At 44.2% G+C, this 104925-nt stretch overlaps 1 protein-coding gene across 1 annotated transcript; it reads right to left on the bottom strand.

Moving 5' to 3' along the window:
• Positions 1–3735: 3735 nt before the first annotated feature.
• On the bottom strand, positions 3736–88826 carry cubn (cubilin (intrinsic factor-cobalamin receptor)). The gene is made up of 67 exons (XM_078162848.1): positions 88666–88826; positions 87950–88079; positions 83573–83668; positions 83294–83332; positions 82077–82178; positions 81585–81688; positions 78783–78909; positions 78390–78558; positions 76044–76175; positions 75450–75545; positions 73477–73601; positions 72234–72426; positions 71919–72037; positions 69847–70081; positions 68736–68917; positions 68024–68186; positions 63701–63891; positions 62094–62250; positions 61493–61668; positions 60458–60623; positions 58994–59219; positions 57475–57605; positions 55893–56082; positions 54563–54723; positions 53846–54027; positions 51731–51887; positions 49561–49751; positions 47295–47454; positions 46407–46588; positions 45282–45450; positions 44457–44638; positions 43218–43374; positions 41745–41861; positions 41525–41638; positions 40404–40532; positions 40170–40302; positions 38882–39087; positions 38597–38778; positions 37393–37585; positions 35634–35831; positions 34698–34844; positions 32122–32312; positions 31701–31869; positions 30209–30383; positions 29596–29774; positions 27461–27670; positions 26900–27040; positions 25666–25850; positions 24199–24370; positions 22264–22467; positions 21051–21200; positions 20825–20946; positions 19289–19514; positions 18763–18950; positions 17990–18146; positions 17514–17663; positions 17190–17375; positions 15707–15836; positions 15249–15466; positions 12958–13157; positions 11266–11428; positions 9932–10140; positions 8881–9025; positions 7373–7554; positions 6097–6262; positions 5356–5591; positions 3736–4023 (listed from the first exon to the last, which is right to left on the bottom strand). Exons 1-67 carry the CDS (start codon positions 88776–88778, stop codon positions 3916–3918), a joined length of 10884 nt encoding a protein of 3627 aa, XP_078018974.1. The 5' UTR covers positions 88779–88826; the 3' UTR covers positions 3736–3915.
• Between the last annotated feature and the right edge of the window lie 16099 nt (positions 88827–104925).

Here is a 104925-nt window from a genome sequence, read left to right as displayed (position 1 = left end):
ACAATCACAACACAGCCATCAAAGGATGAAACATGCTTTACAGTCCCAAGTTTACTCAGCTGAGCTCTACAACTCCTGCTGACGAACAAGCGGACAACAGAGGCAAACCGTCCGGGTGACGTCACCAGCTAGCTCGCTGTAAGATGGCCGCGCCCATGCTGACATTAAGGGCACCTTTTTCCGTTGGTTGCTGACGCCACAAGTCACTGCCCAAGCATCGGATTTCAAGGACTTTGAAGTGAGACCGTGCTCTTTATCTTAGTGACTAATACACAGGTGGAAGTAATAAATTACATTTACTCTCCTTACTGTAACTGTTTGTGTGTGTGTGTGTGTGTAATTGTCATGTAGCGTAGTGTTCACATCAACATGCTGAACACTTGGGCGACAGAGTGCCCTTGTTTCAAGGAATAATCTGTTGTTTTCATGTCAAACGACCGCCAGCCCCTCTCTGTGTGTATCTCTCGTGTTAGCTCCTCTCTGCTTGGTTGTATAATTCCTCTTCAAGACAGAATGTGAGTGGGTGGGAGGCTGTGGATGTGTCATGAAGGCTTCTTCAGAGAGACAGGCAACCTTACAGGCCCTTCTCATTCCCAGGTCCTCATGTACCAATGCGTGGTCACACCCCTTCACTGTGTGGTACAGACACCAAAGACACGCTTTGGCGTCTTCATTAGACCTTTTCCACCAGGTTCTGTTCCGGTTTGTGCTCCTCATTTTGAAACCCGAACAGATTCCTACAAATAGCAGGTTCTTGGTGGAGTGTGAGTCGTGATGACATAAGTGGGCGTGTCACATCCCACGGGATGGAAAGAGACAGCAATTTGGTCATCACATGAGTTTCAGGAAAAGTTGTGAAGCAGCTGTGGACGTATCCAGGTGGGGTAGAAGAGACACTAATGCCCTGTTTCCTCTGAGCAGTTCGGTTCGGTTCGTTTTGGTTCAGTTCAGTTCAGTATGCTTTCTTTCTTTTTAAACAGATTTATTTATTCATCAGTACATTGAAATTTAGTGAACATAGATAGCATTTTTTTTTGTCCTTTATCTTTTTTTTATACAAAGTTGTGGATGGTACCAACAGAAGCGTTCCTTAGGGTCCCCATGTTTGGTCCCCCCTCTGTTGGGGTACCTAGCACACAGATCTGGTACTAAAAGGTGGACTCAATGCATGAGTTGATGACGTGAATCCATCAGCACACCTTAAATTTCACTGTGACAACTTTGAGCATCACTTTAGTTTTTATATGACACACACTTTTAGTAATGACTTTAAAAATATAGATTAATTTGGAGCGGATTATGTGAAGGTCATATATTCTAATCCTCACTTCCTGTGGGCTACAGCAACACTAAACCCCTGAGCTTGCCTGAGAAGGACTAAATGCACAAAGCTGCTATTTTTAAATATCCCATGGAGAGAGACTCTCACTGCAGCCTGTTCTATTTTGTTGTGAAAATGTGGGCGTGCAGCCTCGTTCTGTGGACGATAAACCAGGTGCAGACTTCCATCTGTGTCACCGCTGATGAGGAAATACAGCGAGTGCTGGACGGAGCAGTGAGTGACAACAACCCCGCCCACATTTAAGAGGACTGTCTGAACACACCGAGGGTCTAGGTACCATGTCTGAAGGCTTACTGCTGGTTCCAAAGGTGCTGGACTGAAAGGGTTTGGTGGAGACGGGGCTTTAAACTACGAGTATTTGCAGCTCTGGTACTTTGGTCTCTCCTGATCAGGGTTTAGGGGGTCGGGTGGAGGAGATCAGAGGAAGAGGAACAAGGGACACGAGGGGGGCAGAGAAATGTCTCGAAGTGCAAAAAAAAGGTGATTATTATTTTTGCAATAATCAAGCAGCGCTATGACGACCCACACACGTGCAGCTGTGGTGACGCTGTGAGAAATGAAACCTTAAATCAACGTCGCCTGATCTGTATCAAGCATGTGCACGTTCAGCCCCACAGCTGAAGATGAATGACTGAAGTGTATTCCCAGTGTAACGTGTTAGAGAACACACTGCACACAGAGTATGTGTGATGGATGCTGAAGCTGGTCTCAGGCCTGTCACAGTTATTAGCCATAGCATATCTCGCCTCACTGTCATTCTCGGCCTCTTACTTCCAGAGCCACGTGCCGCTGACATCAGTATCAGCTGACAGAAATAGCTCTGGCGTCATGTGTTCAGTCCTGTGAACACACATCCTGCTGGGGAGACAGCACAGTGGAGCTCGCTGCTTCAAAATGAGGCAGAAAATTTTGGTTTCAACGATGGTTACGCGCTCAGAGAAGAGAGTTGTGAGGTGCAGATGTTCACCTGGATCATACCTCACCTTGAGCACACACTGTTCCAGCAGAGTGACTCTTTGGAGGCAGGGATGGTCGGCCCAACACTTTGGTTCAGACTGAAATATCTCAACTACTGCATCACTGCATGAACAGTGCAGATCTAACGGTTCTCTATCATCGGTTTCTCTGACAAGCTTCCACACAAACATCGACTCCAGGCAGGGTCAAAATTTAGGCTGCTGTTGTCTGTCTCACAGATATCACAGATCAGAGATGAGCCCGCTCCTGGACTCTGTGGGTGCTTCTCTTTTTCATAGACCCTTTATGTGTTTGTAAACTGTGGTGACATATTTTGTGAGCAGAGCCGACCTGGTGGCAGAAAGGGACAGAAGTGGTGTCTCAAGACGTGTTGAGGATGCAACAGTTACATTCACACCTGTACTCGGAGCTTTACTTGTAATCCCATCACCCAATATACATTTTAATCCCAAGTGTAAACGGGCCGATGGCAATTCAAGATTTTTCTATATCAGCAACTCTCCGACTGTTCACACATCCTCTTCGTGTCTGGTGACCGACATAGAAGGTTGCACCAACAAGCCCAAACATCAAGTTTTATTATTGCTGCTGCTCTCTGCACCGTAGCCCATCCTGTTGGGTTTTTTTTATTATTTTTTAAAGATATTTTTTGGGGCATTTTTTTACCTTTAATGATCAGAACAGTTAAGTGTGAAAGGGGGAGAGAGACATGCAGCAAAGGGCCACAGGCTGGACTCGCACCCGGGCCGCTGCAGCAACAACCTTGTACATGGGGCGCCTGCTCTACCACTAAGCCACCGACGCCCCTAGCCCATCCTGTTTTTCCGTCCTGCTGCCTGAAAGCAGCGGAGTTAAGGAGCTGGCCTCTGGTTTGTTTTTCCTCATCCTGGTGATCGGCACATCTGGGTGATGTCAGTATTAGGGATGACGTCTAAATGATTAAACGTCCGCCCCCTCCACCGATCGGCGCTCCTTGGCACACAGCCCCGCCCCTCAAGAATTCAGGGTGATCTGAAAAGTCCTCTCTACTAAGTACTTTCAGGGAAAGTTTGGGGGTGAGGGAAAGTTCTTTACCCGGGTAATTTCGGAGGAAACCGCCAAGGTTTTTCAAAACCCCGGGTAAATGAGAAAAGTTCCTGCGGTGGAAAAGGGGCTATGGTTGTTGAAGAATGTGATGAAAGGCTTCAAATGGCTCTTAATGCACACAATGTTTTCTGGGACAACGTTTCAAATACGCTGTAAAGTGAGTGCTGTAACTCTGTGTGTTTGATGTAATTAATTGTCTACAAGAAGTGTAGTCTGTCCAGTTTGTTTAGTCTGTTTCACCAGCAGGTCAGAGGGGTTGTGGCACTCTGGATTAAAATGAACACAGTACGACTAAACTGAACATTTGAAACAACAAATGACATCATATGTTTGTTATGTTAGTATAGATTTATTTTTATCATTATCATTATCATTATCATCATTATTATTATTATTACATTGGTTTGATTGAAGATAAATGCACAGCAGGCGTGTAAAACATGATTAGGAAATTAGTCAGCAACTGTCTGTGTGTGTGTGTGTGTGTGTGTCTATTGAAGGCCGTTATTTCAGCTGCTCCAGGTGAGTCTGAAGCCTGACGGCAGGGTGGCGTACTGGGCACTGAAGACGATGTAGACTTGATGGGAGGAGGCTGTGAATGGAGCGATGTTGGTTTCCTGAACGAACACAAGAGAGGAAACACAAACGATCAACCATAATCCATATTTACTGAATTTTCTCAGATGTGTATGCTTCAAAAAATCACAGGGAAACATGATCTCACTTATATCTCTGATATCGCTCACATGTCCACTCTGTCATTTTATCAAACAAGAACTGATCCACCTCATTTCTGAGCCCCCATGATACCTTGTGTCAATGACCAGTGCGACTTGAACTGGAACCTCCGCTTTCCGGTGGTAACAGTACACTAATGGCGCGCTTATCCTCTTTTGTAGAGTGACTGAGAAATGAAAGGTGGAACACACCACCTGTTACACCTCAGACAGGATAACGTGATCAAACTCTGTCATCTCTGACAGCCATCTCAAAGCATTGGTTTCCTTTTTAACAAGCATGTTAGCGATTAGCTCGCATTAACGGAGCCCGAGCTAGCTTATGGGGAATTTATACATCTGCGTTGAATCGACGCTCTACGGCGTAGGCTCCACATCGACGTAGAGTCTACGCCGTCACCTAAGCCACAGCCTGACGTGCACTCTCCCCAGAACCTCGTGTCTGTCTCTGTCAACTGAAACCATTTCCCTCAGCGGAAACAAAGCTTTGATTTACTTTAATTTCACAGATAAGAAACAATAAATTGTGAAGACAATAAAGCCTCCACACACTGTATGTGATTTATCCTGGCTGAAATATGAGCAGAGGAAATCTCTGCTAGCTGCTAGGCTAATTTATACAATGTAAAATGCCATAGGCTTGTGCTAATAACGTTAGCATGTTGTATTTGTTTGGAAAACGTGTTTAGTATCAGACAGTTGTTTTGTCAGTGAACCTTGTGAGCTGTGATAGAGTTGAATTTCATAATGTTACCTTTGTTACGTGTTGCTGTTGTCCCTGGTTTTATATGAGATCGCTAGCTGACAGTGAAGACAGATATGATGTACTGACGTTGAGTAACACACCTGTCATTGCAGGTGTCATTCCCTCCGCAAATGTCATTCCAAATATGTGAAGACGTAGTTTCTGCAGTGCATTTTATTTTTCAATAGGGAAGATCTGGCATAAACGTTGGGTAGATGATGGAGACTGAACTGCTAACGCTCTCTGTAGATCCTCAGAGATAGTCAGGAGTGTTTGTTTTTAAAGAACTTTAATTCCAACTTTAAACAGTTGAAATTAAAACATGGTGCAATGATTTGTGTTTGAGCCTCTAAACCACTGCACACGGATTTGGACATGAAAGGCTTTACTGAGGATTTACAGGAGTCTTTTTCAGGGGCTGATCAGTCAGTTGTATTTTCTCTTCTTTACAAAAGGACGGCACATACCACTCCACAGTAAGGTCCAACAGGCGGTGAGGAGGTGTCAGGGCCATTGTACAACTTCAAGAAGTTGTTCTGGCAGTCTCCAGGGTCATCAATACTGATCTGGGCAAAGGTGACGGTCACCACACGACCTCTGGGTGCCCTGATAACCCATTCACAGTGGGTGCTGTTGGGATAGGTGCCTGGGTAGTTGGGGCTTGCAAAAGAGCCATGGTCACCGAACAGAGTGCCACCACAACCTGGTACACAAACATGTCAAACAAAGATGTTTCAGCCAAAAGAAGAACAGCAAACAGGAAGACATGAAGCAAAAGATGAAGACATGAAGCAAAAGATGAAGACATGAATGACATGGGGTTGTACACTGACAATAATAGGGGCGTATTGACGCACAGTGTTTGACACCAGTGTGTTTTGGCCTCAATTCATTTTCCTGCATTTAGATGAATCTCTGCTGCATCCCAAACTGCTCTCCTGCCTGTTTTTCTCTGTCAGCAGCTTGTCTAGTGACCTGGTTCCGAAAGGGCAACACAAAGAGAACACCCCCCACCCCCTGATTCACATGGCAACAGGTGAATCAGGGGAGTACTGGCACTTGTGTTTTCCCCACTGTTAAAGATGTACTAATGGTTCGCAGCAGCTTTGTTAGTCTTTTTGTTTTGGAGTGTAAATCTGTGCACTCTGGCTGTGTCATGGAACCTGCTTTAACATCACACATATATGTGTAAACAGTTCAGCTCTGACCGTGAGGGGAGGACGTCCATGTGGCCTCGAAGCCATCGCGGGCGTTGGAGAAGTCACTCTTGAAGCGCAGGTAGAGCAGGTTGGACTGTGGAAAGATGGGGCTGGGCAAGGTGCTGCCGCAGAAGCGATCAAACAGTGGTGAGTCCGCTGTACTGCCATTACGAATCTGAGAGACAACAGAGAGTGTTGTGGTTAACTGAGTCGCTGACACTTGTAGCACATTTCCTCCAAACACTTTTGGTAAGGTACCTTTGGAACCAACAGTAACCCTTCAGACATGGTGCCTAGACCCTCGGTCTGTTTAACCGTTCCACTGCAATCAGAACTCTTAAGCCCCGTTTCCACCATAGAGTTCAGTACACATTTTTCTGTTCCCACAGTAAAAGTTGTGGATGGTCCCAACAGAAGCGTTCCTTAGCGTCCCCATGTTTGGTCCCCCCTCTGTTGGGGTACCTAGCACACAGATCTGGTACTAAAAGGTGGAGCTAGAAACCCTGCAGTCTGATTGGTCAGTAGAGGACGCTCACTCTGGTTTTATGTAACCTCTGTTCATACATCAGTAAACTACAACTATAAAATGAAAGAGAAAAAAATAACTTCATTCACTGGGCCGACTGCCGGCAACTTTTAAGGTGGAACGTTAACTTGTAATGTTACTCAATGCATGAGTTGATGACGTGAATCCATCAGCACACCTTAAATTTCACTGTGACAACTTTGACCATCACTTTAGTTTTTATATGACACACACTTTTAGTAATGACTTTAAAAATATAGATTAATTTGGAGCGGATTATGTGAAGGTCATATATTCTAATCCTCACTTCCTGTGGGCTACAGCAACACTAAACCCCTGAGCTTGCCTGAGAAGGACTAAATGCACAAAGCTGCTATTTTTAAATATCCCATGGAGAGAGACTCTCACTGCAGCCTGTTCTATTTTGTTGTGAAAATGTGGGCGTGCAGCCTCGTTCTGTGGACGATAAACCAGGTGCAGACTTCCATCTGTGTCACCGCTGATGAGGAAATACAGCGAGTGCTGGACGGAGCAGTGAGTGACAACAACCCCGCCCACATTTAAGAGGACTGTCTGAACACACCGAGGGTCTAGGTACCATGTCTGAAGGCTTACTGCTGGTTCCAAAGGTGCTGTACGATGTATGATAATAATGTGTTGGAGTTAAATGATGGATGTAGCCAGTAAAAGTGTGTGTGTGTGTGTGTGTGTGTGTGTGTGTGTGTGTGTGTGTGTCTGCATACATGCTGCTTGCTTTACCTCCAGGTAGTCAAATCTACAGTCGGTGTGGCTCTCCAGATCGAAGTTGTTGAAGAAGAAGGAGATGTAGCTGTTCTGTGGTGCCTTCAGAATGATGGTGCAGTCTATGTTGTGGGGGTAGATATCCGGCCAGCCTGGACTCTTCAGGTACCCGTATTCCTGTTCATAGGTTCGGCTACAGCCTGGAAATCATCACCAGCACCACAGTCAGGGCACTTAAAGGGTAACTTCAGTGTTTTTCAACTTGGACCTTGTTTTCAAATGGTCTCAGTGACTAATGGGAGCCACATGATTTTTATTGGTCCAGACCTGAAAGAGAGCGTTGCGGCCAGTGGTCGTGAAACAGGCTGCAATGTAAACCATTTGGGGCAATTGTGCGCCATCAATATACGTCCACTAAAAGTGTTTTTGTTACTGACGGGCTCAGACTGTCATTCTAAGAGTGTGTCTGCATTACAGCGAGGATCCCTGCAGACATAGACCTTTTTAATAAAGAGTAAGATTTTTTTTTGTTTAAACAGAAACAGCCACAAAATCAACTCCATTTGAATAAACAGTAATTTTAGCGTGTATAGAGTCAGAATATTTTCACGTCTAACTGTGTGAGCTAAGAGTTAATTTCAACCAAGTCAGAGTCGGTGATTGTAACTAACCCTAACCCCGAGGGACGGGACAAAGAGCTCAAGGTGTCAACCTGACCTCTGAATATCCCAGATCCCAACCTGATCGAACATTTGAGGGACGTGCTGGTACCCCTGATCCATGGTGGGTGCTCCTTGGACCGGACTTGACTGTGACCTGTTAAGGCACGAACACAGAACCTCTAGACGGCATCCCTTGGTGTCTGACACCAGGGCGTTACTTTCAGATCTTTTGAGTCCTGTGGGCTGTGAAGTGGGGTACCAGCACGTCCCACAGATGTTTGATCAGATTGGGATCTGAAGAATTTGGAGGCCAGGTCGATGCCTTGAGCTCTTTGTCAAATTCCTTGGGCCATTCCTGAGCAGTTTTTGTGGTGTGGCACGGTGCATTGTCCTGCTGGGGGGCCACAGCTACTGGGGAGGGCCGTTGCCATAATGGGGGGTACCTGATCTGCACTGGTGTTTAAGTTGGTGGAGCGTGTCAGGGGGCATCTACACCAGTGTCAGAGCCCCAGATTTCCCAACAGAACATTGCATCAACAAGATGATCAGTGTTGTTCACGTCACCTGTCAGTGGTTTTAATGTCTTGGCTGATCTGTGTTCTCTTTCCAATCTGTAGAATACCACACACCCACTGATCACAGTTCCCTCTTCAGGTTAAAGACAACCTGCTGTTTTTTGGTTCCAGCTGAGAACCAACTTTTCGGGTTCTGAACCAGTTTCTTTCTCATCAAAATGCTTAACGGTTCAAAGTAACGTGCAGGAACTAGAACAGAACCGGTTCGACCTTGGCAGGGAAAGGGCACACTTGGGCCAAATGTTTTGGTTGCTCCTCATCTCGCCCCAGGTTAACCACGGGTACTTACTGGCGATCTGATAGGTGAAACTCAGGCCATTTCCTGTCATGAAGGTGTCAGATCTGAAGTGTACGTGGATTGTTCTGCTGTAGCTGTAGAAGTCTGGTGGATGATCATCTGATGCACAGAACTTATGTGACTGCCCATAGTCTCCCTGCAAACACAAGAATCACCTTATTCAGAATGGATATTACAATACTGCCACAGTGAAGTATCATAAAAATTAATTTGGTCATTTTCACCTCTGCAGTTATTAAGAGCGCTTTCACACCACATATGCAGCACGTTCTTAAACCCAACTTTCAAATACCGCAGCTTTGTCAGTGATCTCAGCATCACAGCCTGGTGTAGAGGCACCTTTTGCAATTTGTAAAGCAACCAGCAACTACCGTAATATAAAGAGTGACAAAGTCAATATAGGGAGGGCGGGGGGGGAAGTTGAATGAGTCTAACAAACTCCAGACTTTCATCTTTAAACCAAACCACGATGTTTTTTCTTAATCTAACTGCTTTTGTTGCCTTCCTTGCTTAAATCAAAGTGTTCTACCAACGTTGTAAGCTCATTTTGAAAATGATGGTATGCATCTAGCGACTGAGGTCAGAAGTGTACTTTGAAAAGACACAACAAGACATTCCCTGAACGTCCAAAACAGACACAGAAGGGTACCTGAAGCGTCATATTTAGACGTGTATAGCCCCGTTTCCACCAAACACTTCTGGTGTGGTTTCGGTGTGAGACAGTCCTCTTGGCAGCCATGTGAGTCAGTCCTACCTCATGTAGGAAACCTGAAGTAGCACTTGGGCCAGTCCCTTGAGCATGGAGGCTAGCCATCTACTGTTGGCTGCTGCAACATTTGGAACATATGGAATCTGACCTGGATTACTCACCTGTGTCCCCTCCCTTCACCCCTCCCCCACTGATGGTTTACTCCACCTTAATTAGTTGGTGGGAGGGTTTTTAAGGTTTCAGGCTGCTGTTCTTTTTCACTCTGTTGCACATTGTGCTTCACTTAATGTCCACACCAGGACTGAAGCGCTCTGAGGCCAACGTGACACTCACCATCGGCCAGTCCCTCATCTCTAGGTAGTTTTCGGAGCAGCTCTGGCTGGGCTGGAGGGAAAAGGTCTGGACTGCCACTTTGATGGTTTCCTGGGCTGGAGCATCCAGGATCCAGCGGCAGGAGGTGTGAGGAGGATAGGCATTGGGGAAGAAAGGTGAGGTCAGGGTCTGGATGGCAGTTGTGGCATTCAGAATCCCACCGCAAACCACTGAGGGACACATCGACAGGTTTGGAAAAGGCACAAAATTAGAAGAATAGCAGCAACATGTAAATCACAAGGTTATAACAACAACGACTTACAGTTCCTTTGTGGGGGGTTTGTGCTTCTTCAGCGCTAAGCTAGTTTCCCAAACTGAAGTTAGAACAATTAAACAAAATCCTCAGAAACACTGACCAAAAACCTTGTCAGTTACTGCAGGGTTAGCGAGTTAGCTTGCTAAGTAGGTTAGATATGCTAACAAGTTAGCTTGTCAATAGGCTAGGATATTGTTCATTAACAGTGAGGGTAAAGATGATGTCATTTTGCCTTTGCAAAGATCTGCAGACACATTTTCCCTCCTTTTTAAATCACCTATTCAAAACCATCTAATCCAAATCAAATCTATCCAGGATCAAGATGGAACAAGGGACGGAAAATGTGTTAATGAAAAATGATATTATCCTTACTGTTTTAGTGAACAGCTAACTTGTTAGCATAGCCAACCTGCTTAGCAAGCTAACCTGCTAACCCTGCAGTAGCTTACAAGGTTTTTGTTTAATCATCCTTACTTCAGTTTGGAAAATTATCTTAGCTCTGAAGAAGCACAAAAGAATTTTGAAAGAGGTCTAGGAGCAGCACACTGATGATGTCAGAGGGCTGTGATTGGTTGATGGCAATGTTGGTCCTGGAATGAGATGTGGGATGTTGATCAAGGAGCATGTCCTACTTGGCCAAATCATATCGTGCGTTGTGTGATAAGGACCACAGAGAGGACACGAAGAAATGATGATGACCTTTGCAGAAGTCACAATCATCTGCACTGCATTTACTGTTTACTGAAAGCGTAACCTGCATGTGTGACAGCATGAGCGTCTCTTGTGTCAAATAATGTCCAACAAGCAAAAGCAAATACCATCGACCTCAGTCATGCGGTCATTAACACATTTTTGGTTGACTGACAGGATCCCTAGCCAATGAGGCAGCAGCAGACGGGTATTTGAAAACAGTCATTTTGGGGTTAATTATTGGCGTCGAAATGTGTAGTGCACTTTGAATTGGTCTGATGAAAATGAAGCCTTGCTGCTGCAGTGAGCGAAGCGCAGTGTAGTGAAGAGGGAGTACAAAGTGTCTTACATGGCACAGCTCTGTAGGTGGCGTTGAAGCCTCGTTTCTGCACTGAGCCATCAGTGACAAAGTGAACGGTCAGGAAGTTTCCGCTGGATACAAAATAAGCAGGAATGAAGCTTCCACAAAATGTGCCAACCAGAGGGAAGTTCATGTTGTCACCATCATACACCTGGTGGAGATACACAGACATTAAAGACATTAAGAAAAAATAGCAAATCTATTGTGTCGCAATTTTATTGCCAATGTAGTTTTGTCCTACTGTATTTCAGTTTGACAAGTAGGTACCTGATTATTACACTTCGCATCATGAATCACAAAAGTGCATTAACATGGAAGCAAAACCACAAGTGTAGTTAATACAAGGTAATCAATATTTTCTCTGTTGATGTAATCAAACGGATGGAGTCCTGTCTCACTATCTATGAGAACACAATGTAGGGGAGTTGGGAATAGGACCTCAATGTTTGTCGATCCTCTGTTGGTGTTCCACAAGGCTCAATCTTAGGGCCTCTTTGGTTTAGTCTTTATGTTAATGATCTGCCACTCACATGTCAGACAGGTGTGAAGTGGCAGCTAAATTAACAGCAGCTGAGGCCAAAATTTACAGCTGGCTCTCCGAGTCTTGCCTGACACTCAATGTAAGTAAAACTGCTTGCATTTATTTTTATATTAGGAAAAATGGAAGTCAGCCTGATATTGTGTTGAAAGGAGGAAGGATCCAGACTGTGTCACATCTTAAATATCTAGGAATTATTATCGAGTCACAGCTGACCTTTTAAGAAACATGAATCAGGTGTGTAAAACTTTAAAATCCATTTTAAAGGAACTTCAGGTATAATCGAAACCAGCTCCCCTTAGATGCAGCAAAAATATTCATACACTCACTGATTTTTTGACATATTTCATACTGCATTACAAGCTTCAAGAACAACACTGACCTCGCTGCAAATATTTTACAAACAGTCAAGGACAAAAAAACCATCATGTTATCACCACTGTAACATCATTCAGAGACATAATCTCCTGACCTCTGACGGCTCTGTGTGTCTTGCTGATGCTTCTCTGGTGTACAAAGTGGCGACTGTGCAGCAGAGCACAGATCTGCTGTGTTTGGTGGCTCAGTCTCTGTTTGAGCTTGTAACTACTGGGACTCAGAACCAGGTGAGATCAGACAGTGCAGCAGCTTTGTTGGTTTTAAATTTCAGATGAAATTGTGGCTAAAATCAACCCGGTTGTGTTCCCATCACACATGAGCTCAAACACTTGATCTGACATGATGAAACTTTGTTATATCTTAATGTTGTTGATTTATTGTTGTTGTTGTTGCTGCGGTGACTTAATGTTGTGTTGTTATTGCTAAAACTGTTGTATCATGTTCTGTTTGCCATTTGATTTTTTTATATAACAGAGAAATGATTCTGTTTCCTGCCCAGGGACTACAGATGGAAGTTAGCTTGTAGCTAACTGGTGCAGCTAAGTAGCTGTGCACTGTCTCTGTTGAATAAAATAAATAAATAAAAATAGTTCACACCTGCAAATGAAAGCATTAACTAGTTAACTGATGTTTGATGTCACGTCAAATCATCTTGTAAACTGTTGCAACAAGATGCCAGTGTGGCTGTGTGCTGTGTGATGTTCAGTTATTGTGTCCTGATGAAAGAAAAACAGACAGTATTTCATTGGCGGGAGGTTCTTTACTTTGACATAGTCGTAGCGGCAGGTGGAGGAGCTCTCAAGGTCAAAGGACTCGAAGGTCAGGTTGATGGCCTTGTTGACCGGCATCTCAATGGTCCACATGCAGTCCATCCTGGGCTCATAGCGCCCGTCTAGGTTTGGATCTGGAGAACCAAACATGCCCATGGGCATGGACAGGTAGCCACCGCATCCCTGCGCCGGACCTGCAGGCAGTTCAGAACAAACACAAGTCACGTTCAGACGATCAATCAGACGTGTGTCTCGTCTCCAATCTTTAAGACAGACTGTCCACTCTGTTATTTGCAAGCGATCATGTTGGATTTTTGTGTCCAGACATCACCAACCCATCAGCACGGGTTTCTGGTGACAGCGTAGGACTCAGCGTCCAGACAGTGATGCTGTGTCCCTTGTTTTTGCCAAAAATTCAGACGCCATAAACTGCAACATGGTTATGAGGCAGATGGTGGCCTTGTTTTTGTCCAATAATGGTCAAGTTAGACCCTCTTTTACAGTTAGTTAGTTTTCCCTTTTATTTATTTATATATATTAATTTTTAAATTAATCTATATATTTTTATTATTTATTTCTATTAATCTTAAACATATTTCTACAAGACGATGTTCATTTTTAAGTTTGTAAATTTATGAAATTATTTATTAGTGTATTATTTCCCTTTGTATCCCCACCCCTGTTTATCTTCCTAAACATATTCCTTTCTGCATTGAACGTTATGCATTTCTTTACATTTCTTCATGCATTTGTTGCAATGAAGGAGGGACAAGTCAGGCCCTACATTACGTTCTGAGGGCAGGGACATGACATCACTGGAAAAAAGATCAAGTCCATAGCTCCACATCCAGGGGTCTGTGGACACTGGAGGAGAGCCACCAGAGGGCCCTCTGACCTCTGACCCTCCCTCTGGCTCTCTGACAGCACAGCCTGGGACAGTGGAGCTTATGTGGAGGCTGCTTCAGGGCTGTGGATGGAGCCAGCTGGGGGCTGAGGGTCAAGCCAGGGCCAGTGGAGCATGTAGGAGAACCAGAGGGAGAGCAGGAGGAGTGCAGGTCTGTCCCCGCAGCGGGGCGCCTGCTGTCAGCTGTCCTCCAGTCAGGGCTGTGAGTAGATCGAAGCTCTCGCCAATACTAGTACCCAATCATCTCGTCTGAAACCAGTGTTGATGAAAACTATGATGAAAATATTTCATCAACCACCTTTTTGCCATGACAAAAACAAGACGAGCTAAAAATAGATTTTGATAATAAAAACGAAGTCAGAGTTTACAGTGAACCTGGGGACAAATCCTAGTTGGCTCACATTAGTTATTTGTTGAGAGCATAAATAGAGAGATGTTGAACTTTTCAGATGATGATCAGTAAGTGTGTGCTCGTAAATCAGCCCTTAAACCTGTCACACACTGCTGGAGACATGACACACACATTATTTTATACAACCTGTCACCTTGATTCTGATTTATGATCCATGAATTAACCTCACTGGATTAGTTTGAAGAGAGAAACACAGATAGAAAACATCAGGACTAAAATATTTTGAATTTTTTCGACTAAAAATGATTAAAATGTGATTTAAACTAATAAACATTTTCATCTCAAGACTAAATCTAAAACAGCTGTCAAATTAACACCGTTTATTACTGTCCGTGTTCATACATTAAGTATAAATGAGCCTTAGGAAGTAAAATACATCAAACATTTGCTTTGATAAATGGTTCAGTCTTTAATGTTATTTAACGGCAAGCGGTTCTGGGCGGTCCAGTTAGGGGGCAGGTTGGTCGTTGGGAGACAGCTGTAGGGAGCCATGTGAACCTGACAACAAAGTGTTGTCATAATTAGTGTATGAATTCTTGCGTTGCGGCCGAAAACGTGTTTTGACGGTCACACTGACCCTTGGCCTTTGACCAAAAAATTCTAATCAGTTTATGTGTCAGTCCAAGCGGATGTTTGTGTCAAAGTTAAAGAAATTTCCTTAAGGTGTTCTGGAGAGATCACGTTCACGAGAATTAGACAGATGCAAGGTCACAATGACCTTGACCTATGGTTACTGAAATCCAATCAGTTCATTGTTGAGTCCATGTGGATGTTTGTGCCAAATATGAAGGAATTCCCTTGAGGCGTGTCCAGAAGGATGGGACGTATGACCCGTAAACATAATGCCTCCGGCCTCGGCTGTCAGTAGTCAGTAGTCAGTCAGTGTTTATTTCATGCATGAGCTGTTAACATGTGGAAATAAATACTCCATCTTTCACCACCATCACAACTTCAGCAACATTGACCTACCAAGTGTCTCACTGTAGGTCAGCCTCCAGCCAATCCCATTCACCGTGGCATCAGTTCTGAAGACAATGAACAGCTGGTTGGTGGAGGAGCGCAGGTTAGGCGGGAGCACTGCGCCACAGAACTTCCCCAGCAAGGGTGCCATTGTGTCCTGTCCATCATACACCGCCACGTAGTCATAGCGACAGGAAGAGGACGCCTCCAGGTGGAAGGTGTTAAACCTACGGACAGAGAGAAGGAGAACATGAAGTAGTTTTCAAAGCTCTTTGGCACCAACATCCTGATTCAGTCACACAGTAATAGATTACTGAAAGACCCAGGTACAGCCACCAGTTGGTTCTGTGGCCACATGAAGCCTGTGCTGACATCTATCTAAATAAATCCCTCTCTCTGTAACTTAAAAAGAAACGTCTCAAACACACTTTCACTTCTCAGGTCCAGTCCTGTAATTCAAGTCTTACTTGATGTCAATCACTCTGTCTGCTCGGACCATGATATGGTAGGTACAGTTGATGTTGTGATGGTAGTTGGTCATGGAGAGTGCCGGGCTGCTCACTGAGGCCATACTGCTGTTGTAGAAACCACCACATGCTGTGGAAACACGCACACACACACACACACACACAGTATCATCATAATGAATAACATTGATTATCTTGTTTCAATGCAGTGTTTTTCTGGGAAACCTCAGGTCCTCGCGTTCATCTGATGCCACTTGACTCACACCACACAACCAAACATGCTGCAGACCATGTACCCGGACATTAAAACATGATGATGTCACAGTCAAGCTGACCTTTGACCTTTTGACCTTCATTATTTTATCCTGTTAGACATTTGTGTCAAGTTTGGTCATAATTAGTATATGAATTCTTGAGTTATGGCCGAAAACATATTTTGTGAGGACACTGTGACCTTTGACCACAAAATTCTAATCAGTTTATGTGTCAGTCCAAGAGGACGTTTGTGTCAGATTTAAAGAAATTTCCTGAAGGTGTTCTGAAGAGATTGCGTCCATGAGAATGAAACAGATGCAATGTCACAATGACCTTGACTTTTGATCAACAAAATCCAATCAGTTCATCGTTGAGTCCAAGTGAACATTTGTGCCAAATATAAAAACATTCCCTTGAGGCGTTCTTGAGATATTGTGTTCACAAGGATGGAACTAGATATGATGTTAAAACATGATGATGTCACAGTCAAGATGACCTTTGACCTTTGGATATACAATGTTATCACTCCATTATTTTATCTTGTTAGACACTGATGTGAAGTTTTGTTATAGTTTGCTTAAGAATTCCTGAGAAAACATGTTTTGTGAGGTCACAGTGACCTTGACCTTTGACCACCAATATCAGTTCAAGGAGACGTTCGTGCCAAAGTTGAAGAAATTCCTTCGAAGCATTAGTAAGATATTGCGTTTGCAAGAATGAGACAGATGCAAGGCCACAGTGACCTTGAACTTTGACCACCAAAATCTAGTCAGTTCATCGTTAAGTTCAAGGGGCCGTTTGTGCCAGATTTGAAGAAATTCCTTCAAGACGTTCTTGAAACATTGCAGTTACAAGAATGGAAGGGATGTTCACCCCAAAAACATAACGCCTCTGGCTATCTCCGGCATGGAGGCATAAAAAAGTGAGCACACATTAGCAGGTGCTGGGCCCGCGGCCCATCTGTGAGGTGCCAAACAGTGAAAGAGAAACCGTCTGCAGTGTTTTTAACTGGTTTTAATCAGCTGTTCTGTTTGTTTTGGGGAGGAAGAGACTGCTGGGATAATTCAGCTCGAGGTGAAAACCACCTGAACAATCAATACTGATGGAATTCTACTCGACAGAAGTTCCAGCTGGTTGCAATCTGCAGTCCTCACTCTCAGATTTTACACACTGCTCCTTTAATTTGCTTCTCAGAACAAAGCATTTATTTATCCTCTTCCTGACTTACGATAGGTTCTGTACTGTGCCATGAAGCCAGCATCAGTGATCACAGAGTCAGAGTAGAAGTGGAGTTTCATGGGGCCAAAGGTGGAGAAGGGCCCCGGAATGCTGCTCCCACACAGAGTGGCAATGGCAGGGCCACCAGTGGTCAGGCTGTAGATCTTGAGCCCATCATACAGACAGGTGGAGTGTGCTAGACAATAGACGGGCAACATAAGAAACAAATGACTGACTGTTGTCATCAAACAACAAAGAGTACAAAACATTTATCTCCAAAAGGGAGACAAGACATCTGCTGGTGACCGCTGGTCCGTATGTTGCTGATATTTACCTTCTATTTGGAAGACCTGAAAGGTGACGACGACTATAGTCTGTTCTCCGGCGTTTATGATGTAGTTGCAGTTGGAATAGTCGGGATAGTCGACTGGATAATTTGGAGAAACCACCCGACCGCTGGAAGCCGTGAAGTTTGCGCCGCACCCTGATAAGAAGAAGACAGAAAACTTTCTTTGCACTTTGTTGGGACAGACCGCCACATACCCCACTCTGACACTGCACTGCCACTCAGGGCCCCTCTGTTTCACATTCACAACGGGCAGTATGGTCTTATTAACACTGTGTTCTGCACCCCCCCCGCCCCCATGTCCTGTTTGATTTTGTATTTTTGTATAGTACTGTTGTTGTGTTATTGTCTAACAGTATGTATGTTATATGTGGTATGTCTGTATGTCGTCTTTTGTTATATGTCAAATTAAAATTATTAATTAATTAAACACTGTGAAGGAATCGTGGCTGCCTGGTTCTTACTGGTGCTGAAGGAGGCTGAGAAGCCTTTGCCGGGGGGCCCAGTGCTCTGGAATCTGCTTGTTATGATGTTATATGGAGCAATGATGGGGCCCGGGGCCACAGAGCCACAGCCTGTTGAGAGCAGGGCCTCAGCGTTTTGGGTCTGGCCTGACCACACCTGCAGGAAAATGCACACTGATTCAGGAAGTGTTGTCAAATGGAACCATGAGCTACATGTACATGCACAAAATACTCCAGTTAGTCCAATATTCAAAGGAAAAATAATATCCCGTGCTTTTGCGTCAAATGGGACTTTTTCAGTTTCCTACTGGTGGCAGATTTGTTGGACCGTGTGAACACAGCCTCCCTGTTTCATTCCTTCAACCACCTTCTTGAAAAGATCGGTGTTATGATAACTGTTTAATTAATCAGTTATGATAACGGTGTGCTGCTCTTACCAAAGCAAATGCTGTACTGAGAACTCTGAACACGGAAACAACATTGAAACAAGGTCCAACCTGGCAAGTTAGCACAGTATAGCACAGTACACACTGTAAGCCAACGTTAGCTGAAGCCAAGTTCAGACCAAAGATTCACGATGAGACAAAACCTTTTAAAACGTCACAGAGAAAAGTGTCAGCGGTGTGAACTGGCCGGTCTGAGCTCGACTCAAGCCGGCTGATGGTGTCACCTGACACTCAGCTGGTCAAATAGCGGGCGGCTGGTTTTAAAGCACGTCACCTGTTTCAACAGCCGATCAGCATCATTTGAACATGTTAGCTCAGAGCTGGTACCTTAACATAGCTGTTCTGGCAGGTCCCAGTGCTGTCTGGAATCTGGAAATCTCCTATGAAGCTCATCTCCAGGTGGTTCCCCTCATGGGCGATGATCTGCCAGGAACACTCCACATTGGCTGGAAAGTTCTGGGGATAGTTTGGAGACTTGATCGTTCCTGTATCAGCATGGATCACCCCTCCACAACCTGTCCAGACAAACACAATGTGACTGCACTGTGTGAATGATCATACAGATAATATGATACCTTGATACAAGTGGACTGAATCAACCTTCTTTCACAGGATCGTTGGTCTCATTCCTTGGGATTAATTTCATTTTTTAAAATTTTTTAGATAGAGATACTTTATTATCCCCGAGGGGAAATTCAATTTTTTCACTCTGATGTCACACACACACACACACACACACACACACACCCACCGCCGTCTTCAAACATGCACACACACACTGCAGCATATAATGAACATCATTTATTTGTTGATAAAATCACAGCTCATCAGTTCAGTACAGTACCACACCCACCTGAGGAATCAGCAGACCAGGAGGCCACAAAGCCTCCTCTGGAAACACTATGGTCAGCCAGGAAGACGACGGCAAGCTTGTTGGATCCAGACTGGATGGTTCCTGGGGAGGTGGTCCCACAGTACTGGCCTATAACAGGGGAGCCAGGCGACCCTCCGTTGAAGATGGTGACAGAGTCCCAGCCGCACTGAGAGTGGGGCTCCAGGTTGAAGTAGCTAAAGGTTAGCTGCAGTGAGACAGGGACATGGAGACAAGGATTTTTCACAGCAGGTCCTGGAGTTTAACAACCTCAGCGACACATTCTCACTCCCAGCTCGTCAAATACAGATGCTTGGTCAGCGGCCCTACACGTCAAACTGTGACGCTCTAGGTACCTCTCCAGCATCAGTTTCGGACGCTTAGCGATGGCGTGTGAACTTAAGCTTGTTGTTTGCATTGTCTTTTCAAAATAATCTTCCATTTTTACAGTTAATGTACAGTTTCCATTTGTTAAATGCACACAGTCTCTTTTCAAAATAAACTTCCTTTGTTTTAGGCACCAAAAGCATGTGGTTTGGTTTTATAAAGTATCTTTATTACCAATGTGATGTAACATCATGTGACATATATCACTGGTGTAGTATGCTACACATATAAGCACACAACATTGTAATTGACTCGACTGACTTTTGGCGCGACACGTGACATGAACAGCTGAAGTATGAAGTTTGTTTGACCTGCTCTTTAAACTACAGCAGCTACTCAGAGCATCGGAAATTGCTGCCGCCCCGTTAGCCAAAATAAGAAAACTGTCACTGTACAGGACAACTCTTACTCAGTGACCAATCACAGTGAAGTGGAGCTACAGTCCCAGCTGGACGAGGACATCTAACTGGCCTACTGTCCTTGTCCCAGTACACAAGCACGGGAGGGGAATCCATTTATTGAGCCAAGTATGTGCGACTCCTCTACGATAGGTGGAGATATGCCCCCTTTCAGCTTGTTAGTATTGGACCTTTTTCCTGTTGACCTATTACGTCACAGACCAAACAATGGAAAAAACAAGTTAGCTACGGTTAGCTAGCAGCTAACTGCTACCATGGTGGACAACTTTACAGCTCTGTACATTTGGTCCGTCCAAAAAGTCACGGCTCTGGATGTAGATTTCTCCATGTTGTTACCGGCTTCTTCTTCTCTTACACATTTAATGCTATTGGACTTCCGGGTCAAAGCCCGGGGCGGAAACTGTGGAGCATGCTCAGAGCGCCTCGGCCAGTTTGGGTCTGATTGACTGTATACATGCAGGAGTCACATGATCTGGGTGTGTTAGTCCCACTGTGACAACAAATCCATTTTCTCTAATATAAAGGTACTGAGTGTGCATAGCTGAGCCCTTCTGCTGTTGTGTAGTGGTGATAGGTCCCTCAGGGTAAAAGCAACTATAGAAGCGGATGAATTCAGAAGAAACAGTGAAAGCAAACATGAGAAATGATGGTTAACGCACAGCGTACAGTATATCGCTGTAAAACCATGCACCAGGTTGTGGTGCAGACTCACCGTGATAGTGTGGCCCACAGGGGCCTCCAGCAGCCAAGCACAGCGACTGGGGCTGGGGTAAATGTTGGGGTAGTTAGGACTGGAGAGCGCCCCTCCTTCACCTGACTGCCAGCCTCCACACTCTGCAAAACAGGCAATGATCTATATAAGGCCTGTGATGGTAACATAATGGCTGCTAGATTAGACAAATGGCAGAGCCATACTGTGTACCTCATGTCTCGCTTACCAGAGAACAAGTACTTAGCCTTGAAGCCCAGGTCTCCCTGGGAGGCGTCAGTCTTGAAGTGGACCCAGAGCTCTGGGGTAAAGACCACAATGGGAATGTTGGGGGCGGTCTGTCCACAAAACTTGGCCAACAGCTCTCCATCTGAGTCACCTGAGTGAGGGGGTAGAGAGTTTAACAAAAGCGAAACACAAAGGCAGATATAATCCATCCATCTCTTTCCTAGACCTGCTTTCCTGTTCAGAGGTGAGATGGGCTGGAGCCTGTCCCAGCCCATTCCCACAGTAATATGAGCAGAAGAGAGAGGGCATGTGTGGAGGGCACTCCCTGGACACATTGTCAGTCTATGACAGAACGGAAAACCACATTCACAGTCATAATTATACCCATGGGCAAATTAGAAAGAAGTCGGAGTGTCCAGAGGATACCCACACAGACAGAGGGAGAGCATCATGGCCATGGCGACGGTGGATTCAAAGTCAGCCCGTGTGTCCTGTGAGGTGACTGTGCTTTCCACTGAGCCAGAGTGCTGCCCACAACATATGTTTATTATCCCACATTCAGTTGAATACGGTACAAAGACGAGATATTTAATGTTCAAGCTGATAAACTTTGTTTGTTTTAGTGAAATAAACACTCACTCTGAATTTGATGCCCGGAACATGTTACAAAAAAAGTTGGGACAGAGACAACAAAAGACGGAAAAGTTGTGGAATTCCTGTTTGGAACATTTCACAGGTAAACTGGTTTATTGGTCACAGATTAAAGTTTCATGACTGGGTATAAAGGAGCATTCTCCAAAGGCTTCGGTGTTCACAGGTAAGGATCGTCACTTTGTAAAAAGCTGTGAGGACGAACAGTCCAACAGTTCAGGAATGTTTCTCAATGCACAATTTTAAGAACACGCTGGAAGGAATATCTATCACATCTGGCCTGGGAACGCCTTGGGATCACCCAGGAGGTGCTGGAAAGCGCCACTGGGGAGGGGGACGCCTGGAATACTTTGCTCAGAGGATTCGGATAAGCAGTTAAAAATGTATGGATGATGGTGACGAATAAACTTCCAGACGCTGTGAACACTATGGTTCACACTACAAACACTACAGTACAATATACTACTTTACTACTCAATGACTCTGACACCCCAGATCTGAAATGTATGTGCACTGTAACTTCCCTCAGTGCGTAGAGCCAGGGCTCTCCGTGTGGCACTCACCTAAGCGGAACTGGAGGTAGTCCGACTCACAGGTCTGGTGGTTCTCCAGGTGCAGGTCTTCTATCAGCACCACAATAGAGGAATTGATGTGCTGTGGGTTCTGAATCAACCATTCGCAGTTGAGGTTGTTGCTGTAGTTGGACACCAGGTACCCAGGGGAAGTGAAGTTTCCGCCTGCTGGGTTGTTCAGGATTCCACCGCACTCTAACAAAAGGCATCAAGAAAACGTGGGAGCACAGTGAGAGGCACGGACACACTCGCAAGATCTAAACACCACAAATGGAGGTAGAGCAAACATTAGAAACACCTCTCTGTTCAACACAATTTCATAAACATAGTTTGATGGTGGTCGTAACAAAGGATAGCCAAGAGGACACTGTCATCATGCAGTTCTGCCATGGATGACATGGATGACATGGATGAACATGGATGAACATGGATGGACATGGATGGACATGGATGGACATGGATGGGCATGGATGACATGGATGAACATGGATGGACATGGATGGACATGGATGGACATGGATGAACATGGATGGACATGGATGGACATGGATGGACATGGATGGGCATGGATGACATGGATGACATGGATGAACATGGATGGACATGGATGGACATGGATGACATGGATGAACATGGATGAACATGGATGGACATGGATGGACATGGATGAACATGGATGAACATGGATGGGCATGGATGAACATGGATGGACATGGATGACATGGATGACATGGATGACATGGATGACATGGATGAACATGGATGGGCATGGATGAACATGGATGGACATGGATGGACATGGATGACATGGATGACATGGATGGACATGGATGAACATGGATGGACATGGATGACATGGATGACATGGATGACATGGATGGACATGGATGGACATGGATGACATGGATGGACATGGATGGACATGGATGACATGGATGAACATGGATGACATGGATGAACATGGATGACATGGATGACATGGATGAACATGGATGAACATGGATGGACATGGATGAACATGGATGGACATGGATGACATGGATGACATGGATGACATGGATGAACATGGATGAACATGGATGACATGGATGAACATGGATGGACATGGATGGACATGGATGACATGGATGACATGGATGGACATGGATGAACATGGATGGACATGGATGACATGGATGACATGGATGACATGGATGGACATGGATGACATGGATGACATGGATGAACATGGATGGACATGGATGGACATGGATGACATGGATGGACATGGATGGGCATGGATGACATGGATGGACATGGATGGACATGGATGGACATGGATGACATGGATGACATGGATGACATGGATGGACATGGATGACATGGATGAACATGGATGGACATGGATGGACATGGATGAACATGGATGACATGGATGGACATGGATGGACATGGATGAACATGGATGACATGGATGGACATGGATGGACATGGATGGACATGGATGAACATGGATGACATGGATGGACATGGATGGACATGGATGACATGGATGACATGGATGACATGGATGGACATGGATGGACATGGATGAACATGGATGGACATGGATGGACATGGATGGACATGGATGAACATGGATGACATGGATGACATAGATGGACATGGATGGACATGGATGGACATGGATGACATGGATGGACATGGATGACATGGATGGACATGGATGGACATGGATGGACATGGATGAACATGGATGACATGGATGGACATGGATGGACATGGATGGACATGGATGAACATGGATGACATGGATGACATGGATGGACATAGATGGACATGGATGGACATGAATGGACATGGATGGACATGAATGGACATGGATGAACATGGATGGACATGTTTAATGATTATAAATATGTAGTTCTGTAGTTCGGAGTAACAGACCTGCAGGCTCCTCGGATGAGTAAGAAGCCGTGAAGCCTCCATTGGACACAGAAGCATCGGTGCGGAACACAACCGTCATGGTGTTGCCGGAGGAGCGCACCTGTGTGCCTGCTGGTACTGTACCACAGAATTTCTGCAAGCGAGGGGCATCAACTGCCAACCCGTTCAGTATCTGTAAGACACAGAGGTTACCATGGAGACACAGGGGACACTGAGCCTGTAGCAACATTCTCAGGAGTAGGTCCTCCTGGGGAGTTAAGGCCTTGGCACACTGAATCCAAAACAAATCATTGTGCACAGAAACCCTGCACAGCGATACCTTCTATTGATGTAGACGTTGTGAAAAATCACAAAATAAAAAGACACATTTCCTCCTCTGCCACCACCACATTGTCTTCACTGATTTTTGTCCTGTGAAGGATCTGACGGATGCGAAAAACACCAAAAATCGAAGCTGTGCCGAAAATTTTTTTTAAAGTTTCAGACTCAGTGTGCAAATGTGACACAACGTGAAGTCGTATTTATTTTTAGACGTGCGATAATTTGAGACAGAAAAAGTGTGCAAAGGCCAAAGTGTTCTGAGTGTGGGCATCCATGAGGGGAAACGTACAGAACCATAAGATGCATTATGAGTGAGGACAAACAGTCATGATAATGTACGACACTATGGGATATCAAACGACGGCTTTAACTGATAACTCCTCATAAAGCATCAGCAGGTCACTGATGATGGAGATCAGACATCGTATCATTCAGTTACCTCAAATAAAAGCTTGAAATATGAACTCTTTAAAACATCATGTTTCTGTGGTCAATGATATGATATATATAGAATATATATTCCTGCCTCAAGGCACTCTTAGTTACTTACAGCACAGCTACACTCACAGATAACTGAGCCTCCTACCTGCCTGTCAAACACCATCAACCCACAAACCTTCTCCAGTCCGGACTGAGTGGAGTCCTGCGGGGTGAAGCTGTGAAGGCTGCGAGCGGAGCTAGCTGCTAACAGCCACCGCTGCAACTATCAAACTCCACAAATCCATTCAGCAGCTCCACCATCCACAGTCAGACACACACGGCTGATTATTTACTGCTGAATTACAGCTCACAACTCGCACCAACCCAAACATCCTGGTGCAGACTATTTACTGGAGTTTACAGCCTGTCGCTCATCAGGCATCTGAAGATCATTACAAGCACAGGCATTCATGGCTTTCAGCGTTCAATAATCCACCACTAACATTTCAACAGAAATGAAATAGATTTTGTCTTAGTTTTTACTATCAAGATCTATTTTTAGCTCGTAATCTTCTCGGCATAGTAAAAAGGTCACTGACGAAAACTTTTCTTCACAGTATGATAAGCTTGAAAAAATATATAAATACAAACTGAATAATGGTTTCACCAACTACATTGTGGTTGACATGCTAAACTGTAAATAGTGGAGCGATGAAAAGGACTCACCTCAACGTAGTCATATGCACAGGAACTCCCAGAATCTTCCAGCCGCAGGTCATTGATGGTGAGTGTGACCCTGCGGCCTGGTGACACCACCAGCTCCCAGCGACACACCCGGCTGTGTGGGTACAGGTTGGGGTAATTGGGGGAGGAGATAGTTCCTGAGGGAGCATCCAGCTCTCCTCCACAGACTGCCGTGGGAGGAAAAGTTAAAAGAGATGAGGTATAACATTCTGTGACTGAATACATGTTCAACATTTATGTATATGAAAGTGAATATGAGGCACTTAAATCTGACTCCCTGAAGACTGTTGACTTCTATCAATCGATCGACCTGTCCCAAGTTTCACTTTAGTTATTAAACAGAACAAAATTGTGAAAATACCATGTTTTAGTGGTACTGTAGCGCCCCCTGTGGGTAGGATTCTATTACATTTCATGTACTTGTGCAAGGTGGCTCTGTGTACAACAGTTCCAAATTTGATTCCAATCCATTTTAGTGAGTTATGGTCATGAATGTGCATCAGGCCACACCTTCAAAGGTTTGGTAACCAACTGCGGACAAACGGTATGTGATTCACATAAAGAAACTCATGATTTTATTCAAGGTCATCTGAAGACAATCTTTAAAAGTTTGATTAAGAGTATGACAAATATGTGCCAAGAAATGCAAAAATCTAACTTTAATTAATTGTATGAAATGTTTTGGACTTGTTCAGCTTTCCCTTCTGTACAACTTTGCTGAGTTCTGTCACCATGGACTGTCACATTATGTGGCAGTTAAGAAGTAGTAAGGTGGGTTTTCACTAATGGCCACAGGGTGCGCTATTGAGGTGATCCTCCAATTAGTGTACAACCTGCTCTAACTTCTGAGCCACAACCACACGTGTCACATATGTCATTGTAACCCAAATTAAACTGACCAGGTAAGTAAATTCTGGTGATCCCACACTGGTCACTAGAGGGGGCTTTAACAGCGTAAAGCTGGTGGTTCCAACTACTTAGCAGTAGTGATGGCCAAATGAAGCCTCATAAAGCATGCTCTTTATTTTCTGAGCCCACTAGATGGCGCTCATGGTTTAAAGAAGGAGGCTCAAAGAATGGCAATTCAGTGTGCTTTCAACCTTTTGTCAAACAAAAAGCGCCATCTAGTGGGCTCAGAAAATAAAGTAAGTGCTTCACATCAATGTTATGCAGTTTGTGCAACAATTCTTGTCCAGTATCTTGAAAATGACCGTACCTTCAACGCTGGCTTCAAACGAGAGACTGAAGCCAGCTGCATTACTGCTGGCGTCACTGACAAACCTGACGTAGGCAAAACTGTCAGACGTGTCCACAGAAGCTGGAAGGTTACTGCCGCAGTGCCGGCCCAGGAGGCGCCCTACAACCACAGCACAACACAGGAAATGTATCTGATAATGTTGGCTAACTCTGCAGTCCTTTCCTCCCTCCAGACATATAAACTTTTGCTGGAAAAATAAATGTACAGTATCACTGGTGATGATGTGATGCCACTTAAGACACACGGGTAGATGTGTTCATTCTGAGTGGGGAGTGATCTTCAGTGACTTTGGAGTATTTTTTACATCACGTTTACTCACCACAAACAGCCAATGCACCAGTAACACTGACATAAGCGAGCTAGCAGCACACAGATGGGATGAGTGACTGATGAGTGCAACTTTTGCAAGATGCATCACTGTGAAGTGACTTAAAACACCCAGGCCTGCTTTTATTGTAGAATCTGGTGGTGGCTCTGAAGACACAAAACGATGCTGAAAAGAGCCTCTGGTTGTCTTACCCGAGGCGTTGTACTCTCTGATCTCTACATAGTCAGCGGAGCATCCTGAAGTGGTCTGCAGGCTGAAGTTGGTGTAGCTGAGGGTGAGGTAGTGCCCCGTGGGCCCCTCCAGGTACCACTCACAACTGGATCTGTCAGGATAGTTGGATCCTGGGAAGCCAGGGCTGTGGACTGAGCCCCTCTGACCTATGTAGGTACCTCCACATGTTGCTGTGAGGAAATGAAATATAAAGTAAGAGCAGGGCCATTAGTGTTGGGCTCTTTTTCCTTTTCAAATGCTGATATGAATTCTAAACTTCATTTTCACTGCATCTTTATAACATTTTAAGGTCTGTCATGAAGGATTTAGAGGCAAAACTAAAACTTCTCCTGCCTGCTAAGTGTGTTGGAGACGTATGGTGGCAGACACAAGAACACATATAGCTCTATCTAGGTCCAGTGTTTCGTTTGTCCATCCTGGGCTTCTATAGTTAGAACATGCCGAACACCGAGGATAAGGACTCGCTCCATACGTAGATATAAACGGCTCATTCTAAGGTAATGAAAACACAGTGATTCTTCTTTTCTGGTGACTGTAAACTAATGAAGACATCGTCAAACATCATAAACCATTTCTGCAAATATCATCACCTGCGGAGCCAGAAAACTTCACAGGAGTGGGAGTAGTCAACATTTCAATTAGCTAGCTATGCTAGCAGTAGCTAGCATCTGCATATCAACTCCCCGATTGTAACGGAACATAGTGACTTCAGCCACTGCTCGTGTCAGGGTTAGAGTTTCAAGTTACATGTTTGCAAACACATCAAAGCAGAACTTCACATCGAGTGGCTTAAAGTGTTTGTGTTAGTGTACGTCTACAGGTCACCGTTATGGCCGGTATACACTGTGTGATTTTGGGCTGTCCCAGACGAAAGATGACCATCGTGGGAGACACGTGGCGATATCTTTGGTCGTGGCTCTAAAACGGTGGTCTTATGTCGCACTGTGAGACAGGTTCAAGGATGGCCGCTGTCAACGTCTTGCGACCAAAGATAACCTGAGATAAAATTCTGACGGTGTCAGAAATTTAGGATGACTATCTCACAGTGTGACAGCTGCTACGACCTACATCTACTAATCAACCAATAGAAATGCAGCAGGAAATGACGCAATGGTCACCGATCGCTTGCCATGGAGGTAAAACGAACAAAAAGAAGTGTGTGGAACTCCCAGAAAGAGGAAAGTTTGGTGGAGCTGTGGCAGCAGAAGCCTTGTTGATTTGATGTTTCCTCCAGCTGCTATCATGACCGCCAGAAAAAAGACGCTGCATGGAAGGAAATTGAGGAGGAACTGCAACTTCCAGGTGAGCAAGCTACCTATGGTGGCGCAGATGGATGACGTATGTTGATGCGGTGCACGCTGATGACGCTGCATATTGATGTACGTCATAACCTGCGATTCAGTAGTAAACGGCCATCGTACAATCTGCACACATCAAACTTGACGTCGTACCAAAGTTTATTAGATCCACATCTCAGTGTGTCATGCAGTGGTCTTATAAGATTGTTAAAATCGCACAGTGTATAGAAGGCATTAGTCAACTATGTCATAACTAGGACTGAATCCATATCCAAAAGTAGAATTATGCCCTGTGGTTGTATGACTCCGCCCACCAGTCCACCCTGTGGTTGTATGACTCCGCCCACCAGTCCACCCTGTGGTTGTATGACTCCACCCACCAGTCCAGTGTCTCTGACAGTCTCCATCCATGTCAGTGAAAACATGGATGCTTCACACACAGAAGATCTATACAATCAGCACAGGTTCAAGATTAGAGTCACCAATTCAGTATCTGACCAAATGTCTCCCCTTCTGTTCCTGAGATATGACGTTAAAACATGATGATGTCACAGTCAAGCTGACCTTTGACCTTTTGACCTTCATTATTTCATCCTGTTAGACATTTGTGTGAAATTTTGTCATAATTAGTGAATGAATTCTTGAGTTTTGCTCAAAAACATGTTTTGTTTTGACCTTTGAAAAACAAAAGTCTGTGTCAAATTTGAAGATATTCCCATAAGGTGTTATAAAATATTGCATTCATGAGAACGAGACGGTTTTAAGGCCACAGTGGTCTTGACCTTTGGTTTGCCTACCTATGGAGTACTTAGCCTTGAAGCCTTTGTGCGTGACACTGGTGTCAGTGCGAAATCTGAGCAGCATGGAGGAGCCAGTTGAATGTTGGGTAGAGGGTCGGGTGTTTCCACAGAGGCGGGAGATTAAATCACTGTTGGAAGTCGAGCCATCACGCAGCTCCAAGTAGTCATACACACAGCTGAGACATAAAGGAAAACATTTCTTGAAGCATTGCTAGAAGATGACAGAATATGAAAGTTCAGGTTTAGTAAGAAGGTTCCTCCAACAATGTCGGGTCTATTTTACGTCTCCAAACTCTCACAACCCCACGAGCCAATGAACTGTCAAGACATCAAAAGAATTTAATTGCAGTTTATTTGTAGGAACACAGGTTGTGCTTAAATCAAACTGATGATCAGTTTCTTTCAGGGGATGAGGAGTACAAATGAATCTCACTGCATCTATCAATAAATCAGGGAAAATCATGAAACTTTAGAAAAGAAAAGCAAAGTGAATGAAAAGGACAGTTTGGTTCCAAATACTGTGCAGTAAAAACAAGGCGCACTAACCATACACTAAATCTGAGCGGTGTAAAATAACCAAACAAGCCTGAGGAGAGAGCAGCAGCTGTACCTGGCTGTGGGCTCGATGTAGAATTCATCCTCAAAGTCAATTTGGACAGCTTCTCCATTGGGCACAGTTATGACCCAGATACAGTCAGTGTTCTGGGGGTAGTTCTGAGGGTAGTTAGGCGAAGTGACATATCCTGGAGGATCATTATCATTCAACTCAATGAAGCCTCCACACGCTGCACAAACAGAGAGACAATAACATTATGTCGGATCACTTTGGAACAGACCTGCATTACTCATTTCAGTCCTTCTCCTCACATGCGTGATAGCAAGTATTGAATTAAATGTTGTTTGCACACAAGATGTGATAACAACAAGTATATAAAAATATACATGGCAGGGATTGTGCAATAGAGAAACCCGAAGGGGCTCATGGTGAAAACCTCCCCTCTGGAATTTCAAATCTAATCTACAAATTCAGCACAGCGTTAGTTCAGTCAGGACGCGATGTCAAGCTCAGCTCACATCCCAGCTACATCAGCTGATCTCCAGCTGATCGATCAGATGATTCCTATCTCTGCAACCATGGCGCCCTATTTAAACTGCTCTGACCTGCCTACTGTTGCTGCTTCCTCTGCAAGCTGCTTTGCAACCTGCCTCCACCCCAGCTCCTCCTTTTCATGCTGTGTCTGACTTATCAATGTCATTTCTGTTTGTCATTGATGCTGCTCTGTTCTGTTCCCGCGGGGTCTTTGCTGCTGCTCTCCCTGCCTCAGGCTTTCCATAGATGCATGTGGAGGGGCAGGGAGGTGTGCTCTCTCCGCCCTAGGCCTTCCACATAGGCGTGTGGAAAGGCAGAGAGGCCCCAGAACAGAGCCATGCTGCCCAATCTAATACTGCAAATGGAAATAAAGTTTTATTTGACTAAAGTGGTCCTGACTGAACTGTGTTTGTCATGGAAGACGCTCCGTACAAATAAAGTTCCACATGACTACCCAGAGGAATATAAACCGTTCAGCATTTAATATTGTCATAGAGACGTTAACATCTTAAATGCCACATTATCTCTAGATCTAATCTACACCTCTTTCGTCTCTATAAAACCGTAGTTGGGTTTATTTTACAGTAAAGTGTGACTGCTGCAAAAAGGAGCAGCTTCTAAACATCAGAGCGAAAAATAAGAAGATGTTAACAAAAGTAAAAGATAAGAAATGTCACCAGTGAATCTCAAGGATAAGTTTTATCCCCTTTTATGTATTATTTATGTATTTATCTTTTTTACTTATTTATCGATTCATTTAGGCTATTTACTTTAATAACATCAGGATAATATTCACAACCGAAGTTGTAATCAGACTTTTCTCCATGGTTTCCAAACATAATGACAACTGCAGAGGGAAGTGTGTCGCTGACACCCTACACCTTGATGCAGGGAGCGTCATTCAGCTGTTAAGGTGAAACAAATGGAGTGACACTCTGAGACGGAGCGGGAGTGGGTAGGATCCGGTTTTGGAACGACCCAGAGAAAACAGAAATAAGAGTGGTGGTCATACCCTGACTGTGGGCCTCAAAGGTCAGCTTGAAGCCAGTCGCCTCATTGCTGGCATCAGATACAAAGTGTATAAAGAGGTTGTTGTCAGTGGTCTGGAGGAGGGAGGGCGGACTTGAACCACAGAGACGTCCCCCCAGTAGTGGAGATGAACCATCAGGACCGTTCCTGAGCTGTGGAGAAAGCAGTGAGGAAATAATTACTGTGAGTAAGAGAAGAACGGATCCAAAACCTCAGACAAGAAAAATACATAAAAAACGAAGGAATAAAGTTGTTGAACCTGAGTGTTTTACAACAGAAACAATAGAAATGGAAGGGTTATTTTTGGTTGGACAAATGTTTTATTACTATAATCAATACTTGCAAATATCTTGTGTAACAGAAGAATCAATCAGACATGACTTTGCCATCCCTGCGTTGTTTACCTCCAGGTAGTCTCCTGTGCTGCATCCAGATCCATAGCCCTGAATCTGGAAGGGGCTCTGGAAGCTGACAGAAACCTTAAAGCCAGGTGTCACCATGACATGCCAGCTACAGTCCAGACCAGGCAGGTAGTTCTGGGGGTAGCGGGGACTGTTCAGCACGCCCCTGTCCACATGCAGCAGGCCACCACAACCTTAAAAGACAAGTACTAGGATTATTATCATGTTAACATGATTAGCACCGTTGCGTGGTGTTAGCAGCAGGAGAGCGTGACAGGGATAAGACATGGGCACAAAGGTCCAGCGCTGAATGTCTAATGGACTGATTTAAAGACTGGATGACCAACAACTCTCTCCAGTTAAATGAGAGTTATGTTTTTATCACTCTCCATTTACAATACACTCAGCAGCCACTTTGTTAGGTACACCTTGCTGGTAAAAGCTTGGCCCTCCTTTTTAATTCTTGGTGTCACAGGTTCAACAAGGTGCTGGAAACATTCCTCAGAGATGTTGGTCCATACTGACAGGTGGGTGAGAAAGTGTTTGGAGCAGGGAGGAGGACTTTTAAGAGGCTTAAGCAGAATATGGCAGAAAGACAAAGAGGCCGGAGAATATTCTCCAAACACTGGATGACAGCGAGCCAATGAAACTGTACCAATAAGATGTTGCAGGGATAATGTTTGTCGTCAGTCTCATTCAGGACTGATCCAATCTCCCACCCAACACATAATAACATAACTCCAGAAATGAAAGCCATCACAACATTAAGATATCTGGCAACTGTGCAGCAGTGATGACTGGGGTCTGTCAGCAAACAATGACAGCACTTTCACAGTCTCACATTGTGACGCACATCACTTCATTTCCACACCGGGTGTCCTCAGCTCGTAGGCTCTCAAAAGGACAACCAGTCACATCTGTTAAAAGACTGAGTCATACCAACCACACCTCCTCACTAAGGTCACTCTCTGTCCCTTATTGTTCACAGTTGCTCTGAGGGTTTTCTTAAATCACTGACTTAGTATTCCCGGAGTGTTTGTGAATATGGCTCCAGGAGTCCCAGCTTACACCGTTCCTTTTGCACTGTTCAACCACTGGGGGGCACAGCCTTCACACATCTGAGCACTGCTGATATCTTCAATATCTCCAAATCACGAGGGGAGAAGAAACAAGGAAATATGTCTCAAGACAAATGAGACGTCTCTTCCTCTGAAGAGTCACGTGAAGCGACATCCGTTTGTGATGACGGCGGCAGCAGCTGATCACAGCTGGATCAGCTGTCAGGAGGCTTTATCAACAGCTGTCTGTGTCTGCACACACAGAATGTTACGTACACATAATGATCCAGTTCTCACTAACAGAGCAGCAGTGTTTCGTCTCTCTCTAACAATCAGCTGCACGTGATCAACAACCTGCGTTCTGTATTTATAATCTGTCCTGCTCAGAGTCACACAGTGTCTTTATAGGATTCATTCATTATTTACATCTGTATTTATTGATATTCTGATTGTGAGTTCATCATTTAATAACCCAGGAATATGATCATTTGTCTTTGAACACTGGAAATAATTTAATATGTCAAATGTTTCAGGGAAAATTAAAATGTTGCTCAGGAATGATCAGCCTGATTGTGACTGAATGGAAATGACAGACAGACAGATTTTGAACTCGATGAATCAGAAAACAAATCAAATATCAAACTTGTCAGTGACACACTGAGTTTAATCTCTTATCCGTCTTCACTCTGTACGAAACTGATGTATCAGATCAGTCCAATCAGCTGTCCAATCAATAACTGATATCCAATCAGGGGGTAAAACACCTCTGCTAAGGCTGCACTCATGTATCCTCTCTTCCCTCTCCTCTGAACGCCTCCTCTCTCCTCGACTCCTCCCAGCACATTTAACAAATCAAGACGTCCTCAATCGATTTCCTGGTCAAGTGATGGAGGACAGAGGAGTCAAGGAGTCGAGGAGTCGAGGAAGGATGAAGCCCTGGAGTCTCACTTATGCTACACATAGCTTGAAAGATAATTGGGACCCTGGTGTACAAACATGTTGGACACTGGTGATGTAGAAGGCAAGATACTCAACTAAAGCTTGATTTAATAATAATCCTCATCACACATTTCATTTGTTAAGCCACATATTATCTGTTTAAATGCTAAATACCCCTATTTGCTCTCTTGCTTAGAGGTAGATGAGAAGACGACTGCCACTGTCATGCCTGTATGGTAAATACAAAGACACCACCTGGAAGTAGAAACACTGGTCTGGCTTTTTTTTTTCCAAAGGTACTTAAATCGACCTCCAGGCACCTCTACAGCTGACTGATGAATGTGTTTTATCTTGGACAAAATATTCAGTGTAAAGGTAGCTCTTAAGAGGGGGTTATGTGTCGCACTGTTTTGGCCAGGACCAGTAAATTCCTCCTGATTTGTAGATTAGTTTGTCAGTCCACACAGTTGGACAGACCTCCAACCAAAACAATGCTGCTCCTGATCTGACTGACGCTTCCTGGCAGCTCTGGAGTTTTATGGTTAGAGTACTGAGACGTTTCATTTGCCGCTGCTGTAATACCTCTGGAGTAGGAGGCGTTGAAGCCTCGGCCACTAATGCTGCTGTCTGAGGAGAAGTGGATGAACATGGAGTCGCCTGTTGAGTGGAGAGAAGCTGGAGGATCTCGACCACACACAGTGGCCAACATGGGGGAGAGGCTGCTCGCACCTGAGAACACACACACACACACACACACACACACACACACAGAAGGTAATCACAGGACATACAGAGGAGCAAACAGACCTCACTCAGCAGTGTGCCGCTGTCACTGAAAACATACTAGTGACTCCATTCAGGTTTGTTCTTGTCTGTCATGGTAATGGGAGCAATCATCAAAGGCTCTGGGATTTCAGGTGTTTCTCCTCTTCTGGGATGCTATTGTTTACCTTCGTCTGTACCTCTGGTGCATCTGAGTGTCACAAACTTTCTTTTAACCGGGGGCAGGATAACAACTGTTGTGTACTTGTACTTTTTTATTTTCAGATGAAGTAATTTTACTTTTACTAAAGTCATTTTCAGCAGTATTAAATTCACATTTCAAACATCTCTTACAAGCAAAAGTCACATGATAACCTGTAGGAGTGAAACAAAAGAAAGATATTAAATTTCACTGTGACAACTTTGACCATCACTTAAGTTTTTAAAAGACACACACTTTTAGTAATGACTTTAAAAATATAGATTAATTTGGAGCGGATTATGTGAAGGTCATATATTCTAATCCTCACTTCCTGTGGGCTACAGCAACACTAAACCCCTGAGCTTGCCTGAGAAGGACTAAATGCACAAAGCTGCTATTTTTAAATATCCCATGGAGAGAGACTCTCACTGCAGCCTGTTCTATTTTGTTGTGAAAATGTGGGCGTGCAGCCTCGTTCTGTGGACGAAAAATGCAAAATTCAAAGGCATTTCATCACTGTCTCATCCTGTGGGGTGCCGTAACACATGGCTTACCGTCTCTGATGACAAGGCTGTCAAAGTAGCAGTTGGAGAACTCCTCTATGTCCAGAGACAAGAGGTTCAACTCCACAGTTGAGTCTGGGGAACGAATCAACCAGGTACACTCCTGGTTAGGAGGGTAGCTTTCAGGCCAGCCAGGAGAGAAGAGGAAACCAGGAGTGTCCCCTGTCATCAGCATTCCACCGCATGCACCTGAGATACACACACACAGGTTCAATCAGATGGTGCACACACTAAACTGAACTAGAATGACCATCCCCTGGTTGTATGACTCCGCCCACCAGTCCACCCTGTGGTTGTATGACTCCGCCCACCAGTCCACCCTGTGGTTGTATGACTCCGTCCACCAGTCCACCCTGTGGTTGTATGACTCCGCCCACCAGTCCACCCTGTGGTTGTATGACTCCGCCCACCAGTCCACCCTGTGGTTGTATGACTCCGCCCACCAGTCCACCCTGTGGTTGTATGACTCCGCCCACCAGTCCAGTGTCTCTGACAGTCTCCATCCATGTCAGTGAAAACATGGATGCTTCACACACAGAAGATCTATACAATCAGCACAGTTTCAAGATTAGAGTCACCAATTCAGTATCTGACCAAATGTCTCCCCTTCTGTTCCTGAGATATGACGTTAAAACATGATGATGTCACAGTCAAGCTGACCTTTGACCTTTTGACCTTCATTATTTTATCCTGTTAGACATTTGTGTCAAGTTTGGTCAGAATTAGTGGATGAATTCTTCAGTTATGGCCAAAAACATGTATTGTGAGGTCACACTGACCTTTGACCTTTGAAAACAAAATTCTAATCAGTTTATTTTTCAGTCTAAATGGACGTTTGTGTCAAATTTGAAGACATTTCCTTAAGGCATTCTTGAGAGATCACGTTCATTGGAATTTAACAAGTAAAAGTTCACAGTGACCAAGTTCCCTCAAAGCGTTCTTAGGATATCGTGTTCATGAGAATGGGATGGACAACCAGAAAGTACAATGTCTCTGGCTACAACTATCGGCAGTGTGGAGGCATTACAGGTACGACCATGGTATCCTGGAGAGTGACGGACAATGACCACAAAATAAACCCGGACACAAACATGAATTAATAATGAATGGAATAATGAACACAACAGAAATACTGCAGTGAAAACTCAAGACAGATAATCTGATGAGCAACTGCAAATTATGCAAAACAGTCATAAACAAAAAGTTCCTGGATGCAGAGACAGACCATGACAGAACATCCAACTGTTTATTGTTCCCAGTGCACTGACAGGTGAAGTGAATGACGTCGACCTTTTCATTACAATGCAATGTTGTGCTGGAAAACCTTTGGTCCTGGCGTTCATGTGGGTGCTCCCTCGTTCCTCTTAGAGTGCAGTCTCAGTGTGCTGGACCTGGGATGACACTGTCCCTATATATACGTGTGTGTGTGTGTGTGTGTGTGTGTGTGTGTCAGATCTTTATTTCGCAAGCAGGATGAAAGCCAATCTTGAAAACATATTCAAGTCCTGAGCTTCACATTAGGAGTACCTAGGAATTAGCACCAACTATCAAAACACTGACTGACTTCAAGTACGAGGCTGACATTAATAAGGTACAAGTTAAGCCTGTGCCACCCTGCTTGTTCAGATCTACCTCCATCATAACCAATCTATTTTTCCTCTACATCTTTGTTGGAGAGTAGCATTCATTGTGCATGTCTTACAGGTTTTGTGGTTTATGCACGAAGGCTCAACGAGACAGACGTTCTGACCTGGTGTGATGGTGGGTGGTGGTCCAGAGTCCTGGACAGCTGTCCATTCCACGAGGAAACCTCTTCCTCCCACTGAAGAATCTGTCTGGAACTGCAGGGTGACCGTGCTCCCAGAGCTTCTGAGGGGAGGGGGCAGGGCCAGACCACAGAATGTTCCAATGGGGTAGTAATGAACACTGGGGCCATCAAAGATCTGCAGACAAACAAGGATTGTGGACATAAGTGATGGGAGCTGTCTTACCAAATTGAATCTACTGCACCAAGGTGCAGCTGGTGGTAGGAAGCGGTCCGGCTTGGAGACCTCAGAATTGCATCTCTGCTCTTTGCAGATGATGTGGTTCTGTTGGCTTCATCGCACTGTGACCTCCAGCATGACCTGGGGCGGTTTGCAGCCGAGATAAGAGTCAGCACCTCAAAGTCTGAGGCCATGGTTCTCTGCCAGAAACCGGAGGATTGTCCCCTCCAGGTTGGGAGAGAGTTTAAGTATCTCAAGTGAGGGAAGAATATCAGCTTCTTAGTTAAAATGGCTGGAGTTGACCATGGACTGACATTCACTGTTTGTAATGTTGTGTATCTCATCAACTGAAAAAACCCTTTGATTTGCACTTTGATGTGCAATCGATGATGTCGTGTATGTGGATCCATTTTAACTAACGGATAAACATGACTCAACATTGTGAGTGTTTAAGTACTCATGTACTCATGCATCTAAACAGACTTTGACGTGGTGCTGCACACATTCCAAACCATTCTCATTCCCAGGTCATCATCTACCGACCGCTGGACATTTGATATCGACCCCTTTAGCGTGTTTATGAGATGCGTGATAATGTTTATGAGATAGTATAAAGAAAGTGTGTGTAGGGAGGTGAGGTGGATGGGTCAAAAAACAACACGACTTTCACCCACGAGACCACAGTTTGTGTCCCGTGTGAAACCAGAAGTCAGTGCTGTTTTAACACACCGTTACCTAACTTACGTACCTACGTCCTGTTGCTTTATTGTAACGTTACAACATTAACACACAGCTGTCGCACACTGGTGTCCATCAGGTGACACATTATGATATGAAACAAACTTATTTGAGGGGCGTGACAAAGCCTTGCTATTGGACGACCTGGGAATCACAACAGGTTAAACATTCTGTAACTGTTACAGCTAACATCAAGGATACTGTGTGATTTCACAGCACACAGAGTCATACTTTAAGGTGGTCGTAGTTGCAGTCATGCAGGTCCTCTATGTCCATGTCCAAAAAGCGGATCTGGATGTAGCTGTCTCCCTCCACAGTTATGGTCCAGCGGTAGTGGGCATTATTGGGGTACATTCTGGGATACAGTGGGGAAGCTATCTGACCAAACTCCCCCTCCACATCATTGCCATACACTGAGAAACAGCAAGAAGTTCAAAGTTAACTCACACATTATTAAATGCTGGTGACACATTTCCTGTTGGAGGAACTACAGCTGATAAGACTGGTGACACTCACAGTGTGAGAAGGTGGCTCGAAATCCTGCTCCGCTTACAGATGCGTCTGAGACAAACTTAACCCACAGGATGTGACCAATCACAGAGGTATAGTTGGAGGGGAGCGAGTTTCCACAGAAGCGACCAACCAGATGGCCAGTGGAGTTGCCCTCTCTGATTTCCAGGTAGTCATTTTGACATCCGTAGTCTCCCTGCAGGTGAAACATACTGAACAAAACACAAGAAGACAGTGAATGATATTTAATAATAACATTTTCTCTGGATACAAAAACATCAGCCAGAGATTCATTATAAATACAAAGAACATGTATGAAACATTTAACGGAACTGAGCCCAAACTGGGAACATGCATGTTATCTTGCTGGCAACCTTCTCTATCTATTCTTACTGTGAATCAGGATCCGTTACATAGAGCCCGATCTGATCTGATCCTCTGTTTTATGTCACATGTCAAACACGTGTTTTTACTTGCAGAATTTTTATGCTCGGCAGCCCAACGAGTGTAGCTGTCTTAAACTCTCCGTCTTTCCATCACTCTGCATCCTGACCGCTGCGAAACACCACGTGCCATAAACAACAGCAAAATGCAGCACAAAACTATGTGTTAATGAGCACTTGTTTCATTTCAGCTCAGTGCGAGTCTCCTGCATTGTGCTGTCACCTGTGGTGCACAGTGTGTCACCGCAGGCTGAGGAGGGACAGAGACAACCAAACTCACCTCGCCACTGCAAGTGCAACAAAAGCCCCGTGAGCAAAAAGCCAATGAGATTAATTTATTAATGCAATCCCTGCAAAACCTGTACAGACGATGAAATTAAATACTCAGTGAATCACAGTTCATTCATGTTACTCAGGCAAAGACTGCACCAGAACGCTAGAGAAATTCAGCAACAAGTCCAAAAAGATTCAAGAGAGGGATTTTTATTGCACTGCAGAGCTATTCAATTGTGAAGCAGAGGCTATAATCTACACTGGATTGATTTAAATAATTTCAAGTACTTGAAGTGTTCGCCGTGCAGCTGCATTATCTAGGGAAATAGAAGTATCAGGTAGGGACTCTGTATCGGCAGCAGTACTCAATATCAAATGACTCAGATCAGATGTGTAACTGACCCTTTGCTAAGTACCGCCCTCAAACGCATCGACCAACTCTGATGCAGGGACGCCAACTTTCCAGCTGCGCTTCTTCATTTTCAGACTGGTTTTGTGGGTTTCAGCTCCAGAAAAAAACTACACAGTGAACCATGAGGTCAGAACACGTTACACCATAGACGCTCAAATTGACTTACATAAATGAGAGCTGGATACGGTTCCCTGGTGAGCTTATGATGGTCCACACACACTCCACATTGGGCGGGTAAGCATCTGGATAGTTAGGACTGTTAAATGCACCACTCTCCATCACCAGATCTCCTCCACAACCTGAGCACAAGAGGCAAGAGCAATGAGTTGTGGAGCTGCTGTCTGCACCAGGAATTTGTAATGATCCAGCTGGAACTGTGAGCAGCCAGGCGGTGTCTTACTGGAGGTGGATGCTGAGTAGGTGGCTCTGAACCCTTTCCTGGACACGGAGTAGTCGGAGATGAAGTTGACCACCAAAGAGGTACTGAAGGATGTCACTGGATGAGGTATTTCGTTTCCACAGTAGCGCCCTGAAAAATTAGAATTTAAAGCTACACATGTTTCTCTGAAGCAGCTGACGTGATACATTCAAGCTAAGACTCTGTCCTCTGCCTGGGGTTTATTATTTGCTTCTGACATTGCTGTGTTCAGGATGTCTTGGGCACAGGTGAGGTCAGGTAGCGACCAGTAGCGATGGCCAAATGAAGCCTCATGAAGCATTTTCTTTATTTTATGAGCCCACCAGATGGCGCTTTTTGTTGAACAAAAGGTTGCCATTCTTTAAACCTCTCTCTTTAAAACATGAGTGCCATCTAGTGGCCTCAGAAAATAAAGAAAATGCTTCATGAGGCTTCATTTGGCCATCACTAGGGACCAGGTGCCAACACGCATCCAAGAGGAAGGGACCAAAATCACACACACAGTGCATAAAAACACACATTTAGCGAGGTGAATCACCGAGTGGACAGAGGTGACGCTCAGCTGGAGTTCAGTCAGAAGACTCTTTACACTCTCAGCTGACTACGGGCGTCACTCGAAATTAATCCAACCAGATTTTGCAACAATGTCCTTTAGCCAATCATATCATTGCAGTCAAATTTAAAAGCATTTTCCCTCTCTGATGCGTCCCTCCTCACACCCAGTCCTGCTCCTCATCCTATCATCCTTCAGCCATCCATCTCTTCACCTCCACCACCAGCGAAATAATTTGCAGTTGGAAAAAAAAGTCATATATTACAATATCTTAATATCGCACTAACATCCTATCATGGGTCCTCTGGCGACCTCTAGCATCTTTTCCCGTAAACATGCACGTCACAATGGGGTCTGATGAAGACATTCTTACGATTCATCTTGTGTCTCAAGTCTCTCCTGACTGAGCTGGGGTTGACTTTCACTCTCACTGGTGATACTGTTTACAGTTATCAATAATTCCTGCATAGTATATCTTCAATGTGAGGCACACAAACCCTGTTCTCACTGACTGACACACACACACACACACACGCAGAGTGTAGCTCACCTATGACAGGTGCCTGGTAGTTGTCTCCATCCAGGATCCTGACAGCGTCATGGGAGCAGTTGGAGTTGATCATCTCCAGCTCAAAGTCAGTGAACGACAGGGTCACATGGTTGACTGGCCACAGAGAGACAAGTCGCATGTTGAAAGAACATTTTGTGTGTAACACCGTGTAAAGAGCAACACCTCCGCTAGTCTGAGGGCCTTTTCTAACACCACTCACATGGCTCCTGTGCTCTGATGATCCAGCTACAGTTCTGATTGGGTGGGTACTGTGCTGGGTACCGTGGTGAGGCGATGGACCCACCGTTATCGTCGGTTACGATGGTTGCACCACAAGCTGTTGAAAACAAACAAACAAACAAAGTGACATGGTCCTCCACCCCTCAGCCAGCAGAGCATGAGAGCTGAACTGGTCACCCACATGGATGATTTGAAGACGTACAGAGAGAGGATTCATACAGAAGGTGTGAGTGAGACAGACATGCTTCTTTGTTGTTGAAATAACCACTTTAAGCCTGTTTTGAATCGGTCGGGATGAGAGTCAGCACCTCCAAATCTGAGTGGATTGCCCCCTCTAGGCAGTAGGTGAGTGTGAGATGGATCGACGGTTTGTTGCAGAGTCTGTGCCGGACCGTCGTGGTGAAGAGGGAACTGAGCCAGAGGGCAAGGCTTTCAATTTACTGGTCCATCTCCGTCCCAACCCTCACCTATGGTCATGAGCTCTGCATAGTGACTGAAAGTATGAGATCGCAGATACAACCAACTGAAATAGGGGGTGTCTGGGCTCAGCCTTAGAGATAGGGGGAGGAGTCAGACATCCTGAAGGGAGCTCGGAGTAGAGCCGCTGCTCCTTCCTGTTGAAAGGGGTCAGTTGAGGTGGTTAGGGCAACTGATCAGGATCCTCCTGGGCGCCTCCTGTTAGAGGTGTTCCAGGTGCATCCCTCTGGTAGGAGGCCCCGGGGCAGACCCAGAACACGATGGAGGGATTATATATCTCGTCAGGCCTGGGAACGCCAGAATGCGCCTTAATGATTGCATGGCCAGACCGATCTGCGGAGCGAAATCGAATATGAGCTCACGAGATTAGGACGGTTTCACCAGGCTAGAATCCATCAGCAATTCTTCTTTTGTTTAATATATAGGCTGAAAGTGTGTGAGGCAGAATGCATCACGCCTGCACCTGTAAAACTGACACGATCCGCCTCACGGTCACGTCTGGTGTGTTTTCACTCAAGATCGCAATCATTTGCTTTACTCATGGAAAGCTGAATAATCTTTTCCACCGCGTCTGAGATCAGTTGTGCATGTTGTGCGTCTGTATGTCAATGCGACGGTAGTCTGAGAAAAAAACTGTGTTGTGATGTGATGTGAGCAGCACAGCACTTCTGAGATTCTGAAAGTCTTGTAGTCGGCGTTTGGCAAAGCGTGAGCACTGAACACCGATATCCTCACCTTGAACAGGCAGTGTAAAAGGGGCTTAAGTGTCAACCCTTGAGGCCCCTCACAACTCTGAATAGAATTAGCAGTCACATAACGAATGAATGAATGAATGAATGAAATCACAAGCTTGTTTAGATCGATGTCCTAATTTTAGAATGGTGACACCTCTCGTACTGAAAGAGAGTTGATAGGTGGATTGACTGATTTGATATTTAATCCATGTTGTAGTGACAGAGACAGAAAGGAGGCCTACCCTCAGAGAAGCGAGCGCTGAAGCCCCGGTGGCTGCGGCTGGAGTCGGACCTAAAGCGAACGTAGATGGTGTTCTGGGTGGAGGTGATGGAGGGCGGGAGACTGGTGCCACACACACGGGCGAGCAGAGGAGAAGTTATGGTTGGACCATCGTGGATCTACAGAGGGACACACATAATGTTTCAGTGAAGCTGTGAAGCCTTATACACCAAGCACAACACACACACACACACACTGAGGGCAGTGGGCAGTGGAAATACCATGCAAAGCCCTGGCCCGCCCACTGGGAGCAATCAGGATTCAGGTCATGCAGAGAGTCAAGTCCCTCACCACGTGAAGGTGTTTCCCAAACACTGGACGGGCTCAGTCAAATCTACTGGTGAGTTTAGGGCAGTTTGAGAAAAACATTTCCTGCCTGGGAGCTCGTACCTGCAGCCTCACACTTTAATTCATTTCTTGAACCTGTCCTTCTCCACAGAGCTCATGGGCATCATGTCTTTGGCTAGAAAGTATGACACTGCGTCTGTTATATCTCTGCTCCTTTTCCGTCACCTCTCATATAGGATTGCCGTGGCAGGAAGAAGACACTAATGATTGCTGTTTTAGTGCAGCCTGCTTGCGCTGCCAACAGCAGCAGAAGTGCTCGGCTGTTGAACGCTTGTTGGTGGACCTACTGCTGTCTGGGCTCTCAGTGTAGTCACTGGGACGCCACTTTTTCAGGTGACGGAAAAGATTAGTCAAGTTTCTCGTCCTGGTTGGCACCGACAGATGACATATTTTGCAGAACGTCTTTGTCTGTGCGTCGTCACCTTTCAAGTAGCCAAACCACTTCCAAATTATTGATTTTAATCCACAATACGTCCGTGTATGCGGATAACATGAGCTCTTCTTCAGCTTCACCGCTGTTTTGCTCCTCACTCCACGCTACTTCAAAGTGAAACACTGCAGATTGACTGACAGGATCTAACTAGGTCTAGTTTATCATCCGACTTTATAATATGACTTCAGTTTATCATCGACATACGTTTTATTGTGATCCCATTTCGAGATCATTTCACCGCTCAGCCCTGGGTGAATTCCCCAGTATTTAACCTTTATCAGTGAATCAAGCTGTAACTAATCCACATGCAACCACTGGCATTTATAAACCACTGAGAAAGAAAGAAATGAAACGAATAAAAGGGGCTGGGAGCTCCAACGAAAACAGCACAAATCAAACGTTCCTAAATCAGTCACTCACAGCCACGTAGTCCCAGGAGCAGTAGCTGTGATGTTCAATGTCCAGGTCAGAGAAGTTGAAGAAGACACGATGGTTGGGATCCACACTGATGACCCAGGAACAGTCCACATTGTTGGGATAGCTGCTGGGATAGGATGGAGAATGGATCTCCCCAGATGGAGCAGTGACTGGGCCTCCACAGCCTGCAGGAGCAAGGACAGTCGATTAAAGCGGAGGTTCTCATTCTTTTTTCTGCCACAGAACAAGATCGAGAACATACCGGGGAGCCCGTCATCTCTGTGTCTTAACAATAATTTCGCCCAGACTATTTCTACAGTCTTACTTATGTAAGAAATGTATTAGAAATATATTACAAATGTTTTAAAAATATTTTAAAATATTTTCCTTCAGTGTTCAGAGAAACATTGTGTTTCTGTATTCAAAAACCTGTTTGCCAGTTCTCTGTTAGATACAGACTTTATTTCACTTGTGAATTCAGTAGTGATGGCCAAATGAAGCCTCGTGAAGCACTTCCTTTATTTTCATGAGCCCACTAGATGGGGCTTTTGTTCAACAAAAGGTTGAAAGCACACTGAATTGCCATTCTTTGAGCCTCTCTCTTTAAACCATGAGCGCCATCTAGTGGGCTCAGAAAATAAAGACAGTGCTTCATGAGGCTTCATTTGGCCATCACTAGAATTCATAACTGTTGTTACCTCATGTACTGTAAAAAAAAATAAGATGTCCAGCTAAACTCAACCCACTCTGTCCCTTTAACGAAACACACACACAGTCTCTAATACTGTCCCCAGAGGGACGGCATGCACACCCAGTCATTCCACTCACCTCCCTGAACTTCAGCCCAGCTTGCATTGAAACCTCGCCCACTGACGTAGGCGTCAGACTTGAAGCGCACTGTGAGCAGGTTGCCGGTGCTGGAGACCTGCATTGGGTTGGATGTGGTGGTGCAGAGCTGGGCCAGCCGAGGAGCCAACAGGTCCGGACCACCGTACACCTGAGGAGAAGTCAGGTGGTGTTCAACAGGCCGACTACAATACCATTCACTCTTTCAGAAAGATCAACAGCAACACTGCCGAGTCATTTGTTCATAGAGTAGATTAGCTGAGCAATTTTCTGTCAGGCATTTTACCTGTAAAGTGAGTTTTGAGTGAACTTGCTAAACCCCGTTTTTCCTGTGTGTATGCGCTGGCGTCATACATGAAATACATGTTTAAACTTGTCTTTTTCTCGTGATAGGCGTGTTGTTGTGAGGATAGAATACACCTGACAGCGTTTTGCTCTCTGTGGATTTATAACAGAAATAAACCTGAGTTCGATGAGATATTCTAGTGTCCAGTGTCTGATTGTGCACCAGAACATCACGCAGTGTGGTCGGGGTCTGCAGGCCGTTCAGCTACATGTTCAGAAAATTCGATGAATTGTTTGAGATGACTGTTTTACTGTTGGGTGGTAGAGTCACTAAAGTTACCTCCACCTGAACCAACTACCACAGTAAAATGCTTCTAGCACAGTCTGACACCACGTGTCATGGACTCCCAAGATTAGAGTCACCAACTCAGTGTCTGACCAAATGTCTCCCCTTCTGTTCCTGAGATATGACGCTGAATATTAAATTAAAGAAAAAGTGTTTTATGATATGATGTCAAAGTGAGGTTGACCCTTGACCTTCGGGACTTCATTATTTTACCCTCTTACACATTTGTGTAAAGTTTCGTCATAATGAGCGTATAAATTTTAGAGTTATGGACTAACTAACCTTGACCTTTAACCTTTGACTACTGAAATCTAATCAGTTCATTATTGTGCAAGTAAACGTTTGTGCCAAATTTGAGGAAATTCCCAAGGATGGGACGGTCCCAAAAACCAGTTTAAACCACCTGGATCAATGCTGCAGCGAGCCCAGTTTTTATGAACACACGCTGCACGCTAACAGATAAGTTCGCATCTTACTTCCAGCACATCGTAGTTGCAGTCTTGGTGGTACTCCACATCAAACTCATGGATAGTGAGGGTGATGCTGCTGCCCGCTGATGTGGTGATATACCAGATACACTCCCTGTTTTCTGGATACCTGTTGGGGTAGTCTGGGCTGTTGAAGGAGCCACTAGGACCAGAGAGCTCCCCACCACAACCTGCAGGGACACACAGAAAGTCACACTGGTTCACACTAAAGCCCTTCAAACATGGTGTCGCATCAGCAAGTTCGATATGGCTCTAGACTCCCACGAGAGCTTCTCTGGAAATACAGCGTATATTTTCAAGAGGTGCTCACAGCAACTTGATCTTCTTGAGCCCAGTCCACACCAAAGATTCTCAACAAGATATGTTGAGTGTCAGGTGACACCATCAGCCGGCTTGAGTCGAGCTCAGACTGGCCACTTCACACCGCTGATAATTTCCTCTGCAGAGTTTTAAATCATTTTCATCTCGTCACAGATCTTTGGTCTGAACTGGACTTTAGTAAAGTCTGTGGTCTCGTGTTCGTCAGCAGATTTTAGAATTAGTGCACTAAACTATGGCTGAGAGTGTTTTAACTTTTCACCTCCCTCCCTGGTACAGTCATCTCAACTGTACAGTCAAGAATAAACTCTCTAGGATTGTGACAATGGCAGGTACAATAGTTGGTCATCGTGTAGTTGGTACATCAGTAATGTCTCATAACAGACGTTTTCTGGTCTCATCCTTTGAATCACACATTAATACATATGACACAATGAATTTCACTGACATTAATCTACTGGAGTATCACAGTCTTACTGATCATATTTTTTGTGCTCATTGTATATTTTTCATAAAAAAATCTTAGCAAGTCCAGATGTCTGTGTGTCTCCCTCTTACCGTTCTGGTACCACATCATCTGGAAGCCAGACATGGAGACAGAGGAGTCTGATCTGAACGCCACGGTGAGAGTTGAGCCTGTGGTGGTGTTGGCTGGGGGGGGGTTGTATCCACAGAAGGTACCAATCAAAGGAGCTTGCTCATTAGGTCCATCGAAGAGCTAGAACAGTGATATTTGACAGTGGTATGAGTGGGGAGCGTATTTGACTAAAATAACAGAAAAACCAACAGTATAACACTCCGACACCATCACCTTCAAACTGAGCGTTTAAACAAGTGTTGCTGTCAGTGTTGGTGACCCCCGGACACTCTGCTGACCGAAAAAAGACTCAAAGTGACCAGAGAAATACAAAATAAGGAGCAAAACATCGACATTAAAAATAGGTCTAAATGAGCATTTACCACAAATGGCTCCTCTGCAGTGGGCTATTTATGATTATTTGGTACTGTAACGCTGCAGTGTTGGCAGCGAAAGCAAACAAATTTGTCTTTGCACTATTGAATTTACATTAAAATCAGAATTTACATTGCATTAAACGTGCACTAGGATGCGTTTCACATCATGACTATGATGTTCAAACAGCTGTTTATCACCAGTTTTCAAACGCGACCTCCCTGTCATACATTCTCGTGTCAGCACGGTGGACGCGGAGCCTCCAAGCATTCCTATGAGACAGCGCTGAGCAGGTTTTTTTCATGCAGCAAAGCGAGACGCTCATTTAACAAATGCGTCAAAATCGTCACTTCCAGGGAGGCTCACCTTCCCTGGGACCTAATGCAGCGGTAGGCGAGAGAGGACGCTCGGTGTCTGCATGATGATTGGAGGAATTGTCTAAAAGGCTGAACCCCTTTGTGACTGACAGCGCTTTGGAAATACACACCGGCATCGTCACGTTTCGAGCTCAGTCCCATGCGGATATTTGCGAGTGGAATCTTCTGACAGAGTACCGTCCGGAGTTCCTTATTTCCATAAGCCATATAGCTCATTTTCACCTTTAAACTCTTTGTGTTGCTGCGGTTCTATGGCGTGAGTGTGGTTGAAAAACGGCTTCAATTAAATGTTCCTTTCCTAAGTTACTGCCTCGCTACAATATGACACATTTTATGATGTAAACTTAAAGTGAGCTTCCCCTGTTTGAGAGACCAGCAGCCGCCACCGGTGTAGCTGCTGCCATGTTGAGGCAGAGGGTACTGTGTGTAGCTCTGGTTGAGGGTGAGAGGCTGTCAGCAGATAAACAGAGATCTGTGTGGGTACATGAGACCCTAAAAAAGAGGCTGCGTCATGGGGAGTACCACCAGTTGGTAGTGATGGCCAAATGAAGCCTCGTGCAGCATTTTCTTTATTTTCTGAGCCCACTAGATGGCGCTTTTTGTTCAACAAAAGGTTGAAAGCACACTGAATTGCATTTCTTTGAGCCTCTGTCTTTAAACCTTGAGCGCCATCTAGTGGGCTCAGGAAAAAAAAAAAAAAGGTTCATGAGGCTTCATTTGGCCATCACTACCAGTTGGTCCAGGAGCTGCCACACCTGCTGTTTTCTATTGAGATGGTGCTAACTGTGCTTTGTGAAGTCGTATAGCTCTGGGTATCCAGCAACCACTACCACCAGTTTCTCCTCCATTGTTTACCAACTGTAAACTTGTTGTAGTGACCACCACAGAAGCCCCGCCCCTGAAATTATCCTATTGGACAATGGGAACAAAGCGGAGATGACATGGGACGCTTTACCGCTCTGAGTTAAAGTTTTTAAACCTGAGGAGTTCAGAGCGCTCCAGTAAAAACACCAGGCGCCTAAAGCGCAGAAACATGAGGTGTGTAGCAACGCGAAAACAGCGATCAAAAAGCTTCATTCTCATTAAAAACAAATACAAAAATGCGCCTCCAGCTGCTGAAACACACGATGGGGGTCTAAATCACGTAGCTCTCCTGACACTACTCATCAGGATCTAACGGTAAATAATATCCTGCATTAGTTTTCTGTTCGGCCACTTGCATTCATGTCCTGAAATATCTGCAGCGGTGCCTTCTGCACATGGGAGCATAACTATAGAATCGCCACTGACCAAGTATCAGTGTTTGACAAGTAGGGGGTGAGACCAGTTTGGTTTTTGTCAGCAACACACTGCTGGCACCAAAGCCCCCATCAATTCATCAAATCATCAAGCTCACTAACTGTCAAGCTAATGTGGGGACAGGGGATCTGTGAGTGCTGATATCTGTCAGGGTCTTCCTTCAGTAGATGTGGCTGAACAGTGTGTGTCTGTGTACCTTGACGTAGTCGAATTGACAGCTGCTGGAGGTGGCCTCCAGCTGAAAGGATAAAAAGGTGTAGTTGACGGTGTTTCCGCTGCTGGCCTGGATGGTCCAGCTGCACCTGGTGTTGTGTGGGTAGCTGTTGGGATAGTTCAGTGACTCCACCACTCCTATGTGTCGGCCTGAGATGAGCACGCCGCTGCATTCTGAAAACAAACACAACCGAACGCTAAAGCAAAACACAACAGGCTACAATACAACACTCATTTAATCTGAACCACTGCAGTGGAGTCTGAGGAGTTCAGTTAATATCTGCTACAGTCATATGTTGCCAACATGAGAGGAACAGGATTATGGCTTTATGACTTAACACATGTTTTTGTATGAATATCCCAGACTCATGTCAGAGATAGAACGATAAGATCCTGGATTTATTTGCAACGCTCTTCCTGCTGTTTCCACAGTCCGCACACCTTCATCAAGATGGACACAGCATTTTAAAGCTACCATAACAAGTATTCAAATATCAAACCTATGAAATTTTATCATAAAAACAAATAATGGGCCTCATTCACCAGCTGTTCTTAAAGCTCCAGTGTGAAGGATTTACATCAGCAGAAATGGAATATTATCCAATAATAAGGATTTCTTTAGTGTAAAGGCCCCTGAAAATAAGAATAGTTGTGTTTTTGTTACCTCAGAATGAGCCTTTCATATCTACATAGTGAGCAGGTCCTCTTCTACGGAGATCACCAAGTTGCACCGCCATGTTTCTACAGTAGCCCAGAACGGACAAACCAAAGTAGTTGGCAGCCCCTCTGCAACGAGCAGCGCTAGAGTCTCACTGGCATCTAAAGTGAAACTGTTCTACTCAGTGTTTGAATCACCAGGTCCATTTGACCTCTGTGACTGATTTGGCTTACAGTGGTGATGGCCAAATGAAGCCTTATGAAGCATTTTCTTTATTCTATGAGCCCACTAGATGGCGCCTTTTGTTCAACAAAAGGTTGAAAGCACACTGAATTGCCATTCTTTGAGCCTCTCTCTTTAAACCACAAGTGGGCTCAGAAAATAAAGAAAATGCTTCATGAGGCTTCATTTGGCCATCACTAGCTCACGGTAAAAACCTCCTGAATGTCTGGATGAGAAAAGGGTGAGCACAAAAAAAAGACGTGTTGGGGGAGTCGCCCGATCCGACATGCCAAACGGTCGGTGAAACAATTTGTAACATGAAACTGCTTCACACAGCATTTTTACCGGTTTCAGAACACGACATGAATCTGACGTAGACTTTTGTCAGGAACTTTCTCAAGAACATATTTAAGAAAAGACTTCTTAGTGAATGAGGCCCAATGCTTTCATTATAGACACATATTCACATACAGATTAAGATTTATAGCTCATTTAAATTGTTTGTGAAAATCTTGTTTAAAAAATGCATTAAAAACAGGCTGGATGTCCTCGTTCAGAATTCAATGTTCTTTCCCAGCATGTCTGCACAGATGAAGAGTAATAAGTTACTTTCAGTCCTTTACATTTTCTTTAGTCTCTGTTTTGTATATTCGGGGTTATAAATCAGCACTTTTATTTCTTTACATTTTTACACACTCAAAAACTTTTGTTGGCTTATTCTTTTTAATTCAAATTGTAATCCAGCTTTTTCTCCTTATGTAAATATCCAAGCGAGCACCAATAAAATGGTCACAGAAATGAAATGAACACACCTGTATTTAATTAAAAAAAAAAGTCATAATGAAATGTCACACCGTTATCACCTGTGGTCAAATGATGTCAGTCATGTTTAAATAGAATAAAAGAGGAGAGAAAGAAAAAGCTGTGTGCCACTGCAAACGTTTGTTTTTTCAGTAGAACATTTTGAACTCGAACTAAAGTAGAAGTAAAATTAGTCAGAAAAAATACTTAAGTGCATGGTATTTGCAAGAAACAATGCTTTGACTTGATCACAGTTTGGGCTCCTCCACCTCTGCACATCTGCTAACCTGATAAAAAGCTTTGTCTTTATTTCTTTTAAACCTCCTTCAGCAACACACAACCTTGTGTTCCAGAGCTGACAAAATATAACATAATACTGAATGATCACACTGCGCTATTTGCAATACCCTGCCAGCCTCTGTGTGTGTGTGTGTGTGTGTGTGTGTGTGTGTGTGTGTGTGTGTTTTCATACTGGCAGTGTACGATGCGAGGAAGCCTCCTGCGTTGACGCTGTTGTCAGTGCGGAGTTTGACGTAGAGCTGGTTGCTGGAGGAGTTGATGGTGCTGGGCAGCTCACTGCCGCACAACTTGGCCAGCTGTGGAGAACTGCTGCTGTTACCATCATACACCTGAAATAAAAACACGCACACAGTTATTAAACGACGAAACAAGACTAAAATTCCATCGATGTTGAGTCTATTGCATCAGTAAATAATAAAGAAAACTAAACTCACACTTTAAAGCATTTGAAGTTGACTTGTATCTCCACAAAGAAGTGATTTTACCCCAAACCTTTGCTTTCACACAGGAAACAAACAGTGGTCTCCTGGGTGAAAGTCCAGAGTTTGTTTGACCCCTCCCGCCCCACATAGACTTTCTTATTCTTTCTACTACAGTAGTTGCCAAAGGCCGCCGCCCGGTACCTGAAATACTACTGTGAAAGGTGCCTCTGTGTGTCGGTGTCTGATGCCTGTAAACTTCACATCTTCATTGGTCGACTACAAACATGACGTATCATGTGAAACATGGAAGTAGCTACATGCCCATTAGCCCACAGCGTCATTAACAGGCGGCTCGCTCAGTGTGTGACGTGCACTTGGAGATAAAATATAGGCCTATATTAATGAAGGTTCATTAGTACGGTTTGTATTTCTCTGTAATGTAGCACAGTGTTAACAATGTTACTGATACTATTCTTTCTCACACCTTCAACTCAAACCACCAAAATATATCATTTAATCATTACATTCATATCAGAAACATGCAGGAGACTAGTCCACTGATGGACCCTGATGAGGACTGTTGGTCCACTGATGGACCCTGATGAGGACTGTTGGTCCACTGATGGACCCTGATGAGGACTGTTGGTCCACTAGGAACAGTCTTAGTCAAGAGCAGCCCTGGTTGCAGCGATATACCAGTTTCTATGTACACCGTGATGTAGAAGTGTACTGTGTACATTTGTTTATCCCCTTCCATCAACAAAATGGTTTCAAGTTTCAATTACAGTCATATAATGTTTGCTTAACCAACAATAACCCTTCTGTTTTCATTCCTTTAAAGCAATGGTTCCCAACTGGTCCAGCTAGGGGGTCCAGATTTGGCGCATTCACACCAGGATAGTCCGATTGACTCGATTCGATTGGGCGGGGAATGCTGAAAAATTTCACACCTTCATTTGGTCGGTTCACTTTCACACTGCACGTTTTAAAGTGGACTCAACTGCCTGGACAACGTCACGCGGTTACAACAACTGCTCATTTGGGGGCAATATTGTCAGAGACGACCACTGACCAGAAAGAGAAAAAGCATGAGGAAGAAGAAAACCATCGATTGGCCGGACTGAAAATGGAAATCCATCCCCTTCAGCCAGCTTGGTCACCACAAACACAATGGAGCGACACCAGATTTATGCAGTCTTGGGGTTTCTGTTTTCAAACCTAATTCCGACCTTTTCTGTTTTTACCTCTGCTTCTCCTGGTTCGCCCATGGCTTTGTTTTTTTCCTACCCAAAATGCACTGTGCTCTACGTCACTTCCTCTCTTTGGTTCGCTGGACAGTCAGTTTGCATTTCCCACCGTAAGCGAACTGCACCAGGGTTCAATTGCAAGTGAACCAAGACCCCCACTTCTCAAGCGGACCAGGGTTCGCTCATTTGGTCAGCACCAGAGTTCAAATGAGCATTCACACCACTCCAAACAAACCGAACTATCAGTGGAAGTGGACCAAATAGCGCCAGTGTGAATGCGTCCTTAGTCATCAGTTTGAGGTCACAGTTTAATACATTCAGCGTCATACTTGCGCTGGTCAGGTGGTCAGAAAACCTGGTTTTACTGCACAGGGTACCTTCAAGTAACATTTCCACAGGTACTCACTTTATTCCAGTGCACTCACTGCTGTTTTTCACCCACTGCCATTCTTATTAGAACACTTTTAAGAAGCCTAAAGCTGAGACCTGCGGGTTTTCAACTTCTTGCTGCTCTACATGAAGCCTTTCAGCTCTTATATTTGTGCTTGGACCGCATGTGTTTCCCCCACAGCTCCCCATCTAAGTCAGGACTCACACACCGTGAGCTACAGTACTCACAGCCAGGTAGTCATAAGCACAGGTGGAGCTGGACTCCAGGTGAAACTCAGGGAAAGAGAGGAGGAGTTGGTTGCCCTGGTTGGTCCTGATGGTCCAGTAGCACTCAGCATTAGGGTGATAGGGCAGGGGGTAGTTAGGGGAGGAAAAGCCTCCAGAGGCAGCTGTCAACACTCCGCCACAGCCTGGGAAAGAAGAATTACATCAAACGAGCAGGCGTGTGTGTGTGTGTGTGTGTGTGTGTGTGTGTGTGTGTGTGTGTATTTGTATTCTAAAGCTAAAGGGTGTGACTCAACTCAACTTTATTTATACAGCACCTTTCATACAAACGCGCAGCCCAAAGTGCTTCACGTGGCAAAATTGGAATGACACAGACACAATTTAAAGAAGAACACAAACAGCTGAACATTAAGTTTAAGCAAGACGAGAAAATTACAACAATAAGACAATAAAATATTAAAAAAAAATAAATAAACAAAACAGAACAAACCAACCCGAAAAAGAGTCCAAAGAATAAAAAGTAAAATGAATTATCATTGCAACTTCAACATCTGGAACATCTGAATTTACATGTTGGTTTTTTGGGTCAAACTTTGGGAAAATCTATTTAATTTATTTTTTCTTTTCTTAAACATTTTTTGTGTGTTTTGTTGCCTTTGTTGACAGGACAGCTACAGAGGGACAGCGGAGGGAGAGAAACGTCTGACACAAACCACTCACCCGACTGTGTGCCATCCCAGTGGGCGCTGAATCCAGGACGTGTGACGCTGGCATCTGAGCGGAATTTGACCCACAGACGGTTGCTATGGGACACCAGGACTGGAGGCCTCTGATTGCCACAGAACTTACCAATCAAGGGAGACGTGTCATAGCCTCCGTCCCTGCAAAAGATGGTGGAAGTTCAGAGTGTAAGTGGTCACACTGAATAAAGAGGGACTGATGTGTCTCCTGTGAAGCTACAGAAATCACACAACTTCAAGACACATGCATGATTTACATCGTTATTTTCTCCCAGTCTGCTCCCAGTTTCCCTTCAATACTGGGTCTGCTCCATTTCAGTGCACCGGTCCACTACTTAATGCGTAACCGCCAGGGCCGGGAAAGATTTTTAAATGGAGCGTAATCCGTCAGCCAGCGGCAGCCATCACATAACCATCAGCTGACAGCACAAACAACAATCAGTACGTTTACATGTCAGACTAACACACCCAGATCATGTGACTCCTGCATGTATACAGTCAATCAGACCCAAACTGGCCGAGGCGCTCTGAGCATGCTCCACAGTTTCCGCCCCGGGCTTTGACCCGGAAGTCCAATAGCATTAAATGTGTAAGAGAAGAAGAAGCCGGTAACAACATGGACAGGTGAAACTAATTAGGGCGGGGCAGACTATCAAGACTGGAGGTAAAACTCACAAAGGCAGGAAGTGAAACCAGACATGACAGATAAGAATATAACAATAACCCTCACCTTGATGTAACGTGAAAACAAATGCCAGATAGTCTTTAATACTAAGTCTGAGGGCCTCTGGACACTGAGCGGGACCACGACAGATTGTCTCCCAACAAAGCCAAACTCTACACCTGTAACCCTCCGAACCGCCATAGAGACAGTCTGCTGTGCATATGATGGTATTTCTGCTTATTGTGATGTCATTTCGTGGAGTGTTTAACCCTAAAATGTGTACAACCTAAAAGCTAAAAGCTTATGAGTCAATAAAACATAATAAATGATAACTGATATTGAAATTGTGTCACACGTTAAAGAAATACAACAGACATTACTCTGGACTTCCTCTGCTCCTCTGGCGCCACTGCATGATTTTGCCGTCTTCTGGACCGCTTGTAGCGTAACATAATGACATCATCACATACAGAGAACGTAATGGTGCGAACAATAAAGTCCAGCTTTTTGTTGCAAGAAGAATGAATGCTCAAGCTCCTATAGTTGTTATTTTAGGTCAATTTTAAACAGGACCATGAGAACCACAACCCGCCCCCGAGTGGCTGCCAGTGGGAGGTCTGTTTCCAGAGGGTTAACTCAACCTTACCTGATCTCGACAAAGTCATAGCTGCAAGATGGAGGGGAGCCCTCGAGCACAAAGTCGGTGAAGTTCAGCATAATCTGCATGTTGACTTGCACAGTGATCTTGAAGATGCACTCTCTATTGTTGGGGTAGTAGTCGGGATAGTTGGGTGAACTGAAGGACCCTGTAGAGGAGGTGAAAGTCCCACCGCAGTCTGATGAGAGAAACAAAGGGTTAAGCTCAACCTAATGATCGGAGTTACACGTCTTCAGGGTATCCAAATCAAAAAGTACAGTGTTTACATGGTAATGTGGGTTAGTGCTTTAAAACAGGATCAAACAATCTTTGGACTGGTGCAAGGGTAGTTATTTAGCTACAACTGTCCCAACTGTCCAGAGCAACACAGTGTTGTGTGGCACGCTGCCTGGGCTGAACTTCTGTTGATGTCCTGTTTTTATCTGTCCCTGCTACTTGCTTTGAAAGCTCTGTAACGGATGAGGTGTGGCTGATTTGTGAAGATGAACTGAAGCATTATCTACATGATTATTCATGCCTTTGTGTCCTCCCGTCTGGACGACTGCAATTCTCTTTTTACGTGCCGAAACAAATCTTCTCTGAATTGTCTTCAAATAATCCAGAACGCTGCTGCTGCTGCTGCTGCTGCTAGGCGCTTAAACAGGTCCATCTGGTCGACCCACATCTCTCCCATTTTAGTTTCTTTACACTGGCTTCCCATCAGGTCCAGGATTCACTTCAAGATACTTGTTCTCATGTTAAGAGCCCTCCACGGTCAGGCGCCTGGATACATCAGTGATCTCTATCCATGTGTCATCAGACCGTGCCTTTGAAGGCTCCAACACTATGGAACTCTCTTCCTTTAAGTTTATGGTCTGCGACGTCCTGAGAACTTTTTAGAAAACAACTAAAGACCCATATTTTTGTTGCTTTGTTTGCTATATCAAATACATTTTATCATTATTATTATAACACCTCCCCACTGGGCAACAAAAACTTAAATAACGTAGAGTTGGCGGGGAGAGATCGCCTGGAAGCTGAAAGTTCCTCATGGTGACCATCGCTAATATTTGCTGTTGGTCCTATGACATATAACATATACAATATAAAGCATGTGTTTTCTGTTTGAAAAGAACAAATGCAGGGAGACAGCATGCACTCCCCAACTTTAAGTGATTGCATGTTAAATATGATGTCGAGTGCACAGCTGAAAACCCGAGTGGTTTGTTTCCATGAGGCAACATAAGAGCATATTTAATGGGCAGAGAGATGCTCGCTTGCTGATAGGACACCTTGAGGAAATTTATACATGTCAGACTTCAACAGTTTTCCCGGTCAAAAAGTGGATAACAGAAATCCTGAGTGCAGCAGTGCTGGTGATAAAGCCACCTGCTGTGTTTGTTGGAGTGAGACAGATAGAGACAAAAGGGAGGAGACGGTGGGAGGTGGGCTATTGCACAGTGTTTCTGTAAGTTATTAGTTAGTTATCCAGAGTGATTCTTTGTCACTTAATGACCCGCCAGTCGTGTTGTTCAGGGCTACTGGATAAGTAGTCTGAAATGGACTGAAAACTGAAAAACCATCTTTGTACCTGCTGTGGCATTGATTGAGACGTATCTGGCAGAGAATCCCTCGGAGACTAAACTTGAGTCAGACACAAACAGCAGGGTGAGCAGGCTGTCAGTGCTGGTGATGGATGGAGGCACTGAGCGCCCACAGTACCTGCACACACAAAGCACCCAAACATCTTTACTCAGCAAGTACTACAAATACAAAACATCTACCTGCATGATTATTTTATTTTCAAGAATACATTCATACATGTGTGTCAAGCCATATTGAATCGATACACAGACGGCAAGTATCAATCTTGATTTTTTCAAATACAAATTTCAAAACAACTTTTGGTGCTAGAATAATAAAATCAGTTGCTCTTTGCTCCACTAGATGGTGCTGATGTTTGTTCCCTGGTGAGATCAGCAGAGCTCTCAGTCAGCGGCATCTGGCAGGAAGTTCATCAAAACAAAGACTAGAGCGGGACATTATCTGACAGAGGACAGGAGACGCTGTCTCACGTTCTCCAAACTAGAGCGGGACATTATCCGACAGAGGACAGGAGACGCTGTCTCACGTTCTCCAAACTAGAGCGGGACATTATCTGACAGAGGACAGGAGACGCTGTCTCACGTTCTCCAAACTAGAGCGGGACATTATCTGACAGAGGACAGGAGACGCTGTCTCACGTTCTCCAAACTAGAGCGGGACATTATCTGACAGAGGACAGGAGACACTGTCTCACGTTCTCCAAACTAGAGCGGGACATTATCTGACAGAGGACAGGAGACGCTGTCTCATGTTCTCCAAACTAGAGCGGGACATTATCTGACAGAGGACAGGAGACGCTGTCTCAGGACACCAAAGTCACAGTGGAGCAAACACTGCAGACCTCCTGTAACAGACGACACTTCTAACATGTGTGTTGTCCCTCAGTCAGCAGGACACCTGCATGTGAAGTGTTTGTCTCAGGTCTTAATCTGTCCTCTCAGAGGGCGTTAAATGTGCCCACAGTTCAGTCTGTCAGGTGTGTACAGCATTTCTGACAGGTGTTATGACAGTGTTGGTCAGTGTGTCTGCTCTGTGTCACATTTTGCTGCAATAAAAATGATTAAAGTTGATGAACAGACTGAAAACTTTATCTGAGGAGGTCAAACTGATGCTGACAAAGATTCCTTTGGGGAAATAATTTACAGTTGGAATAAAAGGTCATATATTGCAAAATATTGTATCGTAATACTCAGCATATTACACTACCTAATCATGGGTCCTCCTCTAGTGATTCCCACCCTTAATATATATATATATGTACATACATAAATTGTTGTAGCAGCTGGTACAGTTGTAGTACAGTATTATTCTGCTGGTTTAGAGGAGCTGCAGCATTAATATGTGCACAGACTCTGAACTCTTCTGTACATTCACTTGATATGTTCATATAAGGCTGAACTCTCCTCTGCTCCCATCAGTCTCTCGTCTGCTCCCCACACTCACCGCCACACTTTCCCCTGTAGCCAGATAGATAGATATGAGTTATACAGGCATGTGTAGGCTACCTTCCGATCTTTGTTCCAGTCTGCACAGTGCCGTTGTCGTACACCTCCAGGTAATCATAGTTACAGTTGATGTGGTACTCCAGGTTGAAGGAGTCAAACGACAGTCGAACCAGGCTGCCCGGGGAAACACTGATGTACCAGGTGCAGTTGGCACCATGGGGGTAACTGGAGGGGTGGCCAGGACTTGTGATGGTGCCTGTGGGAGTGGTCAAGGTATCACCGCAGCCTGACACAAGACAAAAAAGGACAACTGGTCAACGTGTGACATCAGCAGACTTTGAAGAACTAGCTTCTGAGGATCAGTGACAGCACCACTGGCATGTAGTTATTACATGATAGCACCCAGTTAGGTTCTGCATACCCTGCTGCCAATTCCAACATAGAGTTCTGCAATAATGTTAGTGACAGGATCACTGCAACATCATGGCATGTACAGAGAAGTAGAGTGCAACTGCCAAGCACAAACATGGGGATAGCCCAAGTGCCAATGTGATGATATCGAACACATTGTAAGTGCTAATATCGTAGGCAACTGGATTAGCACTTACGATTACCATGACCTGGATGACTGAGAATCTTCACTGACATATCGAACACAAAATATCACTTTCGATATGGAAACACAAATGTATTGCACACAAGTCTTAAATTAATCAATCTAAACTTCAATCAGTTTATTTATCACATGAAATAATATGAATTCAATGTCAGTGAAACGTCCTGCTGTCAGTTCCTTCAAACTGTGCATTTACAGCAGTGCAGTAATAATGAATATTTTTATCTTTATTCAGGATCCTTGTGTCCTGAGGGAGGAAGCACCTCCTGTGCCTCTCAGTGCTGCCTGGTGTAACTGGTACCTTATTACCAACCTCAGCAGAATGAAAAGGCAGTTATCTGGGTGGTTGGAATCTTTAACAATTCTCCTGGCCATATTTGTCCAGCACCAGGTGTAAAGGTCCTTAGTGCAGGGTGGAGCAGCGGCTGTAGTGTGCTCAGCTGAATGAACCGCTCTTTGTGGTCCTGTTCGGTGCTGTTTATGTACTGGGCAGTGATGTTTCCCATCAGGATGCTCTCGACGGTACAAGAGTAGAAGTCCCTCAGTATTTGCCCAGACAGAGGGGCAAGATTTTCTTTTTTGTGCCCAGACATGAAAAATTGGCTCCTCTACCAAAGTATTTCTAACACCAGTATATTGGTTCATGCATCATAATCCTGCACATGCTAAAATCATATCCAAATATGTTTTTAATTTTAACTTAAATTGACGTTGTTCTGAAGGGGGCTATCTTCTTCTATCTTAGCCTCTTTATCAGAATCATATCAGACACATCAAATAATTCCAACAGATCATGAGTTTGTGCTTTCTGCTACGAGACATCTGCGCTGACAAACAAGAGATTAGTGTCTAACCCAGGGGCACAGTCGGAGTCTAAAATGGTTGCTAAACATTAATACTTGTCTCACCCTCCAACGCAGAGCCATAGGCTGCCTCGAAGCCGTTGTTGCTGACGGAGGAGTCTGTCTTGAAGCGGATGTACATCGATCTCTGAGTGGACTGGAGCCGGGGGGGCATGTTGACACCACAGAACAACCCCAGCAGAGGAGAGCTAGAGGTGGAGCCATCCCTGACCTGGAAGATGAACGAAACATGCACCATTATAAGTGATCCACTTAGTGATGGCCAAATGAAGCCTCATGAAGCACTTTCTTTATTTTCTGAGCCCACTAGATGGCACTTTTGGTTCAACAAAAGGTTGAAAGCACACTGAATTGCCATTCTTTGAGCCTCTCTCTTTAAACCATGAGCGCCATCTAGTGGGCTCAGAAAATAAAGAAAGTGCTTCATGAGGCTTCATTTGGCCATCACTAACCACCATCTCCCTCTCCATTCATCAATCAATTCACACATAGTAAAAACCATACATGCAGAAACAAAGTTATTTCTTTATTACTCTCTAGTGGCATGACACAGAAGCACCTATGATGTATCCATATGTGGTCAAGTTGCATAACGCTGTTCTTCGACTTGCAGCTGAACACGTCGCCCAGCACGTATAAAGTACTGAGATATGAATTTTTGTCCATATCGCTCAGCTCTAAGTTGAGCTCTCCACAGCACACCACTCTCCTCTCTTCTTCCTCCGCTCTCACCTCTAGCGTCCGCCCACTGACAGGCCCGCATAGTAAGTAAGACCCGCCCAATCAAAACGATAAATGACAGCCTGTGACCATGAAAAATATGCGGCACAGAAGTTTAAAGGAGCAGAACAAAGAAACACTCAAGTGAAGAACAAGTAATTTTGTATTTAACATTAATATTCACTGCAGTTAAAAATTCACTGCAGTTAAAAATATAATAATAAGAAGAAGAAGAGGAAGGAAAAGATGAAGAGGAGGAGTGGTGTTGCTGTTATTCTGTATTTAATTTAGAAGTAAAAACTGGAAGTGTGATCACTTTTATATTCAGGTCCAGCGGTTTGATTCCATGACTTAATTTACCTCAACAGAGTCGTAACGGCAGGAGCCTCCCTCCACGTCAAATGACAGGAAGTTGAGGGTGACCACATAGCCCTCTGGCTGGTTAATGACCCACTCACAGACCTTGTTGTGGGGATAGGCGTTGGGGTGGTAGGGAGAGCGTATCTGCCCAGTCCCAGACAAAGTGCCTCCACAACCTGAGGAGAGAAAGGGTTGACAGCTGGTCAGCGGCTGATGGAACAGACAAAGATGTGACTAAATATCTTTGCCTGCATCAACAATAACTCAGTCGTCAAGATTTACTGGTGCTCGTCCCTTTTCCCTTTTTCTTGTCTGCAACAAACACTGAGACTGAATGTTTGACTGAATATGTACAGCTGCTGAATAACCAGCCTCAGTTGATCTAATTCAATTAGACAATTTGGGGCTCAAAGATACTTTGGGGATTGAACTGCCAATTTTCCAATCAGTGGACAACCCTGCCGAGCCACATCCGCCCCAGTGATATCTTTATCCCACAGCCCACACATGAGTGGCCCAACGCTTTTCTCAGAACATATCCTAGAACAAACGACACATAAACATGATGTCATATCACGTGTGTAAATGTGTGGAGTCTCACCAACAGTGTAGACAGCCCTGAAACCAGCCCTGCTGACCGAGCTGTCGGACCTGAAACGAACCCACAGGAAGTTGGAGGACGAGAGAATGGGAGCCGGCAGGACGCTCCCACAGTACCTTCCTATCAGAGGATCAGTCTCCGTCCTGCCGTCACGAACCTGGAGAGAGAGGAGTAGTAAGAGGCAGCGTTCATTTCATCAGCAACAGCTATGGCAAATAAAACCTGTGGCGTGCTCTATCGAACTCAGTCAGATGTCACTGCTGGATAAACATGGATCCATGTCAACATCGTGATTTTGGGTCATTTTGGTGTTTTGTTTGATTTTAAATCAAGTCTTAGCTTTCAGTGTGTGAAACTCTGATCACCAAGTTCAGATGATTGACACTATTTTGAAGCTTGTAAAGGCAGAATAACAAGCTAGCAGCTAACACCTGTCTGACGCACTCTGACGCACTCTGACGCACTCTGGTCCCACTCCCACACTCTGGTCCCACTCCAACGCACTCTGACGCACTCTGGTCCCACTCCCACACTCTGGTCCCACTCTGGTCCCACTCTGACGCACTCTGGTCCCACACTGACGCAATCTGGTCCCACTCCGATGCACTCTGGTCCCACTCTGACGCACTCTGGTCCCACTCCGACACACTCTGGTCCCACTCTGACGCACTCTGACGCACTCTGGTCCCACTCCGACACACTCTGGTCCCACTCCGACACACTCTGGTCCCACTCTGACGCACTCCGACACACTCTGGTCCCACTCTGACGCACTCTGACGCACTCTGGTCCCACTCCGACACACTCTGGTCCCACTCTGATGCACTCTGACGCACTCTGGTCCCACTCCGACACACTCTGGTCCCACTCCGACACACTCTGGTCCCACTCTGACGCACTCTGGTCCCACTCTGACACACTCTGGTCCCACTCTGACACACTCTGGTCCCACTCTGACACACTCTGGTCCCACTCTGACGCACTCTGGTCCCACTCCGACACACTCTGGTCCCACTCTGACACACTCTGGTCCCACTCTGACACACTCTGGTCCCACTCTGACGCACTCTGGTCCCACGCCCGCACTCTGGTCCCACTCTGACGCACTCCGACACACTCTGGTCCCACTCTGACGCACTCTGGTCCCACTCTGCACCACTTTCCCAACTTTCCAATTTTGTGGAGGCTTTACTGTCTTCACAATTTATTGTTTCTTATCTGTGAAATTACAGTAAATCAAAGCTTTGTTTCCATTGAGGGAAATGGTTTCAGCTTACAGAGACAGACAGGAGGTCTGTGTCACTGTGATGTGTGGTTACATTTCTGGGGAGGTGCACGTCAGGCTCTATTAAGTTTTGCTGGAGAACTTGTGAGTGAGTGAGTGAGGGGGCGGAGCTGTGCGGAGAGTGTGAGAGAGGAGAGATGAACACTTGTATGCATCACGTAACGCAATTTGACCCTATGTCGATACAAACGGTGTCTAAATGTATACCTTGCTTGAAAATATATCAAAATATGTCACAAAGTGATTATATCGCCCCGCCCTATGTTGAAGAACATAAATATATGAATCAGGATATTTGTTTGTGAGTCATAAACAAGTTTACCTCTACATAGTCAAAGGTGCAGCTGCTGTGAATCTCCAGGTTCATGTGAGTGAAGTTGAGCGCCACCTTCTCACCCGCTGGCAACCTGATCAAATAGATACACTGGCGGTTGTGGGCGTAGTTGTTGGGCCAGTTTGGAGAGATGATGATGCCCTCACTGTCAGTGAAGGTGCCACCACAGCCAGGGTCACCTGAGACACAACACATCCTAAAGTGAGGAGTTTGGATACCTGCGGGGCTCATGATGCAAAGCAGAGCATTGAGTGGCAGAGACAGGACATCAGTCGCTTGCTGTTCTGGGTTTCATTCCCAGACGCTGAAACTATAATTCACAAAACATTTTCAGACAGTCACATTTATTGTGACTTTTCTGACAGAGGTCCAAATGCTGGGACGTTATTGGCATTCCTGTTAAATGCACATAAAATTAATCTTGCAAGCAGTGTTCATTTCACTGATGAAGACTATGACGGGAGGTTTTCTTCAACGACTTTTTTTCACCCAGCTTCACCCCGCAGGACTCCACTCAGTCCGGACTGGAGAAGGTTTGTGGGTTGATGGTGTTTGACAGGCAGGTAGGAGGCTCAGTTATCTGTGAGTGTAGCTGTGCTGTAAGTAAACAGTCTGAACTCAGATCAGTTTTCTCTGACAGAGATGAAAGTTTAGTTTGAATCACCAACTCTGTGAGAGGACACCAGTTTAAACCTCCAGACTGTATGACAGGTAGCTCGTAGCCACAGAAACTTAACTGTCCAGGCTCTAAAATTGAAAGCGTAGATTAAACAGTAAAACTTTTTAGATCAGAGACGGAGCGGCGGCAAGAATATAAGATCACGAGTCTTCACAAGTTTTTGTTTTTAATTTCCATCACCTTAAACTAAGGATAAAAATGATTTAAACGTGACTGACTATAACAAGCATTTTCATCTCAACCGGTAACCATCTGTTTACACCCTATTCTTACATTCCCCTGGTGTGCGACTTGTTTGGACACTTGGGAAGGCTTAAATAACCACAGACGGTGCACGCTGTCAGGATGAGAGCCAGCCACAAGGACGGTTTAATCTCCGTCTACACCAAAATGTTGATTAATCATTCTTCATCTTATTAATGAGTGATTAGTGATGAGTGTTTAAATTTCTGTAACTCTTTCCTCTTACTCATCAGCGCAGCTCAGGATGTTTGAGGTCGTTATTAAATATCTTTTGACTCCAACATAATTATCAAAGATATAAGACAAATATATCCATATTATTATTTGACAAATACTAACCTTGTATACCATACAGTGTCTCAAAGTGGTGCAATTTATAGGTTCTCCTTTTAACTATTTATCGTTAGTTAGTTAGGTTTGTTTGTTTTTCTCTGCTCTGTAGCACTTTGAGATTGCTAAAATGTAAAGTGCAATACAAATAAAATTTATTATTTTATTATTATTATTATTAATTTAACTGTGACAGCATACAGGGTATAAAGTACGCTACTATTATCCCACTACAGGTTCTGAACTCTCACTGTGACTGCCATGTAGACAGGACCGTTATCCTTTAGCCTTCTGAGGACAGAGAGACAGAGGCCGAGGTCACAGGTACATGAGGACTTTTACAAACAGGAGGTTTCCCTTTTTCATTGTCAAAAAATATAAAAATCCTGTCCACACATGCTCTGCTATAAAAGAAATCTCTGTTCGAATGAAAATGCATAAACACAACTAAAGTGTGTTGAGAGCCTGTCAAACCAACAGGCCTCAAAATAACCCTCACCTTCAAACCACAAAAAAAGATGTTTTTTTAAAAAAAAACCCTATGACCAGATGGATACCTGGAGCAGTGACGCTTTTGTCCCTCAGTATAGTGTAAGAGTCCTGTTAGCGAGGTTCCATCCAGCACTAACTTTACTTCCACATCCGGCATTGCACAAAATGCAGCCTCATTTGTAACATCCCACAAAACTAACTTTGCACTTGTCAAAAACCAAGCGACAACGTCTGTGACTGGAAAATGACGCCAACAAAGAAGTACCAAAAACTGCAGTCCTCTGGATGCCCTGACATCAGGAGGGCCTGGACTGGGCCCTGTGCAATCCACCCCTATGACGCTCCCTAGGAACACTGCGAGTCTCTAACAGCAGACTCTGAGCTAGAGAGGCTCATGGTAACAGGAAGCTTTGATCCATGTGCCCCGTCATGCATGGCACTGTCAGGGGGGTTTAGTAGGAAATGACTGTTTTCGACGCCTCTGGCACGACTCCCTTTAGATAGAGTGTTACGTCCTTGCCACTGACACTCACCTTTTGAGTCTTCTGTCTCTAACAGCCAATAGGGAGTACCAAAGACGAAAACCAAGCAGGCCGGAGTTTGACTGGTGTCATTTGACTTAGGCTCAGCCAACAAGTGCCTTGGCTACACTCTTGATGGTGTCACGTTCGTTGTGTCCGACTCGTTGTTGTAACCAGCAAAAACTCAGGTGCTCACACAGGAAGCTGTGATTGAAACAACCCTTCCTGCATGACACTGTCAGGAGTTTACTCTCTTCACTATTACAGGCTTTTTAATGCACACATTTAAGGAACTGACAGAATTACATTTCACTGAAACTGTATTTTATATAATTTCGTGAAAAAAAAAAAAAATCAGTGGATTGACTGAAAAAAAAAAAGACTGAATTCAGCCTTCTCCCGCAATGCCTAAAAATACTGAAAATTATTATAAATAAATATAATAATACTGTAATAATAATAATATTGTCAAATTGCAGAAATAATTAAACTGTTTTTTTAAATCTTATTTATAATCAAATGCATGAAATACACTAGATCATATCAAATGTGTGGATACAAGTGATTAGTTGGAATGTGAGGAATCCAGTTATTATTTCAGCATCTATGGATTCATATGGTCTCACCCTAACACCCCCCCACACACACACACGTCTGTAACAGCAGCAGCTCAGTTGAGCATTAAAGTCTCGAGCTCAGTGCCAAAAGCTAAAACCTGCAAAACAATGTGCAGCTCAGCGCCAGCTTCTCAAGACCCTGAGCTGTCAGCACAAACTGTAAGTGACAGATACACCACTAGAGGGCAGTGTGACACCACTAATAAACTCATGTTTCACTTGGCTCGTGGTGTTGACATGAAACATCATCAGCTTTTCATTAGAATTGACACAGTACTTTAATTCATCCTGCGTACGCACATGCACTTTCATCCATGCTTTGATTTGGAGCACGTGTTTGCAGAGCAGGAGGAGTGCTTCATCAGTGCATATCTGAAAGATTGTCACAGTGACTTCAGGAGGAGCCCTCCAATACTGCCACCCTCACCATACTCAACAGCACAGTGTCTGCCGTGGAATCCCTCAGGTGTCTGGGGACCTAAAGCAGACGTCCAACAGCAACACCATCAGAGTAAAAGGCCCAGCAGAGAGATGTCGACCTGTGCCAGCGCAGGAAGATCAACCAGCCTCAGGAGCTGCTGATACAGTGCTACACCCCATAATCCAGTCTGTTGTCTGCACGTCTGTCACTGTGTGGTTCGGATCAGCCACCAAACAGGACAGGAACAGACAGTCAAAAACTATATAGAAAATAAATGGTGATCTCCATTTAGGACTTCTACTCGTCCACAGTCACCCTGGACACAAGCTGTTTCAACTTCTCCCCTCTGGGAGGCGCTGCAAAACACTGTACACCAAAAAAACTGAACACAAGAACACTTTCTCTCCACAGCCCGTCACTATGATGACCACTTCATACCAGTCCACACTGTCAGGAACCGTCCCTGTGCAATAATGCCAAGCAGGAACACTTTCGGTACATTATATATTTTCATAGTTTAAATATGCACTGTTGGGCCAAATGGGATTAAAATTAACATGTTGAATCTGGAGCACAGCACAGTCTGTGTGCCTGCTACATATTGTGCCATCTTACACATCTATCGGTTAAATTTAAAGATGACACTGTTCAAACAAAGAACGAAATCACAAACATTTAACTTTAACACTGACGAGCAGAGTCCACTGGAGCTTGGACCCCTAAATCACAACATTAAATGTGTGTTTCGTAGGTTGCTATGGCAACACAGAAACAGAGAAATCTCACAAATATCTTTATGGCTCACGTGGATGTATGGCAACACCCAGGTGAGAGCCGTCTGAACCAGGAAATACAGACGCTGGGGGAAAGAAAACACTGGATGACATTTCTTTGTACGACTGATAGCAAGTTAGAGTGGCCCTGTCCTGACATACTGCTCCCAAGGTCATGACTAATGTGACACAGTTGCTCTGTAGGATGTGCTAAAGGGTGTAAACACTGTCTTACTTGGGGATGTTGTGTATGTAATGTGGAAGCCTCGGTCAGAAACACTAAAGTCGGAGTGGAAGTGGATCCATGCAGCTGGACCAGTGGTTTGCAGGGGGGGAGGTGATCCAGTGCTGCAGAACTTTCCCAGAACTGGGTCCTCAGGTAGAAGACCATCCCGGATCTACGATATGAGGCCACACAAGACAGTTAATAGAAGAACAGTTGTAAGAGGTTGTGAGGCTGTGCTACAGTCGGCTTGTTTCACTTGTGGTAACAGTGACACAAACCTGACGGAACAGCAGACATAAACAGTAGTGATGGCCAAATGAAGCCTCATGAAGCAATTTCTTCAACAAAAGGTTGAAAGCACACTGAATTGCCATTCTTTAAGCCTCTCTCTTTAAACCATCAGCACCATCTAGTGGCCTCAGAAAATAAAGAGAATGCTTCATGAGGCTTCATTTGGCCATCACTAATAAACCAGTGTTAAAGTTGTTTGAGTTCAGCACTGAGCCAGATTCTCTGTAAAGGCAACCAGGTTAGCAACAGGAGCACAAAACATAGCCTGCCTGTGAATCAAAGATCGCCTTGGGTGGCTTTGCTTCAGACGTGATGTTTTTTATTAGACCCACACAATCTGGGTGTGACAGTGAAACTGTGTCATCAAGGTATCATTCAACTGTCTGGGATCATTATGTCGGTTGGTTTTACCCAGTCCAGCTTTTCTCACCTCCAGGAAGTCGAAGTTACAGTTGGGGTGTTGCTCCAGACTGAGCGTCCCGAATGCAAAGGTGATGAGCAAGCCAGGTTCCACTGTCACTGTCCAGTAGCAGTCTCGGCTGGGTGGGTAGTTTCCAGGGTAACCAGGTGAGTTAATGCTTCCATAGGGAGCAGTGAGATCGTCTCCACACACTAAGATGAGAAGGAGAAATTAGGGAAGGATGAACAAAACCTGACAGTTTTGCTCCTTTAATGCGTAAGGTTTGCCATTTACAAGTCAGGTGGTTGATTAACGTGTGTTTTTAGCAGTCCATGAATCTTTTTGTGTGATTTTATCTCCACTCCTGACTAGTGATGGCCAAATGAAGCCTCATGAAGCATTTTCTTTATCTCATGAGCCCACTAGATGGCGCTTTCTGTTCAACAAAAGGTTGATCGCACACTGCAGAAGTACCTTCACTTCATGTGTTTGAAGTGAGGCTGTACCTGGCATCAAGTTTCTCTCTTGACTAAACAAAAATTTTAATCAAGACAAGTCGACTAGTCTAAAAACAGGACATTCAGAGAAACAGTCAAATTTAGCACAATTTATTGTTCAGTATCTGAAACACTGTCCCAAAGACGACATCTCTCCAATTTAAAACTACAGTCTACTGGAGCATTACCACAGGGAGGGGGACTGCTGTCTGACAGCTCTGTAGCACCCACTAGTGGCGGGCGGCTGCATGACAGTTAAGCGGCCTTGTACATGAAACAAATTGGTTTAACCGACTAGGTGGCGGAAATTTGATCTTTTAAATGTCTAATCATTCCTAGTTTGAAGTCTGGTGCTCCACCCTCCTTATCAGACTTCTGTGCACACGGCCCTGCAGTCTCACACCTTTTAATGGGTATTTTCTGGGTGTTTAACAATGATAATCAACTGGCATGCTCTGTCAACTCACCAGGACAATGGGATTTATCATGATAAGAACACAGGTGCAAACAATTCTGCCGTTTAAGAACACGTCGTAAATCTGACGTAGACTTTTCTTGGGACTTTTCGTAAGAACAACTTTAGGAAAAACCTAAGGAAGATATTGGCAAATGACGCCCATGCTGCTCAAGGATTACACCCCTACCTGGGTCCTGAGACTGCCAAGCAACTGTGAAGCCACCAGCATTGATAGAGCTGTCGGCACGAAACCAGAAATATAAGGAATTGTGGGAGCTGTAGAGTTCCGCTGGGCTATTCTGGCCACAGTATTTTCCGATCATATAAGCAGAGGCACTATCGCCATCATGGATCTGAAGGAAGTCATAGTTGCAGTTGGTGCTGCTCTCCAGATGGAAGAATGGAAAGGTAATACGCAGAATCTGAAGAAGAAAGAACACACAATTCAAAGGACTCATCACATCATCATTTGTACTGTCAGTTCGTGTGTCCCTCTGCTGACCTTTGGTGAAATGTAACACACAGTTACTCAAGTACTGTACTGAAGCACAATTTGAGGTACTTTTACTTTGAGTATTTTAATCTCACGCAGCTTTTGTACTTCTACTTCAATATACGTCAGAGGGACATACTGCACTTCTTATTTGATCATTTTAGTTACTAGTTACTTTACAAATTAAAATTTTTGTTCACAAACCATATTGAAATATAGTGCAGCTGACTGGTCGATTAATTAAAAATTAAAAGGTAACTATTTTGATAATTAACTGAACTGCTTTTCAAGCAAAAAGCATTTCATGGTTCCAGCTTCTCAAATATGAGGACTTGCTGCTTTTCCTTTGAATTATTTTAAATGTTTAAATTAATTTATACGTCTCTGCACTGAGCACTTTTACTTTAAATACTTAATACATCTCCCTGATTATACTTACAGACTTTTACTTAAGCAACATTTTAGAAACTGTTACTGATAGAGTATTTTTAGAGTTTGGTATCAGTACTTTAACTTAAGTAAAGGATCTGATTACTTCCTTCACCACTGCTGCTGACATGGCATTGCATTTACCTGTAACACCAGCACTGGCACTCTGTAAAATCATATGTTCGCTTTAAGGCTGCTGTCAGCCCTAGAGTGGTCTCCTCTGGTCTGAATCAGGGACTCATGTTGTTCCAAAGTTGTATAATTGCCTAGAGTTGGTTCGTGTTCTCACGGCAGCATTTACAAGAGGACCAGATCAAATGCCTTGTGTGAGAAAGCTGCTCTTGATTGGTCAGAATTTCCATGTGGGAAAAATCCAGGAAGTAAAGCAAACGTTGAAGAAGAGTACACTTGCAAGATAAATGTGACACTTTCTAATGTCACAATGGAGGGACAACTACGCAGGTTGATTTTAGCGCTGCTCATCGTGGACTATATTGCTGTCATTGTTCATTTTAGTCAAACCATACAGTTTGAAAACGAGGCGCGGCTCCAACTAGAAAACAATGTTTTGATGCATTGGATGTGCTGAATGTGCATATTAAGGCAGTACAGGAGGAGGTGCACATTAATAATCCTCCAGGACTGTAACATGCTCATGTTTAACCCAAACAATGTGTCATGTGACTGCAGTTGCTTCACATCCAGGTCGGAACACCTTCTCACCACAAACCAACCGCACCAGAGTTCCTTTGGAACCAGACTGAGACCACCTCTTCAAGAAGGTCTCGGTCCGGTTGTTTTGCTGTGTTCACACCTGCACAAACGAACCGCACTGAGGGGGCAAAACTACTTAAATTTGAATGAACTGAACCAAACAGGGCAGGTGTGAAAGTGTATCTAACAATGCATTTTCAGGTGGCATCTCTCCAGGTCTTGGTCATGTGCTAGAGTCTTTGCACATGGCAAAACACCTGCCCTGATATTGTGTTTGGGGGGCTTTACCTATGCTAATAGGTGACCTACGATCTAGTGGGATTCATCATGCAGCACATCTGGGTAAGAGCAGATTTGGGTGGTTAAGAACGTTTGGTGCATCTTATCATTTTCCTTGCCAGAAAATTAAGAGAAAATATGAGAGAAATGTAAGACGATGTTTCTGCATGAGGCCCAGTGATTTTTGTTATCATTGTCCTATGGAAATAAAAATGCAAAGATTTTTTTTCTCAGTGTGGACATTAAAGGGTTAAAGGACTAAGAAAAGCTGTCAAACTTACACAGTAATATAGAAAGAGGATTCGTGTGGAAAAGGAAATCTCTTAAGAGAGACTGCAGCTGACCTTGTGTGAGTCGGCACGGATCACCCAGGCACAGCTGACATTGTGATCATAATGATCGTGACCTGGGGTGTTGGGATAACTGAAGGAACCAGCGGGGCCAGTCAGGTAACCTCCGCACTCTGTGAACACAAACAGAGGTTTAGAAAGAAAATTGATTACAGCTGTACTTCCTGTGTCTCTGCACATCCGTTCTACTCTCTTCATCTTGTCCTTGTAATTTCTCCACCTCCTTTTGACCCATCTCTCCCGCTTCTTCCCTTCACCTCCCCTCCTTTATCTCCCCAGCCCTTCCATATGTTACTGTCCTGCCAGTACCTTGCTGTGAGGTCTGGCAGAGCGGGCCAGTCCACTGGGCAGTGCAAGTACATGTGAATCCATTAATGCCGTCGGTGCAGGTTCCTCCATTCTGACAGGGGTTGCTTAAGCACTCGTTGATATTCTGGTCACAGAGTGGTCCTTGCCAGCCAGGGTTACAGTTGCACATGTATCCAGGAGCCGAGGTGGTGGTCTGTGACAGCAGTGGTGCACAAGTCAGACATCGTGGATTTGTTGCTACACAGGGATTTGATTCTGCATTTTCTGTTCTTGAGAATGTCATTAGCACAAACACAAAGGTGGGATTTATAAAGCACTTATAGACTGATTCAGACTTTGGACACATTACTGCAAATAATTCTGCAAATACGTGGGTTAGTCCAGCTTTACAGTTAAAGCTTTTAATATGGCAATAAGGCAAAAAACTATGGCTGACAATGACACGAATGAGTTCTGAGTCAGTGTTCTTAAATGTTGTACAATAAGTAGGAGATTGTTTTAAGTTGACTCTTAAGGATCTCAACAGGAGAATCAGACACTGGGAGGAAGTTAATTACATTGCTTGGGGCCAGCCATAGAGAAGGCCCTGTGCCCATGAAGCGGAATTTATACCTCTGCGTTGAATCGACACCATCCCTACGCCGTAAGCCCTGCATGGACGTAGAGCCTATGCTATACCCTACGCCACAGCCTGACATGCATCTCCCCAGAAATGTAACAACACATTTCATTTTCAGCTCAATCGAGTCTACGGACGTCCTCCTTGAGGTTAAGTTTTGCTTCTGTTGGCCCCACACGCTAACTGTTAGCGAGCCACTGTTGTTATTGTTGCTAGTGATGGCCAAATGAAGCCTCATGAAGTATTTTCTTTACTTTCTGAGCCCACTAGATGGCGCTTTTGTTCAACAAAAGGTTGAAAGCACACTGAATTGCCATTCTTTGAGCCTCTCTCTTTAAACCATGAGTGCCATCTAGAGGCCTCAGAAAATCAAGAAAATGCTTCATGAGGCTTCATATGGCCATCATTAATTGTTGCTACCATCCCCTGTAACTTTATATTCAGGTTTCCAATCAACATCCAGCAGTCTGCTCTGCAATTTATCTCTTCCGCATACTCAACAGTTTTTTTAATACTCCAACTAGACCAACTACAACAGACTCAGACAGAGCATCTTTATCATGATGGCCACGCAGCATCCCACCATGTCTGAACAGCCATACATGCACAGTTACACACACTCACCACACACTGTCCATTGACACAGGGGTTGTTGGTCTGACAGACGTTGCTGGTCTGGGTGCAACCTGTTGGTCCATAACCGTTTCCTGTGTAGCCTGGAGGGCAGGTGCATACAGGAAGGCTTGTGCCTGGTGGATGTGGGAGGATTGAGTAAGAAGAAAAAGACAAAGAAGAAGAAGAGGAACACATGATCATGTCCCACATTATCTGTACACAAGAGACAGTCACACAGTAGTGATGGCCAAATGAAGCCTCATGAAGCATTGTCTTTATTTTCTGAGCCCACTAGATGGCGCTCATGGTTTAAAGAGAGAGGCTCAAAGAATGGCAATTCAGTGTGCTTTCAACCTTTTGTTGAACAAAAAGCGCCATCTAGTGGGCTCATGAAATAAAGAAAATGCTTCATGAGGCTTCATTTGGCCATCACTATCACACAGACAGACAGTCAAATCTGATTTAGACACTGTACAAATACCTTTGAATCAAGAATTAATGAAGTTTATCAGTCCTCGGATTAAGAAGCTAACTCGGTCTAGCTTACATGCTAACATAAGGAACATATGCTACGCGAGTTAGAAAACAAACTTACCGAGTGCTGTATGGTGGAAACTGTCGCTGTAAGTTTGTTTTCTAACTCGCAGTATCGCCAGACATTGGCTTAAAAATGAAATATCGGAATTGGCCAAGATGCTGATTTCTGATGATATGACAAACCGATTTCTTTTTCCCTTTTTTTTTTTTTATTGAAAAAGTGAACATAATAGAAAACATCAGGTAAATGATACAGCACAGGTCAGAGCACAACATATCTGAAAGATATACAAGTATGTATAATGAATATATGTAACAACAATTATAACAGACAGAGGATTCAAGGAAGAATATGGATATACTGATATCGGTTATTGGCCTAATGGATTGCTTTAAAATTGGCCTCTTGGATATCATCAAAAAATCCAGTATTGTGCAGCTTGACTCAGAACCATGCAGAATGCAGAGAGAACCTCATCAATCCAAGATGGTGTTTTGATACAATGCAAAATAAATCAGAATCAGAATTACTTTATCGATCCCCGAGGGGGAATTATGATTTGTTATAGTTGCTCCCATGTAAAGAAGAGCGAGTTATAAGACGTAAAGAACAGAAGTATGAAATCACAGTGCATAAATATAAGTAATAAAATACAGTAGAATAGAAATAAGAATGTGCATTATGCTACAACGTCAACACTAGTAGTTAAAATAGTAAGAATATAATCTTCACTGTGCTGAGTCTGTAAGTGTGTAAAAATATACAAAATATGTGCACTGTGTGATTCCACTGCCTCCCCTCATAACTGCTGCACAGCTGGATTGCCCCTTGACTCTTGGTGAAGCACAGTGTTATGATGTAATCACGAATGATTCTCTTTCATTTTCTGTTTTTGTAATTTCTGTTCTTTAATTTTCTGTTGTTTTTTTGTTTTGTTTTTTTAAGGAAAATGAAATTGTCAATGATCAGAGGACACAAGAAGAATTCAAATAAACACAAGAAGTTTCTGGTCTAGAAAAGGATCAGCACTCAGTGAATAACCTAAGCCCTATGATAAGCTATACAGACCAGTGAGCAGTGATAACTAGCATGTCTTTAGGGTCATCGGGTGGGAACCTCCTTTCACCAGTGTTTCGTCTAGTTGGTCCCACGACACCTCCAGGAGGCTAGACAGTGATCTCTGGCGTCCCAGAGACACTCCCCTAATGCCAGGTCTCACTGCTCCCCACACCAACCCAACAACCTCCTTTACCTTACCTTCAACCAAACCCAGGCTCCGTACATGCGAGCTCCAGGTAGAGACAGTGCTGATACTACCTTTCCTAGCACATTCACCATACTCTATTTCACATGCTACATAGCATAACTCCAATATAAGCTAACGTTAAAGGAGATAGATAAACTCACAGGAAAGAAATAAAATCATGCTTATGTATGTTTTTACCTGGGGTTGAGGAGCAAGTGGCCAATGGGTGACAGCCTCCATTGTTGGTAGCACAGATATTGGCCTGGGTGCATGTTCTCCCATCGCCCTCATAACCTGCAAAAATACAAGTCTTTAAAATGAAGCAAATATGGATTCTTTCTGGTGGTTGTTGTTTGTTGCTTCTACTGGTCAGGACTAGTGTTCGGCAGTAACCTGTTACAGTAATATGATTACTTTTTCTAGTAACAAGTAGTGTAACTGATTACAAATAAAATTTCAGTGATAATATTACAGTGACTCCAAAACCATCAACTCATTACAGGGTTACTTTTGTTATGACGTCACTACTGACTCGGAACACATCGTCACATCAGCGAACTCATTTTAGTAAATGGAAATGGAAAGAGATGGAAACTTGGAGGTGTGTGGCTTAGGAGAGGGGATGTCTTGCTACATAGGAAGGTGATCAGGGCCTTTCTAACCCTCTCAGAGTTCTATGAATTCTGCATGACCGCCAGAGTTCACTGTCACTCAGAATTCTGAGAACTCTGGCGGTCATGCAGAATTCACAGCACTGCAGTTGAACTTGTCAATCATTTCCTTCTGTCATACCTGGAGGGCAGGGACCACAATGGAAGGAGCCCATGGTGTTCAGGCATTGTACCACAGGAGTGGTGGAGCAGCCGCCATTATTGGTCAAACATTCGTCCACATCCTGACAGCTGTAGCCATTGCCCTGCCAACCTGAAACATAGTAGAACCAGAGAAAAAACAAAAGGTCTGTTTTGTGACACAGTGCAACACCACAGCAGGTAAAGTAAAGCAAATCATCAAAAATAATCATACAAGTCATCAAGTCAAATCGTAAAAGGTGATCCACTCCTCAAAGATGGGCTGCCATCTGCACCAGCTGTGAGTTTTAGAAGAGCACATACAAAAGGAGACAAGCTGGTCCACAGGTCTGCTGGGAAATAAAGACTCCACCTGGCTCCATTGCAGAGGTTGACTGCTGTATCAGAGCAGGCAGTGGGCTGGTTTGTGAATGACCTCACAGAAAGGTCTCAGTGTGGTCAGTTTGACGGGCTCACCTGTCACTGGCTCAACACTTGTAATGGTGTACCCCAGGGTTCAGTGTTAGGTCCACTGTTATTTTCAATTTATATTGATAGTCTTGGTTGAAATGTGGTTGGTGCCAATTTTCAGTTTTATGCCGATGACACAGTGATGTATTGTGCCTGCTCATCGATCACAGAGGCTGTGTTTAAACTGCAGACTGTCTTTAATGTCATCCAGATTCAGCCTTCACAACTAAAGCTGGTTTTAAATGCTGATGAAGCTCAGGTAGACTGGTTTTGTGTGTGTCTCCTTGGCTCAGCTTGGCTCGCCTCGGCAAGGTACTCTGCTTTTAAACATCATCACTCAAGACAAACCATCATCACTTCAAGACACACCTTTAAGAAGGTAGACCTGTTGTGATGGAAATGCAAATCCCTGCTGTGCCTGGCCCAGCCCGGCCTGTCAGCCCAGCGCAGCAACCTGTCTGTTGTCTGTCACTACCCAATGCTCCGGGGTACCAACTTTTCAATTTAATTTGGAGTAAGATTCAGTATTAGAGTGTGTGAGTAGAGGTTGGTGCATTTTTCAAGCCTTCTGTGACCTTACCCGCCACAGGGCTCGGGGTCTTCACTCCTCAACCCCCACCACTTCGGTTCAAAAAGTTCAGCAGCCAAATGAATACATACATACATACAATTCATAAATACAAACTGTGCTTGCAAGTTGCAAACTGTTCATACTGTATTGACGTCAGCTGTAATGATCTGGATCATGGCTAACAGGAAAACAGTGACAGTGTGGCAGCAGAGTGATCCCTGCTAGCGTTATTTGTGAAAGATTGCAGTGTAGGCTGCAACCTTATCGTTGCCATCCCTGTCTCACTGATCTCATCACAGCTGTACACGTGCATTTGATGATGTAGTGCTGTAAAGCCTTACACTTCTCCCAGGTGCCTGCCTGCTCCCCAAAACTACACATTGCAGGAATAGGCGCTTGGGTGCAGAGTGGGCGTGACAGAGGCACCAGTCTCCCTGTTACAAGTCAGTGTCTCATAGTGAATAATGTTGAAGCTGATATTTTAAAGAAAAAAGTTGCATAATGTTGCTTTAAAGCCTTTATAAATGAAAAGCTAAGTCAGTAATCATAGTTAGTAATGAATATGTTCGGCTGATCAGCATACTCGTGTCAACCTCCAGACATCATGGCCTGAATGACTCTGATTAATCACCCTGAATGTTGAAACCACCAAATCACTGGATTCTGTTTTGTGACGCTTTTTAAATAGTTTCTATTAGGTAATATGTGTCATTTAGTTAATCGTTGGTGACCCGCAAAGAGCTGTGCAACAGGAGAAAACTCCAGCCATGAAACTTTGCAGCCCGAGGATGAGGTGGCAGCCTACATGGAGTTGGGATCCTTTGGAGGTTTGATGGTGGTGGAAGGAGCATGCTAACATGTTTCCTAACCTGGCAGTGATTGAATGTTTTCACCATCCAGTCAAAGACACGTCCAATTCAAGAACGGAGAACCAGCTTCATGTGAGGGACTGGAGCCTGGGGGGGGTTGATCACGGGTGCAGGGTCGGGTTGTGGGACTTTTATTAACGGGTGCAGGTTGGTTCTGGTGCTGAGCTTTACGGGTATGGGCGGGTGCAGGTTTTAAAAAATGGATGCATGCAGGACTCTGGCTTACAACAAACTTTTGTTAGCCAGCAGTTATGACATCAGTCCCAGTTAGCCAGACTAAAGCTCTGCCTGCCTGCACAGTGTGTGGTACAATACTAAAAGCCTTTCCTTTACTCTGGTGACTCTCTGTACAGCCGTCTGTATCTGTTTCATCTGCAGTCTCTAACTAGAGTGAAATACACAAGCACAGAGTACGAGTGGTGTTACTGATGGTTACCTGCAGGACAGGGTCCACAGTAGAAGGAACCCTGAGTGTTGTAGCAGGGAACAGGGGGGTTGGTGGAGCAAGGTTTGTTGGGTAGGTTACACTCGTTAACATCAGCCACACAGGATGGATTCCCAGCTGGAGCTTCCCAACCGCTCTCACAAATGCACTGATATTTAGGCTGTTTATTGAAACAAAAAAAGAGTCAGAGTGTGAAAACACCGTCATTCAAAATCAACAAAATGAAATAATACTGAATTGTTCGTCCCACAGAGACAACGTGTTGGTAATTCATGTAACAGGCAAGTGGCAAAAATGTTGATACCGAAGGCATCAGCAAAATGTTGACGGACAACATATTTAATTTGTGTCACTTATTATAGGCAGTTTTGTTTTTCTGGTTACCTGTCCAGGTGTAACCCGGTCTGCATCAATACACGTGCCATGTACACACAGGTCCTGTCCTGCATTCCTGCAGTCATCAAACCGCACCGTACAAAGAGTCCCGGACCATTCTGGAGAACAGCTACAACTGCAGAGAACCAGGAATATTAACATTATCAATGCCATAAGGTAGCTGTAGCAAGCACTACATTATTTTAAAAAAGACTATCAGAGTATATTTATATCAATCTATATCTACATCTATATCTACATCTATATCCATCCATTTTCATTCGCTTATCCGAGGCTGGGTAACGGGAGCAGCAGGCGGAGCAAAGCACCCCAAACATCCCTCTCCTCAGCAACGCTTTCCAGCTCCTCCTGGAGGATCCCGAGGTGTTCCCAGGCCAGACAAGATATGTAATCCCTCCAGGGTGTTCTGGGTCTGCCCCGGGGTCTCCTACCAGTGGGACGTGCCCAAAACACCTCTAATGGGAGGCGCCCAGGAGGATCCTGATCAGATGTTGAACCACCTCAACTGACCGCTTTTGAGGTAAAGGAGCAGCGGCTCTACTCCGAGCTCCCTCCAGATGTCTAACTCCTCCCCCTATCTCTAAGGCTGAGCCCAGACACCCTACAGAGGAAACTCATTTCAGACGCTTGTATCTGTGATCTCATTCTTTCAGTCACTACCCAGAGCTCATGACCATAGGTGAGGGTTGGGGCGGAGATGGACCAGTGAATCGAAAGCTTTGCCTTCAAACTCAGCTCCCTCTGAACCACGACAGTCCGGCACAGCACGGGCATTACTGCAGAAGCCACACCAAAGGAGAACTCCAACACCATGGTGCTCAGCCCGGCACCTCTCACCCTGGACGATTCCAGCCCCTTTCCCGGAGATTGGTTTTTGAACCACTGCTAGGCTTAGAGGTCAGCCCAACTACATCTAGTTGGTACTGCTCCACCTCCCACACCAGCTCCGGCTCCTTCCCCAGCAGGGAGTGATATTCCACATCCCTAGAACCAGTCTGCGACACCAGGGGTCAGGATATCTCAGGGTACCTTGCACGTTGTATCTCAAATCTAAATTCAGAAGGTGTTAAGGATAGGGGCTTAGTAATTCAGTTTGTCCGTGAGGGAGAGAAATACAGAAGGGATAAGTTAGTGAGGAGGCAAGGGTGTGGCCGCCTAGAAGGTGCTTGTGATTGGGAAATGCAAGTAGATTTAGGGGGAAAGCTTGTTGTTCCTCAGGAAATAGTCTGTACCAGGCAGAGGCCTGACTTAGTGTTGTGGTCAGTGAGTCAACAGATAGTTTATTTCATTGAGCTGACAGTTCCTTGGGAAGACTCAGTGGAAGAAGCCTATGAAAGAAAAAAGCTTAGATATGCAGACTTAGGAGCAGAAGCTGAGCAGCGAGGATGGAAGACTAGGATTTGTCCAGTGGAAGTGGGGTGTAGGGGATTCATAGCAAGATCAACTGTCTCACTCCTGGGGGAACTCGGAGTGCGGGGACAGAATTTGAGGAAGACAGTGAGGGAAATGTCAGATGAAGCAATTAAATGCAGCCAGTTTATCTATTACAGAAGAAATAATGTCAGCTGGGGGCCAGCAGGGGGAACTACTAAGCAGGGCACATAACTCCTTGAGATCAGGTGGAGAGATCCACTTCCTGTCAGGAGAAATCCAGGAAGAGGAAGTATTTAAGTGTGGGAGTGGCCTATTGGAATCCATTTTGTTTGAGGCCATGCGGCAAGGTGAGTGTGCTTGCTGATCCTGTAAGTCCAGTTAGCTCCTTTAACTTTAGCTTATATTGTAGTTATGCTATGTAGTGTGTGAAATAGAGTATGGTGAATGTGACAGGAAAGCTAGTATCAGCATTGCTTCTGCCTGGAGCTCGCATGTATGGAGCCTGGGTTTGGTTGAAGATGGCAGTGCTGTTTGGGCTGAGAAAGCCATGTGTAAGTAAGAAGGAAATCCAGGAAGAGGAAGGTTATTTAAGTGTGGGAGTGGCCTATTTGAATCCATTTTGTTTGAGACCATGCTGCAAAGTGAGTGTGTTTGCTGATCCTGTGAGTTCATTTATCTCCTTTAACTTTAGCTTACATTGTAATTATGCTATGTAGCGTGTGAAATAGAGTATGGTGAATGTGCTAGTAAAGGTAGTATCAGCATTGCTTCTGCCTGGAGCTCGCATAAACGGAGCCTGGGCTTGGTTGAAGTTGGCAGTGCTGTTTGGGCTGAGATCACTGTCCAGCCTCCTGGAGGTGTCATTGTTGTGAGGGCTCGTCCTGGGGAGGTAGACTGTACAGCCTAACCCGGCGGGGGAGTGTGATAGCCTAACAAGGCTTCCTTCCCTGGGTCTACCTCCTCTGTGGTAGTATAGGTAAGGTAAAGGAGGTTGTTGGGTTAGTGTGGGGAGCAGTGAGACCTGGCATTAGGGGAGTGTCTCTGGGATGCCAGAGATCACTGTCTAGCCTCCTGGAGGTGTCGTGGGACTAACTAGACGAAACACCGGTGAAAGGAGGTTCCCACCCGATGACCCCAAAGACATGCTAGTTATCACTGCTCACGGGTCTGTATAGTTAAGCCTTGCCATATTAGCTTATCGTAGGGCTTAGGAGGATTATTCACTGAGCGCTGATCCCTTTTTTTTTTTTTTTTTATTAGAGCACAAACTTCTTGTGTTTATTTGAATTCAAGGTAGAAAGTCCATGACCGTACGTACACACATTTCTTAACAGTGGCCAAGCAAAATCACAACACACAGCACACAGTAACATTAGAGTCATAACAACAGAGTATGGAGAGACGTTTAAAACATACGTGAACGATCCAGGGGTGTTGACGCAGGTTGCTCCATTCTGACAACCCTGAAATGTTCCTGCATACACCTGGCATTCATTCACATCTGTCGTGCAGTTAGGACCCTGACACACACACACACACACACACACACACACACACACACACACACATTGCAGGAGAGAAGGAGATGGGAGCGTAGTTTAAGAAATGTTAACCACAGATAAACTTCAATGATCGCTGTCGATGTTTTGCTAAAACACAGCATTTGGCATGGGATGTGTGTAAAGTATGTTTCAGCTCAGTCTTGTTGTAAGAATTTTGTTTTGTAGTTGATCCTGTGTTGATGTGGTGCTTCCGTCCAAATAAATATTGAATATGATTACAGAAAAAGGGAAAAGAAACCTGAGACACAGCGAGCTTGAAGCCAAATTGTATTGTTTCTGGGGGCTCTGGACAAAATGTGATTATAGGACCAACTGTAAAAACCATAACAACCATAGAGGAACTCACAGCCCAGTTGTTGGGGCACACACAGTGGTATGAGTTGAGTAAGTTCAGACATGTTCCTCCATTCTGACAGAGATTACTGCTGCAGGACACCCTGTGGACTGTCTAGAGGAGAAAAGAGGAGAGGAAAGGTAAGGAGAGAAACATGACAATTATAGACCCTTTTACTGCTAATGTGATGGTTTTTGGTGGGCGGGGCTTAGCTGGAGGCAAAACGGTTCTCCACAGACATTAGCTAGCGCTAACTAACAAGTTGTGTTGTCTTGTTTCAGACGATGGAGGAAGATAATGTGAGTGGTGCGTTCAGAAACACTCATTGTGAGTGTGGGAGCGCACTCTGACACAAACTGGAGCGTTGTCTGAATGTAGCGTTGGGTTATCCAGAGCAGCGCACTCTCAGAGTGGCAGAGCGCACTCTGGACACTCTGTCTGTGGAGACGGAGCAGCAGAGCGCCGAGCGCAGTGAATGTGTGATTAACTTAACCGTTGGTTCATTCATGTAGAAATATAACGCTGCGTTTCTTCCACCAACAGGGCTCTCATTTTAGTGTAGAGCGTCAGACTGAATTTACCAACGCACCATGTCAGGTCACTCACTCTCCGGGACCGCCAGTGTTACTTGAATAAGTAAACACTGACCAACGGGACCAGACTGGCCGACCCGTATGCTCTCACTCAGTGGATGGATGATGTCACAGGAAGCCAATCTTACAAAGGAGGACCACACTTGTTTGTTTTGCTATGGAAGCTAACGTTAGCTAATGTGCTAAAAAGTTAGCGTTCCAGAGAAATCCAATATTCCTCTTAATCCCTCCCCAGTTTCTGATGAGGTGGACATGATAACCCTTAATACACATAACCTTATTCATCCCTACAACAGGAAATACTTTTTCCCTAACCTGATATGAAGTGTGCGCTGCACATGTGAGCATTTTTGATGATGGCCTCCGTCCAGTCCTTTGGTCTTATCACATTTAACCATAGTTGTCTTTGTTTTTGTTGACGGGCAGTGGCGGCTGGTTTTGAGCCATGACTCCTTCTATTCTGGCTCCCAATAACACAACAAGACAAACACATTTTAACACTCCTATGGAGCCTACAGCCCTGTGGGGGAGAGGCAGCTGCACCTCCAGCTGATAACATGACGTCATCGTGATGTCATCGTGACAGAACAGTCTTTAGTTTGAGCCGTTACTACAAACGGTTCTTCCATGTCTTACCGATTCAAGTGCATCCACTTTAGTCTCGAGTGCTGACACCTAGAAAGCATGAGAAATATATTTTAGAGCACTGGTTATATACAGTACTCTCGCAATAAGATAAAGCTTTAATTACAGGCTGATTGCATCGAAAATTCACACAAGGAAATTAAAAGAAAATGCAAATGAGCTGAATGTGAGTTAAAATAAATTAACAAGAGGATAAAATCATAAATAAACGACATATTTATGCTGCAAATGGTATTGATAAAATGCATCATCATTGCTTTAATGTCCTACCTTGGTATCAAGCTGGTTTAGTTTGTTGGTGATATCAGGGGGAACTCCACCTCCGTTAGTCTTGATGTCATTAATGTCATCTTTGTTGGTTTTGATCTGAAATCAGACAGTTACAGGTAATTGACCCTGAAAAAAATCATCCACATGTATTAAAGAAATTAGTACAGTGTTGCGTGACTGTAAAACAAAGTGTGAATTGTTCACATGAATGAAATATTTCTTTGTAGTAATCCCAGCTGTATATTTTATTTTGTACTTTTGTTCTCTGTCGTCTGTCTGTAACTTTATGCTGCTGCCTGTCTTTGCCAGGACGCTCATGAAAGTTTTTGTGTTGAGACAATAAAGCCTCCACAAAAATAACATTTGTGTGTGATTTATCCTGGCTTCATATGAGCAGAGGAAATCTCTGTTCATCGCTAGGCCAATTTATACAATGCAAAACGCCATAGGCTGGTGCTAATAACGTTAGCATGTATTTATTTGGAAAACATGTTTAGTATAAGAAAGTTGTTTTGTCAGTGAACCTTGTGAGCTGTAATGGAGCCAAATTATGTGCCGTTACCTTTGTTACATGTTGCTGTTGTTCCTGGTTTTATATGAGAAGAGGAAAAGATCACTAGACGCTAGGCTAATTTATACAATGTAAAATGTCATAGACTAGTGCTAATAACATTAGCATGTTGTATTTGTGGGGAAAATGTATCCAGATAAAGACAAGTGTTTGTCTGTGAATGCTGCGAGTTATAGTGAAGCTGATTTGTGTACTTGTGTTTGAAATGGTCTCTATTAAGCCGTGTTTAATGTGTGTTTAATGTGTGTTTTGAAATGTCTGAACTGCTTCAAATGTACCGCTGTTCATTCAGCCCTGACTCATGTAGCCTTGAGCGTGCACTCACGTCTGTGCAATCATTCAGATAAAAGAAATGCATACTCAAGGCTCAATACATGTAAGATGCATCAGCTCTAACTCTCTCCTCACCCCTGATCTTTGGTCCCGTCCAAACTGCTGTGTCTGCTTCCTGACTTGTTACTCATTCACAGCCTCATATGACGAGCAGGCTTCCAGTGGTGTAAAACTTGATAAGAAGTCATAACGTAGCAGTGAATATGATCTGGGTTGTTTGGATAAGCTAATTAGTTTGCTGCTATGCTGTTGGTGAAGTGCTTGGAGTACAACCAGTTCTCAACCTCACAGATTAGAACAGGACCACCAAAATGCACCTGCAACGCACCTTTCTAGTCTTCTGAGTCTGTCACATTCACCCATTCACACACACGCTCACACACTGGTGGCCAAGGCTACCACACAAGGTGCCACCTGCTACTCAGTAACACATTCATCCACCGATGGAGCAGCCATCAGGAGCAATCTGGGGTTCAGTATCTTTCCCACAGACACTTAATACATCATTTCATACAGTTTGCTTGCACAGGGGACAAACACCTCGATCGTGGAACAGAGACACAGAGATTTGGATTCATGAGGCTATTATGCTTTTAAAACTATTGCTTTATTATAATGTAACTTTATAGCATCATTACAAACCACTGAACCACACCCATATACACTCACTGGCCACTTTATTAGGTACACCTGTTCAACTGCCAGTCAGGTGTCAGCAGCTCATTAACATTTAGTCATGTAGACATGGTGAAGACGAGCTGCTGAAGTTCAAACGCAGCATCAGAATGATGAAGAAAGGTGATTGAAGTGACGTTGAACGTGGCATGGTTGTTGGTGCCAGACGGGCTGGTCTGAGTATTTACTGGGATTTTCAGCACAACCATCTCTAGGGTTTACAGAGGATGGTCCCAAAAAGAGCAAATATCCAGTGAGCCAAAATGCCTTGTTGATGCCAGAGGTCAGAGGAGAATGGCCAGACTGGTTCAAGATGATAGAAAGGCAACAGGAAGTCAAATAAGCACTGGTTCCAACCAAGGTGTGCAGAAGAGCATCTCTGAAGCAACAACACCTTGTCCAACCTTGAAGCAGATGGGCTACAGCAGCAGAAGACCACACCAGGTGCCACTCCTGTCAGCTAACAACAGGAAACTGAGGCTACAATTCACCAAAACTGGACAATAGAAGATTGGAAAAACCACATTCAGATGGAAGCATGGATCCATCCTGCCTTGTATCAACGCTTCAGGCTGCTGCTGGTGGTGTAATGGTGTGGGGGAGATTTTCTTAGTACCAACTGAGCATGGTTTAAACACCACAGCCTACCTGAGTATTGTTGCTGAGCGTGTCCATCCCTTTATGACCACAGTGTACCCATCTTCTGATGGCTACTTCCAGCAGGATAACGCACCATGTCACAAAGCTCACATCATCTCAAACATGACAATGAGTTCACTGTACTCCAATGGCCTCCACAGTCACCAGATCTCAGTCCAATAGAGCACCTTTGGGATGTGCTGGAACGGGAGATTCTCATCATGGATCAACTGTGTGATGTCATCATGTCAATATGGACCAAACTCTTTGAGGAATGTTTCCAGCACCTTGTTGAATCTGTGACACCAAGAATTAAAAAGGGGGTCCAACCTGGTACCAGCAAGGTGTACCTAATAAAGTGGCTGCTGAGTGTATTTTGGCAATGCCTGAAGCTGGCTGTAAACTGGAGAGAAATACCTGATGCCCTTAAAGAGGTCATCCTGCAGTACAGGGTGTAAATCCTGGAAGTCTGGATGAAGGGAGAAACACCTCTTATTGATCACACGTGTCATTGTTTGTGGTTTGCACACATCACACACACACACATTAAATGTCACAGTCCATAGAGCACGTTTTGCACTTGCACTTTATCTTTGTGATTAAAATTTGGAGTGGACAATTATCATTACTATTTTAATTTTATTTTTTCTAATTAACAGTTTGGTTACATACACTTTGGAGTGGCTTTAACGCTGTTTTCTTTTATATAATTTTTGAGTATAATGTGTTGAAATGTCATGTACAGCTGAAAGAATGTAAACACTGCATAATTAAGTTGTAGGTGGGAGAAAGAAGCTGACATAAAGTTAACCGAAGATGGTTGGCTGAACATATGTAAGACACAATCTACCACGTACGGCTCAAGTCTGCAGAGGGAGTTCATGAGGAAAAACACTGTAAGGATCTTTATAAGTCTCAAAATTAAAAATCACAAAGCAACAAACCTGAACGTGGTCAGTGTTGGAGAATGTGTGGTACCATGTCTGCTGGTCATTTCTGGGAGTGTTCTAAGACTTCTTCTTATTGGGTGAATGTGGTCACAGAGATCAGATCAATAATGTGTTTAGAGCAGGATTTTAACATCACTTGTGATGTTTTTGTGAAACTATCAAATTGATTGATTGATTGATTGATTTCTGGAAGAGGATAAGACAGTAATCCAAAGGATGACATGCTAAAGTAAAATACTTATTTCCAGCATGGTCCTTGGTGTTTACACACAAGAAACAAATAAACAAGAAGCAGACAAAGTCAGACTAAAAATACATACAGTAATTAGGAGAGAGAAAAAAAAGACATCACATAAAAACAAAATAAATGAGTCGGAAAAAAATGGAAATCTTTTTTGACTTGAAGTGATCTAATTTGTTTGGTGAATTTTGTTTTGTGCCCCTTGGCGTGGGGACATGTGGGATGGGTCGTGGCTCATGGATGACTGGGCGATTTCTCCCTCCTTGGAGCGGCTCTGGATTTCCAGGGGTCAAGGTTGGGGACCTTTGTGGTCTTGAGAGACGATCATGGACATGGAGGAGTGTAGCCTTGCCTCCTCTTATCTTCTGTTTTGCTCAGTGCTGGACATTTCACCTTTGCCTACCATGTCCCTGCCTGTTGTTGTTGTTTATGTCTGTTATTGGCTTTTTTATTTTTCTTTATTTTTTGGTAAAAACGAAGGTAACATTTTATATTAAGGTACTGTAATAAGCTCTAAATAATTATTAATAAATGCTAATTAATGCTTAATTAACACTAATTAATGTTTAATAAGCGCAAATTAATGCTTAATAAATGCTAATGAATGTTTAGTAAGCGCACATTAACATTAATGAGCACTTATAAGACGGTATAAGATGCTTATTAACATTAATAAGACTATATAAGTGTTTATTACAGCATAATTGACTTAGAGTTATTATTGCTTACTAAAAGTAATAACAAGTAAGCTGAAAAAAAGTTCTAAATATGAGCCAGTCTGTTTTGCTTCCTGCTTCTTGTAACCAGGAAGTTTATGACAAAAAAACCTCATGAAAGTTGAATCTTCAGTGACTTTCTGTTTGTCCTGCGTAGTGAAACGTCAGGTTTGATCTTATGAATCATCAGACGACTGCAGTCTGTCACATGACGCGTGCATGTTTGTTACTGGTGGAAAAGTCTTCACTTACCTGATTCAGAAGTTGGGTGAGGTCCTCATTATTGACTTTAACCCGGCCCGATGCTGGCGTCTGGAAGCGGATCTCGTTATTGTCACCGGTTGTAAAGACGAGGTGACCACCCTCTGACAGCATACGAGGCCTGTGGGGTCAAATCACCAAATTCCATCAGTGCTGATGTTGTTTGTACAGAGCAGGTTTACTACTCCGAATATTAATTTCCCTGATGCTTTATAATCAGAAAGAGCGTTGCAAAAAAGTCTCCCAATAATCCAACGATAATCCAATAACATCTTTTTTCACCGTTCCTCTGAAGTCCGCTTGTCTCAGGGCACGACGGCAAAATTCTAACATGAAATCATTTGACTGAGTTTCTGATCGTTCAACAAAATAAGCTCCGTAGGGAACATACACCCACGTAAGACATTTCCAGTTAGTACACAGATAAAAAATAATCCAAAAGCTAACACTGTATGAAATGAACTGTGACAGTTGAGATATTAAAAACTAACTGATAAACTATTTTATGGCATTTCAAAAACCTTATTCTCTGCAGAATTTGAAAATCAAGTGAGGACCAGACTCACACATCAGCGTCACGCATCTTAAATACTCTCCAGCTGCATATAAACTGTTTACATACAGAGATTAATACTGATGAAGGCCATCATTTTGACTCATCAATGTGCAACACATCCATGTTTTTATCTCTCCAAAGCCCAACTCACTGGTCGCTGCTCTTGTCCCGTCTTTGTGCTGCGTCCCTGGGCTCTCCTTGCAGTCCCACCAGAAGGAGAATGAGGATGAGGAACAGCCATGAGAGCTGCAGTCTCCCAGCCATAGAAAAAGATGTGTCCTGCCTGAGCGCTCTGGACAACTTTACTGGGATTTGACATGCTGTCACACTCTAATGCTCCCTGCCAAGACTTTGACCTGACACTACGACCATAAAGTGCATCTCAATTAACAAAAGCTGGATAACTTTGTTATTGAGTGAGAATGTCCCTCACATGACTGTAGGAGATGAGTAACCTGATTCGTGTGACTTAATGTGTGTGTGCTCTGCAGGTGTCAGGAGGTCGTCACTGTGTGGATGAATATCAGGTAAAATTATTTAGAAATTATTCATAGTTCTGCCTTAAAAGGCATCCCAAGAACCAAATTAATAAGAATGATTGCAGTCACATTGTGAACTTTTTGGTACGAGTTCTTTAATCCTAATTTTTGAATGAATTATCATTTATTTTACATATTTGGAAAGATATATAACTGGCTGTGGGTGCGGGGTCCTCTGCCAGAAAACCAAAATGGAATGTAAAACGAACTTCATGCATTTCTATGTCACCTGCAGAAGTCCAGATTTGTTAGATCGAAGGTTTTAAAACCAGTACAGCATACAGTGGCTGCAAAGGTTTGAGCACCTGCGTCACAGTTTGGTTCACTGTTAGTGGTTAAGTGAGTAGAAGATGAGCTGATCTCCAAAAAACATGAAGTTAAAGATGAAACATGCTTTTCAATGTTTTAAGCAAGAGTGAAAAATATTGAAAGCAGCACCGTGCAAAAGTTTGGGCACCCCAAGACATTTGAGCTCTCAGACAGCTTTTCCCAGGGTCTCAGAGCTTAATGAGCTTGTTAGGGCTCTGGCTTGTTCACAGTCATCGTTAGCAAAGGCCAGGTGATGCTAATTTCAAAGCTTTATAAAGACTCTGACTCCTGAAACCTTGTCCCAACAATCAGCAGCCATGGGCTCCTCTAAACAGCTGCCTAGCACTCTGAAAACTAAAAGACCTGATGAAGACTAGAAGAAGATAGCAAAGTGTTTTCAGGGAGCTGTTTCCTCAGTTGGTCATGTCATTAAGAAATGGCAGTTAACAGGAACTGTGGAGGTCAAGCTGAAAACTTTGTGAGAGAGCTGCTCGTAGGATTGTTAGAAAGGCAAATCAAACCTCTGTTTGACTGCAAAAGACCTGCAGGAAGGTTTGTCAGACTCTGGAGTGGTGGTGCACTGTTCTACTGTGCAGACACACCTGGACAAATATGAGCTTCATGGAAGAGTCATCAGAAGAAAACCTTTCCTGTGTCCTCACCACAACATTCAGCCTCAGACGTTTGCAAAGGAACATGTGAACAAGCCTGATGCTTTTTGGAAACAAGTCCTGTGGACTGATGAAGGTAGAACAGAACTTTTTGGACACAATGAGCAAAGGTGTGTTTTTATGTATTTGAGACAAAAAAAAATCCCTGACCAAGAATTTAAATCAACAACAAGCTGAGCAGATGATTGAATCTTGAATCTTACATTGATCAGTTTAAGTTTCAGTTAAGCAGAATAGTGTCATCGTGATAGAGTGGGCTCAACTTCAGTGAGTGTGTCCCTGTGGGAACTATGGGGATTTTAAAATGTTCAGATTGAACTCACTGATGATGGATCCTGAATTAATGCAACAACACTTTAACCTTGAGTTCGATCCATGTTTCATATCATGGTGTTTTCAGTCAAAACTGGCTCCTGTGTTGAGCTGTTAATAAAGCAAATGTAAAGTTTAAATTATCACCTGACAACGAGTGACATCTACTTTATTCCTTCTCTGTTATATATAATGATAATAATATGATAATAATAATAATAATAATAATAATAATAATAATAATAACACAAGATTTTTTTTTTTTTTTTTTTACTTTTAATTTAGTGTTCAGTTTTTCCGGATAACAGAATATTCCCTGGTACAGGACCTCTTAAATACTATATTTTAGAAACAAACAAAACAAAACAAAATAAAACAAATCAAAACATTAGGAGGTAAACAATATACTTAAGTATATAATAATGAATAATATTAAATAAACACAAAACTAAGAAGTGCAAGTAGGGGAGGCATTTACGTCAGAGCAGTTTCAGTTACAGAGGAACACGTCCATAGAGACAGAGCACAACGCGTCATAATCTGAAAGCCACGCCCCCAAAGGGGAAACGAGGCCCGCTTTCCCTGCCGCTTCTTCGCTGGTTCGCTGTCATTCTGCCTCCGCAGCCACGCCTTCAAGTCTCCACAACTGAACTGCTAGCTAGCTAGATAAAATTATTAGCTAATAATAAGATGGCAAAGGATTATTTTAGCACGCTATGCCTACCAGAGAGGCAACGGTACATTGATAAGCTTAATATTGCTGGTCTACCTCAGTGTCCCTTCTCCTTACCTTGCTCATCTTGTTAAAAACATGATGTGGAGATTCTTTTTTAAGAAGATGAGTATCTGGGCATGCTCAGCCGTCAGCCTGCTCCTGCTACCGGCGGGAACTGCCCATTGGTCCGACCATATTAAACCCATTGTTCCGAAGTCCCGTTGTTCTGAAATCATCATGATGCCCTGTGGTTAAGGTCTGGTTAGGTTTAGGCACAAAAACCACTTGGTTAGGGTCAGGAAAAGATCATGGTGTGGGTTAAAATGAAAAAGAAAGTGACAAACACATAAGCTGTGAGCCTGCTCCGCCTCAAGCCTTTCCCAGCTGACCCAGAGCCGGTCACGGCGCACCATCAAGGCAGAAATACGCCCGCCGGGAGCCGTTCAGCACCGCGGAGAGCTCCCCACACAACCCCGACCCCAGAGTTAATAACAGGAGGTTATGGTGTTTCATTCTTTCCTCTCTATAGCACTTGTATCTCGACCAGTAGCCTACTTTTGTTGCGTTGCTGATCCTCTATGGTACACAAATACAGTATAGCCTAGTATAATCACATATTGGAACAACGGGACGTCGGACTAATGACATGGACCCACTACCGGCACACGTTGTTGTTTTGAGACATGCCTCTACATGCTGGTAGATTGATACAAGTGCAACACATGTCTCAAACAGCACGTGTAAACAAACTGTAAACAACCTGTTACCAATGGAAATCGTCAGTTTCAGTTCAACACCAGAAGTTGCACACATAATTCAGGCAAGGTATCATGGGGGCAGGAATAAGGTGGATAATGTAACTGGAGTCCACCTCTGTGTTAAAGAGTCGATTTTCAGTTTCAGACTTTTGTTCCATCATGTGAACCATTCTGCGTCCGCTGCGTTAGAGTTGGTCCTTTTGCATCTCTCCAGGTCACCGTCATCATTTTCTCAGCAATCAATAAAAGTATTCTCAGTTTCAACCTCTGATCTGTGCTGTGTCTGTCTTCAGGTGTAACTCCTGACAAAAATATGAATGGGTCCGACGGGACACTGAGCTCCATCATTTTGTCAGTGTCTTTGTTTAACGCTTCCTCAGAACCCTTGAATTACTGGGCAGTCCCAAACACCAACACAATGCCACTGAGGGTTCTCTCGTATATGACGAGCCGATGAGGGGAGGACTAAACTAAAAGAGTCTCACCTGTGATTTCCTGTGACCGCTCAGTTTTGGTCATTTTATTGTGTAAAGTTTGAATACAAATATTCCATGAAAGTGGTCATCAGTGATTTAACACGTTAAACGCCTGGTGTGGAGGAATCAGTCAGAAAAAATACTTACGACAGAATCATTTATGATAAATGACATTTAAAAATAGCTGAGCACTGTCTTTTGGTTTATCTGTGAAATTCTCAATAATCTGAGTATTAATCTTTCGTTACATTATTACTACGTTACTCTTTCATTGTGTATGATTCAAACCCCTGTGTGTAGGGTTTAAATTCTCTTGCTTTGATCACGACAAAACCTGAACAGCTAGCATGATGCGTAACACCTACCAGACATGTTCATTTAGGCTTGTTGAGGTTTGACTGCTCGTAATCTAAGATAATAATGCTGACCAGTTTTACACAGCATACAAAATGCTGTTTGTGCACTTACATGTTTTACTATCCCTCATAAACCTCACTCAAGGAAAGATCCATCAGGGTTCTCTAAATGTTTTACTACGTCTTATAACCATCTGCATGTAAATGGCATTTTTTAAACATACACACACGCAGACGCAGGAAGTTCAGTGCAATCTGCAGAGATCATGTGAGACAGGCAATAAAGGTAACAGCTTTGCTCAGATGAGCTTTTTTTATGGTGGAAATACCAGTGGAAGTGTAGAAGGCACTCCAGGTGAGAGGTGTCCCACCTGTCCTCACATTACAGTGGCTGAGACTGCCTGCAGTTCTTAAGGCCAGGGTTGTGATCAGGGCCGGAGCACAAGAGATTCGTCCTGCAGCTAACAGGATTTTTCCTTGAGCCTTCTCCCGTCCCATCCCCCCAGCATCCTGGTCATATATGTACATATTTATATTTTGGTTATTTTACTGTGATAATTAAATAAGCAGAAGATGAAGTTAAAGATGAAACATGTTTTTAAACATTTTAAAGAAGACCAGTTTATTAACTTTGTTTTGTCCAACTTTAGAGTGAAAAACAGGAAAGGAGCACCGTGCATGGGCAGCCAGAGCGGAGGGGGTGGAGTTCCTGTGAGGCGCTGTAAAGTTAAGGGTTGAATCAGCTTCACTATAACTCGCAGCATTCACAGACAAACACTTGTCTTTATCTGGACACATTTTCCCCACAAATACAACATGCTAACGTTATTAGCACAAGCCTATGGCATTTTACATTGTATAAATTAGCCTAGTGGCTAGCAGAGATTTCCTCTACTCATATAAAACCAGGGACAACAGCAACATGTAACAAAGGTAACGGCACATAATTCAGCTCCATTACAGCTCACAACATTCACTGACAAAACAACTGTCTGATACTAAACACGTTTTCCAAGCAAACACAACACGCTAACGTTATTAGCACAAGCCTATGGCATTTTACATTGTATAAATTAGCCTAGCAGAGATTTCCTCTGCTCATATGAAACCAGGATAAATCACACACACTGGGTCTCATTCATGAAACGTTAGCAGAAGGAATTTGTGTGTAAACTGTTCGCAGATGGAAATTTACGTGCGTGTCCGCATTCATCAATATTTTAGTAGCTCCGATCTTTTCGTAGCTACTAACAAAATCTACTCCTGCTCCTGACCACTCGTAGTGCTTGTGTAAATGTAGTAAAGCACATAAATATTGCTTGTCACCATTGGAAATTACAATTTTAATTCGTATTGCGCTCTGTTATGTACACAATACACAGATGCCTTTGAAAAACGTAATCTAAACGTGACAAAATATTAAAAATATAACACATTTAGTTACATTAGTTGGCAATTAGCAGGTTTAAGATCCAGATTAGGTTCATGATTGTGAATTATCTATGTAAATCGACTCAATAGATCACACGTTCTTTCTACATGTTGAATGATGATAATAAAAATATCCGTGAGGACAGCCGGATCACAGCCTCTTCAGCCTCAGTGCCTGGGTTCAGCAGGAGCAGCAGGTGGTGGAGCCACGAAGGAGCACGCGCCAGCTGAAAGAATTATTTGAGACAACACTTTTTTTTTTTTTTTTTTGTGGCTTTTTGATCATTTGAATGAATAAATCTGATTTGAAAACTGTTTAATTTACGTTGTATAAAACAGAGCTTTAGGCTATTAAGATTCAAATAATTTGAAGACGATGCATACAAACTGCTGTAGGCTATATGTTATCCGCATCATTTGTTAAAATAAATGTTAAATAGCTCTACATTCTGACAGCCATCACTGATTTAGAGTTTATCCATTACGCACAAAACATCTCTGGTTTCCCGTTCCCACTTCATTCAAAACCCCACAAATGAATCTTCTGTTTGTTTGGTGACTGCTGTATTTTTTGTGTGTGTGCTTATGCGTTTCTTTGCCTCCAGTTTCATATCAAACCATTTACGCTTCACCTCTGACATGGTTCTTTGTACCACGGAGACAACATTAACAGCATCTGTTACCTCCCTCCAGGCCTCCACTTTGCCTGTCCCTGTCACACCACTACTAACTGAAGAAAGTAAAATGTTTTTTCTTAAGTCCACTTCACCCAAAATTATTTCGCTCTCCGCTTCGAAAAAATTAGTTTTTCTTTCTCTCTCTTTCTTTCTTTGCACCATGACTGACAGGTCGACAGGATGCACCTACACCTCCTTATATGGTGGTCATTGGCTATTCATGGGCGGGGATTTATGCTAATTGCTGATTACCGGGAGCGCGCTGTCACTTTACAATGGATTGGCATTCATGATCATACACACGTGTTTACGATCAAATCTGAGTTCCCCGCGGCGTTCCTGAATCCGGAGTAGGTTTTTAGTAGAGTAGGCTTTTATGTGCAAATCTACACACAGATTTACTCACTTTTCATGAATGAGACACAGTATGTGGAGGATTTATTGTCTTCATGATTTATTGTTTCTTATCTGTGAAATTAAAGTAAATCAAAGCTTTGTTTCCACTGAGGGAAATGGTTTCAGCTTACAGAGACAGACAGGTAGTTACATTTCTGGGGAGGTGCACATTTGGCACCGCAGAAGTATGAATCCTGCTAAAACCAGAACTATTTCAGGGACACAGAGCGAGAACGAGAGTGGGTGTAGAGCCCAAGACAAATTTCCCACTTTGTGGGACAATAAAGTTGATCTTGATCTTGAAAAGAATGTGGCATGAACAACAGAAGAGGGTTGAGGTGTGCTGACAAAATATTAAACTGGGAAATTTTAGACCCAAAATATGTCATTTATGTTTTTGTTATCAAATGAATCAGTACCTAGCATCAGTGATGGAAACACTGTAAATCCACTGACGCCTCAAACGTGTCCTGACACCCAGTGAATGCCTCGTTACCAGCCTCTCCACCCCTGCCCCAGTCAAACGTCACTCATTGTTTCCCTCTTATAACAGGAATGAACCAAAGTGTTTTTTTCAACAGTCCTGCAAGTGACTAATGACTGAAACATGCTAAAGGCTTTGCAGGAGAGATTTTCTCCACAAGACAAATGGATTTCAGCAGAATAATTAACTTAATTAACAAATTTGCATGCATATTCATCAGGCCATTGATGTCGCTCCAGCAGCAGCTTGATGAACGCTGCTGTAATAAGGATCTCATTTACATCTTGCCATCCACAGCCATTTGTAGATAAAGATGGAATGAACTGGAAGAAAGGGACAGAAAGAGAAACGGCAGAGAAACTGGTGCGGCAGTGTCTCTGTCTGTGGATTACCTTCAAAATACAGCGATGTATTGTCGAAGGAAACTTCATGAAAACAACCCACCGATCCTTTAGAGAAACAGGCTGGTTAACCTGTGTGACATTTACATTTACTCACACCAACCTGATACTGTGTGTAATGTTCGTATAATGTCAAAGTAAATGCCATCTTAACGTCTCTAGATCAAATCGGGTTTTTTTAACATTTAATCTACTGAGATCCCGTCTATTCCAATGGACATCACTTTTCTAGTATGTCTGGATCTACTGTGCTCTGACTCCACCCGAATGGTCATGAAACTTTGCACCATAACTGGAAATGATGTCCTCATGTTTCACATCAAATGTGATCTCAATCAGCCTGATGGTGGACCGAATGCAATGATTGGTCGAGCGTCCTGTCTGTCTTCCCCACGTTGAGGCCTCCAACTGACGTAACCGCTCGCGTAACATCCCCAGTTGCTAATGGCTAACGTTAGCCACTCGCTCTGCTCTTGTGTGTATCTGACGTTAACTTGCCAACGCCTACGTCTATCATAGATGTAATGAGGACGTAATGGAGGAGGGGATGGGACTTTGGAGGGAGGTGGAGTTGTGGATGTTCAATTCAAGTGCTGTGTAAAATGCAAGAAAGGTAAGAGCAGCTTTAACAGAGACAGTATCAAACACAAATCAGCTTCACTATAACTCGCAGCATTCACAGACAAACACTTGTCTTTATCTGGACACATTTTCCCCACAAATACAACATGCTAACGTTATTAGCACAAGCCTATGGCGTTTTACATTGTATAAATTAGCCTAGCAGCTAGCAGACTTTTCCTCTGCTCATATGAAGCCAGGGACAACAGCAACATGTAACAAAGGTAACGTTACAAAATTCAGCTCCATTACAACTCACGAGGTTCACTGACAACAACCACCGACCGTCACCCAGGAGGCCGGTGTTTTTAAGACTGTAAAGCCAAACCTTGTTCTTTCTTTCCTAAACCCAACACGTGTGTGAAGAATATTTAGGAATTCAGGAAAGTTCTGGTTCAAGGACTGAATCAACTCAGTAAGTGTCAGTTAGGACACATGAGCACATGCAGGAAGTTGCATTTCATTGTTGTATTCGAAGGCAGTTTGAGCCGACAACAGGAGGAAAGATTGAAGAGGGAAAAAGCACTGCTACCTGTAAGGTGTGGCGACACAGACTCTAGGCTCCGCCCAATCAGGAAGAGGTAGTAGGTGGGAGCGACTGGGGATTTTCCATGCAGGGAGCTGCTGACAGGTAGAGGGTTGCTTGAGGATTTTCCATGTGTGTGTTGGCTAAGTGCAACCATGTGCACTTGTTGCCAATTTGCAGTGTCGTACTGACTAGTGCTTTTATTTTGAAAGAGACTGTATGCAAACTGTACATACTGTATTTTGAAAACAGACAATGCATGTAACAGGCTGAAGTTGACATATCTTGACGTGTAAAGTCCATGAGCAAACGTAGACGTGACGAGGTCGCAGTGAGCACGTGTTGGCGTGCCACGTTGCCTATAGATCACAAAAAGACTCATTTGTGACTCGAGGTCACAGCTTCAGGTTCGTTAGCACCACCCTCTGGGCTGGAGGAGGCCTGACTCACATTTGCATTCAGCCTGGGAAAAACAAGGCAGGCCACACCCACTGCTGGAGCTCTGTGGGAGTTCAGGGCGGCGAGCCACAGAGGAATTATATTACCTCCATGTGTTATCCAGAGAGTGAGTGATGGAGCCTCGCGCCATCTGTGCTGCCTTTAATTTGCATCCCAACAACTGCCTCCCTGGTTACTCAACTCGCTGTTTTATTGTCTCACCAGTCGCCATTTTCTTTGTCTGTATTTTGTTCCATCGAAGCAAATCTTCAACGTGACTTTAAATGTTTCAGTGTGCCAGGTTTTAAGAAGAAGAAGAAAATCATGTAACTTAGCTGGTTTGTTAGAATCGTTTTCACGACATCACGCTGTGTCTTTGATCAGGACGAATTCACTGGAAACAAAAACACACGCTGACTCTGTTCTGCTTTGGATGGTCACACACCTGAAACTCAGTTTGATCGGCAAAGTCGAACACAGCCAGGTTGTGTGTCCTCGCACCGTGGCATCATTTCTGATAGAATAGATGATCATTCCCCTTTGCTTTGCACAAATACCCTCCACCATGCAATTCTTCCCCAAAGCTGTCTGTAACGCTGAACTCCTATACTGGAAACACACACACACACACACACACACACACACACGCACACCCTCCTGTTCTGCCATCTCCAGCTGGTGATACTTGCTCCACAATGATCCTGACCAAATGCCAAGCAGGGTCTTCCCATCATCTGCACACACCAACCCCCCTCCCTCGCACACATGACACCCCTCCTCCAGCCCTGTGAGACACACGACTCACATTTCTGAGGCTGCATCAATTGACACACATCAGAGCTAATCAATATCTTATATAAAAATTTGTGGATCCACGACTGCAGGATGGATCGTCATACAATCATGAGTTCAGTCACTGTGTGTGATGTTGATTTCTCTTTACTAAAACAAGTGATCACTGAAATCCTTCCAGTCTAGTTTGTTCTTCTTCTGTTAAGGTGCGGACAACTGTTGCGTCGTCTACGTCGCCTCACGTCGCCCTGTGTCAGTTGCATTTGAACACACTACACGGACTACATCCAACGGCCAAGTAGCACGTACGTTCTGCGCCTGCGTGAGAGAGAGCGGAGTGAGAGAGTGGTACATCCTGTCAGCTGAGGGGTTTCCTATCTGTGCAGCCGAGCACCGCAGCACCTCCACGGACTATTACATCCAGACGGTCCCGGTGTTTCCTCCGCAGGCTCCACTTCACTCAGCTGCCCGATAAACCCGCTGCTTCTTCCCACTTTAACCTGAATAACAAACCAGGGCTCGGTGCTCCGGTTGGATCCAAACGGAGAGCCGGGGCTAGCTCAGAGACTAGCGGAGGCTAACTGGCTGTGCTTCCCTCCGGTCATGCTGCGGCTAACGCTCCGCTAGCCACTCCCAGCTAGCTCTGGTTTGTTATTCAGGTTAAAGTGGAAGGAAGCACCGGTTAGCCCCGGTTTCACTACAGGCAGATTCACTCGCTACAGGGGCGAGGAAATAAAACCTGAACAGCCAATCAGAGTGATCTTTCTCACCGACAAGCTCCGCCACCAATTCAACATGCTCAATCGGCCGAAAAGCCACCGACGCCGAAGTGCCGACGGTGCGGGACACACCACAAAAACTAGGGCGACAGACGCTCACTGACGGCCCGACTTTGGCCGATGGTTGGCTGTCGACCAAAGTCGGGCCGTTGCTGAGTTGCCGCTCATGGTGGTCCAGACGCAAATCATTTCCAGCAGAATTATGGAAGCTGTATTACTCAAACAAACTGTGGTGTTGGTGCAGCTAGGACAGCCTGTCAGAGGTGTGCACCTGGTCGGGTACCTGACGGGTAATCTGCAGTGTCACAGGTAAAAATATGTATATTTATAGAAATACGGCATAAAAATGAACAAAAATGTATGTTTTATTTTTTTGGTTTAAACGCAGTAAAAAGCTGTGCAGTATATGTGTAATATTCTAACATCTAAATCACTATTATCACGCTGCAGTGTCTTTTATTTTGAAAGTCAGTGACACCAGTGTAACCTTTGACCCCGTGGTCACATTGGTCACCGACGTGGAGGACTCCAGCCATGAAACTTTGCAGCCCGAGGATGAGGTGGCAGCCTACATGGAGTTGGGATCCTTTGGAGGTTTGATGGTGGTGGAAGGAGCATGCTAACATGTTTCCTAACCTGGCAGTGATTGAATGTTTTCACCATCCAGTCAAAGAGATGGAGAACCAGCTTCATGTGAGGGACTGGAGCCTGGGGGGGTTTGATCATGGGGGCAGGACTTTTATTAACGGGTGCAACTTTGACTCAGACATAATGACAGGTAACAGGTTGGTTCTGGTGCTGAGCTTTATGGGTATGGGCGGGTGCAGGTTTTAAAAAATGGACCCGTGCAGGACTCTGGTCCTTGTCCTTTAGTACTGCCTTAAAGAAGTAAGCATAAAAGTAATGAATATTATTATAAAGTAATACTTTACTTATTACTTCCTGCCAACAGTAATCCGTTACACTAGAGACTGTAAACGTTAAATTTCCTGTGAAAACAGAAGTGTATTTTGAAAGACAACAATGCATGTAACAGGCTGAAGTTGACAAGAGGGCTCAACTTCGGTGGGGTGTATTTCCTGGAGCTTCACGTTGTTGTGCTGTCAGTTGTAGTATCTGAGGTTTGAGGACGAGTTTTTCACAGTGGAAACAGTTTTAGTCCGACAGTACCTGTCATCTTTCCTTCTGACAAAATCAAGGTAACGGGAATATTTAAAAAAGCGTTTCCATCTTCCAAACTAGCTCACTGCTTTGTGACGTGCCTGCAACGATTACAAAAATGAATGCGCTGATGTGACGATGTATTTCACATCAGCAGTGATGTGAGAACAAAAGTATCGTTGTAATGAATTGTTTGGTTTTAGGGTGACTGTAAAATTATTACTGACATTTTAACAGTAATTAGTTACACTACAGCCCAACAATGGTGAGCATGCACAAGAAAACCATCATGAGAAAGACGTAGCATAACGCTGACGAATTCATAGTTGTGTGACACAAAGTGAAGCTCCGTGGATATGGAAGGAAGCATCTTGTTAAGACTGTGTAGTTTCCTCAGGCTTGTTTCTTGCAGGCAGCTCCACTTGGTGTGCTCTCTCACATTAAGCTCCAGATCATAGATGTAGGTTGACTGCCAACAGACCATTTGGTCTTTGTGTGGGCTGCAGAGTGAGTGTGTGTGTGCCCATCTGGAAACGCGTGGTACCAAGAGACAAACACACACACACACACGCTCCCTCCACAAATGTGTGCATATTTACAACCGCACATATACTCTCACAGAGATGCCACCTCCATTCCTATTAGACCGTCATATTTCCATATTATTTACATCAAAGAAGACGACACTGACACAGTAAAGATTATTGGGCCTGTGAAGACGCTTTTGCCTGACAAGTGATGTCTGGCAAATTAGTGCATGTTCAAGGTTAAATGCTTCTTGGTGTGGCGTCCAAACTCAGGACAGAGTCTCTGGCCATGGACAGGAAGCTCTGGGAGCAAAGTGGCAAAGAAAGAAGAAAAAGAGGGAGGAGGAGGAGGACGGGGCCCATCTATACACAGGTCTGTTTGCTCTGTATGATTCTGACGATGATGTCAGCTGTCACATCAGACAAAAACCTGCCTGCCAAATGAGGCCGTAAAGGTCATCAGAACAGAGGTGCTGATTAAGCTTCAGATTCAGACCTTCACAATTTAGAGTCACCAGTTAACCTGCATGTCTTTGGACTGTGGGAGGAAGCTGGAGCACCTGGAGGAAACCCACGCTGACACAGGGAGAACATGTCAGAGCACCTGGAGGAAACCCATGCTGACACAGGGAGAACATGTCAGAGTACCTGGAGGAAACCCACGCTGACACAGGGAGAACATGTGGGAGCACCTGGAGGAAACCCACGCTGACACAGGGAGAACATGTCAGAGTACCTGGAGGAAACCCACGCTGACACAGGGAGAACATGTCAGAGTACCTGGAGGAAACCCACGCTGACACAGGGAGAACATGTCAGAGCACCTGGAGGAAACCCACGCTGACACAGGGAGAACATGTCACAGCACCTGGAGGAAACCCACGCTGACACAGGGAGAACATGTCAGAGCACCTGGAGGAAACCCACGCTGACACAGGGAGAACATGTCAGAGCACCTGGAGGAAACCCACGCTGACACAGGGAGAACATGTCAGAGTACCTGGAGGAAACCCACGCTGACACAGGGAGAACATGTCAGAGTACCTGGAGGAAACCCACGCTGACACAGGGAGAACATGTCAGAGCACCTGGAGGAAACCCACGCTGACACAGGGAGAACATGTCACAGCACCTGGAGGAAACCCACGCTGACACAGGGAGAACATGTCAGAGCACCTGGAGGAAACCCACGCTGACACGGGGAGAACATGTGGGAGCACCTGGAGGAAACCCACACTGACACAGGGAGAACATGTCAGAGCACCTGGAGGAAACCCACGCTGACACGGGGAGAACATGTCAGAGCACCTGGAGGAAACCCACGCTGACACAGGGAGAACATGTCAGAGCACCTGGAGGAAACCCACGCTGACACAGGGAGAACATGTGGGAGCACCTGGAGGAAACCCACACTGACACAGGGAGAACATGTCAGAGCACCTGGAGGAAACCCACGCTGACACAGGGAGAACATGTGGGAGCACCTGGAGGAAACCCACGCTGACACGGGGAGAACATGTCAGAGCACCTGGAGGAAACCCACGCTGACACAGGGAGAACATGTCAGAGCACCTGGAGGAAACCCACGCTGACACAGGGAGAACATGTGGGAGCACCTGGAGGAAACCCACGCTGACACAGGGAGAACATGTCAGAGCACCTGGAGGAAACCCACGCTGACACAGGGAGAACATGTCACAGCACCTGGAGGAAACCCACGCTGACACGGGGAGAACATGTCGGAGCACCTGGAGGAAACCCACGCTGACACAGGGAGAACATGTCGGAGCACCTGGAGGAAACCCACGCTGACACAGGGAGAACATGCAAACTCCGCACAGAAGGGCAGGGTTCGAACCAGGAACCCTCTTGCTGTGAGGCGACAATGCTAACCACTGCATCACCGTGACGCCACATTGAGAACAATGCAAATATAAAAGAAAATGTAAACAAAACAAAGAGATCATGTTACTCCTCTTTTTGTACATTCCATTTTTACAAACACATTCACAGTTTAACACTGCATTCAGAAACCAATCATAGAAAAACATCACGTCTTCCTGTTTAACACATTACAACACTTAATGCAGTGACAGTAAAACGTACCTTGGATAAACAGTAAAGTCTCCTCGTGTGGACAACCAAGACGGCATTATGCTAGTGTTAGCTAACAGCACAACAGACCGTCTTTACTGGTGGCAAAAATAATTAAAATTGAATATTTAACTTTATAAAAACACGGCGAACTTAAAATGACAAACAAGGAATATCCAAACAGATAAAGTCAGCTTCTGTTCCTCTGCTTTGTGAGTATTTGCCCACAGACATCGACAGGCCAGTTGCCTCGTGAAAAACCCTGCTTAGCTCTGAAAATTACCCACAATCCTCTGCTATTTACTGCTTCACACACATACGTTTTGACAGCAGGGGGCGCTGTTGCTCCCTCAAACTGAATATTATCTTAAAGCATCTCAGCAGCAGACATATCTTAGAAAGAGGGAACACATGATGTCACTGTTATCAACCTCGACCTTACTAACTGTGTTGCACATGCACTAACAACTACCACAATGCACTGCTCCACACTGGACCAATAAACATGATGTAATGCATCATGTCTGTTTGACACAGTGGCCGATGGCTGGTCACAAACAGCGTCGTATGACAGTTGAACAGTGAGCGGAAACATGATTCTAAACATCTGAGGAGAGAAATATCTGAGTCAGTACCAGAACCACAGATTCAGATGATGAACTGTTGGTTTGTCAAATATTGTTTTGCTTCCTTTGGTCCTGACAGACAAGAATCATAAATCACAGTCGACATGAATTTTTACTTTGCGTCCTCCACACCTGACTCATTCTCATACTCCAAGTATTATTGAAAAAGACATTTTCTAAAAACAGAACTAATTGAAAAGTTAAATACCTCTTTTCATGTTAAATGGGGGGAAGAAACTAATGGTATTTTTAGGGACTGTGATGGGGTCATTAGCAGTTAGTGGATGTCAGTATTAGCTGGTAATATAAATGGCCTCACTGTATGACATGTCATTCCAAATAGCTCTTAATGTGGCTCTGATTAGCCCGAGTCAAGGACAGACAAACTTCATGTAATTTGTCCAGACAGGATCCGTTCATACATATTTTATATGTATGAAGTGATATTTATTATTCATAGCTTTCAGATTGATGAGCTCAATTGTTCTCATTCTGCACAGCACAAGTGCACTTGTTGTAGCGCAGGCCTTCGGATGGACACCGTGACATGCGACAGGACATTTTGCTGTCCTTTGTTGAGGCCACGTGTGTTTGTTGCCTGAACCCAACCATGTGTGTTTGTTGTTGGAGGGAAAAAAACGTAGTGCTTTCATTTTGAAAGAGACTGTATGTAAATGTTAAAAAAAAAAAACTTGACACAGCGTCCCAGAACGTCAACAACCAACACACCCAGGGTACCTTGGACAAAACGGAGGCGTACACCACTTTCCACGCAAAAGTTGTGATCTATAAAAGCAGACTTGATGGGAGAGACTTTGAGCCATGCTTACGGACATTTTGGAGACAGGAAATTGGCAACGCAGACGGCGAGGTGGAGCCTGATTGTAGAGATTGTTTATAATTATTTGTTATAATTCTTTAATATTTTTTGGTGCCATTTTTTGTCCGTACGTACATTTCTAGTGTGGATCTTACGCACTGTTTTATAAACGAGACCCCAGGCCTCTGATGGAGACAGGCCTTTATCTGTCAACATGTGAAGCCACACCGGGCTGGTGACAGGGACTGAGCCTTTAATGAAAGTTTTATGGTGTTACTTTTATCTTAGCTACTATCATATCCACCGCCACTGTTAGTGTCGTCAGCGGCGGACACCATTAGGCAAAACTAGGCGGTTGCCTGGGGCCCCAAGCTTCTGAGGGCCCCATAAAACTCCTCATACATTTGTGGTTAATATAGTTTTTGCGCACACTATTTATGTTTTTGATTAAAATCCTTTCGCTAAAATGCCAGCAGGATGCTTGTTGTATTGTGTGTGTCTC

The sequence above is a fragment of the Epinephelus lanceolatus genome, chromosome 20 (genome assembly GCF_041903045.1).
Source record: "Epinephelus lanceolatus isolate andai-2023 chromosome 20, ASM4190304v1, whole genome shotgun sequence".
Taxonomy (NCBI): domain Eukaryota; kingdom Metazoa; phylum Chordata; class Actinopteri; order Perciformes; family Serranidae; genus Epinephelus; species Epinephelus lanceolatus.
Note: the sequence above shows the minus strand (reverse complement) of the source record. Positions and strands in the feature narration are given on the sequence as shown.

Bases quoted from the DNA above. Each gene is read 5' to 3' on its own strand.
- cubn (XM_078162848.1), bottom strand. From the start codon at position 88,778: ATGGCTGGGAGACTGCAGCTCTCATGGCTGTTCCTCATCCTCATTCTC. The intron at 60,624-61,492 runs GTAAATTAAGTC...TTCATCTTCCAG, and splicing joins GCCGTTACGACTCTGTTGAG to GTCAGGGATGGCTCCACCTC. The intron at 17,376-17,513 runs GTAAATATCAGC...TCTATTGTCTAG, and splicing joins TCAGGTCTTCCAAATAGAAG to CACACTCCACCTGTCTGTAT.